Source organism: Carcharhinus amblyrhynchos, chromosome 25 (assembly GCF_965287045.1).
Source record: "Carcharhinus amblyrhynchos chromosome 25, sCarAmb.v2.hapA, whole genome shotgun sequence".
Classification (NCBI taxonomy): Eukaryota; Metazoa; Chordata; class Chondrichthyes; order Carcharhiniformes; family Carcharhinidae; genus Carcharhinus; species Carcharhinus amblyrhynchos.
Genome location: NC_137348.1, coordinates 9,378,795 through 9,481,936, shown reverse-complemented (window position 1 = coordinate 9,481,936; position 103,142 = coordinate 9,378,795). Strand labels below are relative to the sequence as shown.

The following is a 103,142-nucleotide window of genomic DNA, read 5'->3' as shown; positions in this document are numbered from 1 at the left end:
AAGGAGGCCATTCAGCCCATCAAGTCTGCACTGAGCACAATCCCAATCAGCCCTACCCCTGTAACCCTAGCTCATCCCTGATGCTAAGGGGCAATTTAGCATGGCCAATTCACCTAACCCACACATTGTTGGAGTGTGAAAGGAAACTGGAGCACCAGAAGGAACCCATGCAGACGTGGGGAGAATGTGCAAACTCTGCACAGACAGTGACCCAAGCCAGAAATCGAACCTGGGTCCCTGGTGCTCTGAGTTCTGTGAGGATTTCCTCCAGGTGTTCCAGTTTCCTTCCACACTATAAAGATGTGCAGGTTAAGTTGGTTGGCTATGCTAAATTGTCTCTTGGTGTCAGGGGGACTAGCAGACTTGACGAATGGGCTCGTCCTGCACTGTAGGGACACTATGACAATGGTCAATCAATTACCAACATACCTGCTCAACTTGTATTTTACACACAACTGGATCCTTTTAAAGTTACACTGCCACCAGTACAGCCTTGCAGAGGAACTGTTCCACTCAACGTTCCTTTAGACAGGAGACAACTCTTCCAGTGGTACAGTGAATGAATGAGATGTAGCCAGCGAGACCAGAAATACAAAGCCCAAAGACTAGGGCAGCACAGCGGCACAGTGGTTAGCAGTGCTGCCTCACAGCACCAGGGACCTCAGTTCGATTCTCGGCTTGGGTCACTGTGTGGAGTTTGCACATTCTCCTCGTGTCTGCGTGGGTTTTCTGTGAGTGCTCTGGTTTCTTCCCACAGTCCAAAGATGTGCTGTTTAGGTGCATTGACCCAAACAGGCACCGGAGTGTGGCAAATAGGGGAATTTCACTCACTTCATTGCAATGTTAATGTAAGCCTTATTTGTCACTAATAAACTTCTAAAAAAAACTTTAAATATCCGGATTCAGTTCCCCACCATCTACGGAGCTTGTCCATCCTTTGTGTGATTCTACAACTGACCAGCGCCCTAGCTTGTTGCCGGGTAACTGTTATATCTCAAGTTTGCTTAGCATCTCTCCTGAATGTTTCCTGGTTCCTGGGGTGAAATCCCAACACGAGACATCTTTTTAGGGCGGACAACAACCTCAAATATTTTGTTTTGTGAAGCCAGAACCAGAAAGACAAAGACTATGTTCTAATGTTCACTTTGTTATGTGAAAAATGAACTCACTAACTTTTGTGGAAATAATGGACATGTAGAATAACAGAGCAATACAGCATAAGGGAGGCCATTCAGCCCACCCTACCTGCGTTGGCTTTTTGAAAGTGCCATCCAATTTGTCCCATGCTTTCTGCACTTCTCACTTAGCCCAGTTTGTGTTTTAGAATCCAGGGTCTTGCTGTTAATATGTTTCAGAAACATCTGGAGCCCATTCAAATAATGGTCATTTCCCCAGATCCTGCCATTTAAAATATTCTATTTTTCAGGAAGCTATCTTTAATATGAAAATAATTTGGGTGTCCATTCTTAAATGAAGTCCTTTCTCTTTCCCTTTACCTGGGCTAGAATTCTCCCATTCCACCCGTCACTGGAATTCTAATGGGCGGGATGCAAACCATGTATAGCTCCATTGAAGTTGGGCAGGAATCTCCAGTTTTCAGATATGGCCAGAAAATCCCACCCCCATCTCTGAATTGTTAAATTGAACCATACTTCAGTTTCCTATTAGGGGGCAGCAACAGTGGCACAATGTTTAGCAGTGCTGCCTCACAGCGCCAGGGACCCGGGTTCAATTCCCGGCTTGGGTCATTGTGCAGAGTCTGCATGTTCTCCCCATGTCTGCGTGGGTTTCCTTTGGCTGCTCCGGTTTTCTCCCACAGTCTGAAGATGTACTGGTTAAGGTGCATTGGCCATGCTAAATTCTCCCTCAGTGTATCCAAATAGGCGCCGGAGTGTGATGACTAGGGGATTTTCACAGTAGCTTCATTGTGGTGTTAATGTAAGCCTACTTGTGACACTAATAAATAAATACTTTGCAAGGCTAAGCATGTACACTTATTGCATAGAATTTACAACACAGAGACCATTCAGCCCATCTGGTCTGTAGATTGTTTATCTCTAAGGGCGGAAATGGTGTCGTGGTATAGACACTTGGGTTCAAATCTCACCACAGCAGATGTTGAAACTGGAATTGAACCTGGAATAAAAAGTCTACCGATGACCATGAAACCATTGTCGATTGTTGTTAAAAACCCACCTGGTTCACAAATGTCCTTTAGGGAAGGAAATCCGCCGTCCTTACCTGATCTGCCCTATGTGTGACTCCAGATCCCACTGCCCTCTGAAGTGGTCAAGCGAGACATTTAGTTCAAGGGTAGTTAGGGATGGGGGACAAATTCTGACCCAGCCAGTGATGCCCACATCCCATAAACAAATTTAAAAAAAATACTCCATACATATATTTTATTTCGAGATCTCTCTCCACCTTCCTCATCACCCTTTCAATACTTGCAGCAAGTCCTTTGAGGGATTATTCTTGGACATCCTGGAGTCATGAAAATCTTCACAGAAATGGAACCCTTTTCCTCTCCACAGCGTGAGGCAGTAACAGGATCTTATGGGCCCACCCTCGTCGACGGGGATTCCCATTACACACACCTCTCAATGCCAGGGAATCGTGGTGGGGGTGCGTCATCAGCAGAACAGTAATTTACCACCGGCATGAACGGGCAGCAAGATTTTGGCGTGACTTTTCTCATCAAGATTTTGGTCACCTGTCCCGCCGCCAGCTTCAGTTCATGTCAAGTTCTGAATCTGATAACGCACCTGGGATATTGGCGGCACAGTGGCACAGTGGTTAGCGTTGCTGCCTCATAGTGCCAGGGACCCGGGTTCAATTCCAGCCTCAGGTCACTGCCTGTGTGGAGTTTGCACATTCTCCCTGTTTCTGTGTGGGTTTCCTCCGGGTGTTCCGGTTTCCTCCCACAGTCCAAAGATGTGCTGGTTAGGTTGATTGGCCATGCTAAATTGACATTAATGTCAGGAGGATTAGCAGGGTTCATGAGGGTTATGGGAATAGGGCCTAGGGTGGGATTGTGGTTGGTACAGACTCGATGGGCCGAATGGCCTCCTTCTATACTGTAGGGATTCTATCATTTAACTCTGATACAGGTACTACATAAATGCAAGTCGCTGTTTTTGGGTCAGTATGATTCAGTACCATGGAATCCCTACCATACAATACCAGAAATATTAATTACCCATGCATTGAAATTACTCAGCTGATTGACTTAATCAACTTGGGGAATAAAATGCAACACCAACCAAGGGAAGGGACGAGGAAGAAATAAATAAATAAAAGACGCGCAGAATTATTTAGTTTCCAAGACTTTTTTTTTCAAACTCAGACCAGCTGAACACAGTAAAGTGTGGGGAAGGAAATATTACTCCACAGTGTGACACCAAGCCCATCGCAAAGAAATACTTCACATGCATGTCAGACATTTCCACAGATGTATGACGAAAGTCAGCACACACACACACACACACATACACACACAGAACTGAAACTCCAATACAAAACCGAGTGCACCCATATCTCCGTAGCAGTACCATCTCTGAACTTCCCCTTAAGCACTTTGAATGGAAGGGTTGCATTTCTGCTTCACTGCTCTCGGTGCAGAATCCTTGCCCTCCAGAGCGTGTGACAACCGCCTGTCCGTGTACTGATGGACATATCAACTTCTTCCGATGTGCGCATTGGGTAGCAAGGACTTTGTACCAGGGTGCACAGGAGCAAAGCGAACGTCTACCAGGTGATTCTGGTTCCAGAAGGCACAGTTGGAAAATAAGAGCAGGAAGTGGGTGTTAGACATACAGCCCGTTCCAATTCAGTCCACTTGTAAGGCCCTTCAGGCCTCAAGCCCTGTTCCCAACTCAGCACTAGCCGCCATTTCCTTAAATCATTCCACCTTTTCCCAGATTCCATTCCGTGCATTTCTCCACTCTGCACATCAGTCTTGAATTTGCCTTGCGTTAACCAGCACCCTCTCTGCCACCTCCACCTGCCCTTTAAGTAGGTTTACATTAACAATGCAATGAAGTTACTGTGAAAATCCCCTAGTCGCCACAACTCCGGCACCTGTTCGGGTACACTGAGAGAGAATTTAGCATGGCCAATGTACCCTAACAGCACCCCTTTTTTTTGGTCCTTGGGAAGAAACCAGAACACCCAGAGGAAACCCCACGCAGACACAGGGAGAATGTGCAGACTCCACACAGCCAGTGACCCAAGCCAGGAATCGAACTCGGGTCCCTGTGCCACCGTGCCGCCTCCATGTTGTACCTTCAAGGTTTAAAGTGAATTAATGTTTCAGATTTAATTCTTTTTCTCAACCACTTATTATTACATACCCTCCACAGCTGCCTCTTCCAAAAACGGGCTCGGAGCCCACCCCTTTAACCCCGTGGGACTTAATGAGAGGAGAGAAAACATCATCTAATTTGAACAAAGGTGATTGGGTTTAGAACAGGAGATGGCAAGGACACAAAAAACCCTGAGGATTTGGAAGATTCTGTTGGAAAGACCCATCGTTTAGGAACTGTGAGTCTTTCCTTGGTTAGTGAAATATTTCTATTTATCTCTGTTAATGAAATACGGGCATTATTGCTTTGTAACAATAATGTAACATTGTTTTGGCAGCGCGTTGGCACAGCGGTTATCATTGCTGCCTCACAGCACCAGGGGCCTGGGTTCGATTCCCAGCTTGAGTGACTATGTGGAGTTTGCACATTCTCCCCGTGTCTGCGTGGATTTCCTCCGGGTGCTCCAGTTTCCTCCCACAGTGCAAAGATGTGTGGGTTAGGTGGATTGGCCATGCTAAATTGCCTCTTGGTCTCAGGGGTCTAACTAGGGTAAATGCATGGGGTTATGGGGATAGGGCCTGGGTGGGATAGTTTTTTGCCTAGTCCCAATTGCCCACGTTTGGCCCGTATCCCAAATATTTTTTTCTCCTCTTTTGCTTCGAGCCTCCACTGCAGCCTGGTGTAACACTGCCAGCCTCACCAAATAGCTGAGATCAACAAACTCAACACAGACTAGCAATCACACTTGGGTGCCCCCTGCAACCACCCCCCCTCCTCCTCCCGGGGTCTGTAGGGCTTAGTTCCTTAGCGGGATACAGCTGTAGACACAAGGCTCTCCCCAGCAATTCAATTTATTCAAGAGGAACGTTCTCTGGTACCATTCTGCAACTTTCACTACAGGTACCCACCTTCGCGTCAATGTTTTTTGTTGCATGTGCGAGTATGGCTCAATTTCATAGCATGATACACCCCAACGAGAGGCCATTCAGCCCATTGTGGTGTGCTTGACTTTTAGGCACATTATCTTCCCTCTTTCCCTGCCATCTTGGCACCAGAGCTGGCGCCCTGTCTATGCTGCCTGTTGGTGATAACCCCTCAGGGCACAGGACTATGGGGATGAGGGAGACCTGTGCAAAACCATCCTTTTCCCTACTGTCTTGAACTACGAGACTTTGGTGGATCGGGGATGGGTCATGGGGGAGGTGGTGGGAGGCAAGTTGGTGGCTGGTGGGGGGGCGGTGGGGGGGGGGGGGGGGGGCAGGTTGGAAATTTAGGCTCATGTGGTTCAAAGGTCTTGAAGGAACTATCTCCACACACAATTTTCTTTCCTGTGCTGGCGAGCTGGCCGTTTATCCAAGGTTATGCTGGAAGGACTGTGCTTGGCGTGCCGTTTTAGCACCGGGTAACACTTTTCACACATGTCAAGTGCCGAAAGGGGTTCGAACCGTTTTTGCTCATCGTCAGGGGTCGTCTCTTTAGCTGTGCGGCCTTTGTCCAACAGATGTGGGTAAAGTTCGCAACGCTGCAGCTGGGCAATCTTCATTCAAGCTTTGACAGTTCCACCTGTCCAAATCGTTATCCTCTGCCAGAAAACTCACTTCCTGAAAACTGAGAATGTAAAATAGTTTGTCTTTAAAATTAAAGAGAAATCATAGCATCAGACAGTGCAGAAGAGACCCTTCAGCCCATCGAGTCTGCACTGACACGTGAGAAATACCCGACCTCCCACCTAATTTACCAGCACTTGGCCCATGGCCTTGAATGTTATGGTGTGCCAAGTGCTCATCCAGGTACTTTTGAAAAGGATGTGGCTGCAATGAAGAGTAGCCAGAGCTGGGACGCTCATGCACTGTGCATAAATTGCCTGCTGCATTTCCCACAACACGTCAACACACATATAGAAGTGTATCATGTGCACAGACAGGCTCTCACAAACAGCTATGTCACAATGATCATGTTACCTGTTTCAGTGCTGCAGGTTGAGGGATGATTATTGACCAGGTTGCTAAGACAAATTTAGTCTTCAAAGATGTGCGGGTTAGGTGCATTGGGCCATACTAAGTTGCCCCTTAGTGTCCTGGGATGCGTAGGTTAGAGGGATTTGCGGGGTAAGTATGTGGGGTTACGGGGATAGGGTCTGGGTGGGAATATTGTCGGTGCAGGCTCAACGGGCCGAATGGTCTCCTTCTGTACTGTAGGGTTTCTATAACTCTATTTCTATGACTCTTTGCAGATTGGGATTGGGTCTTTCATGTCCACCTGAGAAGGTGGGGGGTTGGGGATTCGGGGGGTGTGTGTCGGGGGAATGGGAGGAGCTTCAGTTTCTCACCTAAAGTGATGGCCCTTCTGACAGTGGGGTGGCCCCCAACCCCCTTCCCCCCACCCCACAGCGGTTTCCCCAGCAACACAGCCAACAAGCAACACAAATGGCCATTGACTTTGGAGGGACTGGAAGATCTTACCACTAGCCAATGGCTAGCCACAGTGCCATGACCCACTTGGCAGCCATTGGCAGCACTCCTGCCTCTGAGTCAAAAGGTTCCAGGTTCAAGTCCTATTCCCAGCACAAAAGCAAAAGTCTGAGATTCCAGCACAGCACTGAGGGAGTGCCGCACGGTCATAGGTGCTGTCTTTTGAATGAAACACGATTAAACCAAGCCTCCAGCTGCTTCTCAGGTGGATGTAAAAGATGCCATGGTGCTGTTTCAAGAATGGGGGTGGGGCTTTGTTATCACTGTTGTACTGGCTAATATTATTCCCTCAATTAACATTGCAAAAAACAGATTATCTGCTGATTTTCACATTACTGTCTATGGGATCTTGCTGTGCACAACTTGATTGCCGCCTTTCCTACATAATAACAGCGACTGCACTTGAAAAGCATAGTGCTTCGAGACATCTGGTAGTTGTGAAAGGTGCTATCTAAATGGAAATCTTCCTTTTGCAGGTACAGCAGGCAGTAAAGAAGGCAAATGGTATGTTGACCTTCACAGCGAGAAGATTTGAGTATAGGGATAGGGATAGGGATGTTTTGCTGCAATTGTACAGGCCATGGGTGAGACCACACCTGGAGTATCGTGCGCAGTTTTGGTCTCCTTAGCTGAGGAAGGATGTCCGTGCTATAGAGGGAGTACAGCAAAGGCTGACTCCTGGGATACCAGGTCTGTCATATGAGAAGAGACTATGTCAGTTAGGATTATATTCACTGGAGTTTAGAAGAGTGAGAGGGGATCTCATAGAATCTGATAAAATTCTAATACGATTAGACAGGGTCAGAAAGAAGGTTCTTGGTGGTGGGGAGTCCAGAACTAGGCGTCATAGTTTGAGGATAAGGGATAAACATTTAGGACTGAGATGAAGACAAATTTCTTCACCAGAGAGTGGTGAATGTGTGGAATTCACTACCACAAATAGTTGAGGTCAAAGCGTTGTGTGATTTCAAGAAGAAATTAGAGGTAGTTCTTGGGGTTGAAGGGATCAATGGATATGAGGGGAAGTGGGGGACCAACTTGATGATCAGCTTTGATCAAAATGAATGGCGGAGTAGGCTCGAAGGGCCAAATGGCCTACTCCTGCTTCGATGTTTCTTTCATGGGTTGGTGTGGTTTCACCCAGCAGCACTCAGTGCATGTTTTGGGTATTTACGCACAGACTACCAGAGAAATTGGGATGATGCAAAGAGCTGGGCTCCAGCCAGAAGCTTCCCGGCAATACTGGATATCGGCTTCTTGGCAGATGTGCAACCGGATAAGGCAGGCTTGTGATGGTTCCTGATTACAGCTGTGACACCGTCATTATGGCTGGGAATAGTACAGCTGAACAACTTGCTCTCTGAGAATAGACATTTATCTCTGTACTTACTGGAACTGTTTGTTTAATTTAACTTTAGAAGCATGGGGTGTACGTCATGCTTTCAAAATGACAACAGACATTCGAGCTAAGGTGGCCCTGAGGTAACGAGATAGCGATTGTGCCAACTTGGCCCATGGTGACCCTGGAAGCAGAATGGAAGCGGTGGCACAGTGGTTAGCACTGCAGCCTCACAACGCCAGGGACCCGGGTTCAATTCCCGGCTTGGGTCGCTGTCTGTGTGGAGTTTACACATTCTCCCCGTGTCTGTGTGGGTTTCCTCCGGGTGCTCCGGTTTCCTCCCACATTCTGAAAGACCTGCTGGTTAGGTGTATTGGCCCGAACAGGCGCTGGAGTGTGGTGATGAGGAGATTTTCACGTAACTTCATTGCAGTGTAAAGCCTGACTTATGACTAATAAATAAACTTTAACTTTCCTGTCCCGCCCACCACAGGAATCATAGCGCGCTGAACATGGACCATGCAAATGACCTTTGGCCTGGGTGGCACGGTGGCACAGTGGTTAGCACTGCTGCCTCACAGCGCCTGGGACCCAGGTTCAATTCCAGTCTGCGCGGAGTTTGCACATTCTCCTCGTGTCTCCACTGGTTCTCTAGTTTCCTCCCACAGTCCAAAGATGTGCAGGTTAGGTTAATTGGCCATGCTAAATTGACCCTTAGTGTCAGGGGAATTAGCAGGGTAAATATGTGGGGCTACAGGGATAGGGCCTGGGTGGGGTTGTGATTGGTGCTGAATGGCCTTTATCGGCACTGTAAGGATTCTATGATTTTATGACCTTAGGCAGGATTTTCCGGTCTTGGGGTGAGCACGGCTGGAAAATCCCATCCTGGGAATTTTGTCGGAAGTCTAGTTTTCAGACCGGTATCCCGAAGCCCTAAGTAAGTGGATGGAGATTGATAAATTCCCGCACATTACTGTGATTTGACTGACGCCGATGGCCTGGTTTGAACTCAGGGAGAGAGTCGGAGGCAGATGGGAGACTATCCTGGATCGTGGCGGCGTTTGCGGAGCCTGGTTTCTCATTGTCCAGCGAGTGGGAGACCAGTGGATGGGAGCTGAGTGCTGGGCAGTCAGAGGAATGGTGCCCAGCACTCTCAGCCAAACATAAGATTATGAAGGAAACAGATAAGATAGAAGCAGGGAAGTTGTTTCCACTGGCGGGTGAAACTAGAACTAGGGAGCACGGCCTCAAAATAAGGGGGAGCAGATTTAGGACTGAGTTGAGGAGGAACTTTTTCATCCAAAGGGTTGTGAATCTGTGGAATTCCCTGCCCAGTGAAGCAGTTGAGGCTACCTCACTGAATGTTTTTAAGGCAGGGATAAATTTTTGAACAGTAAAGGAATTAAGGGTTATGGTGAGCGGGCGGGTAAGTGGAGCTGAGTCCACAAAAAGATCAGCCATGATCTTATTGAACGGCGGGGCAGGCTCGAGGGGCCAGAGGGCCCACTCCTGCTCCCAGTTCTTATGTAAACATAGAAAACAGAAGCAGGAGGAGGCCACTCAGCTCTTCGAGCCTGCTCCACCATTCATTTTGATGGTGACTGATCATCAAATTTAAGATCCTGATCCTGCTGCCCCGCCTCTTCAATATCTTTGGTCCCTTTAGCTCCAACAGCTATATCCAATTTCTTCTTGAAATCATAAACAAATAGGGGTTGGTGTTGGGTCGGGTGGTGGTGGTGGTGGTGGGGGGTGGGGGGGGGGGGGATAGAATCTTGAAAGGGCCCTCCTAGTGGGGAGACTGAAGACACTGAATTAGAACCTGCAGGATGACTGTGGAGCCGTGGTGAGTAAGACCTGCAGCAATTTTAACTGCCTGTCCACCCAGTTCTGGTCAGGCAGGTTGGGGAAAACCTATCCTATCATTTCAGCTGCTGTATGCCAATCTGATACGATTCATTCCCTCCGAGTGACATTAGGACCAGGGAGGTACCCGGGAACCTGTCAGTATTTTCACAGGCCACTGAGAGAGCTGACTGACCTCTTCATTGCCTCTCCAGTGGGTCAATTACAATTTACGGAGAATGGTAATATTCTCTGGGGCCAGTGTATCGACATGCACATTGTGCTGCACGGTGGCATCGTGGGTTAGCACTGCTGCCTCACAGCGCCAGGGACTTGGGTTCAATTCCTGGCTTGGGTCACTGTGTGCAGAGTTGGCACATTCTTCCTGTGTCTGCGTGGGTTTCCTCCGGGTGCTCCAATTTTCTCCCACAGTCCAAAGACGTGCAGGTTAGGTGAATTAACCCCAGTGTCAGGGGGATTAGCGGGGTAAATTGGGGCAATTTAGTATGACCAATCAACCTAACTTGCACATCTTTGGACTGTGGGAGGAAATCGGAGCACTCGGAGGAAACCCACGCAGACACGGGGAGAATGTGCAAACTCCACACAGACGGTGACCCAAGCCGGGAATTGAACCCGGGTCCCTGGTGCAGTGAGGCAGCAGTGCTAACCACTGGGCCACCCGGGGAAGAAATGAAGAAACACCCAATTTATTTTGACCATTTTTCTCCTGGGTTTCCCCCTCGCTGCCATGTCCTGGCAATGAATCACTAATTCCCAGAGGCCGGAGATCATTCCCTCCCCCCCTCCCGGAGGCCTTGGCGACCCCATGCGGAAAGGAGTTTGGGTTTCCCCTTTGACCTCGCCCGACACTGACCTGCTGTGGATTAGAGCTCCTCCCTCGAGGCCGAGCCGAGGGACTGGCGCGTGGCCCCCGTCTGCGAGTCCTTCAGTGTTTTCTGAGAGCCACTCCAGTCCGTCTTCACTGAGTCGTCATCCCAGATGGTGGAGGTTTCTGTGTCACTTAGCCAGTCGGGGTCTCCAGTGTAGTGAGTGGGGAACACCAGCAATGGACGCACGGAAAACGCCTTCAGGTCTCGTTTGGGATAAACTTTCTTATATTCCTCACTGTGAGAGAAGGAAAATACCGGAGGTGTAAGATACAACTGGGGACATTCTGATCTGGAATACCTACCCTGGATGGATGGCGGAAGCAGATTCAATAGTAACTTTCAAAAAGGCTATTGGAAAGGTAAACCACCCCCCCATCCTCCACATCCCCCCAGCACTCTTCCCCCCCATCACCCCCAATGCACCCCTCCACCCCCACGCACCTCTCCCCCATCCCCCCTCCTGCCCACGCACCCCTCCTCCCCACGCACCCCTCCTCCCCAACCACCACCCACGCTCCTCCCCAACCATCACCCACACCCCCTTTCCCTCCGGAGGAAAGGACAGGGGAGTGGCACCAATTGGATAGCTCTTTCAAAGAACTGGCACACATACAATGGGCTCCTCCTTGTTTTGTGATTCTACCCTCCCACAGTCCAAAGATGAATGTTTTGGCTACATTGGCCATGATAAATTGCCCCTCAGTGTCCCGGGATGTGTAGGTTAAAGGGATTAGTGAGCTAAATATACGGGGTTATGAGGACAGGGCCTGGGTGGGATTGTGGTCACTACAGACTCGATGGACCAAATGGCCTCCTTCTGCACTGTAGGATTCTATGTTTATATGAGTTCTGGAATCGCAGGTGCGGGAAGGGAGAGAGGGAGGGGGAAAGGAGAGGGGGATAGGGGGAGGGGGAAAGGGGGAGGGGGAAAGCAGGAGAGGGAAAGTGGAGGGGGTAAGGAAGAGGTGGAAAGGGTAAGGGGGGAAGAAGGAGGGGGAAAGAGGGAATGGGAGGGAGAGTGGGGAGGGAGAGGGGAAGGCGTCTCCTGCTTTGGAGCATGGCAGTGATCCCAGTCACTGTTGCGGGATCACAGCCGTGCGAGCATGGATGCAGGACAGTCCAGTCCTGATTTGTTGCCACACTATCCAGTTGGAGAGATTGTGGTGACCTCAGAGCTGTTGGCACTGCCGCGACCTCAGCCACCAGTCCCTCCGCACAAGCAACGATGCACAACTGCCGGACACTAGTCCGATAATCAGGTGTAAGAGCTGTGGCTGTGTTTTAATGCCATTGTTCCCTGCCCCCCTCCCCTCATTCCCATCCCTTCCAGCAGCGCTGGGACAATCTCTGAATACCCCAGTTCATTATCCTGATACCGCCACTTGTCCCTACACCATGGGTGGGACATTCCGGCCACATTTGCCCTGAAACTGTCCGAATTCAGCCTTGCTGAATTGACCCTAGTGTCAGGGGGATTAGCAGCGTAAATCCATGGAGTAGGGTGTGGGTGGAATTGTGGTTGGTGCAGATTTGATGGGCCAAATGGCCTCCCTTCTGCATATAGGGATTCTATGAGGTCAATGGACCTTTCCATGGGGTCCACTCCATGCCCACTACGATTCCCATGACAGGCGGGATGGGAAAATTCACCCTCCCCATGCCGCAACCCCCGCCTCCCCCTCACCACAGCTCTGTCCCAAATCCACAACTCTCCCAATATACTAAGAGTGCCCCAACACCAGCAACACCGTTCCACACAGTATCAATGTCCCAAAACCGCAGCAGTGCTCTGATACTGCTGCAGCAAGCACAATTTTAAATAACTTCACTGCGACACCCTGAGGGTCTGAAAGGAATTCCATAAAACTTTCTTTCTTAGAATCCCTACAGTACAGAAAGAGGCCATTTGGCTCATCAAGTCTGCACTGACCACAATCCCAGCCTATCCCTGTAACCCCACAAATTTGCCCTGCCAGTCCCCCCAAACCCAGGGCCAATTGAACCCAGCCAACCAAACCAACCTGCACATCTTTGGAGGAAACCGGAGCACCCGGAGAAAACCCACGCAGACACGGAGAGAACATGCAAACTCCACACAGACAGTGACCCAAGGCTGGAATTGAACCCGGGTTCTTGGCGCTGTGAGGCAGCAGTGCTAACCACTGTGCCACCCTTCAACTGCCACACCAGTTGCATTAACCTCACTCAGCAGTTTGGAGATCGGACCCCAGCTGTCCACTTCAGTTTCAACAACTCGGGCAGTGAATGAGCCAACCCAGGCTGAGCTCCGCAACATTCAGTGTTAAATCTATCCTTATGTCTGTGTGTTTTGATAACCATCTGGTATAACAATCCTATCATGCGTCCAGCAACAACCAGAATGTTCCAAAGCTCTTTATAAAGCACGTCTAAGCTCAGCCGCAGTCTGCAAACTAATAGAAGCAAGACAAGGGGGTTCGCTGTGAGGCATTACATCACTGTACATTCAACAAGGCAACCTCCAAAATCCAAACACACTCCCATATCATTTTCACTGGTTCCTATCCAAGTGTTAATTGGCATCCCTCGGTGGAAGCTATAATCTAAGTTTCTTTGAATGTTTACTGCAAAGAATAAGTTATAAAGTGGACACATGTCTGATGTTATTTACTTGCGCTGGCGATGGGACAGCGTCCAGTTTATTCCAAATTCAAGCTTCCTATAATGTAATTATTCTGTCAAATCCCATTCCAGTAAACCCGAGGGAGTTTATCACGTGGTGGAGCTGTGTCAGCAAGATGAACGAAAGCTGTTCCCTCGGTCACAGGAAAAGTTAAAAAAGAAAGTTTGCAATTAGAAAAGTCGCCTCAGTCCCAGATGACCTCTCTGCTTTGAGGGGGCAGAGCTGGCTGCTGGTGATTTAACCTGAGGGTCACCTCACGTTAGGTGAGGGGCAAGGTTGAGAAGGCAGGGCCTTCATGATGTAGACACAGCATCCCTACAGTACAGAAGGAGGCCATTCGGCCCATCAAATGCACACAGACTCTGCGAGAGTATTCTACCCAGATCCTATCCCCAATGTATTTACCCCACTTATCCTCCCCAACCCACATTTTGGACACAGCTGCAATTTAGCATAGCTAATCCACCTAACATACACTAAGAAGGAGGCAATTTGACCCATCGAGTCTGTACCAACCACAATCCCACCCAGGCCTTATTCCCATGACCTTCATTTACCCTGCTAACCCCCTGACATGAGGGTCAATTTAACATGGCTAATCAACCTAACCTGCACATTTTTGGAGTATGGGAGGAAACCGGAACACCCGGAGGGAACCCACGCAGACACGGGGAGAACGTGCAAACTCCACACAGACAGTGACCCAAGGCTGGAATTGAACCTGGGTCCCTGGTGTTATGAAGCAGCAGTGCTAACCACTGTGCCACCGTGTCACCCCTAATAACCTCTTGTATTTAAGTTCCATTTGTATAGTGCTTTTCACACCCAGTGGATGTCTCAAAGCACTTTACAAACAATTAAATACTTATGAGAATGTAGTCACTGCTGTAACGTGGGAAAAATGGAGCCAATGCGCAGAAGACAGGTTCTCACAAATTGCGATGTCATAATGACCAGACAATTTGTTTACTTCTGTTGTTCATTGAGGGATGAATGTTGGCCAAGACACCAGGGATATCTCCCCTGCCTTTCTTAGAAATAGTCCCATGGCATCTTTTACATCCACCTGAACAGGAGCTAGAGCCTCAGTTTAATTTTCATCCAAAAGATGACATCTCTGACAGTGCAGCACTCCCTCAGCACACACCCTCCAACAGTGCAGCACTCCCTCAGCACACACCCTCAATCAGTGCAGCGCTCCCTCAGCACACATCCTCCAACAGTGCAGCACTCCCTCAGCACACACCCTCCAACAGTGCGGCTAGATCTCAGCACTGACCCTCTAACACTGCAGCACTCCCTCAGCACACACCCTCCAACAGTGCGGCACTCCCTCAACACACATTCTCCAACAGTGCAGCGCTCCCTCAGCACTGATCCTCCGACAGTGCGGCACTCCCTCAGCACACATCCTCCAACAGTGCAGCACTCCCTCAGCACACACCCTCCAACAGTGCGGCTAGATCTCAGCACTGACCCTCTGACAGTGCAGCAGTCCCTCAATACGGATCCTCTCAGAGTGCAGAACTCCCTCAGTACTGACCCTGTGATAGTGCAGCTCCCTCTCAGCATCGACTCTGTGACAGTGTGGCACCCCCTCAGTACTGGCCCTCTGACAGTGCGGCACTCCCACAGTACTAACCCTCTGACAGTGCAGTATTTCCTCAGCACTGACCCTCTGACAGTGCGGCACTCCCTCAGCACTGACCCTCTGATAGTGCGGCACTCCCTCAGTACTGACCCTCTGACAGTGCAGCACTCTCTCTGAACTGACCCTCTGTCAGTGCAGTATTTCCTCAGCACTGACCCTCTGACAGTGCAGCACTCCCTCTGTACTGACCCTCTGATAGTGCGGCACTCCCTCTGTACTGACCCTCTGACAGTGCGGCACTCTCTCTGAACTGACCCTCTGTCAGTGCAGTATTTCCTCAGCACTGACCCTCTGACAGTGCAGCACTCCCTCTGTACTGACCCTCTGACAGTGTGGCACTCCCTCTGTACTGACCCTCTGACAGTGCAGCACTCCCACAGTACTGACCCTCTGACAGTGTGGCACTCCCTCTGTACTGACCCTCTGACAGTGCAGCACTCCCTCAATACTGCACTGAGACCTCAGTCTTGGCTTTGAATATTTCTGTGCTGGAGTCCCGGGAGTGGTCGATGACATGTTGTTCTTATTTTGTTGAATTCTGCTCAGTAAAACGGAGGCAGTTTGTCGCACGATGGAACTTTGACTGGAAACGAACACAAAAAGCTTCTTCCTTCACAACAAAAAAGAGGTACTTGCATTCATACAGCACTTGGCATTCTCTTCTCTGGCTGAAGCCATTCACAATCCAAATGTTCAGCTCAACTACTCCTGGAGGTGTTGACTAATGTTGTATTGACGGGAAAGGGAGCCATCAGGCTGGTTTCCGAAGACCATAAGATGTAGGACCAGAAGTAGGCCATTTGGCCCATTGAATCTGCTCTGCCATTCAGTGAGATTATGACTGATTTGATATAATCCTCAACTCTACTTTCCCACTTTATCTCCACAACCCTTGGTTCCCTTATGGACTAAAAGTCCGTCTATCACAACCTTGAACATACTCAATGATCCAGCCTCTACAGCCCTCTGCGGTAAAGAATTCCACAGATTCATTACCCTGGGGTGGCACAGTGGCACAATGATTAGCATCACTCTCACAGTGCCAGGGACCTGGGCTCGATTGCTATTTTGGGTCACTGTCTGTGTGGAGTTTGTATGTTCTCCCCCTGTCTGCGTGGGTGTTCCAGTTTCCTCCCACAGTCCGAAAGACATACTGGTTGGGTGCATTGGCCATGCTGAATTCTTCTTCAATGTACCCAAATGGGCGCCAGGGTGCAGCGACAAGGGGATTTTCACAGTAACTTCATTGCAATGTTAATATGTAAGCCTACTTGAGACACTAATAAACAAACTTAAACTCTTGAGAAAAGAAATTCCTCCTCATCTCTATTTTAACTGGGTGCCCCTTAATCTGAGACTATGCCCTCTGGTCCTATTTTGTCCCACAAGGGGAAACAAGCTCTCAACATCTACCCTATCAAACCCCCCCGAGAATCCGGTATGTCTGAATAAGGTCACCTGCCATTCTTCTAAACTCTAGTGATTACAGGCTTAACCTACTCAACCCTTCCTCATGAGCAAATCCCACTGGTCCACAGTGATCTCTCTCCAGTACCTCACTCAAGTAGCCCCTCTTTATAGTCTACTCTTTAACCTGTTACAGCATTGTACCTGGAGCATCAAGACCAAGTGTGGTCTTTAAGGTTGAAGATTGAGATATAATTGGTCCAGAGCTTACAACATGAAATTTTTGAACAGAGGTTTGTGCAATGAGAATGGAGAAGCTGGGGAACATTGATTGAGATATGAAAGTGCCACCACTGAACGCAAAAAACAGCCAGCTTAATTAAGGACCCCATGCACCCCGGACATTCTCTCTTCCACCTTCTTCCGTGGGGAAGAAGATATAAAAGTCTGAGGACACGTACCAACCAACTCAAGAACAGCTTCTTCCCTGCTGCCATCAGACTTTTGAATGAACCTACCTCGTATTAGGTCGATCTTTCTCTACACCCTAGTTATGACTATAACACTACATTCTGCACTCTCTCCTTTTCTTCTCTATGAACGGTATGCTCTGTATAGTGCCCAAGAAACAATACTTTTCACTGTATACTAATACATGTAACAATAATAAATCAAAATCAAGAAACAGCAGCAGGAGTAGACCATTTGGCCCATCAAGTCTACGCCACCATGCATCAAATGGTTCGTCTTGGGCTTCAATGTTATTTTCCACCTGTCCCCGCTCCCTATATTCCTCAATTCTCAGAGAAACCAATGATCTGTCCACCCCAATCCTAACTACGTTCAATGATGGAGCAGCCAAAACCCTCCGGAGATGGAAACAATGCAGAGCCAAAGGAAGCAGATATAAACACAGATCAAAGAGGAAACTGGCCCCGCCTGGATAGAAACTCTTCTCTGTTGCATTCTTTTCATTCTTCTGAGCTTTCTTCCCCTGAGCTTTAGAGAATGCCGCAGTCCCAATGCCATCCTGACAGTCACTGACACAGCAACGACACAGCCAGAATCAGAAAGAAATAATTTGCTGGGCAGCTGTTTTTACTTTTAAAGAAAAAGCTGTAACTTGCGATCCTTGCCAAAAAATGTAACTCAATAAAACAGAAACTGTGATTCATAAAACAGTCTGGATGTGATCACTGGTCTGGAGATCTTGCCAATTTGGGATTTGAGTGGAACAAAATTATGAGGGACATAGATTTTGATTTGATTTGATTTGATTCATATTGTCACATGTATTGGTATACAGTGAAAAGTATTGCTTCTTGCACACTATACAGATAAAGCATACCATTCATAGAGTAGAGAGAGTGCAGAATGTAGTGTTGCAATCATAGCTAGGGTGTAGAGAAAGATCAACTTTAAACAAGGCAAGTCCATTCAAAAGTCTGATGGCAGCAGGGAAGAAACTGTTCTCGAGTCGGTTAGTACGTGATCTCAGACTATTGTACCTTTTTCCCAACAGAAGGTGGAAGAGAGAATGTCCGTGGTGCGTGGGTCCTGAATTATGCTGGCTGCTTTGCCAAGGCAATGGGAAGTGTAGACAGAGTCAATGGATGGGAGGTTGGTTTGCGTGATGGATTGGGCTACATTCAGAATCTTTTGTAGTTTCATGCAGTCTTGGGCAGAGCAGGAGCCATACCAAACTGTGATACAACCAGAAAGAATGCTTTCTATGGTGCATCTGTAAAAGTTGGTGAGAGTCGTAGCTGTCATACCAAATTTCTTTTGTCTTCTGAGAAAGTAGAGGCGTTGGTGGGCTTTCTTAACTATAGTGTCAGCATGGGGGGGCCAGGACAGGTTGTTGGTGATCTGGACACCTAAAAACTTGAAGATAGGATAGATAGGGAGAAACAGAAGCACAAAGGCACTTGGTAGTTAGGACGCAAATGCAATTTTAAAGTTTGTAGTGTCACAAATAGGCTTATATTAACACTGCAAAGGAGTTACTGTGAAAATCTCCGAGTCGCCATACTCCACCATCTATTTGGGTACACTGAGGAGAATTTAGCAAGGCCAATGCATCTAACCAGCACGTCTTTTGGCGCATGGGAGAAAACTGGTGCACCTGGAGGAAACCCCCAGGCACGGGGAGAACACGCAGATTTCATACAGACAGTGACCCAAACCAGGAATCGGACCCAGGTTCCTGGCACTGCAAGGCAGCAGTGCTAACCACTGTGCCACTGTGCCACCCACACTATGCCAGCGTGCCGCCTAGCGTTCATTTCGAGAGAACTAGAATGCAAAAGCAGGGATCTACTGCTGAAGCTTTGTAAGGCACTGGCAGACCAGATTTGGAGTACTGTCAGCAGTTTTGGGCCCTGTATCTAAGGAAGGAAGCGCTGGCCTTGGAGAAGGTCCAGAGGAGATTCATGAGAATGATGTATGAGGAGCATCTGAGGACACTGGGTTTGTACTCGATGGAGTTTAGAAGGATGAGAGGGGACCTTGCAGAATACTGAAAGGCCTGGATAGAGTGGACATGGGGAAGATGTTTCCATTAGGAGGAGAGAATAGGATCCGAGGACACAACCTCAGAGTAAAGGGACGATCCTTTAGAACTAAGGTGAGGAGGAATTTCTTCAGCCAGAGGGTGGTGAATCTGTGGAATTCATTGCCACAGAAGGCTGTGGAGGCCAGGTCATTGAGTGTGTTTAAGACAGAGATAGCTAGGTTCTTGATTGGTAAGGGGATCAAAGGTTATAGGGAAAAGGCAGGAGAATGGTGTTGAGAAAATTATCAGCCATGATCGAATGGTGGAGCAGAATTGATGGGCTGAATGGCCTAATACCGTTCCTATGTATCTTATGATCTTATGTTGTTAGCACAGAGGGTCAATAACCAAGGGGCAGAGATTTAAAATAATCTATCACTCCTTAAGAGGGGATTTGGGGAGAAACATTTTCACACAGAGGGTGGTAGAGGTGGGAACCCTCAACATTTAAGAAGCATTTAGATGAGCACTGGAAACACCATAGCATACAATAAGGCTATGGACTCATTGCTGGAAAATGGGGTTACAACAGATCGGTGCTCGATGGCCAGTGCAGACAAAATGCGCCAAAAGGCCTCTCTTTGCGCTAATTTCTTCATCAAGGAGATCAAAGGGTTATTACCCTTTGAATGTAAGAGCACCTCCCTCCCTTGCGACCTCCAACATCGACCAGGGAACTACCCCCAAGAATCATAGAATCCTACAGTGCAGGAGGCCATTCAGGCCATCGAGTCTGCACCGGCCACAATCCCACACAGGCCCTATTCCCAAACCCCATGCATTTACCGCAGCTACTCCGCCTGACACTAAGGGGCAGTTTACCGCGACCAAGCCACCTAACCCACTCATCTTTGCACTGCGGTAGGAAACCGGAGCACCCGGAGGAAACCCATGCAGACACGGGGAGAATGTGCAGGCTCCACACAGACAGTGACCCGAGGCCGATTCAAAGCCGCTGCTGTGAGGCAGCAGTGCTAACTACTGTGCAACACTCCCTCAGAAAAGTGCAGCTGAGGCCAATAATCAGATGACAGTAAGATCATTAGACGTAGGAGCTGAAGTAGGCCATTCGGTCCATCAATCCTGCTCTGCAGTTCAATGAGATCATGGCTGATCTGATGTGATAACCTTCAACTCCACTTTCCCATTTTATCCTCACAACCCTTCATTCGCTTACTGATAAGACCAAATAATACAACAGTCTGCATGTTTCCCTGGCAAAACAGCAATTAAACCCTCAGACCATACTTACTGAACAACAATTAGACACAACAAGCTTAGCAAAATAATACGTGGTGCGTTACAAGATGCTAATCTTGAACAACAATCTTGTCAGCATCTCCACATTCAATCCATTAAAATGCATGATTGGTACAGGTCAACTGTTCAAGTTTAAGTTTATTTATTCGTGTCACAAGTAGACTTACATTAACGCTGCAATGAAGTTACTATGAAAATCCCCTAGTCGCCACACTCCAGCGCCTGTTCCGGAACACTGAGGGAGAATTTAGCGTGGCCAATGCACCCTAACCAACACACCTTTTGGACTGTGGGACGAAACCAGAGCACCCATGAGAAACCCATGCAGACGTGGGGGACTTTCTCAGAAGACTAAGCAAATTTGGCATGTCAGCTACAACTCTCACCAACTTTTACAGACGCACCATGGAAGAAATTTCTCCTGATTGTATCACAGCTTGGTACGGTTCCTGCTATGACCAAGACCACAAGAAGCTACAGAGGGTCGTGAATGAAGCCCAGTCTATCACGCAAACCAGCCTTCCATCCATTGACACAGTCTACATTTCCCACTGTCTCGGAAAAGCAACCAGCATAATCAAAGACCCATGCACCCCGGACATTCTCTCTTCAAACTTCTTCCATCGGGAAAAAGATACAAAAATCTGAGGTCATGTACCAACTGAGTCAAGAACAGCTTCTTCCCTGTTGTCATCAGACTTTAGAATGGACCTACCATAAGCTGATCTTTCTCTATACCCTAGCTATGACTGTAACACAATATTCTGCACTCTCTCCTTTCCTTCTCTATGAACGGTATGCTTTGTATGTATAGAACACAAGAAACAATTCTTTTCGCTGTATATCAATATATGTGACAATAATAAATCAAATTAAATCAAAGCATACCATAGTCCCAATGGAAGATGTGGAAGAGAGAATGTCCGGGATGTGTGGGGTCCTTGATTGTGCTGGTTGCTTTTCCGAGGCAGCGGGGAGTGTAGACAGTCAGTGGATGGGAGGCTGGTTTGCGTGATGGATTGGGCTACATTCATGTCCTTTAGTAGTTGTCAGTATAGCGCCCAAGAAACAATACGTCTCACTGTATACTAAGACATATGTCAATAATAAACCAAATCAAATCAACTTAAAATCAAAGTGTGCAGACTGCATACACACCAGAGTTGGGAATCGAACCTGGTCAGTGCTGAAGATGTATTTATTGTGACAACATTAACTCCTTTCAGGTAAGTTATTGCATGAGCTGGCTACATAATAAACTCCCTCTTCACCAGCCCCATCAAATAATCCCCGGTAACAGAGAGCACGGCATCAGTCGGGGTTGACGGAAAGGAGTGATGGATTGACTCGACGTAATCCAGAGAGATGTTCCAACACAAAGCTGTGCCGGCAAACCTCTAACCAGCAGGCAGATAGATAGATGAACAAGCATCGCTCTGCCCCTTGACACTGTTCAGCACGGTGTGAACTGAAGCAGGTGCTGAGGTGAAATGCAGCTTTGAAGGCAGTCAGCAGATAAAGTCATTTCCTTGTGTAGCGGTTCAGCAGTCAGTGCACGGTTCACGCTCCAAGAGCTACAGAGATGGATTATTTACACAAGTTCCTCTGGTGCCAGAAAAGTCCTTTTTAGGAATAAGGATCAAACCACTTGGCCGCTTGCCTTGTGCCTTCCCAGAGGTAATCACAGGTCTGGCTGCCCAACTGCAGGTGGCCAGAGTGTCATCGAAGACAAACTATTTCAAGGTTGATCCAGGAACATCCCAGCAGAGAGGAGTCTTGGCAGGTTTGTGCGAGCTTGTTGGCTCTCAGATGAAGCATTGGAGCACAATCAGTACAGGACATAGAACATAGAACAGTACAGCACAGTACAGGTCCTTTGGCCCTCGATGTTGTGCTGAGCTATGTCCAAACCCAAGATCAGGCTATCCCACTCCCCATCATTCTGGTGTGCTCCATGTGCCTATCCAATGATAGCTTGAAAGTTCCTAAAGTGTCTGGCTCCACTATCACAGCAGGCAGTGCATTCCTCACCACAACCACTCGCTGAGTAAAGAATCTACTTCGGACATCCCTTCTATATCTCCCACCATGAACCTTATAGTTATGCCCCCTAGTAACAGCTACATCCACCCGAGGACATAGTCTCTGCACGTCCACTCTATCTATCCCCCTCATTATCTTATAAACCTCTATTAAGTCGCCTCTCATCATCTTCTGCTCTAAAGAGAAAAGCCCTAGCTGCCTCATCTTTCCTCATATGACCTACCCTCCAAACCAGCAGCATCCTGGTAAATCTCCTCTGTACGCTCTCCAATGCTTCCACATCCTTCTTATAGTGAGGTGACTAGAACTGCACGCAATATTCCAAATGTGGTCTCACCAAGTTCGGTATAGTTGCAGCATAACCCCACGGTTCTTAAACTCAAACCCCCTGTTAATAAACGCTAACACACTATAAGCCTTCTTCACAGCTCTATCTACTTCAGTGGCAACCTTCAGAGATCTGTGGATAGGAACCCCAAGACCTCTCTGTTCCTCCACATTCCTCAGAACCCTGCCGTTGACCCTGTAATTCACATTCAAGTTTGTCCTACCAGAATGAATCACCTCGCACTTATCAGGGTTAAACTCCATCTGCCACATGTCTGCCCAGCTCTGCATCCTATCAATGTCCCTTTGCAGCCTACAAGAGCCCTCCGCCTCATCCACTACTCCATCAATCTTGGTGTCATCAGCAAATTCACTAACCCACCCTTCGGCCCCCTCTTCCAAGTCATTGATGGTGCTTAATCAGGGGCAGCTTTTGAAGTGGGAATGAATGGGCTTAAAGAGGCCTCCTATTATGGACAAACTTTGGAGAAGACTTTAGGAGGCTGGGGGACAAGCTTACCGGCGCATCCCACTGGGTGGGGACATCAGCACATTGAGTGATTGGAGTGCTGCTGTCCGTATGTGTGGAGGGCAGAGATCTCCCAGTACACGGTACACTGGGAGATCAGGGCGCATGCGCAATGGCACACCCAGAGATCAGCAGCCGGCTTCACCAGCGGGATTAGGCTCTGCCTCACCCCCTACTGGCCACAGGATCTTATGTCCACCTAGAAGGTGGTTAGCATAGCTGCCTCACAGCGCCAGGGAATTGGGTTCAATTCCAGCCTCAGGTGACTGCGGAGTTTGCACACTCTCCCCGAGTTTGTGTGGGTTTCCTCCAGGTGCTCCAGTTTCCTCTCACAGTCCGAAAAACAAAGAACAAAGAAAATTACAGCACAGGAACAGGCCCTTTGGCCCTCCAAGCCTGCACTGACCATGCTGCCTGACTGGACTAAAACCGTCTGTTCTTCTGGGGACCATATATCTCTATTTCCATAAAAACATGCTGGTTAGGTGCATTGGCAGTGCTAAATTCTCCTACAGTGTACCCGAACAGGTGCTGGTGTGTGGAGACCAGGGGATTTTCACAGTAACTTCATTGCAGTGTTAATGTAAGCCTACTTGTGACAATAAATAGAAAAATAAATTTGGGGATTATGGATCGGGTTACGGGATACGGCCTGGGTGGAACTGTTGTCGGCGCAGGCTCGATATACTGAATGGCCTCTCCCTGCACTGTAGGGGTTCTATGGTTCAATGAGAAGGCCTCGGTTTAACATCCCACCTGGCACCTCCAACCATGCAGCCCTCTGTCAGTACTGCACTGGGGCCTGCATTAAGTGCTCAATAGGCTGGAGGTAGATTTGAACCCATGACCATCTGATTCAGGGGCGAGAGGATGACCCATTGCTGGATTCTCCAGCGCTACAAACAAATTGGCGATGACTTTCAGACCCATGACTACACCTGCTACAGTCTGTGATCTTGCTGCAGCCAAACAGCTGAATCAACCTTGGCCAGCAAAGAAACTTTACTTCCTCCCCCCAGGGAAGCAGCAGGATTACCTCTGGAAGGTTCCAGAAATTTTCCTTCTCCGCTGCATTCCTGTCCGTCAACAACAACCTGTAATTTACTCCTTCAGTTCCACACTGATATCAGGTTTCCAGACATTTTGATGCATGCTAGCAACGATGTCTGTGGTTTGGTTAAATTCCTTTCCCCCTACACATCTCTCTGGCCTTCTGCTGTGTAACTTAACTGCCCACAGACTGAGGACTTCAGGATAAACAGGAATGAGATCATTGTAGCCAATCTTAAAGTTCAGTAAATTATGGTAACGGTCTGTTTCTCCCACCTCCAGTTCACGAGCTCCTCTGGCATTTTGCCCTTGTTTATGAACACTCCACTCTCGCTCCTCCCATCTCTCTTTAAAGATCTTATAATTTCACAGCACCTTTAATTTCTTGACCTTTAACCCTCAAATAACCTGCTGTACCACCATAAGATTTGGGAGCAGAATTAGGCCATTCGGCCCATCGAGTCCGCTCTGCCATCCAAAGAATCGTAAAATCCCTACAGTGCAAAAGGAGGCCATTCGGCCCAGCAAGTCTGTACTGATAACAAACCCACCCAGGCTCTGTCTCCGTAACCCCTTATATTTACCCTGCCAATCCATATGACATTTAAGGGCAATTTACCTTGCCCAATCAACCTAACCTGCACATCTTTGGACATTCAATCATGGCTGATATGTTTTTCAACCCCCTTCTCCTGCCTTTTCCCCGTAGCCTTTGCCCCTCTACCAATCAAGAACCTATCTGTCTCTGTCTTAAATACAGTTAAATGTATCATACCCTACCCTGACTTCCATGTTGTCTTCTTTCACCTACAGGTCAAGGCGATCTCATGCTTTGTTTGGTGGTTCTCTCAACAACAGAGTATTTTGTCATTGTTCTTGGCACGTGGGCATTGCTGGCTAGGCCAACATTTATTGTCCATCTCTAATTGTCCCGAGAAGGCGGCAGTGAGCTGCCTTCTTGAACAGTGGCAGTCCACGTGGCATAGATACACCTACAGTACTGTTAGTTGAGTTGAATTGATTTATTAGTGCCACAAGTAGGCTTACATTAACACTGCAATGAAGCTACTGTGAAAATTCCCAAGTCTCCGTCACCTGTTTGGGTACACTGAGGGAGAATTTAGCACGGCCAATGCACCTAACCTGCACGTCTTTTGGGTTGTGGGAGTAAACCTATGCAGACATGGGGAGAACATGCAAACTCCACACAGACAGTGACCCAAAATGGGAATCGAACCCACGTCCCTGGCACTGTGAGGCAACACTGCTAAGCACTGTGCCACCATGCCGCCTCTTAGCATCCTGAAATAAAGAGCTGAACATGAATAGACAGATGCTGTTAGGGAGTTGGGGAGGGAGTTCCAGGATTTTGACCCAGCCGCAGTGAAGGAACAGCGATATATTTTGCAGTCAGGATGTTGTGTGAATTTGAGGAGCGCTTGGTGGTGCTGTGGCCTTGCCCTTGTCCTTCATGGTGGAAGAGATCATGAGTTTGGAAGATGCTGTTGGAGGAGCCTTGGTGTGTTGCTGCAGTGCATCTTGTAGATCAGTACTTCTCATCTGAGCCTTGAAAATTGTGACCCCAGATTGGGAGCTAGGGTTAGGGGTCAGAGAAAGCTATGGGAAGGGGTTGGGAGTATGGGAGGAGAGCCATGAGGTGGGTATGGAGGGCTAAGATGTGGAACTGTGAGAGTGAGGGGCTGCTTAAACTATTGTGAAAAAACACTTAGCTTATCACTGGAACAGAAATCAGATTTCAAGAGATTGTTCAGTTAGGTCACTTCCACCAGAGGATCTAAAGGGGTTTTGCATTTGTTAACACTCAGTGGGAGCTTATCATCCCAAAATTCTGTCTCGCAATCCCACCGGGGTCATGACTCACAGGTTGGGAAAGTGTGGTAGATCATAGACGCTCTGTCGCTGTGCGCCAGTGCTGGATGGGATGAATGTTTTAAATTGATTTGATTTGTTATTGTTACATGTATTAGTATACAGTGAAAAGTATTGTTCCTTGTGCGCCATGCAGACAAAGCATACTGTTCATAGAGAAGAAAAGGAGAGAGTGCAGAATGTAGTGTTACAGTCATAGCTTGGGTGTAGAGAAAGGTCAACTTAATGCAAGGTATGTTCATTCAAAAGTTGATGGCCGCAGGGGAGAAGCTGTTCTTGAGTTCTCAGACCTTTCACGTGTTCTCAGACCTTTTCATCTTTCTCACAACAGAAGAAAGTGGAAGGGAGAATATCCGGGGTGCTTGGAGTCCTTAATTATGCTGGCTGCTTTTTTGAGGAAATGGAAAGTGTAGACAGAGTCAATGGATGGGAGGCTGGTTTGCGTGATGGACTGGGCTTCATTCACAACTTTGTAGTTTCTTGCGGTCTTAGGCAGAGTAGGAGCCATACCAAATTGTGATACAACCAGAAAGAATGCTTTCTATGGTGCACCTGTAAAAGTTGGTGAGAGTGGTAGCGGCCAAATTTCCTTAGCCTTCTGAGAAAGTGGAGGCACTGATGGGCTTTCCTAACTATAGCATTGGCGTAGAGGGACGTTGGTGATCTGGATCTGTAGAAACTTGAAGCTCTCATTCATTTCCACTTCATTCTCATTGATGTAGACAGGGGCATGTTCATCTTTACGCTTCCTGGACTCGATGACAATCTCCTTTGTTTTGTTGAGATTCAGGGACCAGTTCACCAGATTCTCTGTCTCTGCCTTTTTCCTGCACTCTGTCTCATTGTTTAAGATCCAACCCACTATACTGGTGTCATTAGCAAACTTGAAAATTGAGTTGGAGGGGAATTTGGCCACACAGTCAGAGGCGTGTACGAATGGAGCACGAATCATTCAGGTTGTTTCGTCCAGGATGGCGTTGACTTTCCTGATGTTGCTGAAATAGCACTCATTGAGAGTGTTTGAATCCCCCATTTCAAGAGCTTTCTCAATTTAGCCCAGTTAGTAAAGACCAGGCACTGGTGCCGCCTCCATTTTTGTTTTTGCAAGAGCTAAAAGCAGACCCCTCCCTCCCTCCATCCCCAAACCCTCATCTCTTCCGAATCACCACCTCACGACAGTTGAGCGGGGAATGGAAACGGTGACCAGGATGCAGGAAAGGATGAGCCAGAGGCAGGTGGGAAGGGTTAAATTTAGTAAGGGTTAAAGTTACTGTTGTAATTACTGTTATGGCTATTCAGGGTAGCAATAAACAAGAGGAAAGCAGGAGCTTTTCAACAGTACAAGCTCAGTTGGATCATATTTGGAAGACAAATTAAGATGGACTCACTTGGTGTGCTTGTCGTACATGATGGGAAGGAATTCATCCACAGGAAGTATCTTCTTCAATGGCTCAGAGTTGACCAATTTCTCCGCCCCTTGCAACGAAATGGCGTAGGCCAGCGTCCAGTACGAATACTCTGCCACCACCAGGTTCTGGACATTCTCTACAGCCTCCTCTTGATTGGGATTGACCAGTTTGCGACCCAGGTAGCTGGAAAATGAATCAGATTGAAAATCTTTACCCAACTTGATACTTATCCTCATTGAAATATCCACTCTTAAGGCAATGCCCACCCCCATTCTTAGGTTTGAGTTTGAGGTGGTCCCAAGAATAACAGAATAAGGGAGTAAGGAAGAGCTGTCCACCCCCACTGGCCCCCTGCGCTAAGGAAGGAAATTCCAGCTGTTGGGTGGATCATGGATTCACTTAAATGTCCCCAGCTCAATCATAGAAGAACAAAGAACAATGAGCAAAGAAAATTACAGCACAGGAACAGGCCCTTCGGCCCTCCAAGCCTGCACCGACCATGCTGCCTGACTGAACTAAAACCCCCTACCCTCCCCGCACATTTTTGGAGAAGCATAGAATAGAACAGCATGGAAGGAGGCCATTTGGCCCATCATGTCTGAACTGACTATTTTGAAGAGAAATCTGGCTCGTCCGTCCCACCCTCCTGCTCTTGTCCCCGTATCCCAGCATCCTTTTCTTTCTATCAATAATTCATCCAATTTCCCTTTGAAGGCCAATATTGACTCCATATCCACCAACCCATCACAAATTCTACTTCGAATCCTGAGCTGTGCTAAAAACAATGTTTTTCTTCACGTTCCATCTGTCAATCCCCTTAAATCCACACCTTGGCTTTTGATCTGTCAGCCAATGGGAGTAGCGACTCTTTATTTACTCTATCTAAACACTTCATGGCTTCTAACTCCTCCATCAGATCTCTTTTTAGCCTTGTCTGCTCTGAAGAGAACAACTCCAGTCTCTCTACATAACTAGTTTAACCTCATCCCCGGAACCTTGCCTGTAAATCTCTTCTCTACATTCAGCAAAGAATACGGGTGGAATTTTCCTGCCCCGTCCGCTACAGTCAACAAACCTCGGGTGGGGATTTCCAGTCTCGGGACAAGCGCGGCCAGAAAATCCTGCCCTACGTGTCCATTCTAAAGCGCCGTGCCCAGAACTGGACATGACACGTCCATGTGGTGACTTCACTCGTTCAGAGTCAGTGCAGACTCAATGGGCCAAATGGCCTCTTCACTGTAGGGATTTAATCATTAGAATCGTAGAACTGCTACAGTGCAGCATGAGGCCATTCAACCCATTCACCGACAACAATCCCACCCTGATGCTACCTCCGTAACCTCACGTATTTACCCTGCTAGTCCTCCTGATACTAACGGGCAATTTAGTATGGCCAATCAACCTAACCCCTACATCTCCAGACTGTGGGAGGAAACCAGAGCATCTGGAGGAAACCCACGCAGACATGGGGAGTATGTGCAAACTCCACACAGACAGTGACCCAAGGTCACAACTGCACCTGGGTCCCCGGCATTGCTGCCTCACAGCACCAATCACTATGCCACCATGCTGCCCTAAAGTTCTATTCTAATAAAATTGGATTTTAGCAGAATGACTAACCTTTTATACTGTACATGGAGGTGGAAAAATAGATAATCATAGAATCCCTACAGTACAGAAGGAGGCTATTTGGCCCATTGAGGCTGTACCAACCACAATCTCACCCAGGCCCTATTCCCATAACCCCACACATTTACCCCGCTAATCTCCCATCACTAGGATCAATCTAGCATGGCTAATCAACCTAACCTACATCTTTAGAGTGTGGGAGGAAACCAGAGCAACCGGAAGAAACCGCGGGGAGAATGTGCAAACTCCACACACACACACACACACACACACTGATCCAAGGTTGGAATTGAATCCGGGTCGCTGGTGCTGTGAGGTAGCAGTGCTAACCATTGTGCCACCATGCCTCCCTTTTAGGAGGCACAACCCCGGTTCCTGGCTTGGGTCACTATCTGTGCGGAATATGCATGTTCCCCCCGTGTCTGCGTGGGTTTCCTTTGGGTGCTCGGGTTTCCTCTCTCACTCTGAAAGACGTGCTTGGTTAGACATGTTGGTCATGCTAATTTCTCTCTCAGTGTACCCGAACAGGCGCCGGAGTGTGGCGGCTAGGGGATTTTCACAGCAACTTCATTATGCTGTTAATGGAAGCCTACTTGTGACTAGTAAATAAAGTTTACTTTTATTTTAAAATTCTTTTCAATGATGCCACAACTGGGGCCAAAAGTGGATTTTAACGTAACGACCAACCTTTTATACTGTATACTGAGGTGAAAAACAGGCCATACTCCCAGAACAATCAAGGAGAAAAAATGGAAATCTCCTCTCGAACTCCAACCTTGTGAGATTGGAACTATTCCAGGGATAGCACATTGATGCTGACTTAAGAAGCCAAATACTCCCTAAAATGATGAATGTTTCATCTTTAACATTTACTTACATCAGGTCCCATGTCAAATTGGCATCCTCGATTTCTGACAGCAGTCTCTCCAACTTCCTCTTAAAATAGGCCTCAAACCTCACGTCATCTTCAAACACTACGGCCTTGTTCAGCTTTCGATCCATAACCTGCAGCAACATTCAAATATCATTAGCTCAAGTGGAGGGGGTGGTTTGGAGTGGGTCTTAGAGGTTAAATTAGGGGGGCTCACTCTCAGACAGAGAATTGAAGGATGTATCGATTGAGACTTGTTCGGGGACCAGAGGAGGAACCCCAAGGTATATCACAAAACCAGACTAGATCCCGACAATTATTCTATTAGTGAGAGGATGGGATGTTTCACTCCAGACGCAATTCTACTGACAATCCAAGGAGCTTTTATCAAAACAAACTTTATTTAACAACACAGTTTAATGAATTAGCTTAACTTTTAACAATTGCATGACACTTAAACACAGTAATTTACAATTCTCAACTGCTAACCTAGCACCATTAGTTCCAATCAAGCAATATTTCTTGATAGACTTAAGCCCCAGTTTAAAATTAGTTTATAAAACACAAGCATACTTGCTTTGACTTAGGTTAACAGTGTTCAGAAAGCCTCTGGAAAGAAAGAGAGAGAGAGAGGGAGACCGGAATTTTACCGCCTTGCCCACCCGAGACTCCTAAGATCCCGCTCGAGGCCAAAGGAGAAAGCCATTCTGTGAGCCTCCTCTTTCCTACCTGAGAAAGAGAGACTTCTTTCTAACACCAGCTTCAGGCAGCAACTGCCCTTTGTTTAAAAATGAAAATTAAACTGTTCTTTTCCTGCAGATTTAGCTCTCTCCTCTCATTAATCACATGACTGTCTCTGTCAATACACCTAATCAAAAACTCACATGGCTCTACATATCTAGTCTAAAATCCCAGCTCCATTAACTCTGCAAAGTAACACGTTCCGAGCTAAAGTCAGTTATAATCCTGCGTTCTTAGCATTGAGCTGCATGTTTCCCAGACAAATCAACTCTTGTAGCAAAACACTGCCTCTTAAAGAAGCCCCGTCTTAAACATAAAATATATCAAAATAGCACAGGATCAAAGCGAGATGCTTAAAAAAGTGAGGAGGAGCTATTTTTCCTGGTGTGGGCAATCAAGAATTTGAGACCATGATCGAAAAACTGGAGCTAAGCCAGTCAGAAGAGCAAACACAAACCATTTTTCACACAAAGCATAGTAGAAATGGAGAATTCTCTTCCTCGCAAAGCTGAGAATGGTCAGATAATCGAAGCTTTCTCAGAATGCTACAATGCAGAAGAGGCCCTTCAGCCCACCGTGTCTGCACCGATGCATGAAATGCCCTGACTTGCCTATCTCATCCCACTTGCCATCACTTGGCCCGTAGCCTTTCAAGACAAAGGTAGAGAGATTTTTGTTGGATAAGGATATCAAGTGATATGGAAAAAGGGAAGGAAAATGGAATTGAAATGTGGAGTAACGGTGATCTAATTCAGTGGCAGAGTAGGTCCAAAGCGGTCTGTTCCTCAGCGACCAGGAGACCTCATTTCTTACAATTTACTGCAGTGCTCCATGGCCTTGGAAGGGGAAAGACTTGCCAAGGTTCACTCTCTCATCTTCAGCTACTGACCCTTGCTGCAAAATGTTTATATGGTGTGTCTGAATATCGGTCAGAGGCAAGAAAGGGTATTATTAAACTAGAAGGAGTGCAGAAAAGATTTACTAGGATGTTACTGGGACTTGATGGTTTGAGTTATAAGGACAGGCTGGATTGACTGGCAGTTTTTTTTCCCTGGAGCGTAGGAGGCTTAGGGGTGACCTTAGAGTCTATAAGATAATGAGAGGCATAGATCAGCTAGATAGTCAACATCTTTTCCCAAAGGTAGAGAAGTCTAAAACTAGAGGTCATAGGTTTAAGGTGAGAGGGGAGAGAAACAAAAGGGTCCAGAGGGGCAATTGTTTCACTCAGAGAGTGGTGAGTGTCTGGAACAAGCTGCCAGAAATAGTAGTAGGGGCGGATACAATTTTGTCTTTTAAAATGCATTTAGACGATTACATGGCTAATATGTGTAGAGAGGGATATGGGCCAAACACAAGCAATTGGGACTAACTTAGTGGTTTAAAAAGAAGGATGGCATGAACATGTTGGGCCAAAGGGCCTGTTTCCATGCTATAAACCTCAATGACTCTATAACATCTGGTTCAAGACACAATTGCAGTTAGTCCTTGCGCACACCAGAGGCTACACTTGAGCAGGTCAAGAATAAGCACTTGGTGAAGTATGTTAGAAATAGAATGAGAACTATAACATTGGCATTGAGAGCCATTCTCACTGATTGGGACTAACTAATTGTATTGATCAGACTGAATGGCGGAGCAGGCGTGAAGTCATGCAAAGCAAGACGGCCTCAAGTTCAATCTCTAGCCTGTGTTAAACTGGCCAATCTTGGCCTGCATGGCCAGTGGAACAGCCATCACTGACAGGTTCAACATCTCAAAGCCCCCAAAAGATAGGAAAGCTCATAACAGAGACGTCGTCCCTGCCTGCTCATCCAATGCTGCAAACTCATAGTGCATTAGTCTCCCACCTCGCGGATGCACACAGGAAGAAGTTATTTTGTTGAGGTTTCAAATGGATGCCAGTACCCACTTGGGCAGCACGGTGGCACAGTGATTAGCACTGCTGCTTCACTGTGCCAGGGACCCGGGTTCAATTCCCGGCTTGGGTCACCATCTGTGTGGAGTTTGCATGTTCTCCCCGTGTCCGAGTGGGTTTCCTCCGGGTGCTCCGGTTTCCTCCCACAGTCCAAACATGCGCAGTGCAGGTGGATTAGCCATGCTAAATTGCCCCTTAGTGTCAGGAGGACTAGCTAAGGTTGATGTAGAGAGTTATGGGAATAGGGCCTGGGTGGGATTGTGTTCAGTGCAGACTTGATGGGCTGAATGGCCTCCTTCTGCAACATAGGATTCTATGTCTACAACTGCCTAGAGTGGGAGTCAGCACCTTCAGGGGAGGAGAGAACCATATAGGGTCACACCTCCACCACATTTCAATGTCTGCCAACTCTCATGAAATTTATTTGGTGGCGCCAATGTGAAATGCAAATAGGTGTTTCCGGAACATTCCAGAGAGAATATGTTAGGCATCGCACGATTTAATGAAGTCAACTCTTCTGCGTTTCTATGGATACGACTCTTTGGATTGCAGGATTTCAAAGTCAAAGCCCAGGGCAAAAACACAGCAATAAAAAATAGGACCACATAAAGAGCCAACATGTCAAATTTACATACCTCTTTCCAGATGGAATAGTGGCTGAGGAAACATCCGACTTCTCCCTTGGTTAGAGTTCTGCCAGAGAATGGGTCGTAATATCCAGGTAGCATGTTAATTCCCATGGCCTTGATGCTGCTACTATTCAGGGCACTGAGGAGAGAGAGACGCAGAAATGTCAGCAAACAGTTACTCTGCCCTCAAATTAAAACACGCACACAGCTCATGGAGAGTAAGAGCCAAAGTGAAGGTAACATCAATGCCTTGAAGTTATGGAGTTAAGCCTTCCTTTATGACTGAACACATTAGACCATAACTTTCTCCGAGTGGCAATCGGTATCTGGGTAGACACATGGACAGACGGGGAATAGAGAGATACAAGTGGGTAGTCTAGATAAGATAACGTGATTGGCGCAAGCTTTGAGTGCCAAAGGGCCTGTTGTACTGTTCTTTGTTGGTGTCAGATCGCCACTCCCCACCCACCTGCCTGCGCCAAATTTCCACTGTCCCTTCCTCACCCTAACCTCCTGACCCAGGCTGGGTGAGATCCAAGCAGCGTAAGCACCCAGCAAGGCCCTGCATCGAAACCTAACAGTCGGAGTGAAGGAGGACAGGCTCCCATTTTTAAATCACCAACTGCCATAAAGCGGATCGGTTCAAAGGTCACATTGAAAGTGACCAGCCAGCAAAACGGCCAATGTCTGATTTGATTTGATTTGACTTATTATTGTCACATAGAGTCATAGTCATAGAGGTTTACAGCATGGAAACAGACCCTTCGGCCCAACTTGTACATGCCGCACTCCTTTTTAAACCGTGTTTGGCCCATATCCCTCTATACCCATCTTACCCATTTAACTGTCAAATTGCTTTTTAAAAGACAAAATTGTATCCGCTTCTACTACTAGCTCTGGCAGCTTGTTCCAGACCCTCACCAACTTCTGTGTGTGAAAAAATTGCCCCACTGGACACCTTTGTATTACTCCCCTCTCACCCTAAACCTATGCCCTTTAGTTTTAGACTCCCCTACCTTTGATTAATATATAGTGAAAAGTATTGTTTCTTGCACGCTATACAGACAAAACATACCGTTCATAGATAAGGAAAGCAGAGAGTGCAGAATGTAGTGTTACAGTCATAGCTAGGGTGCAGGGAAAGATTAACTTAATGCAAGGTAAGTCCATCCAAAAGTCTGATAGCAGCAGGGAAGAAGCTATTCTTGAGTCAGATGGTACATAACCTCAGATTTTTGTTTTTTTTTTCCGAAGGAAGAACGTGGAAGAGAGAATGTCCAGGGTGCTTGGGGTCCTTAATTACACTGGCAGTGGGAAGTGTAGACAGCGTCAATGGATGGGAGGCTGGTTTGCGGGATGGATCGGGCTCCATTCACAATCTTTTGGTCTTGGGCACAGCAGGAGCCATACCAAGCTGCTTTCTATGGCGCATCCGTAAAAGTTAGTGAGAGTCATAGCTGGCATGCCAAATTTCCTTAGTCTTCTGAGAAAGCAGAGGGGTTGAGGTAAGCAGATGGAATTTGAATTAGGTGAGGATCAGACATCACAATGGGGGTTGGGGGGGCACTCAGGGGCAGTCTCTTGCAGGGATTGCTCTGCCTGTTTCAAGCAGTTATGAAGAAGTTAGAAGAGATTTTTCTTTATCCAACTTTTTCTGAGTAACTATTAGTGTAACCCTGGCAAAACCAGCCGAGATTAGTGACTCAATTTGCTTTGTCAGATGGTTCCCAATGCACGGGAGATTAGCTCTTCTGGGCAATGGCCATGCCAATGCTTCCTTGGAATCTTCCCCCATCCATCTCAGGGGCACTCCCCTAATATCCAATACTGGGGAGCCCATTATCTAAGCCAACACCACATGGTAATTCATAGTTGGAGCAGGGGAGGCAATGGCCTAGTGGAATTATTGCTAGATTATTATCCAGAAATTCAGCTAATGTTCTGGGGACCTGGGTTTGAATCGCACCATGGCAGATGGTGGAACTTGAATTCAGTAAAAAATATTTGGAATTAAGAATCTACTGATGACCGTAAACCATTGTCGGAAAAACCCATCTGGTTCACTAATGTCCTTTAGGGCAGGAAATCTGTTGTCCTTGCTTGGTCTGGCCTACATGTGACTCCAGAGCCACAGCAATGTGATTGACTCTCAACTGCCCTCCAAGGACATTAGGGATGGGCAATAAATGCTGGCCAGCCAGCGACACCCGTGTCCCAGGAACGAACAATAAAAAAGCCACTGCCTTTTCAGATGAGACGCTGAATTGACCCCCTGTCTGACAGATTAAACATTCCATGGTACAATGCAAAGCCCAGCGGCAAGTTCTCCCAGTGCTTTGGCCAATACCTAACCAGCACTGGATTAACCTCATAGACTGCAGTGGTTCTGGAAGGAAGGTCACCACCACCTTCTCAAGAAGCAACTAGGGATGGGAAGGAAATGACCCTTAAGTGATCATACTCAAGGACCTCAACTGGGGCAATGGGGTAAGGGGTGGGTGTTGGGCCCAGTCTAATACTTGTCCATCCTTCCATAATATTTTGGAGAGGTCAGGACAGGCGAGCGTTTGATGGGTAGGCCGTCTGAGGAATTTTACCAGGACCACTCCCCCACCCCCAATTCTGCATCTGGAACTCCCTCCCTAATAGTGGTGTGGGTGTACCTACTCTTCATGGACCATAGCAGTTCCAGAAGGAAGCTCATCACCACCTTCTGAAGGGGCAATGAAGTGTGGGCAATAAATTCTGGGCCCAGCTAGCAAAGTCCCACATGTCTTGAATTAATCTTAAAAGTAAGTTGATCCTAAGGTCCATGAGAAATAATTTCAATGTCTCTGCCCGTAACGGGTAATAACCAGCCAGGCTTTGCCTTTCCAATTGCTCCACAGTGACTGAAAACCACACGTGTGCATCTATATCGGCCAAGGACAGGATCTGGCAAGGCCATGGTGCCCTCCCACTGTGGATTGGTCTGCCAAGTAGTGGTCACTGCCTGGCACTGTACCAGCTTGACGTAGAGTCAGCACCTTAAGCTGAAGAGGGGGGAGGAAACTAGCACAACGGAATCATTTGTTTCAAAGTTTTGTTGCTCCATCAAGAAAATTGAAATCAGTTTAACACATTTATCTGCTCTCTACACCCCATTAGTGGCTGTAACACTACATTCTGCAACCTCTCCTTTCCTTCTCTATGAATGGTATGCTTTGATTGTACAGTGCACAAGAAACAATACTTTTCACTGTATACCAATATGTGTGACAATAATAAACCAAATCATTCCTGATCATATCAGGATATTGCATAATATCTAATCAATTGAAGAGGCACATGCTAACCCAACGACACTGATGGGAGTATTCACAGACACCTTCAACCTCTCTTTACAACAATCTGAGGTCCCTATCTGCTTCAAGAAGATGACCATCATCCCAGTACCTAAGAAAAACCAAGCAGCGTGCCTTAATGACTATCGGCTGGTGGCTCTGACATCCATCATTATGAAGTGCTTCAAAAGGCTGGTCATGGCACAAATCAATTCCAGCCTCCCGGACTACCTGGATCCACTACAGTTCGCCTGTCACCACAACAGATCCACAGCAGACGCCATCTCCCTGGCCCTGCACTCAATTCTGGAACACCTAGATAACAAGGACACCTATGTAAGACTCCTATTTATTTACTATAGCTCAGCCTTCAACACTATTATTCCCACGAAACTATCTCCAAACTCCATAGCCTGGGTCTCGGCACCTCCCTCTGTGAATGGATCCTGAACTTCCTAACTCACAGGTCACAATCAGTAAGGATAGGCAACAAAGGGTGCAGAGGAGATTTACAAGGATGTTGCCTGGACTGGGAGGCATGCCTTATGAAGTTAGGTTGAGGGAGCTGGGACTCTTTTCCCTGGAGAGACGAAGGTTGAGAGGCGACCTGATAGAAGTTTACAAAATGTTGAGAGGAATAGATAGGGTGGACTCTCAGAGGCTATTTCCCCGGTTTGAAATGGTCGCTACGAGAGGACACAGATTTAAGGTGCGGGGAGGGAGGTTCAGAAGTGATGTTAGGGGTAAGTTTTTCACTCAGAGGGTGGTGAGTGAATGGAATCGGCTGCCGTCAGTGGTGGTGGAGGCGAACTCGCTGGGGTCTTTTAAAAGACTTCTGGATGAGTATATGGGGTTTAATGAGATTGAGGGTTATAGATAGGTCTGTAGGTTGGTAGGTGATGATGTGATCGGCGCAACTTGTGGGCCGAAGGGCCTGTTTGTGCTGTAGTGTTCTATGTTCTATGTAACACCTCCTCCACGGTCATCCTCAACACCGGCTGCCCCACAAGGCTATGTTCTCAGCCCCTTACTCTACTCCTTACGACTGTGTGGTCAAATTCCCTCCAATTCCATTTTCAAGTTTTCTGACGACACCACCATAGATCTCAAACAATGGTGAGACAGAGTACAGGAACGAGATAGAGAATCTAGTAAACTGGTACGGCAACAATAATCTCTCCCTCAATGTCAAAAAATAAAGGAGATCGTCATCGACTTCAGGAAGCATAAAGAACGTGCCCCTGTCTGTATCAACAAGGATGAAGTAGAAGGGGTCAAGACCATCAAGTTTTTAGATGTCCAGATCACCAACAATCTGTCTTGGTCCCCTCCCCCTATAATTAAGAAAGCCCATCAACGCCTCTACTTTCTCAGAAGACTAAGGAAATTTGGCACGTCAGCTACGACTCTCACCAACTTTTATAGATGCACCATAGAAAGCATTCTTTCTGGTTGTGTCATAGATTGCCCCAGACCTCAAGGAACTACAAAAGGTCGTGAACAGAGCCCAATCCACCATGCAAACCAGTCTCCCATCCATTGACTCTGTCCCGCTGTATTGGGAAAAGCAGCCAGCATAATTAAGGACCCCACACACCCTGGACATTCTCTCTTCCACCTTCTCCCATTGGGAAAAGGATACAAAAATCTGAGGTCACGTACCAACTGACTCGAGAACAGCTTCTTCTCTGCTGCTATCAGACTTTTGAATGGACCTACATTGCATTAAGTTGATCTTTCTCTACACCCTAGCTATGACTGTAACACTACATTCAGTATTCTCTCCTTTCCTTCTCTATGAATGGTATGTTTTACCTGTATAGCGTGCAAGAAACAACACTTTTCACTGTATGTTAATACATGTGACAATAATAAATCAAAATCAAATAAAACTCACACACATACATACACCAACACACACTCACTCACTCAAGCGTGCATGCTCTCGCGCTCACACATGCACTTTCTCACACGCACACGCAGTCACACACGCACGCGCACTCATACATGCACTCCCTCTCTCTCACACACTGTGAAAAATGTCATCCACATTTTACTGGCTTCTTTTAAATTCCCCACTGGATCATTTCTCAGCTCTTGGCATCTTGCCTGAGGCCTGCTTAGTGCTAAAGATTGCAGCCACATTTTCTCCATTAGCTGCAGAGCCAATCATTGCTGCCCTCACAGCAGGCTAACTGGCCCTCGATTACAACCTGCCAAACCCCCTTGGTGTTATATTTTATTCAGTCGCTTGGATGAGGACTTCAGTGATGGAGAAGTGTTAGTAGTAGGCAGGGTGTGGGAGGGCAGGAAGAAGGGGATTCAGCGGTGAGAGGGAGGGTCAGCTTCCAACTGGTAAAAGCATTGCTTCTCAATTCCTTCTGCCCCTTTTCTGGAGCCCTTTCCCAAGTCGCCACTCTACATGAAAGACAATAAAATGGACAGTTAAATCCCGTGTCCAAAGCCAATGCACTCACTGGATCAGAAGCAGAAACTACGCTTGAGTTCTTGCTCTGAACGAGCAGCTAAATCTTTTTCCCAGTGGTGTTTGTTTTTTTTTCACTCATGGGATGCGGGCGTCGCTGGCTGGACCAACATTTATTGCCCATCCCTGAGGACAATTAAGAGACAACCCCATTGCTGTGGACCTGGAGTCACATGGAGGCCAGACCAGGTAAGGATGATAGAATCTCGTACAATCCCCACAGTGCAGAAGGAGACCATTCGGTCCACTGGGTCTGCTCCGACTCTCCAACACAGCATCCCACCCAGGCCCTAACCCCGCCTATTTATCCCACTTTTTTAAAATTCATTTGTGGGACATGGACGTCGCTGGTTGACCAGCATTTCTTGTCCATCCCTAGTTGCCCTTGGAAGACAGTTGACAGTCAACCACATTGATGTGGCTCTGGAATGACATGTAGGCCAGACGGGGTAAGGATGGCAGATTTCCTTCCCTAAAGTGAACCAGATGGGTTTATCTGACAATTGACAATGGTTTCATGGTCATCAGTAGAATTTTAATTCCCAATTTTTACAAAATGTAAATTTTACCATCTGCTGTGGTGGGATTCGAACCTGGGTCCAGAGAATTGCCCTGGGACTCTGAATTATTAGTCCATTGACAATACTGCTGCACAAAACAGTAGGCCAGTGAAAAATTCACGCCTCCTGAATCACCAGGGTGGGCAGATAGTAACTGAACCAATTGTTTGAAATTTTTTTAAAGTTTATTTATTAGTGTTAGAAGTAAGCTTACATTAACACTGCAATGAAGTTACTGTGAAAATCCCCTAGTCGCCCCAGGCCAGCGCCTATTCAGGTGCACTGAGGGAGAATTTAGCATGGCCAATGTACCCAACCAGCACGTCTTTCAGACTGTGGGAGGAAACTGGAGCACCCGGAGGAAACCCACGCAGACACGGGGAGAATGTGCAGACTCTGCACAAACAATGACCCAAGCTGGGAATCGAACCCGGGTCCCTGGCGCTGTGAGGCAGCAGTGCCAACCACTGTGCCACCTTGTACATTATCTATCTACCAAGTTGATAATCGATACTCTGATTCCCCCCCACCTTCAGCCCAACTGAAAACCGACTGACCTTCCATCCACAGCATCCACTATCTTGCAGTCAATCTCCTGTTCATACAATGCCTGAAGCATCCTCTTCCGTCTGTCCGGCCGTCGCTGCAGGTTTATTAGGAAAACCTGCAGTAACATGAAACAAAAACATTAAACCTTTCCCTACGGAATTCAATCATCAGCCCTGGTCGAGATGAATGGTGGAGCAAGCTTGAAGCAATGAACAAGGGTTTGAAACTTAACTCAAACTGGGGCGGCTTGGTGGCACAGAGGTTAGCACTGCTGCCTCACAGCGCCAGGGACCCGGGTTCAATTCCCAGCTCGGGTCGCTGTTTGTGTGGAGTCTGCACGTTCTCCCCATGTCTGTGTGGGTTTCCTCCGGGTGCTCTGCTTTCCTCCCACACTCCAAAAGGCGTGCTGGTTGGGTGGACAGGCCATGCTAAATTTTCCCTCAGAGTACCCGAACAGGCACTGGGAGGTGGCGATTAGGGGATTTTCGCAGTTAACACTTTATTAGTGTTAACGTAAGCCTACTTGTGACACCAGTAAATAAATGCAGTCAAATCAAAAGGAAGAGAGGGAGGAATAGAAACAAAAACGAATGCAGAACCCACAAGAGTTAATCTTCCAGATCCGATTTTGTGTTAATATACAATATATTTGTCTAATTTATGTTAGTGTTTGGTTTCTGAGAAAATATACTAAATCAGTGGGTCCAGAGCGAGAAGGTCTATGGACGTCCTAAAGGTCAAGATATTTGGGTGGCACAGTGGTTAGCATTGCTGCCTCACAGCGCCAGGGACCCCAGGGTTCGATTCCCGGTGTGGATCACTGTCTATGTGGAATCTGCATGTTCTTCCCGTGTTTGTCTGGGCTTCCTCCGGGTGCTCCGGTTTCCTCCCACAGTCCAAAGGTTAGGTTGATTGTCCATGCTAACTTGCTGCTTAGTGTCAGGGGGATTAGCAGGGTAAGTGGGATTATGGGGATAGAGCCTGGGTAGGATTGTGGTCAGTGCAGGCTTGATGGGCCGAATGGCCCCATTCTGTACTTTAGAGATTCTTTGATTCTATATTCCTGAAACTCTCACTCTTCCATATCCCAGAGTTGCAAAGCAAACCTCAATAATTAGAAATGTAGTGGCAGGCATACTCGCATAGAATCCCAACATTGCAGGAGGAGGCTATTTGGCCCATCGAGTCTGAACTGACCCACTGAAAGAGCATTTTACCCAGGCCCACCCCCTCTCCCTATCCCCATAACCCCAAACATTTACTATGGTGTGATAACCTCCACAAGGTCCATGAGGATTCACTGATTGATCTCCCCATGGGGCTCGTTGAGTACGAGTTCCCCTGGTAACAGGCAGTGGCCTCAGATGGAACTCATCACCTGAGCCAGTCCCATGGAAGGACTAGTGTGTGTACACCACAGTGGTGGTTTTACTTTGCATTCTGTGATAAACAAATGTTCCTTTCCAGCTGGGCTTCATCATACATGACTAAACCACTTAACCTATTCATTTTTGGGTACTAACAGCATCGAGGGTGTACCTACACTTCAGGACTGCAGTGGTTCAAGAAGGCAGCTTAACACAACCTGAAGGGTAATTAGGTCTGGGCAATAGATACTGGCCTAGCCAGCAACGTCCGCATCATGTAAATGATTTTCTTTTAAATATGACATGATATCACATGTAGGGGAAGAAGAGGCAGGCTCCAAGAACTCCCACAGTCAAACTGAACCCCCACTGTTAGTGCATCACACCCTGAGCCATCAGAGCTAACTGGCTCAACATTCATCGCAACACAGAAAAGACACAAGGCAATATGCCATTGGACCCAACCAGTCACTGGCCCACAGAATGAGTAACTTCACATATAGACTGGAATTTTACCATCCCACCCACCACAGGAATCGGAGCAGGCGATGGACGGACCACGGAAAGATCTGTTGACTCGGGCGGGATTTTCCGGTCTCGGGACAAGCGCGACCGGAAAATCCCACCCAGGATGTCTCTCATATCCCAAAGGAATTCCACAAGAGGAAAGGTTGGCAAGGAGTCAGAGGGAGTAAGAAGGGGAGGCGACCAAAAGTGCTCTCGGAGAGTGTTTTCAAGCAGGCTTTTGAGAATGGGGAGAGAGATAGCAAGAGAAAGGGGTTAAAGAAGAGAATCCTAATGAATGTAATGGTGGTAAGGTTCATAACATGGAATCCATACAGTGCAGAAGGAGGCCATTCGGCCCTGTACCGACAACAATCCCACCCAGGCCCTATCCTCATAACCCCCATTTATTTACCATGCCAATCCCCCTGACACTAATGGGCAATTTAGCATGGCCAATCCACCTAACCTGCATGGTGTGCCAGGGTGGCACAGTGCTTAGCACTGCCACCTCACAATGCCAGGGATCCAGGTTCAACTCCAGTCTCGGGTCACTGTCTGTGTGGAGTTTGCACTTTCTCTCCGTGCCTGCGCGGGTTTCCACCGGCTGCTCCGGTTTCCTCCCACAATCCAAAGATGTCTGGGTTAGGTGGATTGGCCATGCTAAATTGTTCCTTAGTGTTTGAAGATTATCAGGGTAAATACATGGGGTGACAGGAATAGGGTCTGGATGGGATTGTGGTCAGTGCAGACTCGATGGGCTGAATGCCCGCCTTCTGCACTGTAGAGATTCTATGATGATCTTTGGACTGTGGGAGGAAACCGGAGCAGTGGGAGGGAACCCACGCAGATACGGGAAGAACGTGCAGACTCCACACAGACAATGACCCAAGGCTGGAATTGAACCAGGTCCCTGGCACGTGAGGCAGCAGTGCTAACTGTTGTGCCACCGTCCTGCCCCCCCCACGTCCCCCCTCCAGGGATTGGGGATTGGGAGCTGGGGAAGTGGCGAAGAGAGGTAGCTTGGTGGGTATAACCTGGAGATCAGAGTTGGAAGAATAGCTGATGGGCGTGGAGCTGGTGTTGTGATGAGAGAGACGACAAAAGCAGCAGAACGGCCTGAAAGTGAGGACAAATAATTCAAAGTGTACGGTTAACCAATGGCAGATTGCTGGGAGCAGGTGTGATGGACGGGTAGGATAAGCATGTAACCCAAGCCCTTTCTCAACTCAACGCTGCTGCTTCTTACCCCAGGGAGACACCGCAGGACTGTGCTTACCTCATCAAATGCCATTTTATCCGGGTATTTTGGCGGGAGGTAGGTGAATCGCGATGGATACATTGGAGGCCCATCAACTGCAAGAGAAAAAACAGAAAATGGCTGATTTAAATCCCACATCAGCAGTTCACCTCATATTTCCACAGAGATTCGGCTGAGCCAGGCCCAGATAAATACGGATGGGGTCATTCCAAATGTTTAGAATATCGATAGAGCTTTCAACATTATTTCTTGAACGATCAGGGAATTCGCGCTGAGAACATTTTGGGTGCGTTAAGGTTGGACTTAACTTGGGCGAGAATGAGATTTGTGAGGATCAACCAACTTTTCATCAGATTACCCCCCAACAACGGGCAGTTTAGAATGGATTCCTTGGCATTGGCATCCTGAGAGTGGGTAAAGCTCTCTCCACCAGGCTCCAGTATTAGTTAGCCCCACCGCCTTCAGCTACCCTGGGTATCCCCGGCTACACTGGTGTGGCATCTCCAGTTATCACACCATCTGCTGAGTGAGCCTTTGGGCTTGGGGAGGCAGTGGCGTAACGGTATTGTCACTGGACTAGTAATGCAGGGACCAAGGGTAATGCTCTGTGGACCCAGTTTCGAATCCCACCACAGCAGATGGTAAAATCTGAATTCAATAAAACTCTGGAATTAAAAGTTTACTGATGACCGTGAAACCATTGTCGATTGTCAGAAAAACCCCTCTGGTTCACTAATGCCCTTTAGGAAATCTGCCAACCTTACCTGGTCTGGCCTACATGTAACTCCAGAGCCACAGCAATGTGGTTGACTCTCAAATGTCCTTCTGAAATGGAAGGCAGTTAGGGATGGGCAATAAATGCTGGCCTAGCCAGCAACGTCCACATTCCATAAATGAATTAAAAAAGGGAACTGGTTCGAAACACTCAAACCCATTCCATCTGCCGATGGAAGAAACCTTGATCCCTTCAGTCTGAGCTCGCCTGAAACTAGTTCTGGGGTAAGAGGGAACTGTCCCACCCACAGCATTGCTCTGCTGCCATGCTTGGTTACTATACCCAAGTAACATTGTGTGTGATGCACTTTGACTATCCATAATATACAAAATCTATACCTTTCTCTGACACAACCACCAAATGTAATAACAATTGTATAATTTACATTAAACCTATAGCAGTTGCACATTGTGATCCGCAATGATGATTATAATAAGCAAATGTACTGATGCATTATATATCTTAAATATGCTATACAAATGTCATGTTTGCTAATATACATTGAGCAATTGTATTTATACAGTGTGAACATAAATCTCATGGAACCACCAACAATTCACTGTTCCAGAATAACTACAACACTGGCATCCACCCCGCAACGTGGAAAATTACCCAAGTATGTCCAGTACACAAGAAACAGGAGCTATCCAACGTGACCAATTACCACCCCATCAGTCTACTCTCAATTATTAATAAAGTGATGGAAGGCATCATTAACAGCACTATCAGATAGGAATAACGTGCTCAGTGATGCCCAGTTTGGATTTCACCAAGGTCACTCATTTCCTGACCTCATTATAGCCTTGATTCAAACACAGACGAGAAAACTGAACACCAGAGGTCAGGTGAGAGTGACTGCCCTTGATATCAAAGCAGCATTTGACTGAGTGTAGCATCAAGGAACCCTAGCAAAACTGGAGTCAATGGGAATCAGGCAGAAAATGCTCCCCTAGCTGGAGCCATACCCAGCACAAAGGAAGGTGGTTGTAGTGGTTGGAGATCAATCATCTCAGCTCCAGGACATCACTGTGGGAGTTCGTCAGGTTAGTGTCCGAGGCCCATCTTCAGCTGTTTCATCAATGATCTTCCTTCCATCATAAAACCAGAAGTGGAGAGGTTCACTGATGATTGCACAATGTTCAGCAACACTCGTAACTCCTCAGATACAGAAGCAGTCCATACCCAAACGCAGCAAGACTTGGACAACATTCAGGCTTGGGCTATCAAGTGGCAAGTAGCATTTGTGCTAGAAAAGTGCCAGGTAAATTACCATCCCCAATGAGAGAGGATCTAACCATCGCCCTTGACATTCAATGGCATTACCATTGCTGAATCCCTCTCTATCAACATCCTGGGGGGGGTGGGGTTACCATTGACCAGAAACTGAAATGGACTAGCCATATAAACGCTGTAGCTACGAGGGCAGGCTGGGAATCCTGCAGCGAATAACTCACCTCCTGACTCCCCAAAGCCCGTCCACCATCTGCAAGACACAAGTCAGGAACGTGATGGAATTCTTGCCTGGATGGGTGCAGCTCCAACAACAGTCAAGAAGCTCGACACCATCCAGGACAAAGCAGTCCGCTTGCTGGTACCCCTTTCACAAACACTCAAACCCTCCACCACCAATGCACAATGGCAGCAGTGCCACTGCAGCGAAGATACAAAAATCTGATATCACGTACCAACCGACTCAAGAACAGCTTCTTCCCTGCTGCCGTCAGACTTTTGAATGGATCTACCTTGCACTAAGTTGATCTTTCTCTACACCCTAGCTATGACTGTAACACTACATTCTGCACTCTCTTCTTTCCTTCTCTATGGATGGGATGCTTTGTCTGTATATCATGCAAGAAACAATACTTTTCACTGTATACTGATACATGTGATTTATTAAAAAATAAATCAAATCAAACAATCTCACTAATAATCATGAAACTACTGGCTTGCTTGGGCAACACATCTGGTTCACTGATCCTCTGGAGGGGAGTAAATCTGCTACTATTACCCCAGTCTGCCCTACACGTGACTCCAGGTCCACAAGCAACTGTGATTAATTCTGAAATGGCCAGGCAACTAAACGACTCAATTGTATCAAAGTGCGAAACCACATGGACTGCAGCGATTCAAAAATGTTCACCACCACCCCCCTCAATAGCAATAAATGTTAGCCTAACCCGCACATCTTTGGAGTGTGGGTGGAAACCCTTGCAGACACAGGGAGAATGTGCAGACTCCACACAGGCAGTGACCCAAGCTGGGAATCGAACCCGGGTCCCCTGGCGCTGTGAGATAGCAGTGCTAACCACTGTGCCACTGTGCCATTCGATGGGCTGAATGGCCTAGTTCTACTCCTATATCTTATAGTCTTGACAGAGTGTCAGTACAGACAAAATACTATTGTTCCAGTACAGTTCTCAAATCACATCCCTTTTCTGTAGAACCATTTAAATCTGAAACGTTGACTCTGGGTGGAATCTTCCGGGATTTTCAGATCCTGTGGCAGTGAACCGAGATTTGGCTGAGTGCCAAATTCTCCATCCGTGCTCGCAGCGACAACAGGGAGTGAACAGCTGGTAAGATTGCGTTCTCTGTTTCTCCCTCCACAGCTGTTGTCAGACATACTGGGTTTATCCAGCACTTTATAGTTTTATTTTAAACTGAAACCAAGTGTGGTCGAGTTTGTAGTTTAAAAAACATTCAGCAGGGAGAATAAACATCCACAGTCTGGTCTCATTCCCACTTATCTTCGTTTAAATATATTTGCTCGCAATTGGTGTAGTAAGGGCGACACAGTGACACAGCGGTTATCATTGCTGCCTCACAGCGCCAGGGATCTGGATTCAATTCCAGCCTCAGGTGACTGTGCGGAGTTTGCACATTCTCCCCGTGTCTGCATGGGTTTCCTCCGGGTGCTCCAGTTTCCTCCCACAGTCCAAAGGTTTAGGGATTGGCCACGTTAAAATTGCTGACTAATGGGTTAATGCGTGGAGTTACAGGGCTAGGGCCTGAGTGGGATTGTCGTCGGTGCAGGCGCGATGGACCAAATGGCCTCCATCTGCACTGTGGGGTTTCCAAGTCCCCTTTAACAAGAAAAGAAACTTAAAAGGAGTGGCACGATGTAAGAATTGGAAAATCTAGAGTTAATCTGAAGGAAGTCATGGCGAATCTTTATAAAGTACTGGGTCTGGCTTCAGCAGGAACACGGTTTAATTCCAGCTACTGCATTTCAGGAAGGACGTGAGGACTCTCAAGAGGGTTTAGAGATTAACCGGGATGGTTGCAAGATGGCTTCAGTTGTGTGGATAGATTGGAGAAGCTGGGGCCACGGAGAAGGTGGAGATTGAATAGAGATGTTCAAATCCATGAGGGATCTGGATAGAGAGAGGAGGGAGAAACTATTCCCACTGGCAGCAGGATTGAGAACCAGGAGACACTGGTTTAAGGCATTTGGCAAAAGAAGCAAAGACATTCTAACAAAAAGCTTCTTTAAGCAGTGAGTGCACTGCCTGGGAGAGTGCTGGAGGCGCATCCAATCCTTTCAAAAGGAAATTGGATAACTATCTGAGCAGAAACAGGTTGCAGGGAAACGGGGAAGAGATAGGGAAGTGGGACTAGCTGAATTGTTTGAACCCAGGTCCCCAGAGCATTAGCTGAGTTTCTGGATTAACAGTCTAGTGATAATACCACAAGGCTATTGCCTCCCCTACATAAGCCCCCCAAAATCCTCTGTCAAAGCTTGTTGTTCTTGCAGAGACACAGTGAGAAGTTTCACAACACCAGGTTAAAGTCCAACAGGTTTATTTGTAGCAAATGCCACTAGCTTTCGGAACTGGCTGTTCCTTCATCAGGTAGGTGGCAGTTCTTGTAGAGAGCCACCATGGACACAATGGGCCAAATGGCCTCCTTCTATGCTGTTACCATTCTGTGATTCAATGCCAACAAACAGATAAAAGAGAGTCACCAGAGTCTCCTCAATCTTTACCCTGCCTTTGTCCTTCCAAGCTAACTGCTTTTCCAACGTTCCCTGTTTTTGTATCTGTGTCCCGACACTCCGGATTTGCTCATTTCTCCCAAAAGCCAGTTTTCCTGAATTCAGAGCTGCCAGAACATTCCTGCGAGCCCCCCACCCCCTCCTGCGGGGTTCCAAGGCCATTGAAATCTCTGTTCACGGTGAAGGGATTGGAAGATCCTGCTGGTGTGAAGGGCTGGCCTATTGTCGCAGACTGACATACATGGGAGCGGCATCTGCCGAGGTTTGGTCTCATGGTCAATAAACCTTAAAGCTACTGGCGAGAAACCGGGCGGGGACAGATGTTTAGCGCAACATCACGGCTGCACAATAATCTATGGACAGCACTCCAATGCAATATCAGCAAAACTGGGTGTTCCCCAGCCCCACCTCTAAGGAACAATGTCGTCTCATTTCAGGTGGACACTGGCCTATCCTCCTTTTAAAATAAACAGGGTTCGACAGAAACAGAGGACTTTGGGGAGGCGACAGCCTAGTGGTATTATCATAGAATCCCTACAATGCAGAAGGAGGCCATTTGGCCATTTCAGTCTGCACTGACAGCAATCCCACCCAGGTCTTATCCCGTGACCCCACGTATTTACCTTGTTAATCCCCCTGACACTAAGGGGCAATTTAGCACGACCTAACCCACAGATCTTTGGATTGTGGAAGGAAACCAGAGCACCCAGGGGAAACCCACGCAGACATGGGAAGGATGTGCACTCCACACAGACAGTGACCCGAGGCTGGAATTGAACCCGAGCCGTGAAGCAGCAGTGCTAACCACTGTGCCACCGTGTTGCCCTTATCGCTGGGCTATTAATCCAGAAACTCAGCTAAAGTTCTGGGGAACCGGGTTCAAATCCCACCCCGGCAGACGGTGGAATTTGAATTCAATAAGAATATCTGGAATTAAGAATCTACTAATGACCATGAAACCACTGTTGGAAAAACCAATCTGGTTCACTAATGTCCTTTAGGGAAGGAAATCTGCCGTTCTTTCCTGGTCTGGCCTACATGTGACTCCAGAGCCACAATGGTTGACTCTCAACTGCCCTCGGACAAGTAGGGATGAACAATATTTGCTGGCCCAGCCAGCGATGCCCATGTCCCACAAATGAATTAAAGCAAAACGTTTACACAGTGATATTTAATGCTCATGGACTCCACAATTTCTTTCTTTAGTTCTGAAGGGATTCTTGAGGTGTCAGTCCAACTTAGAGGTTAAGTGTCCAAAGTTCCAGATGACCATCTCTTCCCTTTGAAGGGGGAGTGGTGAATTAGCCTGAGGGTCACCACGCCTCAGGCGAGGGGGCAAGGTGTAGAAGGTGGTGCCTTCATGAATAAGGGTACGGGAATTGAACCCGTGCCACTGGCATCGCTCTGCGTTAAGACCAACTTAGAAGGCAGCCTCCAAATCCATTTAAAGACTAGGGTAATACAGTTGCCTCGGTTCCCATGTTTTGTTTGCCTCTGTTTCTCCCAACAATTCAAGTGGCTATGGCAACAGTTGAATCGTACTCGTAAACCTAGCTATCCCCAGCTGACCGCTTGAGAGTTTAAGGAACAAAAGGCAACAGTTGCAATTTGAGAGCTTGGTCATTTCTGACCAGAAAGAAACGGGAAGAGAACAGCATACATTCATCAAAATTTTTAAACAATACAAGCAAACACCAATCAAAGTAGGCCACAGCTTGTTCTCTCCCTTCACCTTCTTCCTCCATAAGCTCCCTCTTTGCTTTTTATTTTAGTTTATTTATGTATTAGGGTCACAAGCAGGGTTACATTAACACTGCAATGAAGTTACTGTGAAAATCCTGTAATAAATGCAGGGTTTACAGAGATGTGGGAGGGGGTGGGCCTGGGTGAAAAGCTCTTTCAGTGGGTCAGTGCAGACTCAATGGGCCGAATAGCCTCCTTCTGCACTGTAGGGATTCAATGAGGCTATGCCTGCCACTAATATTTCTAACTTTTGAGTCTTGTTTTGCAACCCTGGGATATGAAAGAGATTTTCAGAAACGTAGAATCCCTACACTGCAGGAGGAGGTCATTCAGCCCGTCGAGTCTGCATCGACTACAATCCCACACAGCCCTTATTCCCATAACCGCACATATTTACCCTGCTAATCCCCCTGTAACTAAGTGGCAATTTAGCATGACCAATCCACCTAATGTGCACATTCTTGGACTGTGGGAGGAAACCGGAGCAAGTCTACATGGACACAGGGAAAACGAGCAGACTCTGTACAGACAAAGACCCTAGCTGGGAATTGAACCCAGATCCCTGGTGCTGTGAGGCAGCAGTGCTAATCACCATGCCGCCCAAATATCTCGACCTTTAGGCCGTCCATAGACCTTCTCACCCCAGACCCACTGATTCAGTATATTTTCACTCTCACAGAAACCAAACACTAAAATTACAGTAATAAATTAGACAAATGCAGTTATTGTATATTAACACTAAAATTGGGATCCAGATGATCTACACATGTGGGTTCTGCATTCCTTTTTGTTTCTATTCCTTCCTCGCTTTCTTTTAATTTGACTGAGTTTATTTATTAGTGTCACAAAGAGGCTTACATTAACACTGCAATGAAGTTACTGTGAAAGTCCCCTAGTTGCCACACTCCAACAGGGAGAATTTAGCATGGCCAATGCACCTAACCAGCACGTCTTTTGGACTGTGGGAGGAAACCGGAGCACCCGGAGGAAACCCATGCAGACATGGGGAGAGCGTGCAAACTCCACACAGACGGCGACTCAAACAAGGAATTGAACCTGGGTCCCTGGCGCTGTGAGGCAGCAGTGCTAACCACTGTGCCACCATGCTGCCCCTTAGCATCCTGAAATAAAGAGTTGAACATGAATAAACAGGTACTGAGATTAAGGTTAACAAGATTCCACGGTGAACTTTAATCATTGAAAAGCACAATGGCTTTGTCAATTGCTACGGTTTTTTTTGGAAGGGGTAAGTTTATCCCCAAGTGATTTGCAACAATTAATCAAAGTTAGCTTGAAAGCATTAGCAGAAAAGTTGGAATTAAAAGCAGAGGATAAAAAGCAGACATAACTGAGATAATAAGCAACATCTGGGATTTTGAGAAAAGCCTGACCCAGGCTGGACACAGGTTGAGTTGCCTAGAATTCAGCTGCAGATAAAATAGCTTGAAATGGAAATAGAAATGAAAAAACTTGAACTTGAAGAAGAGGAATCTTACAGCTTCACACTCTCTTCGTAAATAAGTGGGGTTTCAGATTTTGCCCACTTTAAAAAAAAGTTACAGATCTCTGCCAAGATTGTGACAATGATCATTCCAAACTCCTTAATAGGTGCAGTTATTACCTATAGCTTGTGAGCATTAGCTGTTAGGCAGCATGGTGGCACAGTAGTTAGCACTGCTGCCTCACAGCACCAGGGACCCGGGTTCAATTCCTGGCTTGGGTCACTGTCTGTGTGGAGTTTGCACGTTCTCCCCGTGTCTGTGTGGGTTTCCTCCGGGTGCTCCAGTTTCCTCCCACACTCCAAAGATGTCCAGGTTATGTTGATTGGCCATGCTAAATTTCCCCTTAGTGTCAGGGTAAATGTGTGGGGTTACAGGAATAGGGCCTGGGTGGTATTGTGGTTCGGTACAAACTTGATGAGCCGAATGGCCTCCGTCTGCACTGAAGGGACTCTATGATTCTGTTGTTAAGTTGGGAGCACTCCAAAGGTTTCAGGTTCAAGTCCCATTCTAGGACTTGAACACAGAAGTAAAGGCAGGCACTCCAGTGTGCTAATGAGGGAGTGCTGCACTGTCAGAGATACTGTGTTTCGTATGAGACTGAGGTGCCACCTAACCTTTCAGGTTGGCATCAAAGATCCCATGGCACTTTTTCAAAGAAGGGTAGGGGGAATATTACCCCATGTCCTGGTCAATATTTACCCCTTAACCAACATCACAAAAACAAGTGACCTATCATCAGTATCACATTGCTGTCTGTCAGAGTTTCCTGCAGACAAACTGGCTGTCGTGTTTCTTACATGACAGCAGAGTCTGCGCTACTTTGTTGATTGTAAAGCCTACAAGATAATCTACATGATTATGAGAGGCATCGACAGAGTGGATAGTTACAAGCTTTTTCCCAGGGTGGAAGAGTCAATCACTAGGGGGCCTAGGTTTAAGGTGCGAGGGGCAAGGTTTAAAGGAGACGCACGAGGCAAATCTTTTACACAGAGGGTGGTGGGTGCCTGGAACTCACTGCCCGGGGAGGTAGTGGAAGTGGACTTTTAATGGGCATCTGGACAAATACATGAATAGGATGGGAATAGAAGGATATGGTCCCCGGAAGGGTAGGGGGTATTAGTTCAGTAGGGCAGCATGGTCGGTGCAGGCTTGGAGGGCCGAAGGGCTTATCCCTGTGCTGTAATTTTCTTTTGCTCTTTCAGATATCCAGAGATTGTGAAAAACACAATGGGGACGAGCTTTCCGGCCCCCTGCGCGATGAAACGAACCAGGAAGATAGCGCATGAGGCTTTTGTGGGGGGAACGAACCAATCTTGCGCCGAAAGCCATCTTCCCAGCCCTGCCTTGCCAGCACAACTGGCTTTGGAAGCCGATTTAAATATTAATAATATGCATGTAATTAACGTGTCCGGCACGGACTTTTCCAGCCTCCGGGATGTTTCCGCCCTCGTCAGCAAGACCCCTCGCCAATAAGGTTCACTGCTGGTCCCCCACCAACAGGGACCAGACGTGATGGCCAAGCTGGGGGAATCAGAAGCCAAATGAAGCCCCCAGGTGTTCAGTGCCAAGGCTGGGCAATGCCCATGGGGCAGCGCCAGCCTGGCACTGCCCACCAGGCACCCTGGCACTGCCCATTATGTGGTTATTCAACTTACCTCAGAACAGGAAAAATGCTATAAAAGTGCAGGTTTCTTTTATCACATCTATACAGTGGACAGAACAATTTGAGGAGACAGATAAGAATTTTCTGGATTTAGATTTGCATATCACTAAAGAGAAACATCAATATCTGCATATACCCGAGTCCTTTCGAAGGAAAAAAGTACTTTTGGATTAACTAATAAGGCATTGAGGGTCTTAAATATACAAACCTTTCTTGAAATGTTGTAATGGTTTTATTTGGACGTGGTTATCATCTTCCCCCTAGTATTAGGGCATAAGAAAGTATGAAATGAGACAAGACCATTTTTGGTCCAGTATATTTTGAGACCTCTCCCCAACTGAATCTCTGGGATGGCGGGGAGACTAACCAGAGGTTAACGTTACATTAAAGTGATCATTTCTCCCATACTGCTGAAGGCAACTGAGGAAACTAAAATGTTTCAGGACAATAATCCAATGTTCTTGACTGTATCAATAGACCTGATAGATACACCTCAAACCAGGGTAGAGGGAACTTTGGTGCTCATGGGGGTTTCTCTGTTGCTTATATCCCTATATCTGCTGCTCCCTGTCACATATATTCTACTACACGCCCCTAATGGGCCAAAGAGGCTTACTCATGGCATCCAACATTAGATGTACGAAGTTCAGCTGGTCATCTTCCAATGTGCTCTGGGGCTTGCCAGGAAGGTTGAGGAAACCATATCGCTCTTTATTGCACACGTACATTTGAACCTCTGCGCAAAAAAAAATACAAGAAGGGTGATTAGGACTTGACCCAGTAACTGAGACAGTTACTCAGCCCACACCCTCCACTCCTCCTCCTTCCATACCTTCCACCACCCCCACAACGCCATTGGTTTTCAGGCACTCATGAAACCTGCCTCGTGTTCCCTTGAGTCAGCAGTTGATTGGTTGACCATTTAGAGTCACAGAGTCACCATGGTGCAGAAGGAGGCCATTTGGCCCATCGAGTCTGCACCAACCATAATCTCAGCCAGGCCCTATCCCCATAACCTCATACATTTACCCTAGCCAGTCCCCCTGGTACTAAGAGGCAATTTAGCATGGCCAATGCACCTAAGCTGCACATCTTTGGACTGTGGGGAGGAAACTGGAGCCCCCGGAGGAAACCCATGCAGACACGGGGAGAACGTGCAGTCTCCACACAGACAGTGACTCGAGCCGGGAATTGAACCTAGGTGTCTGGTGCTGTGAGGCAGCAGTGCTGACCACTGTGCCACCGTGCCACCTTCAAGTCACAGCCATCGAGGACATACAGCACATAAGAGGCAGCACGGTGGCACACTGGTTGGCACTGCTGCCTCAGAGCACCAGGGGCCCGGGTTCAATTCCAGCCTGGGTCACTGTTTGTGTGTGAAGTCTGCACATTCTCCCCATGTCTGCGTGGGTTTCCTCTGGGTGCTCCGGTTTCCTCCCACAGTCCAAAGATGTGCTGGTTAGGTGGATTGGCTGTGCTAAATTCTCCCTCAGGGTGGAATTTTCCCATCTCGTGCGCCGTGGGAATTGTAGACACGGGCAGGATATGGACCAGGTAAAGGTTCGTTAAGCTTGGGCAGGATGTTCCAGCACTAGCACGAGTGAGGACGGAAAATCCTGCCCTTAGTGTCCAAAGATACGTAGGTTAGATTGATTAGCGGGGTAACTATGTGAGGTTACGGGGATAGGGTCTAGATGGGATACACTGTCGAAGAGTTGGCGCAGTCTCAATGGGCCAAATGGCACTGCGGGGATTCTATGAAACAACGCAGGCAAAAGTTGAACATGAACAGACAAAGGGAAAGCAGCCCAGGAGAAAGAGAGTTGAGTTGTTCAGTCCGAATCTTGCGCACTGTACCACTCGCTAACTACCTGCGGCACGGCACGAGAACGCAAACACAATGATATCATCGAAAGCCCAGGAGAACTCTGGGTGCGGAGGATAAAAGGCCAGCTCCCGCGTGGCTTCCTTGCGTAGGTCAATCAGAACTGTCGAGTGCACCATGGGAACGGCGAAGCAGCCTAATCGCTGACGGAGACGCGTCGGGAAATATTCCACCGTCCGCCGGTAATAACCCTTGATCAAAACGAAACAAGAATTAGTGAGCGTCAGGAGCCAGGAGAACACCTGGTACGAGGTGCCCAGCTTTCCGGCAAGAGGCCGTGACCATGTGCTGTGCACGGTGAAACCGCGAGCGCCGCCAGCTACCATTCTGCATCAATTACAATGTCGGGAAGATCACAAAGGCTGTCGCAGCATTCCCAAAATGCCGGGCCGGAAGGTTTGGACTTTCTGGGAAGCAACAGATAAATTTCCAAGATGGGTTATAGCATTCTCCCTGCTGCCACCAGACTTTTGAACAGACCCACCTCATAGATTCATAAAACCCCTAAAGAGATTCTACAAATCTATGAGGTAGGCCCATTCAGAAGTCAGAAGGAGGCCATTCAGCCCATCAGGTCTGCACCGACTACAATCCCACTCAGGCCCTATTGTCTCGACCCCACTTATTTATCCTGTTAAGTCCCCCTATAGGGCAATTTACCATGGTCAATCAACCTAATCCGCACATCTCTGGATTGTGGGAGGAAACCAGAGCACCCGGAGGAAACCCACGCAGACACAGGGAAAATGTGCAGACTTCTCACAGACAGTGACCTGAGACCGGAATCGAACCCGGGTCCCTGGCGCTGTAAGGTAGTACTGTGCCACTATGCTGCCCGTGTTCAACTGATCTTTCTCTACACGCTAGCTGTGACCGTAACACTATATTCTGTACCCTCTCCTTTCCTTCTCTCCTATGTACTCTGTGAACAGTATGCTATGTCTGCATAGCGCGCAAGAAACGATACTTGGCACTGCATTCCAATACATGAGACATTAATAAATCAAATCAATTCATTTCAAGGCTTGGGGAGAATTCACAGACAGGGAAATTGGTCACGGCCTATTGTTAACAACATCCCAGCAACCTGAGCAGGAGAAGGTTGTCATGTTATCACAATCCAAAAACAATGGGCAGAAGGATCCTGGAGAGGGGAAAAAAACAAAAACTAAATGAGAAATCCCATTTCCCCAAGACTGGGGAAAACTCCGAGGCCTAGGGAATCGCAGTGGGCCTGAATCCCTGTGCGATGCTGGCTGAGTGCATACTGCACACACCTGGACAGGCTGTTGGCGGGACCACCAGGCCCCCTGGCCTCACTGAGCTGCAGACCACCTGAGGCGGTTCACTCACCCTGAGGGGTCAACAAGGTCAACAGGTTCGGCTAAAGGTCAAGGTCCTCGGAAATATAGGGGCGGGGGCGGCGTGACGGCAGATGGAGGGGTGAGGAGGGGCAGGTTAGCTGTGGCCCACGAATTTACCGTGGGCCTGGGAATGGTATTCCTGCTCTTCCCGCTCCGCAGTGAGGTATGATGGTTTAAAGCATGGCAGCTTCCATGAGAGGAGATCTCATTGAGACGTATAAGATGATGAATGGGATGGATAGGATAGAGGTGGAAAGACTCTTCCCGCTCAAAAAAGACAGTAGGACTAGGGGGCACAGCCTCAAGATAAAGGGGGGGCGGTTTAGAACGGAGTTGAGGAGGAACTTCTTCACTCAAAGGGTGGTGAATCTCTGGAATTCTCTGCCCGTTGAAGTGGTGGAGGCTGCCTCGCTAAATATTTTTAAGACGCGGGTTGATGGGTTTTTGATAGGAGAGGGGATTAAGGGTTATGGGGAGAGGGCGGGAAAATGGAACTGAGCAGCGACAGATCAGCCATGATCTTATTGAATGGCGGGGCAGGCTCGAAGGGCTAGATGGCCTACTCCTGCTCCTATTTCTTATGTTCTTATGTTCCCACCTGCCAGTGAAAATCAGCCTCCAGTCCCCTCACTGTCTGGACACAATGAGCCGCAATGTGTAATTATAAAAGGAGGCAAGATTAAAATTCCTACGTAACCATGAAGAACCCGTGAAGACGAGGCCCTTTACCTGAGGAGTAATTCCACACCAGAAGTTGGAGTACGCAGTCTGTGACACCAGCATCGGAGCCACCACCGTTTTGTTCTCCGCAATCAACAGTTTCAACGTCTGGTCGTTGGTCAGGATGTTATCCGTGTCTAAAAACTGAAAGAGAAGGTTTTAAAAAGATTTTAGATGAAGCAAAAGGCTGCAGAGACAACTTGCCATGGTCATTCCAGCCAACCCGTCTGAGGGCAATTCTCCCAGCGCTGCGGGCCGGCAGACTGGAGTGGAGGGGGGGGGGGGGTCCCCACTGGGCGCCACGGCAACCGCGCGTTTCCAGCAGCTGGATTTCTGGCACCATCGGCTCTTTGACGGAAATTGGCACGGAACGCATAAATTATTCAAATCCCAATCTGCATACAATTTAAATAGCAAATTTAGATGGCTGAGATCTCTGGGCCTGCTAGCCGCTGCCTCTCTCCCCCCACCCCTCTGCCAGGAGTGGTTCACTCCAGTGGGGAATTCTATAGCTCCCCATGTACCAGGAGCTGGCAGTCCAACACTGCTGGAGTGGGGGGGGGGGGGGGGGGTGAGAGGGCAATCGGGGCCACCCAGAGGGTCAGGCACCAGGGGGAGGTAGGAGGGGGGCAGCGGTTGCCTCCTGAGCATTGCCAACTTGGCAGTGACAGCCCGGGCCCCTGGCACTGCCAATGTGGCACCTTGGCACTGCCCATCGGGCACTGGGCAATGCCAAGGGGGGCAGAGCCTGATGGAGCAGGGCCTGATGGGAAGTGGTTGGTGGAGGTGGGGGATCCCGCTGCCACTCTGCACTCGGGCTGAGTGACAGAGTGGGGGAGGCCAGTGATGGGGGGCTGGGCACTGGGGTGGTAGTGGGGGGAGATCAGGCTGCTGGTGGGTGGAGGGGGGAAATTGGGAGGTCAGGGCTGCAGGAGTGGCAGGGGGGAACATGGAGGTGGGTTGGGGCAGGTACGGGGGGGGGGGGGGGGGGGGAGGGGGGTGGGTTGAGGCCGGCCCGGTCATGTCCGGAAGGGGGGGGGGGGGGGGGGGGGGAGGGGCCGACGATCAGGCCGTGGGTGTTGTACGGTCAGCGATGTGGGATCACGGGGCTGACCAGAGATCAGGAAGCCTTCAATGTGGGGACTCCAGTGCAGTGGCCTGCTCAGCGCTATGCTGCTGACCTCTGCAGTGGGAATAGGCCCACCCCAAGCTTTTCAGTGTAATTCACCCTAACGCACTCTGCAGTACACAGAGCGTGGGAGATTTGTTTTGAAAACCCCGCTGAAAAAACCAGCGGGATTTACTCCAGTTTTTACGCAAATTCGACACTTAAAATTTTTTTGGGACATTCGTCCCACGCATCTTTGGAGTGTGGGAGTAAACTGGAGCACCCGGAGGAAACCCATGCAGACACAGGAAGGATGTGCAGACTCTGCATAGACAGTCATTCGGAATCCAACCCGGCTCCCTGGCGCTGTAAGGCAGCAGTGCCACTGTGCTGCCCATGTGAGTGGTTTTGTTCCACATTGGCCCGAGTGGGCAATGTCCAATATGGAACTGAACCACTCACCTCAGGGTAATGCTGAGCTGCAGTGCCCATTCATGTGGCACAAGGGTGGCACAGTGGTTAGCGCTGCTGCCTCACAGTGCCAGGGACCCGGGTTCGATTCCCAGCTTGGGTCACTGTCTGTGTGGAGTTTGCAAGTTCTCCCCGTGTCTGCGTGGGTTTCCTCCGGGTGCTCCGGTTTCCTCCCACACTCCAAAGACGTGCTGGTTAAGTGCATCGGCCACGATGAATTCTAAGTTAAGTTTATTTATTAGTCACCAGTAAGGCTTATATTAACACTGCAATGAAGTTACTGTGAAAATCCCCTAGTCGCCACACTCCGGCGCCTGTTCGGGTACACCGAGGGAGAATTTAGCACGGCCAATGCACCTAACCAGCATGTCTTTGGACTGCGGGAGGAAATCGCAGCACCCAGAGGAAACCCACACAGACACGGGGGGAGAACATACAGACTCCACACAGACAGTGACCCCAAGCCGGGAATCAAACCCAGGTCTCTGGAGTTGTGAGGCAGCAGTGCTAACCACTGTGCCACCCTATTCTCCCTCAGTGTACCCGAACAGACGGCAGAGTTTGGCAACTAGGGGATTTTCACAGTAACTTAATTGCAGTGGGAATGTGAGCCTACTTGTGACACTAATGAACAGATGAAATTAAGAAGTAAATAAAAGAATAGAATCAAAACATACAATGATAGTGAGAAAGACATTTCAATTCTTACTGTATTGGGTAACACCACAGGGACAGGAGGGATTTTTGCCCAGGCATTTAGAGAACTGTAATTTTAATTATAGTCGGGTCTGATTTTGGCTGCAGATTTTAATCTCTTTACCAGCTCGTTAATCTGATGATGGTGATCTCACTTGACCTATCTTCCTGGTGCACTCAGGATGTTCAAAGATGCTTCATGTTAATGAGTGAGCATTCCAATTGGCTTCATCCTCGCTGGAACGGATCCAGGCAGCCAGCAGACCAATAACAGACCAAAAGTCACCTTCCCGCCGCAAAGAGCGATTGCGAAGAATGCTGCAGGGTCATTTATTTTTAAAGATCGGCAGATCTCCTGCGGCATTGCTCCTTCACAGTTACATCCGGGACTGCCAATAAGTCACTCAGCAGCCAGGATACTGCAGTGTAGAAACCTCCTCTCCGTTTCAGGACACAATATCACAAAGAACAGTACAGCACAGGAACAGGCCCTTCGGCCCTCCGAGCTGTGTCGATTATGTTATCCTATCTAAATCAACTCCTTATATCTCTCTATTCCCCTTTAGTCCATAAGGGGAACAGGTGGGAAGGTGGATTTGAGACCAGGGAGAGATCAATCATGATTTGACTGAATGGCAGAGCAGGCTCGAAGGGCTGAATTTGCCTCCTTCTGCTACTAATTTCTATGTTCCCTAGCAGCATGGTGGCACAGTGGTTAGCACTGCTGTCTGACAGGGATCCGGTTCAATCGCGGCCTCTGGTGACTGTCTGTGCGGAGTCTGCACATTCTCCCCGTGTCTGTGTGGGTTTCCTCCCACAGTCCAAAGGTTAGGTTGATTGGCCATGCTAAATTGTCCCTTAGTGTCAGGGGGATTAGCCAGGTAATATATGAGGGGTTTTGGGAATAGGGCCTGGGTGGGATTGTAGTCAGTGCACACTCGATGGTCATACCTAATGGCATACCTAACTGGTCAGGTACTGCATGGTTTAACTAACGGGAGACAAACAGCACTGATGCGATCCAGGGGGTAAGATACATCCATAAGGGAGGAAAGTAATTGAGGGAAATGTCGATGGCACTGGGGTGTGAGGAGAAAACTGAGGAACCTAAACACCAGCATGGAGCTGTTGAATGACCTTTTTCTGCGATAAATACTTTACAATTAGGGCGGCCCAGTGGTTACCATTGCTGACTCACAGTGCCAGGGACTTGGGATCGATTCCAGCCTCGGGTCACCAGAATTTACACGTTCTCCCCATATCTGGGTGAGTTTTGTCCGGGTGCTCCGGTTTCCTCCCACAAAGATGTGCGGGTTCGGTTGATTGACCACGGTAAGTTGCCCATGGGGGGGTTTAGCAGGGTAAATGCATGGGGTTGGGGGGATAAGGCCTGCGTGGAATTGTGGTTGGTGCAGACTCGATGGGCTGAATGGCCTCCTTCTGCAATGTAGGGATTCTATCAGGGGCCTGTTTCTACAATAAATACTCTCAATCAGGGTGGCACGGTAGCACAGCAGTTACCGCTGCTGCCTCATAGCGCCAGGGACCTGGGTTCAATTCTAGAGTTGGGTGCCTGTCTGTGTGGAGTTTGCACATTGTCCCTCTGTCTGCATGGATTTCCTCCGGGTGCTCCAGTTTCCTCCCACTGACCGAAAGATTGGTCCTGCTAAATTCTGCCTTAGTGTCAGGGGGACTGGCTAGGGTAAACACTTGGGGTTACGGGGATCGGGCCTGAATGGAATTTTGGTCAGTGCAGGCCTGATGGGCCAACTGGCCTCCTTCTGCGCTGCATGGATTCTCTGACTCTATGAATACTTTGTGTGTTGGATAGGATGCTGGAGAGGGAGCTTCAGATCAGACACTGCAGACACTAACTGATTAGTTTGTGATTCATACAGATGGAGGAGAGGCTGGAAAGAACTGCTCAGATCCCCGTCTCCTCCAGAAATGGAAACAAAAACAGAATCAATCTGCCCTGGACTTTCAAAGTTCAGCGAAAGGGCCCCTTAAAGCTGGCGGACACCAGTAATTGTGGTGAAAATGCCGCCTCATTTTCTCTCACATTCACCATCACCCGAACTGTACTGAGCGCTCGAGAACTGGTTTGTACTTTAAGTCCTTGGATGCTTGTTTGTGTATGATTGCCAAGGCCCCAAGAGGACTGTGGAACTTGGCTCTTGACTGCTGCCAAATGCTCGTAACATGGCCAAATTCAGACTGTAGCAGCCGAACATCTGCTAGAAGTCAGATGCTGGCCAATAATGTAGACGTGCAACCTCTTTCACTGGTAAAACATTAACTGACGTCTGGCTAGGGACTTTACTGGCAAGTGTGATATTAAAGGTGACAAACGTGTTGCCAAATTAATTTTTGCCCTTTGTTATTCTTAATATTTGATAGTAGCAGATGTTAGTTTTTTTGTGGTCTGCGTTATCTGTAATCTGTGTAAAGTTACGGTGATTAGAAAATTAATTCTTGTTCTACCACTGCCACGTGGAAGTTAAATATTGTAAATGCTACAGCCACGCTGACCAGTCAGGAGCGGCACGGTGGTTAGCACTGCTGCCTCACAGCGCCAGGGACCTGGGTTTGATTCCCGGTTTGGGTCACTGTTGTGTGTGAAGTTTTCACATTCTCCCCGTGTCTGCTTGGATTTCCTCCGGGTGCTCTGATTTCTTCCCACACTCCAAAGATGTAAGGGTTAGGTTGATTGGCCAGGCTAAATTGCCCCCTTAGTGTCCTAAGATGTGTAGGTTGGGGATAAATTGGTGGAGTAAATATGTGGGGTTGTAGGGATAGGGGCTGGGTGGATGATCTATCGGAGAGTCAGTGCAGACTCGATGGGCCAAATGGCCTCCTTCTGTACTGTAGGGACTCGACGGGCCAAATGGCCTCCTTCTGTACTGTAGGGACTCGATGGGCCAAATGGCCTCCTTCTGTACTGTTAGGATTCTATCTGTCACTTCCCTTTGTTACTCGCAGCACAGTTTTGCTCATTGTTCTCAGATGACATTAAGATCCTAAAATAAGTTTAAAATGAAAAGGCCATTTATCTAATCCTTCCGGATTAATACCCACGTCTTTCCACTGTGGTATCCTGACTGATTCTCAAACCAGTCCAGTGTACTCGGCTTAGCAATCCCTCCGGAGCATTAGCACCAACCATTCCTAACTCAAATGTTTGGAAAAATATTGTCTTGACATTAGCTTAAATTTGATTTCAAAATTCTGAAACTCTGTGCTGGCGCAGCCCAGCCAGATTCTTTCTGGTTCACGTTCTGTCTGCTGTTAGGCACCTTACGTAGCTCCTTAAAGCCTCCAGCTCTGTGGCTGTACCTACGCTTCAGGGACAAAGCTCACCACCACCTTCTCCAGGGCAAATAGGATAGTGAATGAATACTGGTCTAGCCAGCACATCCCATAAGTTAATTTTTAGCAAAGGTATCTCTCTGAGGCTGAACTCCCCCTTGTTTAACAAGTCAGTGCTTGTAGATCTTTCATCTCAAATCTTGTTGCTTTCTTTTGTGCAGCCTCTGGAGCTGGAATGTTTCCTGATGGTGACCTTTAGGGAATACAGGAACAGGGATAGGCCATTCAGCCCCTCAGGCCTGTTTGTAGCCCTATTCAACCAGAACCCAGCTGATCAATCTCTTAACTCCATCGATCTGCTCATGCAGTCCCATACAGTACAGAAGGAGGCCATTCGGCCCATTAAACCTGCACTGACAACAATCCCACCTAGGGCTTATCCACCCCCCGACACTAAGGGGCAACTTAGCATGGCCAATCAATCTAACCTGCACATTTTTGCGACTGTAGGAGGAAACCGGAGCATCCGGAGGAAACCCACTCAGACACGGGGAGAATGTGCAAACTCCACACAGCCAAGGCCGGAATAGAACCCGGGCCCTGGTGCAGTGAGGCAGCTGTACTAACCATGGTGCCGTGACTCCACATACTGCTACACATACTGCTACAGTCCTGTCCCGTAAACATCAACTGGTCTCAGATCGAAAATGATTACATTTCACTGTTTTTTTCTGGGAGATAATTCCACACTTTTTCCATCCCTTAGATGAAGAAGCCTTTCCACACTTCTCCCCTGAACAGTGTGACTCTCATGTTAAGGTTACGACCTCTTGTCCTGGACTGCCCCCACCAGTGGTAGATGTTTCCCCTCCGTTCCTCACCAATTCCTTACAAAATCCTCAAGACCCTCAACCATCAGACTTTTGAATGGACCTACCCCATATTAAGTTGATCTTTCTCTACACCCCAGCTATGACTGTAACACTACATTCTGCACTCTCTCCTTTCCTTCTCTACATACAATATGCTTTGTCTGTGTAGCGCGCAAGAAACAATACTTTTCACTGGATACTAATATGTGTGACAATAATAAATCAAATCAGATCAAAGTCAAGTTGGCCCCTTCATCTTCTATGTCCCAGGGAGTATGAACAGTAAAATTTGGTATATCAGCTATGACTCATGCCAACTTTTACAGATGCACCATTGCAAGCATTCTTTCTGGGTTATATCATAGCTTGGTATGGCTCTGGCTCTGTCCAAGTTCGGATGAAACTACAAAGTGTAAACGAAGCCCAATCCATCACGCAAACCAGCCTCCCATCCACTGACTCCGTCTACACTTCCTGCTGTCTTGGCAAAGCAGCCAGCATAATCAAGGACCCCACGCACTCCAGACATTTCCACTTCCTTCCATCCAGAAAAAGATACAAAAGTCTGAGGTCATATTCCAACCGACTCAAGAACAGCTTCTTCCCTGCTGCCATCAGACTTTCGAATGGACCTACCTTACATTAAGTTGATCTTTCTCTAGACCCTAGCTATGACTGTAACACTATATTCTGCACCCTCTCCTTTACTCCTCCCCTATGTGCCGGGTGAATGATATGCTTTGTCTGTACAGCACGCAAGAAACAAAACTTTTCACTGTACGCTAACACATGTGACAATAATAAATCAAATCAGATCAGATCAAATCAGCTTTGACAAAGCTCTGAAACGTCAGCTCTTTTCTCTCCTTACAGATGCTGCCAGACCTGCTGAGATTTTGCAGCATTTTCTCTTTTGATTTCAGATTCCAGCATCCGCAGTAATCTGAATTTTATCCTGATCAAATCAATGCTCACAGATTTACAGTTAATGGATCTCTGAGATCAGCTTCATTCCTGGGGGCGGCACAGTGGTTAGCACTGCTGCTTCACAGCGCCAGGGACCCGGGTTCGATTCCCAGCTTGGGTCACTGTTTGTGCAGAGACTGCACATTCTCCCCGTGTCTGCGTGGGTTTCCTCCGGGTGCTCCAGTTTCCCCCCACAGTCTGAAAGATGTGCTGGTTAGGTTAATGGCTATGCTTAATTGCCCCATAGTATCAGGGTAAAGATGTGGGGGTTATGGGAATAGGGCCTGGCTGGGATTGTATTTGGTGCAGATTCAATGGGCCAAATGGCCATCTTCTGCACTGTAGGGATTCTATGATTCTTTCCCACTATCCCCTCCCTGGAGCCTACCACTGTCCACCCCCTATCCCCTCCCCAGAGCCCACCACTGTCCACCCCCCATTCCCTCCCTGGAGCCCACCACTACCCACCCACCATTCCCTCCCCGGAGCCCACCACTGCCCACTCACCACCCCTTCCCCGGAGCCCACCACTGCCCACTCACCACCCCTTCCCCGGAGCCCACTAGCCCCTGCCCGGAGAGACACACACACAAACCCTAACAAGATGACACAACTTAAAACACATATGCAAACGAATGTTGCTGTGCTCCAGTGGTGCAATCAGTTAGCACACAGTACACAAGAGGTTTGGCCATGCTGAAGTGCTCCTTAGTATAAGGGGGTGGAGGTTACAGGGATGTGGTCTGGGTGGGATTGTGCAGGTTGAGGTGCTCGCAATGCCGAGGTTGTGAGTTCAACTCAAACCTGGAGGGATGTCTCATTTTTGTTTGTTTTTATTCCATTTCAATCCAATCAAATCCAATTCAGAGTCTCAACAAGTTGGGACATCCCCGATCCAAGCTGGCAAGACAGGGCTTGATCTACATGATCCAAGCTGGTTGGAGTAGGCGTAGCTCCTCCTCCAAGGCTTGATCTAATTTGCACCTTAGCCAAAAGGCCAAGAGGCCGCTTTGAAAAATTGCTTCAAATGAAGCTGAAATGTCTTCAACCAAGCACAGCATGTCGATACTACACTTGGTCTCAGCCAAAAGGCCGAGAAAACAGATCACGTTGGGAGACACGAGCCTCCGAGTGACTGCGTGCGGACCCGGACATTGTGCAATCTCAGCCGATAACATCATTTCACTGGAAGGGACCAATTTCTGTCGATTAGGAACACATCTGTCCTGGGAGCGATTTATTTTCCCTTAACGATGGTCGAAGTAGGAATGAGTAATAGGTTTCCAAGGAAACCAAAGGTTCCCCAGGCCAGCCACAGGATGGAAAGAAAGGATCACATTTAAAACTTGTCTCTGAGGTTGAGTTACCCTTTGCTGGGTGAGACATTGCCAGACCAAGATTCATGTGAAAACTCGCAATGTAGGTGGGGTGAAAACACCAACGTCTGGGGCAATGAAGATTTTAACAAACCACACAAATTGAAATACCCCTCCCATATCTTTGCAATATCTAAATGAGCAAATTGCCAGTTAGTAGCTGGGCTGACTGCCCCATTCTTAGAATCATAGAATTGATACAGTGCCGATGGAGGCCATTTGGCCCATCAAGGCTGCACTAACAATAATCCCACCCAGGCCCAATCCCCATAACCCCCTCGTATTTAGAACATTACAGCGCAGTACAGGCCCTTCGGCCCTCAACGTTGCGCCGACCAGTGGAACCAATCTAATGACCCTCTAACCTAAACTATTCCAATGTTACCTTGCTAGTCTCCCTGACACTAAAGAGCAATTTAGCATGACTAATTCACCTAACCCACACATCTTTGGAGTGTGGGAGGAAACCCACGCAGATACGGGGCGAACGTGCAAACTGAACACGGACAGTGACCCGAGGCCAGAATTGAACCTGGGTTTCTGACATTGTCAGGCAGCAGTGCTAAGCACTGTGCCACCGTGCTGCACTTTGTAACCCTTTATTGGGTTATATTGGTGTTCACAGTCCATACCCTGAGAAATTGAACTTTTCTGCCACCCTCCTGTCCTTGGCTATGAAGCTTTTCCTGATGGCACTGTTCAGAATGTAGGTAAACGCACATCAAGTGTGTCACAGGACAGTTTCATTCTACATCACCAACCCCCTGAATTGCTTCTGAGGGAGGGTCAGTGAGCTGAGGTGTTAACTCTGGTTCACTCTCTGCCAAGCTGAATGTTTTCTTTCAGTAATAGAATCATAAGATCTACAGAGCAGAAGGAGGCCATTTAGCCCATTGAGTCTGCACCTACCACAATCCCAGCCAGGCCCTATCCCTGTGACCCCATATATTTACTGTCCTAATCCCCCTGACACTAAGGGGCAATTTATCATGGCCAATCACCTGACAGAGAATCTCTGGACTCGAAATGTTGACTGTTCCTCTCCTGACAGATGCTGCCAGATCTGGTTAATGTTTCTGGCTCCCTCAGTTCTGGTTTCAGATTCCAGCATCCGCAGCATTTTGCTTTTGATTCCCTGGACTGGTTTTAATTGGCTGAAGGAGTGAGAGAGGAATTTTGCAGGTTTAGCCTCCTGTAGATGGTGGGTGGCACAGTGGTTGGCACTGCTGCCTCACAGCGCCAGGGACCCGGGCTCGATTCCTGGCTTGGGTCACTGTCTGTGTGGAGTCTGCACATTCTCCTCATGTCTGCGTGGGTTTCCTCTGGGTGCTCCGGTTTCCTCCCACAGTCCAAAGGCGTGCTGGTTGGGGTGACTGGCCATACTAAATTGCCCCTTAGTGTCAGAGAGACTAGCTAGGGTAAATACACCAGGTTATGTGGATAAGGCCTGGGTGGAACTGTGGTCTGTGCAGACTCAAAGGGCCAAATGGCCTTCTTCTGCACTGTAGGATTTCTACGATTCTAGACCCTGGAATTCTTTGCTTCTTTTGGATGGTTAAATAACCAATCTACTCAAATACAGTTCAAAATGTCTCATTCTGACACTCTAAGCATTCTGATGGAGAGCCAGGCTTGATAAGCCATCTGGTCTTTTTCCAACCAAAACAGAAAATGCTGGAAAATCTCCGCAGGTCTGGCAGCATCTGTCAGGAGAGAAAAGAGCTGATGTTTCGAGTCCAGATGATCCTTTGTCAAAGCTCAAATGTGCAAACTCCACATAGACAGTCACCCAAGGCCAGAATCGAACCTGGTCTCTGGCGCTGTGATCTTTTTCCACCTCAACATCCCATGGCAGGGGGTCCAAATACATACATTCCTATTTGAGTATCTTCACATCACAAAATAATTTAGCTTGAAGTCAAAATATGAGTCAACACACCAGTACATTGGCAGAGATAGTGGTACAGTGATAATGCCACTGAACCTGTACCCCAGAGACCCAGGCTATTATTTTGGGGACATGGGTTCAAATCCCAACATGAAAGCCAGTGAAATTCAAATTCAATTAGTATATCTGGAATTTAAAGCTAGTCTCAATAATAATGGTGACCATGAAACTACCATTAATTGTCATTAAGGCTCATCTGGTTCACTATTTGACTTAATTTATTATTGTCATATGCATTGGTATACAGTGAAAAGTATTGTTTCGTGCGTGCTATACAGACAAAGCATACCATTCATAGAGTACATAGGGGAGAAGGAAAGGAGATGGTGCAGAATGTAGTGTTACAATGACAACTAGGGTGAAGAGAAAGATCAACTTAATATTAGGTAGGTCCATTCAAAAGTTTGATGGCAGCAGGGAAGAAGCTGTCCCTGAGTCGGCTGATACGTGATATCAGACTTTTGTATCTTTTTCCCAGTGGCAGAAGATGGAAGAGAGAATGTCCGGGGTGCGTGGGGTCCTTAATTATGCTGGCTGCTTTTCCGAGGCAATGGGAAGTGTAGATGGAATCAATGGATGGGAGGCTGGTTTGCGTGATGGACTAGGCTACATTCATAACTCTTTGTAGTTTCTTGCCATCTCGGGGCACAGCAGGAGCCATACCAAGTTGTGATACATCCAGAAAGAATGCTTTCTAATGGTGCACCCGTTAGAAATAGGTGAGAGTCGTAGCAGACATGCCAAATTTCCTGAGCCTCCTACAGGCGTTGGTGGACTTCCTTAACTATAGATTTGGCATGGGGGAACCAGGACAGATAGTTAGTGATCTGGACACCAGAAATGTCCTTTATGGAGGGAAATCTGCTGTCCTTACCAGATCTGGCCTACACATGACTCCACAGCCACAGCAATGTGGTTGGCTCTTAACTGCCCTCTGAAATTGCCTAGCAAGCCACTCAGCTCAAGGGCAATTAGGGATGGGAAATAAATACCAGCCAGCGATGCCCACATCCCACAAAAGAATAAACTGAAAAAGTTACGTCCATATTTTGCTACGATTAAAAGTGCTGTATTTTAGTACTAACTTAATACAATGACTTGATTAACACTACTTTCCATCATGGAATAGTGCAAACATAATGACGCCCCATTGACCCACAGGATGCACAATCGCAAGTGCCAGCGTCAAATAAATAGAAAGGCCTCAGAAACCTAACCCAAAGACAAATTGCTGGAAATCGGAAATAAGAACAGAGAATGTTGAAGGAGAGTCATTTTCAGTCCACACTGTTAACTCCATTTCTCTCTTCACAGACACTGCCCGAATGCTGCGTATTTCCGGCTCTTTCTGTTGTTTTCCCCCAGAAAACCTGACAACTGATCCAGTGCAACACACATTCAGAAGGCAGCTCTGCGGATCTCAGGGTCAGATCACTCAGGAGCAAGGGGGATCCTCAGTAACTGTGGGATTTATTTAGTGACCAGATTGTTAGTGTAGGGTGTTGACTGCAGTTTGATAGGTCCAAAAGTGGTGAACTGCCTTCACTGACCCTTTGAACTATGTAGTAAAGGCTACACAAGTTAGGCTGGTCTCCATGCTGGTTGGAACACACATCTCTGTCCAACACTGTCCCTAGGTGCAGGTCATGTGCTCTCTTACTATATTATATATTGCTATAATTAGTCCTGTACGCACTGGATTCTTTTTCTTTTTGTTTTATTCATTCTTGGAATGTGGGCATCGCTGCTGGGGCCAGCATTTATTGTCCTTCCCTAACTGTGCTTGAACTGGGGGATTTGCATTTTCAGAGGGCAGTTAAGAGCCAACTACATTGCTGTGGCTCTGGAGTCCCATGTAGGCCAGACCAGGTAAGGACAGCAGATTTCCTTCCCTAAAGGACATTAGTGAGCCAGGTGGGTTTTTCTGACAATTGACAATGATTTCATGATCATCAGTAGATTCTTAATTCCAGGTTTTTTTTATTGAATTCAAATTTCACCATCTGCTGTGGTGGGATTCAAACCTGGGTCCCCTCACCACTACCCTTGGTCTCTGGATTACTAGTCCAGTGACAATACCACAAGGCTACCATTTCCCCAACATCAGCCAGTGGCAACGGGTGGGAACAGTCAACATAAATCATAAAACGCCAGCTAATCAAACTTTCCAATTAGACATTGAACAGTGTGGAGCGGGGGCACACATTCTGGCTGGGGCGCACACTAATGTTTGAGGGTATAATCTATCCTTCAAACTGAGGCTATACTGAAGAAGATTGCTTTGTTGCAAATGCCAACCTTTGGATAAAGGGTTAAACTGAGGGTTTCCCACAGTTACTTGTCCCTGAGCTCCCAAGTGCTCTGACCCTATGATCCACAGAGCTGAGTTATGAATGTGTGCTGCACTGTTCGAGTGGTTTTATGGTCTAGGAGCCTTTCCTCCACTCTACTCAGCATTCCTCCCTCAATCAACATGAAAAGTAAAGAAATAAACAGCTGTGATGGTTTAAGAAAAGGGTGGCACGGTAGCACAGTGGTTAGCACTGTTGCTTCACAGCTCCAAGGTCCTGGGTTCAATTCCTGGCGCGGGTCACAGTCTGTGTGGAGTCTGCACGTTCTCCTCGTGTCTGCGTGGGTTTCCTCCGGTTTCTTCCCACAGTCCAAAGATGTGTGGGTTAGGTTGATTGGCCACGTTAAGAAATTGCCCCTTAGTGACCAGGGACGTGTAGGTTAGAGGGATTAGTGGGTATAACATGTAGGGATATGGGGGGAGGGCCTGGGTGGGATTGTGTTTGGTACAGACTCGATGGGCCAAAGGGCCTCTTTCTGCACTGTAGAGTTCTATGATTCTAAGAAAAGCTACCTACATAACTAGAGTGGCTGCGCATTAGAAAGTAGCTCACTGTGTGAAGCATCTTGAGATATTCCAACCCAACCAGCTTCTTTATAAAAGTTGTATCTTTTTAGCTTTCTTTAACCAAAGTGGGAGATCGCCACAAAACTGTGCTTTGGGTGGCAACCAGAACTCCATATTGTATTAGAACACCAGATCAGACCCCAAAGTCTCCTCCATTTTGACATAAATGCGAGGACAGCATGCTTCACTCCAGGACAAAGCAGCAATCTTTTACAGTAAAACAAACTTATGTAACAAAATAGTTTAAATATAATTAACAAATAAAGCAGCCTAGCCAGTATCAGTTGAACAATATTTAAAAATGAAAGGAAGCAACTTTACTTTCTAGCTTATAACTGTTTCAGTTCCAAATAATCCAGTCATCCATAGACCAAACCCACTTCCAAATAAACACAGTTAGCAAACCCAGGCATACTTGCTATAAATTGTGTTAACAGACTTGAAGCTTTCAGAGAGATTTTGTGGAGGAAGAGGATGAGTTCTCAGGAATAGTCTATACATGTCTCTGACTTCAGCAGAGCTGCAACGCTATACTGCAAAAATTTCTTTCATAGACTCACAGAATCTCCACAGTGCAGACAGAGGCCATTAGGCCCATCGAGTCAACATCAAGGCTCTGACAGAGTATCTCACACAGGCCCTACCCGTGTAACCCCATACATTTACCATGATTAATCCATCTAGCCTACACATCTGCTGCTACAGACCCAGCTCTGCATATTAACCACATTATCACGTGACCCTGTCAATCAGCTTCCCAAGGAATCTTTTGTGCAAACAAAAGTCCATTAGTTCTATCAAAGTAACAACTTCTTAGCTGAAATGAGCAATTGACCTGTTTTTACAGCCCTTGAGCTGAATATTTTCCAGACACAGGCTGCCTGTAGAATAAAACTGAAATTTAAAATGTTCTACAGAAAAATAAGAAAAAAAAAATACATTTATACCATTTGTACCACCATCATCACACATCATACATTCATTGGTCAAGCTCATTTGCCCCTTTGAGGTCGAGGCTTTTATATGAGTAGGTGTCAGTTCTACTCACCAAGATGTAATCAGCCCACTGTTTCCTCGCAGACTTGAGGGCAGCCTGTTTCAGCTTCATAATGTATTCAAATCTGGTTTGGGTCCAATGCTTGGGGCCCAGTTCATTGGGATAGCTTCTATATATGACAGAAAAAAAAAAGTTAAACACAGGAAACAACTACAGGATTTCAACAGTACGTCAGCATTTGATTAATAAACTGTTCAATGTGTCTGTCTCCTGAAGGAACCATTGCCTTCTTTTCCACTTCACTCACTCTGCTGAAAGTCCAGGTTAAAGTCCAATAGGTTTATTTGGAATCACAAGCTTTTGGAGCACTGCTCCTTCATCAGATGAGGGAAAAGCTCCACAGTTTCAAGCCAAATCTTCGGTTGCTTCAGTCCATGGGGCTAAATTCTTTCAGGTCTGAGTTTAGACTGTGGCTGTGGTGTCAGTAGGGTTAGAGTCTAATCAGTTTCCATCCCACCTCTCACTCCCTGCTCTGCCTGGCTAAATCTGCCCTGATACTGACCTGCCAATTCCGCTCACTTCCCTCAGATATGAGGTGGAGTTGGACTGGGGTGGGCACAATAAAACCAGGTTACAGTCCAACAAGTTTATTTGGAATCATGAGCTTTTGGAGCACTGTTCCTTCCTCAGGTGAGTCTTTCAGGTGAGTCAGTGAATCAGTGATGAAGAGGCGGTGCTCTGAAAACTCATAATTCCAAATAAACCTGTGGACTTTAACCTGATGCTGTGAGACATCTTACTGTCCCCTCAGATAAGTACTGCTAAAGTTGCCAATGCAACCCAAGAGGTCTTAGCTATGGCAACATTTCCTCTGTGGTATGAAATAGATTTCATAGAATCCCTACAGTGCAGAAGGAGGCCATTCGGCCCACCAGGTCTGTACCAATTCTTCAAAAGTGCATCTTACCCAAGCCCCTTCCCCATAACCCCACATATTTACCCAATTAATCCCGCCTAACCTACACTTCCTGAGACAGTAAGGGACAATTTAGCATGGCCAATAGGTCAACTAACATGATTAAGTCTTCACACTAATTGGATATTATAATTAAGCAACGCGCAATAGTAGTAATTGGTGTTCAACATTAGTATCTTATGCATGATGTAATCTTAATCAATAGTTGTGAGTGGATATGAATACTTTGATTGGTAGATGTTAATTGTTTGTAATCAAAGCTGAAGCTATATCTGCTTGTGTATGACTGTACTCTGGCTGGCCACAGCTGACCTCCAGAGTCCTTGTTATATAGCTTCATTAAACATCTCCTTGAAAAACTCTGTGACTTGGTCTGCCTACTTCAAGGGGAACAAAGTTGCAATGAACGCCAAACAGCCCCATTACACAATGAAAGCAGGTTTTAATGAGAAAATTGAGTTTAAATCCGGGGGAAGCTTGCACTAATAGCTGGAAACTTAATTCAGTACGAGGTCAAAAACCAGTTTCTCATGTCAGGACGTACTGTCGGAATTCAGCTTTGAGGAGTTTAAGCGCGGTTCAAGCTCCTGAGCAGCAATGTTCGAAAACCCTTTTGCATGCATTAGAATGTCATGCAAGCTGATCAAAAGGCCACCTCACTGGAATTAAGCTTCTTTGCAAATTATGTTCCCCTGGCAGCATGGTGGCACAGTGGCTAGCACTGCTGCCTCAGAGCACCAGGGAACTGGGTTCGATTCCGGCCTCGGGTCACTGTCCGTGTGGAGTTTGCACGTTCGCCCCGTGTCTGCGTGGGTTTCGTCCGGGCACTCTGGTTTCCTCCCACAGTCCAAAGATGTGCGGGTTAGGTGGATTAGCCATGACACATTGCCCCTTAGTGTCAGGGGGATTAGCTAGGGTAAATATGTGGGGTTATGGGGATAGGGCCTGGGTGGGATTGTTGTCGGTGCAGACTCGATGGGCTGAATGGCCTCCTTCTGCACTGTAGAGATTCTATGATTCTATGACTGTACATTAGTGACGTGTGCCTGCTCAGCTTTATTTCCTCCATGGCTCTGAGGTGGTACGCATTCCTTTTGCATTCCTTGGACCTGCTCTCCACTTGACTTATATCGTGTGCCGGCAGCACAAGCTGTGTGAAGGCTGAAAGAAAGGGATAGGGGGGAAGATGGGACGGAAATGGGATTTGGGAAACAAACTTTGCGGGGCAGGGAGGGAGGGTGCCCAAAAAGGAAGGCGATGGCCGAGCGGTATTATCACGAGATTATTAAGCCAGAAATTCAGCTAATGTTCTGGAGACCCAGGTTCGAATCCCATCACAGCAGATGGTAGAATTTGAATTCAATAAAAAATATCTGGAATTAAGAATCTACTGAAGACCATGAAACCATTGTCGGAAAACCCATCTGGTTCACTAATGTCCTTTAGAGAAGGAAATCTGCTGTCCTTACCTGGTCTGACCTACACGTGACTCCAGAACCACAGCAATGTGGCTGAATCTCAACCGTCCTCCAAGGGCAACTAGGGATGGGCAATAAATGCTGGCCAGTCTGTGACGCCCACGTCCCACACATGAATTAAAAAAAACTATAGTGCATGAATCTTTGACTCCCACCTCCCCCACACCCCCACCCCCCCCCGCCCCCACGAGGTTAACAGCAGAGAGGGCAATTTCCTGCTGTCACCCTGCCTTCACCACACACTCCTCTGTGCTCTGAATCAAAGTATAATGAGAAATCTCACAACACCAGGTTAAAGTCCAACAGATTTATTTGGAATCACGAGCTTTTGCAGCGCTGCCCCTTTATCCGATGATGAAGAGTAGGGCATATATAGACACAGACTCAACTACAAGATATCATGTAACATTATCTTGTAATTGAGTCTATGTCGATATATGCCCTGTTTGTGAACCCAACTCTCCGATCACGTAATGAAGGAGCAGTGCTCCGAAAGCTCATGTTACCAAATAAACCTGTTGGGCTTTAATTTGATGTTGCGAGACTTTTTACTGTGTCTACCCCCAATCCAACGCCGGGGTCTCCACATCACAAATGGAAGTAATGAGCCGACCAGTGCAACATGGCGCGGGTTCAGAAGTCTTTCCCCCTCACGGAAAACATTCTGCTTTCTGTTCCCACCAGCATTTTTAGAATGGAAGCTCCCACTCTTCATACGTGACCCAAGAGGGTCACAGCTATAAAGTCTTAGCGATTTGAGAAATGTCTTAACAACTGGGACACTCCTAGTTGAGGCACAGCCTTACATTCAGTTTAGAAGATTAAAGAGTTGAGGATCTACTCCAGGGACTTGAGCTTTAGGTGCAAGCTGACATTGCAATGCATTACCAAGTGGAAGCAGACAGAACGAGAAGGGAATGAAAAGAGATAAACAGGAATGAACAAAGGAAATTAGGCAGCTGGAGAAGAGAGACTGTGTGTTCCTCATCCGTCTCAGCTCTGTGTAGCTGTCATTAAGTTTCTGGTTTCAGCTGCTTGTTCCCCACCCAGTCTCAGTTAGTCTGGCCGCCTGGGTTGCCAGGAATCTGTTCTATGTCCTTTCGCTGATGGAATGAAGGGCAGATTTAGGAGACAGTGAGGATTGAATCTCCACAGCATTGTACAGGAGCTGCTCTGTCACTGGCAAAGTGGCGAGATTATCCGCCCTGTTTTCCCGCTGCACAGGCGGTGGCAGTGGGTGAACGGCATTCACCGGGATAATTACAGGCAGACACGGGAGGGTGGAATGGTGAAGGGAGACCTTCAGTCAGGGCAGACCGAAGGAGGCTGATCACTGAGATGCAGAGAGAATGAATGGAAGAATGAGGGGAGCAGTGAGGATGGAGGGAAAAGGATGTGGAACAGCGAGAGACCCAAGAGGGTGGCACAGTGGTTAGCATTGCTGCCTCACAGTGCCAGAGACACAGGTTCAATTCCCAGTTTGGGTTATTGTCTGTGCGGAATTTGCACATTCTCGCCTTGTCTGCATGAGTTTCCTCTGGGTGCTCTGGTTTCCTCCCACAGCCCAAGGATGTACAGGTTCAGTGGATTGGCCATGCTATATTGCCCCTTAGTGTCCAAAGATGTGCAGGTTGGATGGATTAGCCATGATAAATAGCCCCCTTAGTGTCCAAAGATGTGTAGGTTAGATGGATTGGCCATGCTAAATTGCCCCTTAGTGTCCAAAGATGTGCAGGTTGGGTGGATTGGCCATGCTAAATTGCCCCTTAGTGTCCAAAGATGTGCAGGTTGGGTGGATTGGCCATGCTAAATTGCCCCTTAGTGTCCAAAGATGTGCAGGTTGGGTGGATTGGCCATGGTAACTTGCCCCTTAGTGTCCCAGATTGGGTAGTTGGGTAGATTAGGGGTTACAGGGGTTAGGGAGTTGCGGGGGGCAGGAGGAATGGAGTTCCTGTGAATGCACTGTAGGGATTCTGTGGTGGGTAAAGAGGGGATAGAGGGGGGGAAAGATGGTAGGAAAGAGTGAAAAAAAAAACAGCAAAATGAAAGATAAAGAGAGCAGACAGAAAAGCAATGAGACATCAGAGCAACTAGAAAGAGAAGGAGAGAGAAATACAGACAGAGAGCAGATACGAGAGAGAGTCTGTGACATCTGGAACTCTATTTCTGGTCTTGTCAAACCATAGACGTCTGATGTCTTTGTTTTGTTTAATGAGAGTAAACATGAATATTTGAAACATATTTTCCAAGCCCCTGTGGCTTATGTCTAATTAAAAGGCAATTTGAAATGGTCACTATGCCACGTTCCCTACCCCAGCTCTCAAGCTTGACGTCAGTCCCAGATCTCCAGGACATCGCCATTCAGGTATCAGTGCTAGGCAGACGTCTGCTGGTGGCGGGTAACAATGAGTGACCGAGGATACGGCAGAGAGAATGCTCAAACAGGTTGTTTCCAGTAACGCATTGTCTTTGGCAAGTGACAAGATTCCACACTTGGCAAAACAAGACAATTACAAACACTGTCAAAATCCACTTCCATTCGCTCACTTTAGACCCTGCAGATGAGAAAATAATCAGGAATTGATGGAACAAATCCCAATCTGGGAACTTTGGCAGCAGATGAGATGATTCTGTGCAAGAGGCTGAATGTAAATAATATCAGCTTCATAAACTGTCCCAGCGAGTCCAGAATAGGATGAGTGAGAAGTTATAATTCAGGTTAGTGAAGACAATGCCTCCCACTGAGATACTCACACATACACACAAGCACGCACAAACACATGCATGCACACACGCATACACGTACACCCGCAGACACAGACGCACAGCATACATGCACCACATATACATAAATAAGGACACACACCCAAGCACAAACACATGCACACATGTATACACACACCACATACACACGCATACACATAAACACACATAAGTACGCAAATACACACACGTGCACAAACACATTCACACACAGACATGCATACCCGCGCACACATGCACCCGCACGTGCATGCATACACACAGACACATGCATAAACATATGCACACACATGCATGCACACCCACACATGCACACGCACATAAACACATGCACACACATACACGCCCAAATATATGCACCACATATACACACATGCACACACACATGCAGTAAGCTATCACATCCAGTGGCAAACCACAACACAACAATGTACTCACTGATGAACCACTGGGGGAACAGAAAGCCAGTGATTGTTTGCAAGGGAAAGGATAATGGGAGATTACGGGAGTCAGTGTGGGATACCATGTGAGCAGCTGAGGTTCAAATGAGTCAAAATTTAGGTAGTTGAAGCTTGGGAGGCTGGCAAAGAGAACGGGAGACTCAAATGGTAATTCTCTGGCCGTTCACACACTGCCGTCGCTCCCAGTGAGACTGGAGAATTTGGTGCTCAGCCAAATCTCCTTCCACTGCAGCAGGTCTGGAGAATCCTAGCTGCAGGTGAGATCAGAGAGTTCCAGCCCTAGACGTAATGAATTATTTCATAGGAATTGTTGGAGACACAGGAGATGTTGTTTGGACAGACGTGGAGAGTTCTGTGTTCTGAATATAAGCAATAATGTTACTAATCAATGGGTTGAATCTGAGTTGGGGAAACATACAATTATTTACCTTGTGATAAAAATAAATTAAACAGGGGAGAGAGTGGCTGTGTGTGTGGGAAACAATCATTATTGTTCTTCCAGTGCACCATCAAGGGTCAAGTGTGGCCATTGGTCCATGATATCACAGAGCAGATCTCTGGATACCACCCTTTGTGAGCTTACCACCAGCCCCCTTGGTGACGTGCCCAATCATTCCCCATCATCCAACAACATCCAACCCAATTCTAAACCTATCCCAAACCAACCCATCCCCAATCTGACCTGACCCCAATCTGACCCAACCGATTTCAATCCAGCCTGACCTTACTCCATCCATGGCCAACACAACCCTATTCCAACTCGACCCAATCCTATCTCACCACCCCCCCCACCCTCCTCCAGCCCGAATCCAGTCCAACACCACCCAACCCAACTCCAACTCAAATCCAATCCAGCCTCACCCTCCCACCTTTCCAACACAACCCCAACCCGATGCAATCTAATCCAGCCTCACCGTCCTCCCTCCAGCCCATCCCCTACCCAGCCCAAATCCAATCCAACCCTACTCAACATAGCCCCCCCCAACCAAACTCTACCACAATCCATCTCTACCCGAACCCACTCAAGTCCAGTCCAACCTTATTCAACCCAAACCACCCCATCTAACCCAACCCAACTCTGTCCAACCTAACCCCACTCCAACACAATTCTACTCAACCCAATTCCACCCTTCTTTGCACAATTCTACCCCAATCTAACTCAACTCTGCCCAATGCTACTCTATCCTACCCAATCCAATTCTACTTAACCCAACTCCAACCCTACCCTATCCCATTCCACCCTACTTGACATAATTCTACCTCAATCCAACCAGATTCCAACCCTACCCTATCTAATTCCACCCTTACTTACACAATTCGATCCCAATCCAACTCAACTCCAACCCAGCCCTATCCAAGTAAATCCTAGCCAACAGTGATAAGGCCCAGTTTGGAACTCTTGGAAAACCAACCAATGCCATGGTAACAAACTCCAGCCATTGCTTGAGTGTGTGGCGCTGCCCACATTAGCTCATTAGATAATGCAATTTATAACCTGTAAGAAGATGCACTGTCTTCTGCAGGCGTTACCGTATAAAGAATCGACAAAAACAAATTGACATTATGGCATCAACTGTTTCCGACCAGCCTGTTTTGCAAACCGCTTGTAGAGGATGAAGCTAATCAGCCAAATTACAGAGCAGGACAATTGGGCTTTACAAACTGCCAATGGAAAATTAAACATCATGTTCAAACAATAATTGGCAGCTGGAAAAAGACTTAGCAGAAAGAACTAGTCACGATCTCTTCCCTCTCCACCACTCCCACTTCACTGAGTGGAAACACTAACATTCCTCATGCATCCAGTTAGTTAACACGATGCAGGGTTAGGTAGGGAATCGCACAGAGAAACGACAGTCAGTTGGAGATCACATATGAAGGAGCACTGGGATATGCAACTGAGCCAGTCATTCTGCTAATACATAGGTTTAATAAGAGAGTCTGTCTGAGAATACAGAGAGCACCCGGTACAAACAGGGGGTTAGAGCAAAGTCTGCTGGAGAAATACTGCGAGATTCCACAAGTATGTAGTTACACGCGGGCAGCGAGGACGATTACACGGATGCAGCGAACAAAGTACAAGGCTACACAGGACTAACTTGCAGCTGAGTGTGAGGTTACACTGGGGAACTGGTGAATGAATTAATGCAAACTTACTTTGGACATCGGCAGACAGTTGTAAAATTACACAGGGGAAGCCAATACATCTGTCTGATTAGACATTGCCAGCGGAGACGTACTGGGACATTCCTTAACACAAGTGAAGCCTCAGTGCACTTACTGGTCTCTCAAATTAAAAGTAAAGTTTATTTATTAGTGACAAATGGGTTTACCTTCACACTTCAATGAAGTTACTGTGAAAATCCCCTAGTCCCCACACTCCGGTGCCTGTTCGGGTACACTAAGGGAGAATTTAGCATGGCCAATGCACCTAACCAGCACGTCTTTCGGGCTGTGGGACGAAACCGGAGTACCCGGAAGAAACCCATGCAGCAATGCTTTATCCCCTTTTCCTTAAAGCACCCCACCAACCTATCCTTAAATGTTCTCTGTTGAGTCATTAATTCTGACAGGGAATTCCACATCTCTCTGTGTACAAATGTTTCTCCTGCGATCTGTCCCAAATCTTTTAGATCTGTGCTCTCTGTAATAAGTTTGGACTGAGAGAGTGGGGAATGCTTTGATAAAAAGCCTGTGTTATGTCTATAAATCACGGTGAGACACACCCAGATTACTTGTGTTAAGGAATTCCACAGGACAAACCTCAATAGCACTTTATCCGTTATCAGGCTCCACTACGCTACATTCCTAAGTCTCCTAGAATCGTAGAATCCTTCCAGTGCGGAACGAGGTCATTCGACCCATCAAGTCTTCTCAATCCCTAACCCCTTGAGCCCACATTTTTGCTCTGCTAACCACCAACACTAGGTTCAATTTAGCATGGCCAATGCACCTAGCCTGCACATCTTTGAAATGTGGGAGGAAACTGGAGCACCCGGAGGAAACCCTCCCAAACATGGGGAGAATGTGCAAACTCCACACAGACAGTGACCCCAGGTCGGAATTGAACCCGGGTCCCTGTGCTCCTGGGCGCTGTGACGCAGCAGTGCTAACCACTGCGCCACCGTGTCGCCACCCTTACCGTCCTCCGGCACGAATGATCAGGTGTCAATGAAAGTGATCCCCAGATTGTGACGAGTCTCTGCTGGGACGCAACAATCAGATCAGCCAGCCTTCCCGCTCCTGACTCCTAGCGAGTGGTACCTTCCTGAAAACGGTGGATGTACTGACGATTGTTGAAGATTGTGTTCAGCAGTGAATCCCCTCACGGTTGACCAACCCCATCAACAATTACTCCTGAGGCCCCAGGTGTTCATAGCTGGATCGTAAGGATACACTGGGGTGGGGCCGACACCTAGTGTTGGGTGTATGCTGGACCCGGGGTGGGGGGGGCGGTGCGGTGTGTGTGTGTGTGTGTGCGTGTGTTATGGGAGGAGGGGAGGGGAAGGTGGGGGTGTGGTGCAAGGGGGGCTTTGGAGACTGCCATTGTTGAGTTCACTGTATTTATTGTTGCGTTACCACATTGGTTTCGGTCACTTTCTATGGATAAAAATCACTCTTTGTAACAATATAATCATTTTCCTTTGGGTTACTGACATCATATTATTATTACAGAGAAACCCAAATACATGTCAACTGACAGCGAACCACAGTTCCAGGCTTATTGATGAGGGTGAGGTTGCGGAGGACAGTTACTAACCACGGATCATACCTTCCCCTTGACAGTTCAGCTCCCTCATGGGGAAAATCACAGAATCCCAACAGTGCAGAAGGAGGCCAATTGGCCCATCGATTCTGTACCGACCACAATCCCACCCAGGCCCTATTCCCACAACCCCACACATTTACCCTGCTAATCCCCCTAATACTAAGGGGTAATTTAACACGACTAATCAATCCATCCGTACATTTGTGGGGGGAAACTGGAGGAAATCCACGCAGACACAGGAGAATATACAAACTCCACACAGACAGTGACCTGAGGCCAGTATTGAACCTGGGTCCCTGGCGCTGTGAGGCAGCAGTGCTAGCCACTGTGCCACCTAACAGAAACTCTTTGAAAGAAAACTGTAAAAAGGGAGTAATTTAATCATAGAATTGCAGAAGGCTGAGATACAATTAATCCCTGTTACTGCTGCATTAAATTTGGGCCTTTTTTTTAAGATATCAATTTTAAATAGGTCATTGCACTATGCATTTAAAATGAAACTCTATTAGTTGAACTTTGAAAAACAGCCCGTGTGTTGGAACATTATCATCTGGAGATACGATTATATTTCATGGGGATGTAGCCTACTTCTGCTCATGAGCTGCTTATAGTTAGACTCTAACCAGATCGAGTTCACTTGGCGACAATGCTCCGTGTTATAGAACAACAATGATTTGTCCTTCATTCTACGATGGTGCCTGTTACATCCAAGAGCTCTGTTTTGACTGGTGCATCATAGTCTAAGAACAGTTCACAAACTTTCAAAGTGGGGGAGGGTGGTCACTAAACATTGATCAGAAGTGCAAGCTCGTACATACCTCCCTAGTATGGGCAGCAAGGTGGCACAGTGGTTGGCACTACTGCCTCACATAAGAACATAAGAACATAAGAAATAGGAGCAGGAGTAGGCCATCTAGCCCTTCGAGCCTGCTGTGCCATTCAGTAAGATCATGGCTGATCTGAAGTGGATCAGTTCCACTTTCCCGCTTTCTCCCCATAACCCTTAAATCCCTTGTCTGCCAAAAACCTATCTACAGTGCCAGGGACCCGAGTTTGATTCCCAACTTGGGTCACTGTCCATGCAGAGTCTGCACATTCTCCCAATGTCTGGGTGGGTTCCTCCAGGTGCTCCAGTTTCCTCCCACAGTCTAAAAGACGTGCTGGTTAGGTGCACTGGCCATGCTAAATTCTCCCTTAGTGTATACGAACAAGAACCAGAGTGTGGCGACCAGGGGATCATACAATCCCTACAGTGCAGAAGGAGGCTATTCGGCCCATCGAGTCTACATCAACCACAATCCCATCCAGGCTCTATTCTCTCAACCCCACATATTCACCTTGCTGATCCGCTGACACTGAGGGGCAATTTGGCATGGCCAATCAACCTGCACTGGCCCTATCTCCATAACCCAATACATTAACCCCAGCTAATCCCCCCCAACACCAAGGGGCAATTTAGTGTGGTCAATTCACCAACCCGCACATCTTTGGACTGTGGGAGGAAACTGGAGCACCTGGAGGAAACCCTCGCAGATATGGAAAGAATGTGCAGACTCCGCACAGACAGTGACCTGAGGTTGGAATTGAACCCAGGTCCTTGGCGCTGTGTGAGGCAGCAGTGCTAACTACAGTAACTTTATTGCAGTTTCAATGTAAGCCTACTTGTGACACTAATAAATCAACTTTAAACTTTAGTACAGGAGCGCTGTAATCAGCTAAAGTACCCCGTCGGGTGACAAAGCGAGACTAAACATTGCGATATTCCAGGTGTAAAACACATCAGGGTTACAAGCTGGTTCATTGCCCGTATTCACTACATAAAAGTATAAATTTCAGGTGCCAAGGGATTCTTTGGAAAGCACAGAGCCTGAAGTATAATATGACATAATCTATTTTCCAACCACATACAGACACTGTACCTTTAACTCGCTCAATTCTATTTAGCTGTTCAGCCATGGCTCAAGGGATGGCACTCCCAGCCCTGAGCCAGAAGATTACAGGTTCAAGTCCCACCGCAGAGACTTCAGCCTTTAAGTGCTGCACTGACAGAGGTGCTGTTTTTCAGGATAGAATCCATAAAATCCCTACAGTGCAGAAGGAAGCCATTCAGCCCATCAAGCCTGCACGAACCACAATCCCACCCAGCCCCTATCCCCATAACCCCAAATATTTACCCAGCTAATTCTCCTGACACTAGGGACAATTTAGCATGGCCAACCAGCCTTGGGGGTGGCATGGTATCATAGTGGTTAGCACTGCTGCTTCACAGCGTCGGGGACCCAGGTTCGATTCCTGGCTTGGGTCACTGTCTGTGTGGAGTTTGCATGTTCTCGCCGTGTCTGCGTGGGTTTCCTCCGGGTGTTCTGGTTTCCTCCCACATTCTGAAAGACGTGCTGGTTAGGTGCATTGACCCAAACAAGCATCAAACTGTGGCAACTAGGGGAATTTCACACTAACTGCATTGCAGTGTTAATGCAAACCTTACTTCCGACTAATAAATAAACTTTAAACTTTACCTTTAAAAACCTAACCTGCACATCTTTGGACTCTGGGAGGTAACTAGAGCACCCTGAATAAACCCACGTAGACACGGGGAGAACATGCAAACTCCACACAGTGACCTAAGGCTGGAATTGAACCCAGATCCCTGGTGCCATGAGGCAGCAGTGCTAAGTACTGTGCCTGGGAACATGGGTTCAAATCCCACCATGGCAGCTGGTGGAATTTAAATTCAATTAATAAATCTGTAATATAAAATTATTCCCAGTGATGATGACCATGAAACCATCATCGAACCTTGTAAAAACCCACAGTGGTTCACCCACTGGTCCTTTAGGGAAGGAAATCTGCTGTCCTTACCCGGTCTGGCCCACATGTGACCCCAAATCCATAGCAATGGGGTTGACGTTCAACTGCCCTCTGAAATGGCCCAGAAAGCAACTTAGTTCAAGGGCAATTAGAGGTGGGAACAAATGCTGGCCATACCATTGAAGGCCACATAGAATAGAATCTCTACAACGCAGAAAGGGCCCTTTTGGCACATCGAATCTGCACTGACAACAATCCCACCCAGGCCATATCCCCCTAACCTCTCATATTTACCCCACTAATCCCCCTAACCTAAACATCTTGGGACACTGAGCGGCAATTTAGCAACCTAACCCTCACATCTTTGGAGTGAGAGGGGAAACCGGAGCACCCGGAGGAAACCCACGCAGACATGGGGAGAATGTGCAGACTCCATAAGGACGGTCACCCAAGGCTGGAATCGAATCCTGGTCCTCGGCACTGTGAGGCAACAGTGCTAACCACTGCACCACCATGCCACCTATGCATTCTATCATGTTTCTCAGTGTGGCCGAAGAGATATTGTGCTTACCACTGCCCACACACAGGGTTGCCACATTCTGTTCATTTCAGTCCATGTGATGTGACTGAAGTGATACTTGTGTAAAGCAAGGGCAAGTGAAGTGAGGTGTGTGCTGACTGCTCACAACATTGACTGTGAGAGCCGTGCGCTCCTTCTGTGCCCAAAATGTAAATATTTCTTTTGTTTCCACCATTTGAAGTTGATCGTTCTATTAATATATAAATGATGCAGCATTTTCCAGAGCTCCTTATGAAATATTCAGTGTGCATGATCTTATTCATGGGGTCACAGCTGGTGAACAGGCCCGATTTCAATCCTGCGGCCCACTGAGATGAAAGGAGGGCCAATCATGTGGCCCTCTCACTAGCCGAGGTTGTCCATCACCGGCTTAGGGCCTAAGCTGAAGGCGTGGACATCACTGGTGAAATTCTGGGATGCTCGAGAGAACCAAAAGCCTCCAGTAAAATGAATGCTTCTTTTGTTTTTGTTATTCGATCAGGGGTCACGGGTCACAATTTTATTGCCCATCCCTCGTTGCCCTCGGGAAGGTGCCTTTTTGAAACGCTGTGGTCCCCGTGTTGTGGGTTGGCCATTAGGGAGGGGATTGACTGAAGAAACAGGGCTCTGAGGTAAACTTTCACCTTCTGCTGCTGGTTGACAATGTGGAGGAACAGACTGAAAGCCTGCGAAAGAATCCATGTGGTTCACGTGCCATCGCAAAGGAAGAGTTTCACACAGGCACGTAGAGGAAGGAACAGTCAAATTCGACACAACGTGCCTCATTTTTCCGCGGCGCTCAAAATATTTGTGCTCGTTTCACGAAAGGCGGAACGGGCCATTTCTCTGGGCCATCTGGAGTTTTGACAAGGTGGGTTCTAAACCCGCGGGTGACGGGAGCAACCAGAGGAAACAACAGACAAATCTCGAAAGCCAGCCCCGGGGCTACCCATTCCCACGGAGCCTCATTTAACACCAGATGGTTTTCATTAAGAATTGAACATACACCGCAGCCCTGCATGAAAGGACGACAAGAAAACTGCCAACAAAATTAATGCAGTTTGCAGATGTGCTAGCCTTCTAACAGTTCCTCTGGTCTTGCTTCCAAGGCTTGTTCGGTGAGAGTTACCTGCCTGTTATAGAGGGACTGGGAGCCCCAGGCTTCACTTATACACAAGTCAGCAGCGCCGCCTTCACAGTGACTTGTCTAACCTTAGCGTAGTACAAATCATCCACTGTACAATCCAGGCTCCCTGCAGGGGAAAATGACGCAGAGGTGCCACTAACATCTCAGCAAAGACATCACGGCAGCTTCATGCATTTCCTTTGCTTCTTGTTCGCTTTGAAGCTCCCGGTAACACTTTGCAAACTTGGATTGTGCCTGGTAGGCAGGGAGGGAGGCAGGGCAACTTGCAGCTGGCACATACCCCATTCATCGCCCATCTCGCGGCCGCTTGCGGTCTTTACTAGAACTAATATCCAGGGGCATGCACTTGAGGTGAGAGGGGGAAAGTTCAGAGGAAATGGGAGGGAGCATATTTCTTTACACAGACAGCGGGCAGTATCTGGGATGCGCTACCAGGGGTGGTGGTGGAGGCAGATACGATAGGGGCGTTAAAGGGGCTTTTAGATAAGCACATGAACATGCAAGGAAAAGAAGGATATGGACCAAAGGCAGGCAGAAAGGATTAGTTTAATTTGGCGTTATGTTCAGCACAACATTATGGGCCGAAGGGCCTGTTCCTGTGTTGTATAAGTTTATTTATTAGCATTACAAGTAGGCTGACATTAACATTGCAATGAAGTTACTGTGAAAATCCCCTAGTCGCCACAACTAGGCGCCTGTTCAGGTACGCTGAGGGAGAATTTAAGCATGGCCAATGCACCCAACCAGCACGTCTTTCAGACTGTGGGAGGAAACCCACGCAGACACGGGGAGAATGTGCAAACTCCACACAGAGAGTGACCCAAGCGGGAATCAAGCCTGGATCGCTCACGCAGTGAGGCAGCAGTGCTAACCATTGTGCCACCCCCATAGCTGTCTATGTTTACTGTGGAATGACAATTCATAGAAACTAGAAGCAGGAGGAGGCCATTCAGCCCCACAAGCCTGCTCTGCCACTCATTTTGATCACGGCTGATCATCAAATTCAATATCTCGATCCCATCTTTCTCCCTTAGCCCTTAATCCCTTTAGCCCCAAGAGTTACATCTAATTGCTTCTTGACAACAATCCGATGTGGGTAGGAGGTTTATTGATGTGCACTGGCGATCCCAATGCCACACCATTTTATGGTGCCAGTGGGTGAAGTGGGCAGCATGCACATTCTGTCCACTGGTGCCAGGAGTGACCAAACCCCTGGCCAGGAGTGACCAAAGGAATGATTTCAGTGACCACTGAATGTTTGGAAAACGGCTCAAAAATCTATATTTACGAAAAACACTGATATTTGTGATCCAAAATTCTTCAGGTCATTGCTGTCCTCCCTCCTCCCCGCCCCCCTCACCCCAAACCTCCCCCACCCCCTCCCTCCCTCGCCCTTCACCCCCCCTCCCTAGCCCCTCCCTCCCACCCCTGCACCCGCTTCCTCCCCTCCCACCCACCCCCCCCACATCCCTCCCAGTCCCCTTCCCGCCACCCCTCCCCCCAACCTCCCTTCCCCCCCCACCCCCTCTCGCCTCTTCCATATCGTACCCTGCTTTACATTCTGACTTCCGACTAAGCTCCAGGGAGGGGGTCACAGGGTTCTCTCCCCACACGTTGCCCACGATTGCCTTCCCACGCTGTCAAGATTGTGGGAGGATCTTACATGCACGCTCCAACACAAGAGTTCAAATAAACAGCGCAACGTCTGTATATTTATCATCGCAAATTCTGTTTCAACTAAGCAAAGCGCTTTGAAACAATAAGAAAATAAAACAAAATATTAAAAAACTTGTTCCCGATGAGCGCTATGCTTAGCTTGATTATAAAATTATGGAAGAATCACTGTAACGATTCCATAAAATAGGGCAGGACAGAAGGAGGCCATTCGATCCATCGAGCCTGCACCGACCATAATTCCATCCAGGCCCAACCCCTGTATTTACTCCCCTAATCTCCCTGGCACTAAGAGGCAATTTAGCATGGCCAATCATCCTAGCCCACACATCTTTGGACTGTGGTTGGAAACCGGAGCACCTGGAGGAAACCCCCGCAGACACGGGGAGAATGTGCAAACTCCACACAGTGACCCAAGGCTGGAATTGGACTCGGGTCCCTGGCGCTGAGAGGCAGCAATGCTAACCCACTGTGCCAACACGTGGCCCATATCTTTCCCTGTATGCTTAACCGGACAGCAATTTATCTGCTGGGAAAAGTAGTGCCTGTGACCTGCTGTATAGCTCTGGCCAAGAGAAAATGATGTGGGTATGCCGGCGTTGGACTGGCGTAAACACAGTAAAAAGTCTGACAACACCAGGTTTTAGTCCAACCTATTTATTTGATAATATACTCGCATATGGACGATATGTGGGGGGGTTTGGGAGGGAGGGGGTAGGGAGGGGGGATGAAGGGATGAATACTGTGTCACAGTGCAATGAATGCTAGAGACTTGTCCACGATATTTAGATGTTGCCTCATCAGATCTATTGGGATAGCCAGCCGCCTGCAGGAAATGTTCTCCTTTGCAAATCATTTCAGTATTTTGAACAGGAATTGTTACGGTGCAGGAGGAGACCATTTGGCGCACCGTGTCTGCACAGACTCTCCAAATCAGCATCATGATTTAGCACCAATCCCCTGCCTTTTCGCCGCACATTGTTTCTATTCAAGTTGTGAGATTTAAGCATTAGTTACCTCCTTTTGTTGGAGGTGCTATTTGAAGTTGTACTTCTGAGGCTGTATAAGGCTCTGCTCAGATCGCATTTTGGACTATTGTGAGCAGTTTTGGGCTCCACATCTAAGGAAGGGTGTGCTGGCCTTGGAAATGGTCCAGAGGAGGTTCACAAGAATGATCCCTGGAATGAAGAGCTTGTCGTACGAGGAACGGCTGAGGACTCTGGGTGTGTACTCAGTGGAGTTTAGAAGGATAAGGGGGGATCTTATTGAAACTTACAGGATACTGCGAGGCCTGGATAGAGTGGACGTGGAGAGGATGTTTCCACTAGTAGGAAAAACTAGAAGCAGAGGACACAACCTCAGGCTAAAGGAACAATCCTTTAAAAAAGAGATGAGGGGGAATTTCTTCAGCCAGAGAGTGGTGAATCTGTGGAACTCTTTGCTGCAGAAGGCTGTGGAGGCTGGGTCATTGGATATCTTTAAGACAGAGATAGATAGATTCTTGATTAATAAGGGGATCAGGGGTTATGGGGAAATGACAGGAGAATGGGGATGAGAAAAATATCAGCTATGATTGAATGGCGGAGCAGACTCGATGGGCCGAGCGGCCTAATTCTGCTCCTATGTCTTACGGTAACTGATGAATTAAGGTATTCAAATTTTATTAAAGATTACCGTGCTTTGAGCGATGAATGCTCGGACAATGAAATGAAAAGCTGTCAGTAACTATGGAGCTCCTCCCTCAAATGTCCCAAGGAACATAAGAACATAAGAAATAGAAGCAGGAGTAGGCCATCTAGCCCTTTGAGCCTGCCCCGCCATTCAATAAGATCATGGCTGATCTGTCGTGGCTCAGTTCCACTTTCCGGCCCTCTCCCCATAACCCTTAATCCCCTCTCTTATCAAAAACCCATCAACCCGCTTCTTGAAAATATTTAGCGAGGCAGCTTCCACCACTTCAACGGGTAGAGAATTCCAGAGATTCACCACCCTTTGAGTGAAGAAGTTCCTCCTCAACTCCGTTCTAAAACGCCCCCCCCTTTATCTTGAGGCTGTGCCCCCTAGTCCTAGTGTCTTTTTTGAGCGGGAAGAGTCTCTCCACCTCTATCCTATCCATCCCATTCATCATCTTATACGTCTCAATGAGATCTCCCCTCATTCTTCTAAACTCCAACGAGTACAAGCCTAGTTTATTCAGCCTCTCCTCATAGCTCAACGCCCTCAACTCCGGTATCAGCCTAGTAAACCTCCTCTGCACTCCCTCCAAGGCCAAAATATCTTTGCGCAGGTGCGGCGCCCAAAACTGCACACAGTACTCCAGCTGCGGCCTCACCAATGCCCTATCCTAAATGAAATAGTGGGGGTTCCTGTTAGATATCCTGGCCTACATACATCTGTCAGTCATCACCTGAAATAGATCACCTGGTCATTACCACATGGCTGTTTGTGGGATCTTACTGTGCAACAATTAGCTGCTGTGTTTCCTCCATTGCAACAGTGAATACACATCAATGATTGGTTGGAAAATTCTTTGGCATGTCCTGGTGGGGAAAATGCTGTGACTCAGTGGTTAGCATTGCTGTCTCATAGCACCAGGGACCCGGGTTCAATTCCCAGCTTGAGTCACTGCCTGTGCGGAGTCTGCACATTCTCCCCATGTCTGTGTGGGTTTCCTCCAGGTGCTCCAGTTTCCTCCGAAAGACACGTGAGTTAGGGTGTATTGCCCTTCATAAATTCTCCCTCAGTGTTACAAGTGCCAGGGTGTGGCTACTAGGGGATTTCCACAGTAACTTCATTGCAGTGATAATGTCAGCCTACATGTGACATTAATAAATAAATTTTAAAGGGCAGGATTTTATGGCCTCACTGTCCAAAACCATGAAAATCCCGGCTCAGGTCAATGACCCATCCATTGGCCACCTTTCGCCTGTGCCAATTCCCATTGGGGGGCAGGGTGGTAAAATTCTGGCTAAATATCAAATGTTTCCTCTGTAACTCATGCTGAGCTCAGGAGAGGGGGAAAGGTTAAGTGGTAGCACATGCAAGAAAGTAAAAGGGGAAAATTCATCCAGGATTTTTTTTTTATTCATTCATGGGGCATCCACGTCGCTGGCTGGCCAGCATTTATTGCCCATCCCTAGTTGCCCGAGGGCAGTTGAGACTCAAACACATTGCTGTGGATCTGGAGTCACATGTAGGCCAGACCAGGTAAGGATGGCAGATTTCCTTCCCGAAGGGGTATTAGTGAACCAGATGAGTTTTTCCAACAATCAACAATGGTTTCATGGTCATCAGTAGATTGTTAATTCCAAATATTTTTCATTGAATTCAAATTCTACCATCTGCCATGGTGGGATTCGAACCCGGATCCCCAGAACATTAGCTGAGTTTCTGGATTAACAGTCGAGGAATAATACCACCAGGCCATCCCCTGTAATTGGCACTGGAGCTAACATCAGAGGGTTTACAATTGACAGAAGGTATCTAAGTCACTGATGGCTGCTGCTCACGATTAGGGGCTCATTCATCCGATAATTTATGACACTGCTTTCTTTAAGTACTGGCTTTCAATCAACCACACCATAAATTACACCGATACTGAGGATCAATTCGACAGGGCCCCCCCAGGAAACTTGACCCAAACCTCGGAATGCCTCGTTATATCTGAGGGGATTGAATCAGTCCTGTGAGGCATCCTGGCCAACTTACATCTGCCAGTCATCACCTGAAAGAGATGATCTGACCATAGGAGTGGAGGAGACTCAAACACACTCTGTTTGTGGCTCTCCCCCGAGGACCACCTCCCAGGGAGCCGTGTAGAGAGGGAGTGGAGATACTCACGTTGGTTCATCCTGTGGGCGCCACTCCACATAGTGGTAAAACCTCTGTGCGCTGATCAGCCACTCCCGCAGCACGGCAGTCGTGTTGTCCATATTATGGTCCGTAGCCGCCCTGAAGAAAAAGACAGAATAAGTCAGAATATAAACCTATTTAGCGAAATCTATTTATCCATTTAGCTTCCCTTAGAGGAAGAAAGCTTCTTTACTTGGTCTGGTGTTGACTCTAGTTCCACGTCAAATGTGGTTGGCACGGTGGTACAATGGTTAGCACTGCTGCATCACAGTGCCAGCGTCCCGGGTTTGATTCTGACCTCAGGTCATTGTCTGTGTGGAGTCTGCATGTTCTCCCCGTATCTGTGTGGGTTTCCTCCGGGAGCCCCGGTTTCCACCCACAGTCTGATAGATGCTGGTTAGGTGGATTGCCATGCTAAATTGTCTCTTCATATCAGGGGAATTGGCAGGGTAAATGCTTGGGATTACAGGGATAGGGCCTGGGTGGGATTGTTGTCGGTGCAGGCTCCATGGGCCAAATGGCCTCTCTTTCTGCATAGGAAGATTCTATGACTTTAAACAGCCGGGTGAAGCCCCATTATATCTATACATCTCCAATTCTGACTTCCTGAACATTTTAATCACTCCAATATAGCGGTGTATTCAGTTATCCTGGCCCAGGCCACCGAAATTCCATCCTTAAACCTCGGCCCCTCTCTATACCTCCCTCCCTCTCCTCCTTTAGGACCTCTCCTCTCCTGCCTCTATGACGGCTGATGGGACTTGGTGCCAATCCTGAGTTTTGACAATGTGTCCCTGTGAAGTGCCACTGGCATCTTTGACGATGTTAAAGGTGCTATATAAATGCAAGTTGTTAAAGCGGCCCCCAAAGCCACTCAGCCCCTTAGTGTCAGGGAGACAAGCAGGGTAAAAAAGGGGGAGGTGGGCGGTGGTGCTTACAAGGATTAGGGCCTGGGTGGAATTGCTGCTGGCGCAGGATCGATCGACCGAATGGCCTCCTTTTGCACTGTAGGGGTATATGATTCCATGCCAGTTTTGGGGAAGGGGGAGTAGGAGGGTGGAGCCCCACCTTCCCGGGGCAACTGGGGATGGGCAATAAATACCAGTGGTGCCCTTATCCCGAGAATCGATTTGGGAAACGGCAGCGTAAAACTGAATTGCGGGGATTTGTAGGACTGGAGTACGGTACCTCGCGTCTGCAAGCTATTTAACTCGAATGGGAAAACTACAGCAATCCCCACGACCTTTCGAATGAAATGTTTTTGGAAAATGGGTGTGGCCGCAAGAACACGGTGTATCAGATCCCCCAGTATTTAGCCTCTAGACTTCTGTATAATTGGCAGCTAAATTGCTAAACAGACACAATCCAGATTATATAAAGTATCTGCAGTCCAGTATAAACCTACACTTGGCAGCTGCTGCCTAGAATCCAGTACCAAAACAGTTTAGTGAGAGTTTAGGGAAACGGATAGCAGTCAACACTGTGACTACACCATTCCGCAGCAATGGGGTGCTCCTTATTCCAAATATTTGTCTGCCCAGGATTCTGGAATACTCTTGTTATGGATTGCATGTGCCAGAGTGTGTACGAGCTTCCAAGCTGCACACCTCTCAGAGTAACTTGCCGGCACTGCACTCTGCTGAGGCGAGTGGCACTTGGTGCTGAGGTTGGCAGGTTGCCCCGGAGATGTCAGCTCACACCCCTGCAGCCTGTTTCTCTCCTCAAGGTTTCTGCCTCACTGATGCCACATTTACCCCCATTCCCCCCCCCCCAACACCACACCTGTACTTCCAATCCCATCAACGCCTCAGCTAACCCTTCACTTGGGGCAAAAAGCAGCAAAGCAGTGTAGGGTAGGTGGATTAGCCGTGGTAAAATGCGCAGGGATAGGGCGGAGGGGTAGGCGTGGGTAAGATGGTCTGTCGGAGAGAGGGTGCAGATTTGATGGGCCGAATGAACTCCTTCTGCAGTGTTGACATTGACAAGGAGGTGAGGGGAGAGGGGGAGGGGAAAAGAGAGGGGGTCAGAGAGGGGGAGGGGGCAGACGGGGGGGGGGCGGAGAGGGGGAGGGGGCGGGGAGGGGGAGGGGAAGAGGTGGGGAGGGGAAGAGTGGGGAGGGGAAGAGGGGGGAATCTCATCCTATCAGATGTTCACCCATCCCACATACAGTTTGGCAGGGCATCCACTGGACAATAACCAGGATTCTTTGACTGATTTCTGCCTCTCCCTAACCAGCCTCCCATCCATTGACTCTGTCTACACTTCCCGCTGCCTTGGCAACGCAGCCAGCATAATTAAGGACCCCACGCACCCCAGACATTCTCTCTTCCACCTTCTTCCGTCGGGGAAAAGATACAAAAGTCTGAGATCGCGTACCAACCGACTCAAGAACTTCTTCTTCCCTACTGCCATCAGACTTTTGAACAGATCTATCATATATTAAGCTGATCTTTCTCTACATCCTGTCTATGGCTGTAACACTACTTTCTGCATCATACTTATCTTTCTCCCCTGTGTACTCCAAGAACAGTATGCTTTGTCTGCAGCATGCAAGAAATAATACCTTTCTCTGTATACTAATGCATGTGACAATAATAAATCAAGCTCAGACACAGCGCTAGAGACCACAACCCCCAACAGCAAGCCAGTCCGACAGCAACCCCTATAAGACAAAGCAGCAGAAACCCCAACACCAACAGAATAAAACGCAACAGTATCATGGGGTGAAGTACAAAGGGTGTTGGCTGACAGTGGGAGGTAGAGTCTGTAATAGACAGCCAGACATACTGTGGACTCACAAGACTTTTGTGAGTGGAGGGGAGCATTCTCACCAACAGAAACAAGATTTGCAAAACAAGGTTGTCACATCTCCTTGGTAGCCAGACCAGACTTGTCCCCTCTGTGCCTTTTTAATCCCTGGGGTTGTTTTTTTTAAACACAACGAGACACACACACACACACACAGATTCCCAGTTACCAGATGGAGATCCTGTCTTTGGGGTAGTCCAGTCTCTCGATGGCCCCTAGGTAGTAAGGGAGAGTGTGAGCTGTGTTCCTGGCTATGATCGCCAGCAGCACCGTCGGGCTCTGCAGCGGGGATTCGGTGGGCTGTCGCTCCTCGGAAAAGTAGGTGTCAACTCCGGAGGGTTGCCCCAGGAGGGCAAAGAGAAGCAGCGTCCCCACAGCCCCTACCCCTAACATCTTCAACATCTCTCTCTCTCTCTCTCTCCTCACTCAACACTCACTTCCCCAGGATATGTACGCGTCAGCAACTTGGGGAAGGGGAGGAGGAGGAGGGGGAGGGGAGAAGACCGAGAGAAAGTTGTTGAAAAGTTGCCAAACAAAAAAGTTTCTGCCGAGGCGGAGCCAAGGGTTTGAGAGTTTTTGGCATGACTTGGGAGGGGGGAAAGAACATCTAAATAAAACATTACCGCAAGCAAACTGTACAGCTGTGAGAAAGAAAATTGTTATAACTCGGAAGGAGGAAAGGAGATGAGAAATAAGCAATGTATTTAAATGTTGATTTACAGTTTCTTTGGAAGACAGGGTTCTTGAAATCTTTGTGTGTAAAGGGTGAAACACCATGTGGCTTGAAGGCTAAAATCCGGCAAGCTAAGTGTTGTTTCTGAGCTACAGAACAGAAGATCTTAGATCCCACATTTTTGTCGTAATATCATAGAATCCCCACAGCCCAGAAGGAGGCCATTTGGCCCATCTAGTCTGCTGGCCCATCTATATCGACCACAAGCCCACCCAGGCCCAACACCCCGCAACCCCTCATATTTACCTACTAATCCTTTCCTTATTTGATTTAATATTGTCACATGTATTAACATACAGTGAAATGTATTGTTTCTTGCGCACTATACAGACAAAGCATACCGTTTGTAGAGAAGGAAATGAGAGAGTGCCGAATGTAGCGTTACAGTCATAGCTAGGGTATAGAGAAAGATCAACTTAATGCAAGGTAAGTCCATTCAAAAGTCTGACAGCAGCCGTCCCCTTGACACTTGGGTTAATTTAGCACAGCCAATGCACCTAACCCTCACGTCTTTGGAGTGTGGGAGGAAACCGGAGCACCCGGAGGAAACCCATGCAGACACGGGGAGAATGTGCAAACTCAATACAGGCAGTGACCCGAGACCGGAATTGAACCTGGGTCCCTGGCGCTGTGAGGCGGCAGTGCTAACCACCGTGCCGCCCCAGTTTGCTGACTTAGGTAGTGGGGCTTGGTACAACTCATCGATGTTCTTGGGAGGGAGCAGGAGCGGCACAAAGTCTTTATCTCTTGATTCCTGCTTGAAAAAAAGAGGATTTGCCCGAAATTGCGATGCCCTCCCCAGTCGAATAGACTTGACATGGCATCCCCAGATGGGAAAAGGACATCCAGGTTACTCCCACAGGAGGGCTAAAATAAGGCAATGGGGCAATGGCACCAAAGGTAGATACAGAGATGGTGAGGAGAGAAATTGGACCATTGTGTGGTTGACAGTGTCTCTGTGGCTCAGGAGCCACCCCCTTACATCTTGTCTTGGAAGGTTGTGCTTATTATCCAGGTTTATTCTTCAGGGCAGTACCCAAGGAGTAAGATAAGGTAAAGTCACCATAGACTGTTCTCTCTCTCCCCTTTGAGGGGGAGAGCTGACTGGTGGTGATATAACCCAAGGGCCATCACATCAGGCAAGGGACAAGGTTGAATAACCCCAGCCGTTGTGGGAATTGAACCCACGCTGTTGGCATTGCTCTGCATCACAAACCAGCCATCCAGCCAACTGAGCTAAACTGACTCCCCCTCCCAGCCAAGGAGTCTGGCAGTATCGAAGGTTATGCACTCTCAGGATCCTATTCTTGGCCAGTATTTACCCCTTAACTAATGTGCAATTTTAAAAAAAAATCATTCATGGGATGTGGGCGTCAGTGACTGGGCCAGCATTTATGTAACGAGAAGGGAATCATTGCCAATCTAGCTGTACGAGACCCCTTGGGGATGAGTGACCATAACATGATAGAATTTTCTATCAAAATGGAGCGTGAAATAGTTGGTTCGGAGACTAGGGTGCTGAATCTTAACAAAGGAAACTATGGGGATATGAGGCGTGAGTTGGCCTTGGTAAATTGGGTAGAGTTACTGAAAGGGATGACAATGATAAACAATGGCAAACATTGAAGGAGCGCTTGAGGGAATTACAGCAACTGTTCATTCCTGTCCGGCACAAAAACAAAATGAGTAAGAGGGCCAATGGCTTACAATGGAAATTAGAGAGAGTATCCATTCTGAGGAAGGAGCATACAGATCAGCCAAGAAAAATAATAGGTCAGAGGATTGGGAGCAGTTTAGAGTTCAGCAAAGACGGACAAAGGGATTGATTAAGAAGAGGAAAATACAGCATGAAAGTAAGCTTACAAGGAACGTAAAGACTAACACTAAGAGTTTCTAGAGATACGTGAGGAGAAAAGAGGTTGGTGAAGACAAATGTACGTCCCCTACAGACTGAAACAGGGGAATGTATAATAGGGGACAAAGAAATGGCTGAGTAACTGAATACATACTTTTGTTCTGTCTTCACAAAAGAGGACACAAATCAGATGCCAGAAATGTTGGAGAATAGAAGATTTAGTGAGAGGGAAGAACTGAGGGAAATCAATATTTTAGTAGAGAAATGGTGCTGGGAAAGTTGATGGGATTGAAGGCAGAGAAATCCCCAGGGCCTGGTAATCTACATCCTTATGTACTTAAGGCAGTGGCTGTAGAAATAGTGGGTGCATTGGTGGTCATCTTCCTGGATTCTATAGACTCTGGGATAGTCCCTGCAGATCGGAGAGTAGTGAACTTCACTCCAATATTCCAAAAGGAAGGTAGAGAGAAAATAGGGAATTATAGACCAGTAAGCTTAACATCAGCAGTGAGGAAAGTTCTCACATCCATTATCAGGGACTTTATAGCAGAGCACTTAGAAAGCAGTGGCAGGATCAGACAGAGTCAGCATGGATTTATGAAGGGGAAATTACGCTTGACAAGTCTGTTTGAATTCTTTGAAGACGTAACTAGTAGAGTTGACAAGGGGGAACCAGTAGATGTGGTGTATTTGGATTTTCAGAAAGTGACAAAGTCCTGCACAAGAGATTATCGTGCAAGATTAAAGCGCACGGGATTGGGGGAAGTGTATTGAGATGGATAGAAAACTGATTGGCAGAGAGGAAACAAAGAGTAGGAATTAATGGGTGCTTTTCATATTGGTAGGCAGTAACTAGTGAGGGTGCTACAGGGATCGGTGCTGGGATCCCAGCTATTCACAATATATATTAATGATTTGGATGAGGGAACAAAATGTAACATTTTAAAGTTTGCAGATAATACCAAGTTGGGTGGGAGGGTGAACTGTGATGAGATTGCGGAGATCCTTCAGAATGATCTGGACAGATTGGGTGAGTGGACAAATCAATGGCAAATGCAGTATAATTTGGATAAGTGTGAGTTTATTCACTTTGGAAGCAAAGACAAGAAGGCAGATTACTACGTGAATGTTTGTAAATTGGGAGAGGAGAGTGTACAGCGGGACCTGGGTGTCCTCGAGCACCAGTCGCTGAAGGTAAGCTTGCAGGTGGTAAAGAAGGCAAATGGTATGTTGGCCTTCATAGTGAGAGGTTTTGAGTACAGGAGCAGGGAAGTGTTGTAATTATACAGGGCCTTGGTGAGGCCACGTCTAGAATATTGTGTGCAATTTTGGTCTCCTTTTCTGAGGAAGGATGTTCTTGCTCTTGAGGGAGTTCAGTGAAGGTTTACCAGGCTGATTCCGGGGACAGCGGGACTGATGTATGAGAAGAGATTGACTAGGTTAGGATTGTTTTCGCTGGAGTTCAGACGAATGAGGGGGGATCTCATAGAGACTCGTAAAATTCTAAGAGGTCTAGACGGATGTTCTCGATGGTGGGGGAGTCCAGAACCAGGGGTCACAGTCTGAGGATTTAGAGTAGACGACGGAGGTGAGGAGACATTTCTTTACCCAAGGAGTGGTGAGCCTGTGGAATTCATTACCATTGGAAGTAGCTGATGTCAAAACATTGAATGCATTCAAGAGGTGGTTGGATATAGCACTTGGGGCAAATGGGATCAAAGGTTAAGGGGAAAAAGCAGGATTAGGCTATCGAGTTGGACGATCAGCCATGATCGTGATGAATGGTGGAGCAGGCTCGAAGGGCCAATTGGCCTCCTCCTGCTCCTATCTTCTACAGTTTCCATGTTATTCCCCATCCCTAATTGCCCCTTGGGAAGATGGTGGCGAACTGCCTTCTTGAACTGCTGAAGGCCATGTGGACACTTAAGATATGTGGGTTAGGTTGATTGGCCATGCAAATTGCCCCTTAGTGTCTGGTGGATTAGGAGGGTATACGTAGGGATAGAGCCTGGATGGGATTGTGGTCAGTGCAGACTTGATGGGTCAAATGGCCTCTTTCTGCACTGCAGAGATTCTATGATTCCATGCAGTGTAGGTACACTCACAGTGCTGTCAGGGAGGGAGTTCCAGGATCTTGACCCAGCGACAGCAAAGGAACAGCGATATATTTCCAAGTCAGAATGGAATTTGACTTGTTTGCGGAGGGTGGGGAAATCATGCAGATGGGTGGTGTCCCCAGATATCTGCTATCCTGTCCCTCTAGCTGCTGATGGGTTCAGAGCTGTCTCCTTGCAGCACTGTAGTCCATGTTTCCTACAACAGAATCCGCAGCAAACTATTGAGATTGTGAAGTGCTGTGGGTTGTACTGAAGGAGGAGGAAGAGGATTTGCTGAACACGAGAATGGGTCAATGGCAGGGGCTGGGAGGGTTGAAACTGGGGAACATTCTGCAGCACAAAAAGCCTCCCATGCATTGACTCTGTCAACACTTCCCGCTGCCTTAGCAAAGCAGCCATTAAGGACTCCTCCTGACATACTCTCATTCACCTTCTTGGTGACATGGTGACACAGTGGTTAGCACTGCTGCTTCACAGCTCAAGGGACCTGGTTCGATTCTCAGCTTGGGTCACTGTCTGTGCAGAGTTTGCACATTCTCCCCATGTCTGCGTGGGTTTCCTCCGGGTGCTCCAGTTTCCTCCCAAATTCTAAAGGACATGCTGGTTAGGTGCATTGGCCTGAACAGGCGCTGGACTGTGGCGACCAGGGGAATTTCACAGTAACTTCATTGCAGTGTTAATGTAAGCCTTACTTGTGACTAATAAATAAATAAATTTTAACTTCTTCCGTTGGGAAAAAAGATACGAAAGTCTGAGGTCACGTGCCAACCGACTGGAGAAAGGCTTCTTCCCTTTAGACTTTTGAAAGGACTTACCCCGCATTAAGTTGATATTTCTCTACACCCGAGCTATGACTATAACACTACATTCCGCACTCTCTCCTTTCCTTCTCTGTGAATGGTATGCTTTGTCTGTATCGTGTGCAAGAAACAATTCTTTTCACTGTGTGCTAATACATGTGACAATAATAAATCAAACCAAAATCAGAAGTGTGATGGAGGTGTGCCAGTGAACATGGAGGAGGGACGGGCAGAGGAGCGCTGAACCAGGGGAGTCTTGAAAAGAGGTTCAGTGGTACGAAAGCAAGGAGGAGAAACAAAAGGTTCGGGGCCCGCCAAACATGAGTTCAGCTGAAAGGCCTGCTGTACAATAAATGATGTGAGTTTCTTCAACACTCCAGTAACATGTGGAAGCCAGACAGTGAGCCAGGAATTCATAGCCAAGGGGGCTGGCACAGGCTGATGCACAGTGAGAAGTCTCATAACACCAGGTTAAAGTCCGACCAGTTTATTTGATAGTAAACCCACAAGTTTTTGGAAACACTGTTCCACACACCTGACAAAGGAACGGTGTGTTCCGAAAGCTTGTGGGTTTACTATCAAATAAACTGGTCGGACTTTAACCTGGTGTTGTGAGACTTCTCACTGTGTTTACCTCAGTCCAACGCCAGCATCTCCACATCACAGGCTGATGCAGCCATTGGCAAAGGAGCTAATCCTGAATCTACAGCAGAATCCAAGCGGAACGTTAACCTGGAGGGAGTTGGGCGCTGTTAGAATAAAAGTCAGGCGGAGTATGGAATAATCTCCCCTCTTCAACACAGTTCATTTCAGAGCACAATTAGAACAGCTTCCTCATTCCTATCCTGGGGGGAGCCGGGGAACAGAGAACGACCGAGAAAAAGACACATATGGAGTGGGGGAGGGGAAACTATTGAGCCTCACAGGTTTCCTCCATTTCTCCATCTGCACCGTTAAAAATTAAAACCCCATGTGGCAATAACTACGTTAAACACTGTAGTTTTAGTTTAGGAAGAGTGCTCATTTTAATATCCACAGTGGTTAGCACTGCTGCCTCACAGTGCCAGAGACCTGGGCTTGAATCCCGGCTTGAGTCACTGCCTGTGTGGAGTCTGCACCTTCTCCCCGTATCTGTGCGGGTTTCCTCTGAGCGCTCCAGTTTCCTCCCACAGTTCAAAAGATGTAACGGTTAGATGCTAAATTCTCCCTCAGTGTTACCCCAACAGGCACCGGAGTGTGGCGATTAGGGGATTTTCACAGTAACTTCATTGCAGTGTAAGCCTACTTGTGACACTGATAAGTAAGCATAAAAAAAATCATAAATCTCAGAATTGAATAGGAAGCTGGTGTAGCGCATGGTTCAACCCTAATCTGCAGCATGGTAGCCAACCAGAAACTCAGCTGCAACAGCAAGGTTTACAACTCGCCTTGCCATCCTGAAGTAGTGAGGAAAATAGTGGTCCAGCTTTTTACACCAGATTGCTAATTCGTGTCCCTGGTGGAAAGCTTATGTGTGTCCATGGTACTGGTTGCGTGACAGAGTATGTGATGCCCTTGGGTGAGGCCTCTAGGTTCAGTGGTGAAGAACAGAGTGAGATATCAGAAGGTTCACCTGATCTGCTTCGATTTATTATTGCTACATGTATTGGGATACAGTGAAAAGTATTGTTTCCTGCGCGCTACACAGGCAAAACATACCGTTCATAGAGAAGGAAAGGAGAGAGTGCAGAATGTGGTGTTACAGTCATAATTAGGGTGTAGAGAAAGATCAACTTAGTGCGAGATAGATCCATTCAGAAGTCTGACAGCAGCAGGGAAGAAGCTGTTCTCGAGTCGGTTGGTACATGACCTCAGACTTTTGTATCTTTTTCCTGATGGAAGAAGGTGGAAGAGAGAATTTCCGAGCTGTATAAGGTCCTTAATTATACTGGCTGCTTTGCCTAGGCTACGGGAAGTATAGACGGAGTCAATGGATGGGAGGTTGGTTTGAATGATGGACTGGGCTTTGTTCACGACTTTTTGTAGTTTGTTGTATGATTCACATCCATGGAACAGTTACTCATAGAATCATAGAGGTGTACAGCACGGAAAAAGGCCACTCAGCCCATCTTGTCTGTGCCAGCCAAAGACAAACCACCCAACTATTCTAATCCCATTTTCCAGCCCATAGTCTTGTATACCTTGGCATTGCAAGTGGACATCCGAATACTTCTTAAATATTATGAGGGTCTCTGCCTCCACCACCCTTTCAGGCAATGATTTCCACAAACCTCTGGGTGAAAATGGTCTAAATCCCCTCTAAACCTCCCACTCTTTACCTTAAATCTACGGCCCCCTAGTCATTGATCCCTCAACTAATGGGAAACGTTTCTCCCTGTCTACTCTATCTATGCCTCTCATAGTTTTATACATCTCGATCATGTCCCCCTCTCAGTCTCCTCTGCTCCAAGGAAAACAACCCCAGTCTCTCTCCATAACTGAGGAATGCATGAGGCAGGGTGGAGGGTGGAAAACAGAAGTAAACAACTAAAGAGGGCATTCAGTATAGCTAATCCAACCATCATGCTGCGTTAACTCAACATTATCACAATTCCACGGCTCTTCCTTGAGAGACTTTTCCCTGCCTGATAGATGCTCCATAACTACAAAGCTATCATCTAACTGAGGAGGTTTAAGGCCAACTCATATCCAATAACCTGCCCTGAAAACTCAGCTTTGAAGTTTATTTATTATTGTCACAAGTAGGTTTACATTAACACCGCAATGAAGTTACTGTGAAAATCTCCTAGTCGCACACTCCGTTCATGTACACCAAGGGAGAATTTCCCCAACGCACGTAACCGGCACAGCTTTCAGACTGTGGGAGGAAACCCACACAGACATGGGGAGAATGTGCAGACTCCGCACAGACCGTGACTCAAGCTGGGAATCGAACCCGGGTCTTTGGCGCTGCGAGGCAGCAGTGCTAACCACTATGCTGCCATGAGGTGTCTCTGTTTACACTCCAACAGCTGTGGCAAATTCCTTCACGACCCACAACTTCCTAAACAAAAAAGCCAAATCACTTTATATCCCAATGTTAACAGATCTTTAATAAAATAACTCCAGGATCTGGATTGTCTCTTTGCCAAAGGCTGCTCAGTTATTCCGTTGGCCATACCCTATCTGTGTACCAAGTTTCATTGAAACCCTTCCATTAATTTTGGAGCTATGTTATTTACAGACAAACAAGGGCAAAATCATTACCTCCACTAACTTTCAATGTGGAGTCGATAAAGTTACCAGACAATAATTATTTCATTTTGTGCCAAAGGTGTTATTTCTTTATCCGAGATACTGACTCCTTGGTATGGAAGTCCTGGAGAATTAGCTCCCTCTGTCGTACAAAGCAGTAAGGACCACTTCCTCAGCGTCTTAAAGCTGTCACACAAATCCTGTGCTTAAACATCTGCAGGCTTGGCCAAGCAGGGTGTGTCCCGCAGGGAGAGAGTCTATATTCCACATCTGGCAAACAGAATCTTTCAAACATGCTTTGGAGAATGCACTTCCTCCTTTTCTTTTCAAAGAA

At 47.5% G+C, this 103,142-nt stretch overlaps 1 protein-coding gene across 2 annotated transcripts; it reads right to left on the bottom strand.

Moving 5' to 3' along the window:
* Positions 1-5,544: 5,544 nt before the first annotated feature.
* On the bottom strand, positions 5,545-94,480 carry cercam (cerebral endothelial cell adhesion molecule). 2 transcript variants are annotated; one of them, XM_080212078.1, is made up of 13 exons: positions 94,239-94,480; positions 91,250-91,360; positions 71,826-71,943; positions 57,124-57,258; positions 55,017-55,221; positions 53,762-53,881; positions 43,487-43,563; positions 40,345-40,451; positions 33,426-33,558; positions 30,141-30,268; positions 27,614-27,817; positions 10,837-11,087; positions 5,545-5,912 (listed from the first exon to the last, which is right to left on the bottom strand). In XM_080212078.1, exons 1-12 carry the CDS (start codon positions 94,469-94,471, stop codon positions 10,847-10,849), a joined length of 1,812 nt encoding a protein of 603 aa, XP_080068204.1. In that variant the 5' UTR covers positions 94,472-94,480; the 3' UTR covers positions 5,545-5,912; positions 10,837-10,846. The 2 variants fall into 2 exon arrangements, with proteins under 2 accessions (XP_080068204.1, XP_080068205.1); XM_080212079.1 differs by having other exon boundaries at positions 5,545-5,905.
* Positions 94,481-103,142: the final 8,662 nt, after the last annotated feature.

What these genes read in the sequence shown, in the direction of transcription:
- cercam (XM_080212078.1), bottom strand. Translation starts at nt 94,471, where the DNA reads ATGTTGAAGATGTTAGGGGTAGGGGCTGTGGGGACGCTGCTTCTCTTT. An exon ending in GTTCTCGTGCCGTGCCGCAG is followed by an intron (nt 53,882 to 55,016) that starts GTAGTTAGCGAG and finishes TTTTTTGCGCAG; the next exon opens with AGGTTCAAATGTACGTGTGC. An exon ending in ACTATTCCATCTGGAAAGAG is followed by an intron (nt 30,269 to 33,425) that starts GTATGTAAATTT and finishes ATGTTGCTGCAG; the next exon opens with GTTATGGATCGAAAGCTGAA.